Source organism: Pezoporus flaviventris, unplaced genomic scaffold (assembly GCF_033815535.1).
Source record: "Pezoporus flaviventris isolate CSIRO_AGI_PZ_B2104156 unplaced genomic scaffold, CSIRO_AGI_Pfla_v1 ptg000002l, whole genome shotgun sequence".
Lineage (NCBI taxonomy): Eukaryota > Metazoa > Chordata > Aves > Psittaciformes > Psittacidae > Pezoporus > Pezoporus flaviventris.
Window position 1 is genome coordinate 28,886,629 of NW_026892550.1, and position 142,766 is coordinate 29,029,394.

At 38.9% G+C, this 142,766-nt stretch overlaps 5 protein-coding genes across 30 annotated transcripts; 1 reads left to right on the forward strand and 4 right to left on the reverse strand.

Annotated features, from left to right (window-relative positions):
• Positions 1 to 7,757: 7,757 nt before the first annotated feature.
• Positions 7,758 to 34,921, reverse strand: FGL1 (fibrinogen like 1). Of its 3 annotated transcripts, none has more exons than XM_061473411.1 (8): positions 34,780 to 34,921; positions 24,674 to 24,749; positions 18,954 to 19,134; positions 15,914 to 16,073; positions 13,854 to 13,951; positions 12,906 to 12,994; positions 12,157 to 12,344; positions 7,758 to 8,321 (listed from the first exon to the last, which is right to left on the reverse strand). In XM_061473411.1, the coding sequence occupies exons 2-8, from the start codon at positions 24,737 to 24,739 to the stop codon at positions 8,162 to 8,164; spliced, it is 942 nt and encodes a 313-aa protein (XP_061329395.1). In that variant the 5' UTR covers positions 24,740 to 24,749; positions 34,780 to 34,921; the 3' UTR covers positions 7,758 to 8,161. The 3 variants fall into 3 exon arrangements, with proteins under 3 accessions (XP_061329395.1, XP_061329386.1, XP_061329404.1); XM_061473402.1 differs by lacking the exon at positions 34,780 to 34,921 and adding an exon at positions 29,201 to 29,333; XM_061473420.1 differs by lacking the exons at positions 24,674 to 24,749; positions 34,780 to 34,921 and adding an exon at positions 20,385 to 20,417.
• A 626-nt stretch (positions 34,922 to 35,547) lies between these two features.
• On the forward strand, positions 35,548 to 79,723 carry PCM1 (pericentriolar material 1). 22 transcript variants are annotated; one of them, XM_061473508.1, is made up of 41 exons: positions 35,574 to 35,827; positions 39,914 to 40,032; positions 40,595 to 40,840; positions 41,984 to 42,256; positions 42,788 to 42,958; positions 43,131 to 43,247; positions 44,491 to 44,679; positions 46,632 to 46,809; positions 51,290 to 51,399; positions 51,785 to 52,001; positions 53,213 to 53,411; positions 53,691 to 53,867; positions 54,608 to 54,765; positions 54,992 to 55,206; positions 56,737 to 56,888; positions 56,970 to 57,096; positions 57,795 to 57,929; positions 59,438 to 59,628; positions 60,161 to 60,358; positions 61,279 to 61,501; positions 61,618 to 61,763; positions 62,418 to 62,608; positions 63,769 to 63,952; positions 64,697 to 65,052; positions 65,585 to 65,743; positions 66,487 to 66,543; positions 67,742 to 67,914; positions 67,994 to 68,122; positions 68,712 to 68,832; positions 69,151 to 69,288; positions 69,561 to 69,694; positions 70,264 to 70,398; positions 70,911 to 71,108; positions 73,429 to 73,488; positions 75,316 to 75,454; positions 76,343 to 76,491; positions 76,648 to 76,723; positions 77,658 to 77,908; positions 78,138 to 78,230; positions 78,334 to 78,457; positions 79,390 to 79,723. In XM_061473508.1, exons 2-41 carry the CDS (start codon positions 39,937 to 39,939, stop codon positions 79,413 to 79,415), a joined length of 6,411 nt encoding a protein of 2,136 aa, XP_061329492.1. In that variant the 5' UTR covers positions 35,574 to 35,827; positions 39,914 to 39,936; the 3' UTR covers positions 79,416 to 79,723. The 22 variants fall into 22 exon arrangements, with proteins under 22 accessions (XP_061329481.1, XP_061329492.1, XP_061329500.1 ...); XM_061473516.1 differs by having other exon boundaries at positions 64,700 to 65,052; XM_061473497.1 differs by lacking the exons at positions 35,574 to 35,827; positions 79,390 to 79,723 and adding an exon at positions 35,548 to 35,567 and having other exon boundaries at positions 78,334 to 78,531.
• A 2,412-nt stretch (positions 79,724 to 82,135) lies between these two features.
• LOC133279578 (general transcription factor IIE subunit 1-like) lies at positions 82,136 to 90,105 on the reverse strand. Of its 2 annotated transcripts, none has more exons than XM_061473440.1 (5): positions 89,992 to 90,105; positions 85,160 to 85,639; positions 83,682 to 83,883; positions 82,945 to 83,171; positions 82,136 to 82,544 (listed from the first exon to the last, which is right to left on the reverse strand). In XM_061473440.1, exons 2-5 carry the CDS (start codon positions 85,605 to 85,607, stop codon positions 82,159 to 82,161), a joined length of 1,263 nt encoding a protein of 420 aa, XP_061329424.1. In that variant the 5' UTR covers positions 85,608 to 85,639; positions 89,992 to 90,105; the 3' UTR covers positions 82,136 to 82,158. The 2 variants fall into 2 exon arrangements, with proteins under 2 accessions (XP_061329424.1, XP_061329417.1); XM_061473433.1 differs by having other exon boundaries at positions 82,136 to 82,547.
• A 6,694-nt stretch (positions 90,106 to 96,799) lies between these two features.
• On the reverse strand, positions 96,800 to 112,045 carry ASAH1 (N-acylsphingosine amidohydrolase 1). Of its 2 annotated transcripts, XM_061473452.1 has the most exons (14): positions 111,909 to 112,045; positions 107,366 to 107,412; positions 107,080 to 107,170; positions 105,810 to 105,896; positions 104,789 to 104,867; positions 103,811 to 103,885; positions 103,014 to 103,059; positions 101,447 to 101,591; positions 100,283 to 100,337; positions 100,000 to 100,081; positions 99,247 to 99,378; positions 98,893 to 99,016; positions 98,275 to 98,331; positions 96,800 to 97,612 (listed from the first exon to the last, which is right to left on the reverse strand). In XM_061473452.1, exons 1-14 carry the CDS (start codon positions 111,984 to 111,986, stop codon positions 97,523 to 97,525), a joined length of 1,188 nt encoding a protein of 395 aa, XP_061329436.1. In that variant the 5' UTR covers positions 111,987 to 112,045; the 3' UTR covers positions 96,800 to 97,522. The 2 variants fall into 2 exon arrangements, with proteins under 2 accessions (XP_061329436.1, XP_061329443.1); XM_061473459.1 differs by lacking the exon at positions 107,366 to 107,412.
• Positions 112,046 to 118,199: 6,154 nt separating this feature from the next.
• Positions 118,200 to 124,855, reverse strand: FRG1 (FSHD region gene 1). The gene is made up of 9 exons (XM_061473470.1): positions 124,718 to 124,855; positions 124,369 to 124,436; positions 122,944 to 123,066; positions 121,940 to 121,997; positions 121,657 to 121,771; positions 121,170 to 121,274; positions 120,331 to 120,422; positions 119,196 to 119,306; positions 118,200 to 118,327 (listed from the first exon to the last, which is right to left on the reverse strand). Exons 1-9 carry the CDS (start codon positions 124,777 to 124,779, stop codon positions 118,291 to 118,293), a joined length of 771 nt encoding a protein of 256 aa, XP_061329454.1. The 5' UTR covers positions 124,780 to 124,855; the 3' UTR covers positions 118,200 to 118,290.
• Positions 124,856 to 142,766: the final 17,911 nt, after the last annotated feature.

Below are 142,766 nucleotides of genomic sequence, written 5' to 3' on the forward strand. Positions count from 1 at the left end.
AGAAAAAGCCAAGCATATAGAGTTACAAAATCATTAACATTGTGTGGGCAATCTATTTCGTTCTTTGCTTTCACTTCAGTTCCTTTTTCTGATAGGCTGGTAGTCTAGGAGGAGAAGTTAAATTGGAGTAAGAACAAACATGTTCATTTCTTCACCACTAGCTACTTGCTTTCTTTTAGCTGAACTACAGGTTGGCAGATAAGTCACCAAGATGCAATGCTGGAATTTTTTGAAGGCAAAAGTCAGTTTATTTGCACAAGGGAGTATAAAAACATGTATGTTTTCTATTGTGACAAGCTTCTGAGTCAGAACTGGAATGTGCGGCAGAAGAGTACTCATCCCTGCTGTCCCACATGGCGCCCTCCTTAACCACAATCTCTTGCTCAGCCTCCTATTAGTGGGCATTTGTCAGGTTTTATAATTTTCCACTGTCTGAAATGCAAACTGCAGTAACAAAAACCATTTTCTAAGCCCCCATATATTACTAGAATTCTCCATGGAATCCTTGTATGCCTGAATTTTTTCCCTACTTTGTATGTATCACAGAAAACTGTCTGAAATACCATACTATGCACATTGACATGTACTGCTGGATTTCATTTGCCATGTACGATGAGCAGCTTGCAGTGTGTTTAAAGTGGCTATAACAGGCAGTGCTCTTGTTTATAGAGTTACTGATCCTGTCTCTCTGAATATTGATGTAATGGATGGCGGTACCGCCTAGTGCTGATTACTTCCTGCTCTTCAGTGTTGCTGTTTCTCTGGAAGTTGAAGATGCAGACCTCCTTAATTAGTCATGCCAGTCCAGAAACTGAAGACAATAAGGTTAAAGTCTAGTGGAGCCTTCTGCTCTAGTCAGCACTTCTTTTTTTTAAATGCAGAGCATGGGTGTAAACTAGCAAAGGTAATCTTTCATGGAGAACTCTGGTTGTTTAAATATACCCTAAAATACTTGTGCAGGACATCTCTTCCAGAGACTGAATTAATCACTGTGAAAAATACTTCTGAAACAGAGCCATTCTGCTGCCTTAAACCAGTATGCAGACAGTGTACGAAAGCCTTAATCTCTCTTCCTATGTTGTATTCAGTTTAGGAAATGCTGCTAGTAAGGCTTTATCTAAGTGAAAAACCTGAAGATTCCGGATTATAGACAGGGATCAGACAGAACTAGTAGTCTAGGCTAGTAACAGAGTAAGTGTAGTCCTGAATTACATGTTTCCTGAGGAGGTTTTGAAGTGCTCTGTAAAATGGTTAAATCGTGTTTCTCTCATACATGAGGAGAGTATCAAAGGGTTCAGTGAGTTGCTGTGTGATACAGAGAAAAACAGAGGTGATGAGGAGAACATCCTCAGTCTTACATCTATGAATTGTAGGCTTCACTTCTTAAACTGAAAATGCATACATTTGGCTTTCATTCTTCTTCATGTTAAGAAAATGAGATCCATGACTCTGAGGGGTTACAGATTTTCCTTGTCTTTCAAAATTTATATATCCCAGAGAAGGGGGTTTAATTTTGGTCACTTGTTCTCTTCCCACTGTGATTGGACGCCTTCATGGTAAAATAGGCTATGAAATAAACAGTATGGAAATACCTTTTTGTTTCAGAGAATAATATAGGCTTTGCTAAAAATAATCCAAGAAATGCATTTGTAGCTGAAGATTTATATCACAACATTTCCAGGAAGCATTCTGCTGAAACTTCTTTCTTTGTTTCTAATGAGTAAGCACAAATACACCCCAATGAAGGCTTTCTCTGGTATCACATCAGAGTTGCTTGCATTTAGATTAGTGGGTCAGCAACAAAGGACAGTGGAACCTTTTATTAGCAGCTGACTTCTCTCGAGTCTCATTTTACATTTTTGGTTCCAGCACTATTCAAGTGAAATGAGATACTGTAGGTAAAAAAAAAAAGGGGGGGGGGGAGATGAACAACAGAGACAAGGCAGCTGCCTGACGTCAGCTTCCACTGTTCTTCACAGATACGTATATCTTCAGTGGTATCATAAAGAATCATAATGCAGCATGATGTTTCCTTGTGAAAGAGGCAGTCTTTCATATTCTCTGGTAAGAGCTTTTCATGAGCAAAGTCTAGGATACAGGGTTCAGTATTTTTTTAAAGCTGTCTTAGAGGAAAGAGCAGCCCATCAAGTAAAACAATAAAAGTAAGTATTCATATACATTATATTTCACCTGCTGAAATCATTATGGTGGTGCTGTTCCATAAGGAAGTCTGTATTTTCCCTACAGTCACTTTGTGATGTACCAGAAGACCTCAAAAGTGAATTTGATAACACCTACTATTTCTGTCAGGAACTCTTCCCATGTTGGACAGCCTGATATTCCTTCCTCATCTTTAGTGATGGTGTTCCTTGAAAAGTTGCAGTATGTCTTAATTTTTGATTAATTTTAGGTCTGAGGGTTAATTAGTGTACAAATGACAGAGACTTTGTGAGACCTATTTTGGGAATCATAGAATTGTTTGGATTGGAAGGTGCCTTAAAGATCATCTAGTTCCAACCTCCCTGCCAGAATGTAGAGCCTGTTATCCCATGCATTGACGAAGTCTGAGATGTCATGGGCAACCTCTCCTTGCTTTCTAGCTCTACCCCTTTCCAGCTCTAGGTGTGCACAAGCACAGCTATTTTTGTTGTTCCAGTAACACGGGAGAAGGTTGCTGATCATTAGTATATGATGAATTACAGAGCGCATACAGACTTACAGGGCTACACTCCTTGTAGAATGCTATATAGTGAATATGGCTGATACCTTATTAATGACAAAGTAGAATAATAGAATTTGTTGTTAAAACTGTTATCTTAGGGATACAATATAAATGATCTGCTTGAAGAGCAAATGACATGCTAACTCATTCCCAATGTAACTTTACTGGTCTCAGTGGGCTTGCATGAGATTAATTTTGTTCATTTTTGGGGGGAGAAAAAAAAAAGGAAGTTGAGAATTACATAGCTGGGAAGGTATCCAATTATATATGAAACTTTTCCGCCAGGTTTAGAGGCTCAAGAGCATTAGTTTAATGTTGGGGACTTAAAGAGAAATATAACATAGAATTTAAATTTATTGTCATCAATTGCAAATATTAATGACTTCTTTTTCAAGTTGTGTAAATATAAAAAGGAGGCCCTTCCCTTCCTTCAATACTCAAGAACTTTTTGCTTAGAAATTTTAGGTTGAGAGTGACTTGTGTTCTGCCAGATGTATGTGATATTTCTGGTTTCTTTTTTTTTCTGTACTCAGAGGGGTAGTGAAACCAACACAGAAGCTGTTAAGCCCTTGTTAGGAAGTCTCAGTAAGAGGAACAGATAAGAACTGTGATGACATCTTTAATTAAGTATGCTGCATAACACAGGCAGAGAGGATTCAGTGACACAGGACTGAAATAATTTGAATTAGCCTTATTTCAAAAACTTCCATAGGATATTTAAAATGAGTCATTTGACAGTTTTAGAAAAAAAAAGGAGAAGCATTACAGTCATTAAAATCCTCTTCATCACAAGAAAAAATGTTTGTACATCTTGCAAGCAGCTATAATTCAAACTTAGATACTAGCCTAAAGAGGGAAACTTGCAAGACTTTCTATTAATTACACACAGCATGAATTTTACGTTCACTGAGTACCACATGAATAACCCAGCAATTCTAGGAAGGGTGCTTTTCCCAGATGGGGGTATGGCATCTTGGCAGGAAAGGGATTTCCGGCTCTCCCTGCAATGAATTCACTATGCCGCAAGCATTCATTTCATTTCATCCTGCTGGTGCCACAAGTGCTCACAAAAATCTCAGTTTCTTGACCATGAAAGACATTCAAATGCTTTGTTATTTGTGTAATGATACAAAGATGGGCCTCACTCCAGTAAAGTTCCCTTGAATTTCAGAGTAGTTGCAATGTGACAAATAGAAAGAGATCCTATCAGGGAAGATCAGTAAAGGAATCATAGCAGGAATACAGTAGTGCAGATATGTTACTTCAGGTAGCGCTGGGAATTTGCAGAGTTTTGTTCTGTTTTCTAATCAGCAGTAGTTACAAACCAGTGTTGTAATGCAAGGCACTTTAAAGAGACCACAATTTACCTGCTTAAATGTGCCATACCTCAGGATAATTAGAAACTGTGAATTTCCACAGAGTTTAGGTAACCTTAGGAACTCATGTATGATTTCAAATGTGAGTTAAGGACTACATTCACTTAAACATTTTTTACTTGTTTCCTGTCATTTAATAATTAACTTAATCAGGAGAAATGTTTGTACTAGTTTACAAATGGGATATTGCCTAAAAAAATTAATGTACAGAGCACCATCTAGTGCAGGATATAACTAACATAGAAGCCTTTCTGCTCAGAGCCTTTGCTGAGCTTCTGCAGAACCTCAGAGCTACACAGATTCCTTAAGCCAGGCATTCACAGGTATGCAAACACAACTAACAGGCAAGATTAAAGATCTCATTGTCATTAAGAAAGGAAGAAAAGAATAAAGGAAGGAAACTTAGATTCTATAGAAGACAAGTAAAAGAAACTTATACACAGATACATATGCATTGCTGAGGAAGGATGGGAAAAAGTGAGCTACGGAGATTTTTTTTTTGCAAAGGCCTTATTTTGTTTTTTTCTGAAAACAAACATATACATTTGGTCCAAGGGTTGTTTAATCAATGTTTGCAAATCAAAATTATGTTTCTAATGCAATCTTTTTAATGTTAGGGTAGGGTTAAGTCTTAGTTAACTGAAGATGTAGCAATGAGAAGGTGGATTTCATCATGCACTAAATAAAGGCTAAGACGGCCCTCAGGTACTTGGAAAAGATGAGTTTCAGATGAACACTACATATTCAACAAACCACCACCCCCCAATTAAGTATTAAAGAGCCACTATCAATGTGAAGTTTTACATTCTCTTTGAATAAGCACTTTAACTAACAGAAAATAGTATCTTTCCTCTCTCTGTGCATACACACACGTATATGGATTTTGGCTGAGTGCTTGAAATCTTGCTGATTTCCCAGTTCTCAAACCTACTCTGAGAAAACAGCAAGCATATGCTCATATTCATTTCAAAGTACTTCCTGGGTTTGAACAGCTCTGTTTTTTTTCTTTCTAAGTTGACCTATTAATAGACAATTAAAATAAAAAGACAAATAAGTGGAAATTTTGAAAATTTAGATACAGAATATTTCCTTGGACACTTTTTTTGCTCTTTCTACCTCTTTTACAACTGCTAATGAGAACCTGCACTGAAGCAAAAGTTGCGTTTTCATTATTTTAGAGCTAATGAGCTTTTTGAGCTTTAGTAAACAAAAGGAACATGATAGGAATATCCACAGCCCTGCCAAGCTGTGGTTTGATTCCCCTTTCTGGGTACATCAGTTTGCTAACAGCAAGGAGAAGTAGCTTTGACAGAACAAAATGTTCTGCTCACAAAAGGGGTTTGAGAATTGGTGTCAGGAGAAACAGTTTTGGGAATGGTAGGGATAGGTGGGCTGTACATAGGCAATAAGCCGATGAGAAGTCTGCACTGGAAAGGCAGTAGGCTAGACTGCAGTACCTCAGCTCTCTTAGTGCATACCAGACATTCTAGGAAAAACAAATACTGTAGCATATAAGGCTCTTTCACTGATCATTTAAATCATCTAGGCTTGTAGTTTCCATTCTTTTAATGTCTGATATGTTTAGCAAATGGAAGAAAAGAGAAATATTCAACTGAAGATAGAAAGGTGTTTCCCTTGAACAGATACTACAGTAAGATATATTTCTGATTACATGTTGATGGTAGCTATCATTATCTTCTTTATTAAATCATGACTGACAAACATTTTCCTTGTTACTGTCTTGATTCTTCTTCTGTTGCATTATATGATTTATATCAAATGGTATGTATTCATTCTCAACTATTTGGGAGTTATTATGTTGTTCTGTCTAATGCCTGAACAAATAAACTGGCCTTTGTTCTGCTATCTTGTAAAAATAAAGACTACCTTAGAACATGTTCATACCTGTTGAAGAAATAAATTAATAAGAACAGGCAAGCCAGGTAAAGAAAAGAATTCTCTTCCAAGGTCTACTGTCTTGCCTAGTAGCTATTTAAACTTGCCTTTTGAAAATAAGGGGTTTCTTTATTTGAGAACAATTATATGACCATTTTGAATTACGACACTTTGACATGTTTTTCATGTGGCCAAAAAGATTTATTACATAAAGAAAGGCCATAGGAAGGTGGCAAGAATACTGTATTTTCACGTTGCTAGCAGTATACCGGATGCATTTTAGACAGCTAGTATATCACAGTCCTTGTTCTAAAGAGCATTCAGTCCTTTAGGCTGAATATAAATGCATTGTAAAATGTAAAAATAAAGATTTAATCCTCCTTCATTTATGATTTCCAACAGAGAAAGGGAGTCCATTTTTATGTCAGAATATGACAAAATTACCTTAACTCAGCTGAAAGATTTCATTAGTATTTTCCTAAGTAGAGGATGGATTTATGCTGCAGCAAAGGAAGAAATTGCTGCAATTTTATAAGCACAATATGCACATGGTTAGAGTCTTTTGTGTGTGTGTGCTAGAGATCCAGCTTTGCTGTACTTAAATCCTCCATGTCTTTTATTTTAATTATGTGGAATAAGATGTGTCTTGATACTCCACAAATAAATGAGCTAATCTTTCCATTTTCCTGTGAAAAGCTAAGGATGTTTTTGCAATTTCTACATAATGACACCCATGTATTTGCAAGGAATTAAATCTTTCTCTTAAAAGTAGCAAAAAAAAAAAAAATTGAAAATTATGATGGGAAATACTGTACTAATGACATCTTTTTAAACCATTCCAAACCTTCCATCATATTATTAATGATCTATACTTACATTGCTGCTCATAGAGTTACATGGGAACCCATTTTAAATTCTGTAATAAAATTGGATAGGAATGCACATCACATGTTCTGTTATAATGTTGAATGCTGAACATACATATCTGTATGTAAGTACATATGTATACATACACACACACAGGCTGGTATGCCTTCCTGTCAGATACAGAATTTAATTTAGTTTAACTGATCAAACAAGGCTCCAAATAAGCAGTTGTAGAGCTTTCCATTGGTCCTCTCTTGCAGGGGTACAGGGATTTACTAAAGCGTGGAAAAGAAGAAGGTAATAGGCCTAGAATCAGAACCACTTTGAAGTGACTGAACAAGACATCTGAATTTGGAGAGTTGTGCAGTTTGACAGATACATAAAGAAAGTAAAAATTTATATAGAGTCAAGTGCTAAGAACCTCTAAAATGCCAGGTTTTAGTTGCACATAAAATACACTTCCCTCTACACATGCATTATGTTCGCAGCATAGGTCACATTAAAATTAGTTGCAGCTTTTGTTATTTAGCCTTTTGGTAAATTCTAAATGTCAATACCTTAAAGATCGGGTTTTGTTATTAAAAAAAAAAAAAGTATAATGGTGATTACCAAGAAGAAGAAACACATAATTACTGACCATCTAAAAATGTCAGATTTTAGTGATGTGACCAGCCCTAGAAATGGCTCAGCAATAACAGACAATCCACTTCTGTACACTGGGTTCAATTGATTCTAGCCTGGTAGCATCCCTTCTCTTCCTTCAGTTCCCTGCCTCATTCTTTATACTTACTATGTGTGCTATGTACACAACACATGCAACAAATAAATCAGCGGAATTTACAGGCAACTCACTTCCAAAGCCTTGAGCCATTCTAAAGAAAGTATGTTCCGTCTACTGAGTAAACCAGCCTTACACTTAAATTTAAATAGTTTTTTGTTGTAATAAGTACAATTCATTTTAATTTTTGAGTCAACACTGTGACAATACTGTTTTATTTAAAGGTGAAAGGATTTTTAGTTACTGCAGAAGCTAAAAATTCTCCATGTTGATGAAGATGTCCTTATTCCTAGGTGAATGTCTGCCTTTTTCAAAAAAGCTTGTACACACAGTAGTGTAAGTATTTGTATACAGATTCATAAGCCATATTTTCTTCTCATTTACATCTCCTAAAACTACTGGTTACAGAGAAATTATTCCAGATTTATATATGCATAGATCAGAAGCAAAAACTTGCCCGTCTGTTTTAATTTGGACTGATTTGCTGAAAAATTAACCAGATAAATCGTTTTAATAAAATACTTAAACAATATTAGGTTCAAAGTCTGCTGGTCTGACCTTCATGACAACAGATTTCAGAGAATACCACCACCCATGCCAAGTGTACCAAACGATCCCGTTGTCTGTCTTTGCAGTATAGGGACCCTTGTAGTACAAACCGTTTAAGTTGGCAGAATGACACCTGGTGGAAAGTAAAGGAAAACAGAGATAAGGCCTTCAAAAAGTTGCATTTTCTGTGCAAGTCAAATATTTTGCTTTGTTGATAACAGCCTAGTTTGGCAGCTGCAAACATTTGCCTTTGGGGACTTCAGTGCAGCTAAACAATAACAGTTCAATTAGGGCATACTGCGAGTGCTCTTATGAGTTCCTTTGAAACAAAGTTCTTTTTGTTCTTTCCACATGTTTCGTGGCATTACTAGCTCTCCGAGTTCTGCCTGCTAATCTGTTTCAGTGGAGAATTAGTCCAGAGTTTTTCAGGTCACGGGTGGCAGCAGGGCATGCACCACACAAAATTCTGGGAAAGAAATGCTGTTCTGCTTTTTGTTGTTCTGTTTTGCAATTACTCCAGAATATTACCATCAATTTGCCTATTCATCTGTGGACTTCTGTATACAAATAGATTAAATCTGTCAGCTAATTAAACATATGTATACCAAATCACTGGCTCATCAGAGCTAGCATTTTATTTGACTATACAAAATACTTGGGGGGAGGGGAAGGGGTTTCTTTAATACACTGAAGAAATGCCATTACAATTTATTAACTGAAGTGGTAAAACAAACAAATGAAACCCCACAAACTCCCTAGCAAAACCCAAAAGGCTTAATTAGGCAACAGCACCATCTTGATACACATTTGGTTTCTACAGGAAAGCTTGGATCCTCATGTGACCATATGGAGAGCAAAATAGCTGTTTCTTCTGCAGCACACTGCAATGAATTGGCTTGGTTTATCTGTCAATTCAGTATTTTGTTGTAAGTGCTGTTAATATCTAGCTGTTGAACACCATGCTGGATTTCAAAAGTATACTTCAGAAAATATGCAAACAGAAACCAGCCCAAATTAAACTTATGGATATTATTACTGGCAAATCTTAGTCTCTTTGCCTTTGCTTACACTTCATTAACAACAGTTTTTGAGAACTGAAATAAAAATGTCATGAAAGCCTCATAGGAAAATTCTCATATATATATGCTTATTTATAGCTCACAGTTTCTAAGCTCAATTTTGATAATGTGTTGGTTGAAAGTGTATAAACCACAGATAGATACCAAAAAATGACTTTGGTTTTAATAATGACAAACTTGTATCAGAGCTGACATAATCTTTGCAGCCATACAAATTCAGCGCTGAGCAGGGACTCTATCAAAATGAATCAAACCACAATTTCATTGGAAGACTTGTAATTGATAAGAGGTATCTAGATCAATTGAACCCCTCCTTTTAGTTCCTTTGATGGAAGCAGGCAAAACAGGATTTTGTCAACAGCAACATGAGCCAGTAACAATTCCTAATTAGTGCTGGGAGGCATGGTATTCTGTAACCAACTGGATGCTGCCTGAAGTAACTGGACATATGAAAGAAACAACTGGCACGTGACTGTATTATGAAGCAACAGTCATTCACACATCAATAAGCTCCTTAAGGTTAACCTCCTCTCTTCCTGATCGGCTTATTTTTACACTAAAAAACTTCCCTGCAATACTTTCAGAACTACAGTCAACTCTCAATTATCTGTGAACATTTTATCTGACTTACATATTAACTGTATGACAGATGCAGGGAGATAGAGTTGGTTTTCTGAAGAATTGTTTGAATTCTGCCTGCACTTATTGGCTCCAGTATGGCCCCACACTGATGTAGCTATGCCGGGATGACTGGTGAGGCAAGAAGCCTGAGTTGGTGAGACCTGTCATCCCAGCGTGATGCCTGGCAAATCCACCATGATCACCCATGCATGACCTAACTAAAACTGGGAATGCTGGGGAGCGAATAAGCTCATGTCCACTAGACTTGTTAGCTCTTTTTTTACTACTTATGAACCTACTGACCTTTGCAATGCCCTGGATGCAAGAAAGCTTATCACCTGAGTGTAGTACCAGAGTGAAACCAGCTCTGTGGATTTGCATCCAAGTTGAAAATCTCTTCTACAGCTTTGCTTACAAAAGAATGCCATTTTTCTGCAGAAGTCCAGGATGACAAGTGCTGAGCTGGAGCAAGACTTAAGCTATCTCCATGTGGCCTCACTTGTGTCACATCCCTTGGTATTCATATTATCTGGGCGTTTCTGTGTTTTGTTAGTCCAGATAGCACAGAGCTGGCTATAAGGAGTTCCTTCATAGCTGGGAGCTCCTATACAAACCAGCCAAGAGCACTAATTCCTTCTAGGTTTGCTAATCTGTGTATGACAAATACATGTTCTGAGTGCTTTCTTTCTCTGCCAATTTGTTCTTTTGGAGAGGATTTAAGGATACTGAAATTTTCTAGTATTTTGCAGTATTCAGTCTGATGCTAGGCTTAACATAAAAAAGTCTGTAGCAAGGCAGTGGAATCAATTACTGCTAATGATTGATTTTCATTATCCAGATAGACTGTCACTTTAAGAGCATGAGCTACACAACCATAATAGGAACCAGCCTAGTAGGAGCCAGATATCTTTAGCAGTTATGTAACACCAACTACAAGGTATTAATAACTGTCAAGTCTGCCATACAGTTACTTTTGCAAAAGGGTCATTCTTTTGCCCAGACCAATCCAATATTAACAACAATAACAAAAAAGTTTTTGAAATATCAAAAAAGTATGCAGTTGACTAACACTCATTGGTGATTCACTCTTAATGAACTCCATGGCATGGTATCAGAGTTTTATGCTCCTTGAGGTCTACGTATTCCTCTAAATCCACAAAAGTTATGATTTCATGGGAAAAGGACCTCCAACACAGTTGCCTTTCCCTTTTATGTCTTAGCTTTTGTGAGAACTGCAAAAACCTTTGTCTACATGTGATTTTTTCCATATGTCTCAAACATTCTGCTGACCCCTTATCCATGCAAATATATTTAAATGTATTAAAATAAGCAATTAATTATGAAACCTTGAGTTAATGGCTACATCATATCAGCTACAATGGTCACAGACAACTTACAGAAACAGCATCTGGAAAATGAGGAATTAAAAAACAGAAATAAAGGATGACACAACAGAGAGAAACAATAGAGTTGATCCAGCCTGGCAGCTCTTGCCAAGTGAACTGAGATCACCATGAGAGACTCGTATGCTTTCTTGACTTGTGTTTTAAATCACTGTATTACACAGCTAGATTGCATAGTTTCTCTTCATTGTTATCTAATGAATTAAGGGAAAGAACATAGCTGTCTATACAGACAGTGCTAAGGCTACCAGGTTTATCCTTTCTTTTTGAGTTGGTATTTTGCATGTAAGTAGGATTTAAAAATTCCTTTACTGAACACTGTTTAAAAAAATCTTCCTTTCAGTTCATCCATGCTCACTGACAGAAACTGAGTGGACACATTCCCATCTTGATACTGAAGGAATAACAAGAGCGAGACGCTGTGAACTGAGGTGAAAAAATGAGGCTTAATAACCCAGAACTAGCTTAACTCATCAGATATTCTGTCACATCTGCTCTAGTGCAATACAGGAGAAATGCAAATGTACAACTGGGATACATCTGCAAACAACAGGGATACATCTGACCTACTTGCATACAAAATGGTTAAAGGGGCAGAATTGTCTTCTCCTTACTCCCTGATAACAAAGATGACCAAAACCTATGCAAATAGTGTTATTGCAGACCAGCTTGAGCTGAATGGTAGGTGCTGTCCTTCTAAGGTGAGCCTCAGTCTCACCAGCACTGAGATTTCTGCTATGGGTCAAAGGCAGATTGCAAATACAATAAACAATGCCAGTCCTGTCTTCTACCATATGTTATTACTGCATGAATACACATGAAGCAGAATAATTGTCAATACTGTATTAATATAAAATCAAAATACCTGTTAAACCACCAGCCAGCATTTTCCTCTTCAGCACAGTTGCCTTCATAGTTGTCATTATCCCTGTCTCTAGTACTGAATTTCATTCCTCGATGATCAGCCCACCATTTTACTTCAGGATGAAATCCACCAGTAAGGGAATCACCAGCTGTACCAGAGTATTCACCACAATTCATCTCATAAGAATACTAATAAAATATGAAAAAGAAAGGAAAAAAAATAATACCAATATGTTTTTAACCTTTAGCATGTCAGAGAGTGAAACCACAAAGAGGAAACTAATCTATTCCATTTGCTACTATTTTTATGCTCAGAAATGTCATGCCACTTGCACACTGTGTACTAGATAATGGAGGGTTGTAAAGATGCTTTCTGGGGTAAGCACATTTATTATGTGCATAAATGACATACTAAAAAACAATATTAGTGTTAATTTGTAGTACATGTTAACAAATCAGAACATGATGTACCATTATTGTTGGTTATACTGACAAAAATAGAAAACCTTGCTTTAATCCATGGCTGCTAAAACGAAATAATTCATACATCTTACAGTAAGTGTGAAACTGATGTATCAAAGTAAATCACTGTTATTATATGTTTGAAAATTCCAAGCACATGCAAGAAGGAAAATATGATAAGGTTCTACACAAACCTTTATGAATATTAGGGAACCTGTATGTCTATTGTCCATCTACAGAATCCACATTTTCATTAAGCCCTCTAGTCACTACTTAGCATTTTATTACCTCTTCACCTGCAACTCTGAATCTTGCATATTGTGCAAACCGCCGTTCTCCTTCAAAATCAGTTAGATCAATTCTTAAAGTATAGTTCCCTTAAGAAATAACAAGAGAAATTATTTTGGTTAAACTATTCCACCTCACTACTTCTTAGAACACAGTATTATAGTAGAAGATTAATATACTAACTAGGCATTTATCATGAATCTTATCACATCACAGTGTATTTTATGGGGGTTTATCTTCTTTCTTCATGCATATTAAAGCATATCTTGCAATTCTTTGTCTTTATTCTCCTGATTCAGCTTAGAACATTTTAGAATTATTCCAATACAGACTTTCAAGTTTAGACAACAAAAAATCCTAAGAAAATTAGATTTTTATGCACTTAAGATAAAAGAGTTAAACTAAGACTGCATCCTGGTGGCACAAATTTCCATATAATTAGCTGGCTACGTTAACATGTAAGTTTTGTATTTGGTGTATCCTACAGCAAAGCAGAAGTTACCTTAGATTGAGTGGCTATTAATAAGATGGAAATAGCTTTCTAAAATTAGCCTCATCAATAGGCCCAGAGTTACCTTCATGTAATAGCCTATGCAGCTGTGTAAAGCTCTGACTAAATGAATTGGTACAGCATACTTACCTGGCTCTGGACTGTTAGTGATGCTGACTGTGAAGTGGGTAAAGGGAATTCTTTTAAAGACATACTCCTGTCTACCACCTCCTGTTTTGCTGGGGCTCCCTGCATGACAGTGGCCCAATGACAGTTTTGATCCTTCCATTATAAGACAAACTTATATTCAAATGTGTTTTGTCTGAAACTTGGGGAAGTCCATGCAGACTAACAACAGAATTCAGGATTTGTGCAAAGAAAACGGGTAACAAAAAATGGCCTGGAAAGAGCAGAGAAACAGAAACAAGAGAAGACTATTGTTACAATACAAATCTTACCTTGATTAGTCAAATAATGAAGATTTTTATTTCCAAGCCAATATTCACCATTTTTTGAAACAAAATTTCCAAATCCTTCTTCGTAGTCAGTCCAGACTCTGAAAAGAATATAAATCACTAATTTACAAAAACCCCAAGTTTGCTTGAATGTTTATTTTATCATACAATCAGAGACCACAGAATAATTCCAATTGGAAGAAACCTCAGGATGTACTCTAGTCCGATTTCCTGCTCAAGGCAGTCAGCCATGAGATCAGACCACGTTGCTCAAGGGCTTGTCAATTCAGGTCTTGAAAACCTCCAAAGATGGGCAACTTGCTGAGTGTTCTCAGGGCAAGAAAGGTTTTCCTTATATCCAGAACTTCTCGTTTCAGCTTATGTACTTTGTCTCTCATCCTCCCACCAGATATCACTCTGAAGAGCCTGTTTACCCAATAAGCTCTCAAACTGCTCTGCTTTCTTAGTGACCTCCTTGTAGGTACAGGCAGGCTACTATTAGGTTCTTTTGAAGGTGCCTCTTTCCCAAGCTGAAGAAGCCTCTGTCTGTCCTCACAGGGCAAGTACTGCAGCCCTTGGTCATCTCTGCTGAACTCTATAGGTTCATTATATATCAGAACATTAATAAATATTTTAGATATTAATATCTTATTTACATTGTTGATCTTCACAGAATTATTTCTGTTTTTCACATGTGAAAAACTGAATCCCAGTCTGAAGATTAACAGATTTTTAAAGCCAGAAGAAAACACATTAGCTCAGTCCAATCTCTGGCATAGCACAATTTCCCTGAAGTGAAAATATTTTTCCTGGTTACATCCAGGGGATTGAAGTGGATGTGTAGGTTTGCCACAAATGCAGTTTCTTTATTTTCCATGATGTCATTAAAATGTGAAACCCCTGTAGCTGGATATATAACTTTTTAAATTGAGGTATTAGCTATTTCCAGCTTGGACTTACTGACAGATTTAACAATTTTTGAACTTTAACACTGGTATATAGTTTCAAGAATCAATGCGTATACTGAAAACACTGAATCTTTTCCCTGTCCACACTGGCTTTGAAACAGTTTCTCAGTGGTTTGCTTTCATGACATGTTCTAATGGGGACAAAAATATGATCTCTTTCCTTGATGGACAGCAAGTATTCTCCAAGTAGTGGGTGAAAGTATTATGCTGTGCACATGCAGTCATAAGAGAAAGCAGTCTCTGTGACTTAAATAGCTGGCAGTCTCTGGCAAGGGAGAATGGGTGGTGCGTGGCGGTAACAATAGTAAAATGCTACACACTGCTTCTGTAGCTTGTCTGTCTATATTTTATAAGATAAGAATAGCAAAGTTTTCTTGGCCAGATTGAAGTATTTCATCCTCTCTGGGGATTGCTTCTCTATTTCATAAGGGTATTGTAAAGTTAGTTGCAGTAATCATAAACACAGGTAAGACGCAAATCCACAGAAGGATGCAGATACATGAGAAGCGAACTGAGCAAAGCAGAGGTTCTAAAAACATTATTGTTGCTTCCAATATTTGTAAATATTTGTAGAGTTTTATATTCAAGTCTCACAGAACCAAAAATTTCACTTCTGGACATTCTCCGAAATGCTTGAGTTTTGGCAAAGGCAAGGAGAGTAGGTGTCACGCATCATATCTTTCCTGAAGGCTTTTTATCATGAGCTACAAATGACTGTGGTGGGTTTCTCTCAAACTTGCTTGCTGATGGTATTTTGGTTCAAGCAGACTGCTTACATTTTTACTATTTGCAAAAGACAAGGTAGTCTTTCATTTGTCAGTAAGAATTCGTGCTCCAACAATTATTAATGCATTTAACACTGAAATGTCATCATGTAAAATGTTCAAGCTGTCAGAAAAAGACTAGAAGAAATGTCTCACAGAAGAGTGCCAGAGCCAGAAGTGGTACCTCATCTGGAGACTGTCCCACAAAATAACCATTCCTCACTTTTATCTGGGATAACAACAATTATAAAGTTAAGATTTAACTTGGCTCCATCTCACTGAATGTTTGTCCACTTTGTTTCCAATTTTAATGACCAAGTCTGGTACCTACCTATCAAAATTCTGGCTGCCATCAGAACGTCTCTGAAAAACAGTCCAACCACCCCCTTCAGACATGTCACAGAAGGCAAGGAATTCAGTAGGACTCTGGATAGGTTTCATCTTATAAAATCCACTTTGCTTATGGCCATCATTGTAGATTTCTGCACAATCTGCTCACAAAACATTCATTGGACACAGGTTTTTTAGTCCTATGCTTAATGGCAAAATCAGAAATCAAGTCATGTCATGTAAGAGTCACATATAAACCAAGCTATTACAAAGGAAATATTCCTGCAAACATATTTTTATGACTTCTGGGCATTTTCTTGTATTTGTGTTGGTTTAAACCTTTACTGAGCTGTAATTATTTTGGCATTTCTTTAAAAGAATCTTTTTCTAACATAAAATATCATTCTTATTTGTATCTGACTGGCAAAATCATTCCTCTGGTTTAAGTGGTGTCACTTTTAATTTACAATGGTATCATCCACATTAGAATCCTGTTACAATCATATAATTTACATATAAAACACACAGTAACCTTTAAAAACAAACACATACTTCTATTTCCAGAAAGTCCACAGGAGAACTACCAAAACCAAAAGCATGAAATCACCAGTGTTAGAAAAGGCAAACAATTGCTGGACCTCATACTTTTGTACCAGACAGGTGCAAAAATATGTAGAAGACAACCCCCAACACAAAAAGGACATGGAACTGTTGGAACAAGTCCAGAGGAGGACCACGAGGATGATCAGGGGACTGGAGCACCTCCCATATGAAGATAGGCTGAGAAAGTTGAGACTGTTCAGCCTGGAGAAGAGAAAGCTGCGTGGAGACCTCATAGCAGCCTTCCAGTATCTGAAGGGGGCCTATAGGGATGCTGGAGAGGGACTCTTCATTAGGAACTGTAGTGATAGGACAAGGGGTAACGGGTTAAAACTTAAACAGGGGAAGTTTAGATTGGATATAAGGAAGAAATTCTTTACTGTGAGCGTGGTGAGGCACTGGAATGGGTTGCCCAGGGAAGCTGTAAATGCTCCATCCCTGGTGGTGTTCAAGGTCAAGTTGGACAGAGCCTTGGGTGACATGGGTTAGTGTGAGGTGTCCCTGCCCATGGCAGGGGGGTTGGAACTAGATGATCTTAAGGTCCTTTCCAAACCTAACTATTCTATGATTCTAAAAAATGCTATATATGTGTAAAACGATACCACTTTGGCTTGGTACCATTGACAGTATGGTCTGCATTGGTGTTAGTGGCTAACCAGCATTTACAGCAATGACAAAATTCAGAGCTCATGAAAATATAACAGCAATGTAATTTTATAATCTTATATTTTTTTCCTCTAGGAGTTAAGAAATGAAAGGAGTTCTTTGTTTATATGTAATCTACCGTCAAGCAGTCATACAGGAAAGATGTATCATTTTCAATATTTCTGTTTTTCCTGGCAAAGGTAGGGCTGAATAACTGTAAGATTTTCCCTGAAACATTTATGAGCATGTTGGCTGAACTTCCAGGCCAGTTTGGAACTTTCTGAACTATTATATTTCTTCTCAGTGAAAATGTCAGTGAAGATTAGACATAGAAAATAAACACTTCATATTGAAAACAAACAGCTGTGCTAGGATTTGAATAAATTTTAATGGAAAACAGAATTTAAATGATAGCTAAGTTGTCTTTCTAGATAATGTTTGATTGGTTTATAAAAAACAGCTTTTCCTGTCCATTATTTTCTTGTAGATTAGAAAAACACTTGAGAGTATTTTATTCTTTAGCAGGTGTATATAGTGTGGAATTTCTCCCTTATTATCTAACTTCAAATTACCCAGCTCTGTCGACATTAAAATGCTACAGCAGTTCCAATTAAATACTACAGTACCAACAGGGAAAGTGAAAAAATTGAGAAAAAAACAACCCCACAACAGAAACTGGAACAAATTAGATCTGTTATTTAGAATCATATCTTAAGAAAATAAACTGAAGCAAATGCTAAGAAAGGACAAATACCTTTCACCTAAATGTGGTTTTAATAATCTTTTCCACTAGCAAATGAATCAGCCATAATAACAAAAGAAAGAATTCCAGGGTGCTGAATATAAATAAATATACAGCTAAAATTTAAAGTCAGACTTATAACTGCTTTCAATTTCATTTTAATGCTGCTTTCTTAAATTTGATGCCTTTTTATATCTTGTGATTTCTTCCACCAGCATAAACACTTACAAGTATGTTCAAACAAGGCTATTAAATTAATCATGGAAGTTTAGGCTTTCTAGCACTGGACAACTAGAAACATACCATCCAAGAATCCACCCCCCAAATTGTATTTTCAATCCAACCATTGGTTTGTATGGTATTTTATTATTTTAAGAGATTGGGCCTCACTCCAGCTCCTAGGAGCTAACACACTTAGCCTGCTTCCACTGTAGAGGGACCGGATCACCACTAGAATGCTGGTGAGATTACAAAAACAACTTAAAACCTGTGATGTCCTGACCTGAACTTAACTCAGTCAAAATGGTGCAACATACAGAATATTAAAGCAAGATGGAGATGTCATTATGACAGGCTTGCGTGTGTTAGGATGTCACAGGGACTTTAGAGGTTGGAACAGAGTCAGGGTGTACTTTTAACCCATGTCATGCTGTGAATGTGTGAATATGAACTGACCCTGTGGGTTAGAAGTTCTGGAGATTAGTCAAGGGGTGTTTAGAAATCTGTAACTGTATGTTAACATTTCGTATATATCTGTTATTGGCTTTTATCTGTTGAATTGCCGATATTTGTTCTGAACTTATTATTTACTGGTTGTTTTTGAATTATATGTTATTAGCAAATGGATAAACCACTTAAATCCTGATTTAATTTATACCATGTGACATTAACAATTTTTCCCTGTGGCAGCAGGCCTAAGTAAAAGCTGAACACTGTTTTAAACAAACAATTTTCTATGAGCTTTTGAAACAGTAAGTCAATGGGCCCAATTGTGCTAAAGCTTCTGAGTATCATTACAATGAATGGAAATGAAAAGAATAGCTTCATTTCTAACCTGAATACTGTCTTTTTCCTCCCAAGTCAATGACACTCTTTTCATCTCCTCTGTCACTGTACTGAATCTCTTTCTTCTCTAAAAGCCGTATAATTTTTAACTCCTGCTGTTTCACACGATGTTCCAGAAGCCTAACCTGGCCCTGAAGTCGTATCTGCTCTTGAAAACAGTTCTGTAGATCCTAGAGAGGAAAACATATCTTCTTGTAAAATCAAGAATTTTAGTTACATTTAACATGTGACACAAAAACAAACAAAAAAACAACCCATAAATAAAATTTAACTTGAATAAAACATTTGCTTGCAATTTCCTACAGACACTGTTGTCTTCTGCCTCAATTGCTACCTCTATTTAATATTATTTTGTGTATTACAGTGCCCAAACATATACCTGCTTTAATAGCTATAATTACCAGCTCTCACTGCAAACATGAAGAGGGGACTTTAGGGAAAAGCACTATAGTATAGACCCCACCATAAAGATTGCTTATTTTCTATTGCCTGCCATATACAGAGATTTACTATTCAGTGAGGCCTTGCTACTAACATTGAAGGTTCTAAAATTCCAGAGTTTTAAAGAAATATAGTCCACACACATTTCCAACTTCATTGTGCATTTTTCAAATGCTTTTAGATTACACACTTCTTACGATAAAAATCTTAACATTGCCAACATAAACACTGTACAGTTTCAAGCTCATTTTTTGGCATGATAAAAGAAATAGTCCCTAAGAAGCTACAAATACATATGAAATGTAAAAAATAAAATCCCTATTGTCTGTGACTTGTACACTTAATTTTTCCATGCAGAGTGGAAGAGAAATGTGGTGATTCTTATATGGTGACACCTAGCACTCATTTTACCCTAGTGCAAATACAGATACATGACAAGAGAGGTGGAATAACTCTTTCAAATGCTGACATGCTGATTGTACACAGAGCAATAATTTGGTTTAGATTAATGACTATGGTAAAACAGCCAAAGTGAACAGAAACCGATCTAGGGAGCTTTAATTAAAATAGCCTGCACAGCTTCAAATAGATGCTACACAAATTTGATTTCAACATAGAGCAAAAAGCCTTTGGAGTTTTATGACACATTGTACAAATGTGCCATGAGGTTTTGTATCGGTGGCATTGTGTCTGCAATTTTATATGAGCAAACTGAGTTTAGTAGCTACAGCGCTTGCACAAGAGCACAACTAGCACTTTAAAAGCAAAATCAGAGATCAACCTTTTGGAAATCTGATATGCAAGATCAAGTATGCAGTAGGTCTAAATTGGTACAACCTTATTCATAGGGCAACATTATTTACATAAGCTAAGGATGTAGACCTGTAACATTTTCCATTCATACAGAAAAGCTGATATCTTAGACCATTGCCCTATGACATTGAACTAGCAAGACCTGAAGTAGCATACTGACATGCACCTCCAGTGGTATCTGCATACTTCCATTTGCATCAAGCTCAGGCTTCACCTATTTTCCATGAACACTCCCACCAAAATGTTTTGTGTCACTTTCTTGCTGCAGTGATTGTTTTTTCTTCTATCTGAAAAACAGATACCATTCTGTAAGTTTCTGTGCAGCACAGACACGGTTCTGGTTAGGTTGACTTCCTTGTGGTACCATTCACCACAACTCCAAGGGAAAACTTTCTGAATTAAACTAACATCTAACAAAATCTGGATTTTATAACTCTAACACATGCAGATTTTTTTCATAATTCATTTATGGTACTAGTGAAGAAGCAGAGGAACTTCTGCTACTGTCAAGAAACATCCATATAAACTCTGTCATGACTGTGGTTATTTCTGATAGAAGTAATTATTGCAGACCCCTTTGCTTTTTCACTAGAGAGGATGCAATTCACTTCCATCAAATAGACAAAGGAACTAGAAAAAAATTTAAATTATCTATGTCCATGAGTAAAATGGTTCCTAACCATCACGTTCCATTTGCTTATAATATATAATCACACTGAAAATTTTGATGATTGGGCTTTGCATAACAATCCTGAATACAGGCCTCTGCTATAAGTATTTCTGAAGTCTATCAGATGCTTGCTTTAATTCATACTTAGCTGCAAGCTAAGACATGGTGGAATAAAAGAATGGGGAATATACGTGGAAGAACTAAGCAGTTTGTCAGTGGCCTGTTTGAGAAGAAAAGCTCAACTGCCTCCCTGGGTTTGTGCTGCCCATGTTAGGCTGCTTTGACAAGAGGTTTGCCTGCAGACTCCAACTGCTTGCTACTAGTTCCTGAGAAGCCACAAGGAGGCGCTGTGAAATAAGAGGCACGTTTACCAAACACTAGCATCTTTACAAGAATAAATAATGCAGGCAATGACCTAATATCCCTCGAGTCCTATCTTATTTAAGAATACTCCCTTGAAAATCTTTTCCAGTTGTTGATAGATATACTAGATCCCTAACATACCCTCCTTTTCTTCTGGCAGGAAGCGAGAGAAGAAAGTACTTATATATGCACATACAGAGACAAACCTGCTATAGTGGCTTAGAGCTGCTATAGTGGCTTAGAGGAATACTATTTGACCATCGGCACTGGTTAATGTGTGACATGTTGCATATTACAAAGAAAGATGCAGTATTATATAGTCTTTCCAGAGTGTTTGTCACAACTTGTACCTGCAACTTCACATAAACCCTTCACAAAAGCTGAGTTGAACTGGGAAATTAGAAGAGGCTTCATTGACAGGTCTCTGCAAATTCTCTGACTAGTCCCAAGTGCATGCATAAAACTATGGAGAACTGGAGAGCTGCACAGGTAGGTTGAGAAAAAGTGAGTAAATACTAGTAAAAAAAATAATTCCAGGCTCACACTGATGAGCTAATGCTAACTATAGAAGTAAAGCTGTCAAAAATCCCATGTTAACAGTCAGATCAAATAGTAATTCTAATAATATAAAATTAAGATTGCTAAAGAAGCCATCATGCAACACTTACTAGTCTTACTGCACTGTTTATGGAGAAGGTTAGCCTGTATCAGTCTTAACTCAGGACTTGCAACTTTGGAGAACATGGTAAAATACAATAGGAAAGAATTGTGTGATCCTGGAAATGGTGGCCCATGTCACCAAGCCCTTGAAATTTCATAGGCAAAACTTCAGGTGAGTAATCTCTTTAACACATGGCAAGGTCTGAGCCACAAAGAGCTCAGTTTGGAGAGAGCACGAGCCTGAGTGTTTCAGGGGCAGCTACATGCAGGTGAGTGTGTTTCTTTCAGGTGTAAGTGAAAAGCATCTATCAATTCACCCTTTCATACTGCTAAAAGTCATTTTTCCTGCTGTGATTAAATTATATAGCAGAAGCACAGAACCTCTCAAAAGCTACTATTGTACCTTAGGAAAACTTGCTCTCTAAACTCAGTATGACACTACTTTGTATACCACTATAAAAGGTCCTTTCCTCTGAGCCACATAAAAAACAAGTCTGCAATAGGCTATGTCTCTAAATATTATTCTTAACTTTGATCTCTTTTTTTTTCTTTTTTCTTTACTTACTGTGAATTGTGAATTAATTCATGAAAATGAAAAAGTGTCACTGAGCTGATTCTCATCTACTTCACAGACAAGACACATGGTGAACAGTAATATAGCTACATTACACAGAACAATTTCCTGATGGAAAGAATTTAAGCTTACAGTGCTGGTAAACAGTAAGTGACAATCAAAAAATCACCAACCATACTGAATAGCTACGCTATAAGAAAGGAATGACTGAACAGAAAAAGCATTTTGAAACTAACCTACATATGAAATGCACTGCCATCTAGTACTTTGCTTTCTCTCCCTGACTTCAACCTCCCCATTTATCTCTCTGTCAGCTCCAGAAAAATCCCATTATACTTTGTGGCACAGCAAAACCACAATTCTTGTATTTTTTCCCATGGGACAATCACAAGTTAGCTGTGTACCTTCAGGGTGGAACAATGCGGCTTGATCTGCAGTCTGCAGGCTACCAGACTGTTCTTTTAATGTACTAATACACTTTTTCTCAGGATAACTCTTTTAAAGTCATTGGAGCTAAACCAGTGCACAGCTAGAGTAATATTAAAGCAAAACATATCTTAGGGTTATGAGAGTCAGCACCTGTAACATACTGCTCTTCCTTTTGTTAGATATGAACCAAAGTTAAACTAGTACAATATTGAAATACTCAATAAAATGGGAATTTCATTGTTGCTGTCTCCAGTGGACAGTAGTGCCCACTGACTGAAACCAGACTGAACATAACCTGTTCTGTTTCAGTGAAGCAACTGATTGTACTACACATTGAGAAGCAATTATCCAACAACTGCTGACAGCTCTATTCTTGGACATATTTAACCAGCTGCTGTAATTAATGTGGATTCACAATTTTATTTCATTATTGTGTGAATTATTTAGCAGCTAGTGACCTTGCATTAAAATTGATGCTATAAATTACACTCAGAATATTTTATGAAAACTATATATTTTTTTTTTTACTTGAAGATTTATTTCTTATATTTTTAGAATTTAAATGAGGTCCAAAAAATCTCTATTGAGATTAGTGTTTCAGTGATATTACAATGTGAAAACTTAAGAGGTAAACTTCAGATTATTCCCAGTTTTTAGTCATAGGGCCAGCAAAAGCTCAGAACATTTCAAATGAAAAATTGAAAGCAAGCAAATGCATTTCATTGCAATGCCTTTTTCATAATAGGCTTCTATAAAATTTAGTAATGTTTTTCTCCACTGAGCAGGAGTGATTAGAGGCAGGTGTTTCCTATTCTGCCCCTATAGAGATACTTACCTGAACAAAGTGCTTCCATAAGATAATGTAAGACACAATGATGCTCACCTAGTTGTAAATTCAGCCACTACTTCCACCTAGGCAATTATGAATCAACAATTCAATCTCCCAGGTCCCTACTAGCTAGGAACAGAATACCAAACTAGGAAAGACAGCCAAGACAGGCAGTACAGGACTGGTGAGGTTAGAAGTATTTTAAGCAGTGGAGTAAGTGGGATTGTGTTAGGGTTTTTGTTGGAGATCAGAATCCATAGCAGAAGGTTTTGAGAGCTAGAGGTGAAGGTGTTTTGATTGTTGTTTCTCAGTGTGAATTATAACATATTAACATGGGAACAAGTAAGAATATGAAGCTGTGGATCTTGAGAAAAAGTTGTATGGCAAGTGGAAAAGATAGAAACATTCTTCATCCTGAGCGTCAATGACCAGAAATACTACTGCTGCAGCCACCGCTTTAGGAGTTCCTGGGTTCTGCCTTCCTGTAAGTATACTGCTCAAAACTAAAGGTGTTATTTTGAATTAGCATTACCCATGAGTGGTAGTATAACTCTCTTGTGTGCCTTATATGATACACCTGTTAATGCATCATATGATACCTTTTTTAGCAAAGATATTCCATTGCCTTCTAATTCATGCTGGATCCCATAACAAACTGACTAGCTTATTTTCTTCAGTGCTACTACCCAGTCATTTATCTTCCACTGTATATTTGTGCATTTGTTTCCTCTTTCCTTACTAGAAACTTGTCTCCACTGAACACCATCTGAGGTTATTTCTCCAGTCTTTCTGTTTTGGTCTGATTTCTAATCTTTTTCACCAAAGGTTCTACCATCTCATGTAGCTGAGATACATTGTAAGCACTATGGAGGACAAGGTATGAAAGATTTAGAAGAAACTCTATAGGCAAATTTAATTACTGGAACTTACAGAACTGCCAGTGGCATCCATGAAGTTAGCTGCAAGGACAAAATCAATCATTATCAATATCTTCATTCTTCGGAAGCTGTGAAGTAGAGGAACAAAGGAAATACTAGTTAACTTACACATTAAAATTGAATATTTACACTGGAAATCTATATTTTATTTGAAATAATTATTTTCTTACATGTTGTAAATATGTTTACTTTGGCTTCATTATAAATGTTGAAAATAGCCTCATTAAGTAGAACTCCAAAATTTTCAGTAAAAAACGATTTATCTTTTTAGGCTACTTTGTAGCAGAGCTCCCCATATATTTTAGGGCATCTATTCAAGATTCAAACCCATGCATTTTATTATTAAATGAGATTAAAAAAATAGCATTTTAAAATGCTCTGAAAAGCAGGGCAATATTCCTTGTTGGTCCTTTGAAATTGTGAGAAAGTTCTCTGTTATATTCAAGTAATTAAAAGTTGAATTGGGCTAACTGTACTTGAACTAAAGTTTTGTGCAATTTTTGTGTGCCAAGAAAGGATGGAAATTTTACTGTTAAAGAGCAGTTTTGGGGAAAATGAGTAATAGTTACTAGCTTTAATTCTAACATCTTTCAACTGACAGCTATGCATATTTTGTACTGTATAACCCACAGCATTTTAAATCCCATTATTTCATATAAAAATTATTTTATGTGACCAAAAAATCACCATTGTAACTTACTGCCTTGCAAACATTAACTGATATAATATCACAATTTTCTGTAAGGTAGATGAGTGCTTTTCATCTCACAGATGAGAAACCAAGGCCTCCAATCACTAAAATATTTACATATACTATACATGAACCAATTCTAAATTGATTAGGTAAACTGCTGCAAGCTATCAACTGAGGAATGTTTGGGGTTTTCTTTTTAACTTACAGTATTTTCATTTAGTATATGCCAACACCATTTTAAACCAAAAATATGTGTCCACTCTGCTTTTTCTACTTACTAAACTGAATCCACTAACTACATGTTAAAACATTTGTGGTTAGACAAAGCATAAGACCTTTAATAGAGATTAATGATTCAATGCCAGTATGTGCATATTGAAACATAAACTTTATGGAAATTACCATTCATGTTTCTACAGGAATTAATATAAAACACCAGTGGAACTTCAGCAGACTCTGCTTTTTACTGTACAAAGACAAGCAAGGTGCTTATGTGAAGTATATTTTTAAGTTCCTATAGAATTGGTCTAGTGTGAGGTGTCCCTGCTCACAGCAGGGGGGTTGGAAGTAGATGATTCTAAGGTCCTTTCCAACCCAAACCATTCTATGATTCTGCAATAAGTCCAGTTTTATTTTCACCAACCTCTGAAAAACTCCTGCAAGTGTACAAATTACAGAGCAGCCTAATTTCAGGTTTTCAACACCTACTAATAAAATACTAGGAATGTTTTTTTTAAATTGCACTTATATGAGTAGAGCAACATGTGTTTTATTTTTACTTTTGAGTTTTGCTGGTTTGAAAACATCATATATGAAAGCATAGAGTTGTGAGGCCCAAGTATACCTGTATAAAGCTTGTTATACCACCTCTTGCACTGGACTGATGCAGACACAAGGTATGTTGTTGCATACTCTGTATGCACTGACTCATGTTACAGACAGCTTCAGAAGGGTTTTCTAAGCATTTTGGACATACGCAACATCTACCATTAAGCTGCAAAGCACTGTACTAAGCAGATGTCTATTACTAAGGATTCTGAAGGAAGCCATTAAAAATTACCTATAAAATGTTTCTTGTTTATAAAGTGTGAACTGAAAACCTTAGACTAAGTTATTCCTGTGACATAAAATTTATGGATTTTGGGTTGTAAGTTGTTATTTATGCTAACCAGATAAATGTTTTATCATTTGAATTAGAAGCTTTACCATAATTGAATGCAACAAATTCTGCTACTGTTTGAAGTGGTGAATCCTATGAATTTCTAGCTTAAAAAATGATGTGGGTCAGGATCTGCAAGAATTGTCGGGCATTGTATTCTGTTATTAATTTAGGTTTTGGAGGTTTCTGTCATGATAAAATATGTGCTTTCACCTTACAACAGTATTGCAACAGTACTGCAACAGTACTAATTACAGGTAATGCAGCCACCACCGTTTTGAAAGCGGCTGTTGCCATCTGTTGTAATGACACTGTCAGTGAGAGGAGTGACTGAAGAGTACATCAGCTACCCGGACAACCTGGAAATGGTCTATATCTGATAATCACTGTCCCAACTCCATGCATATCTAAATATGTTTTCTAGGAGAGAGGGGACAATATTTTTTTTTCACTGGAGGAGTAATATTTAACTGTTCTGCTTCATTCTCTGTTATTTTCATTACAAAAGCCCCCTGTCTCCCTCACATTAGTCTTAATATTCAAACTGTTTTATCATGATTTCACTGACCGAGTGTCTGAATACCACAATTAGTCATAAAAGGTTTGCACAGCTTTACAACTAGAGTATACTTTTTTTTTTAAATAGACTAGCAAGTGAATCTTGCATACTGTTCAGTGAAATTTATCTGAGTAAAAAAATAATATAAATAGAAGACTATCTGTCACAATCAAGGCAGATCACATCCCTTGCAGCATCTGTGAACTACTATGAGCAAGCTGCACAAAAGGAATGCAGGGTAGAGTGAGAAGTGTAGAGTGTGTACAGTTGGTTTGGTTTGTCATCTTCAGATGAAGTCACTTTTCTATTTAAAGGCTGCCTCTTTCTAAAGCATGATCCTTTTGTGGTGAACTTCAGGAGGGCTAGACTTGGGAGACAACTTCACATGTATCAGCTCTAGCCCTGAACTAAGATATGCTCATAAGTCTCACAAATAAAATTCTAAATGTGATTATTTAAATACGTTGCTCCATATATTTTAATCCTGGAGTTTAATTTCTAAGAAAATAAGTCGAACAGTAAACTCAAGATAAATTACTGATCCTGTAGTCCCTCAAAATATGAGTTCACTATGATCATAAGAGAATTAAGAGGCATAGAAAGAAGGAGTAACCAAGAGTTCAATTTGGCAAACCTCTATGTCAAAAACACGGATGACACTGAAACAGAAAGAACACTGAAAACTCCAGAGTGGACCTGTGTCCTGGGTTCAGTAGAAACAAGGATTGGGGGGACCAAAATATTTGTGCCATTGTCCCCCCAAAAGAGAAGAAAGGTCAAGAAGAGTTGGAGGAGACATGAAAATTCAAGCTCTGAAAGGAAGTGGCTGACCTAACAATGTTTCTCTGCTTCTGTGACTGCCCAGCAGAGAGACCCGGTAAGGTAGAGGACAGTACCTTTGAGCCAGTTTCTCAGGAGGTATAAACTCCCAGAGTTAATCTGATCCCACAGTTGCAGTGACATGAGATTCACTGAGTGGTCAACCCTACAGTGATAATAAAAGTGATAAATAGGGTCAAGCCCCATATATGTTCAAAACGCTTTGCATATACTAACTGAATCAACAGGTTCAGTCTTGAATCAACATGGGTAACTGTTTACTTAGTTTTCCACATTTCTACTAAAAGTTTCTGGAAAGACAGTTCTCTGAGAGTGTACATCCATGCTCTTTGGTAATATATAAATCTGAAGTTCTGTTCAAAGAAAGATTAAAGTAGGGAGAGAATGCAGCCGCTGATATTCACACACAAAGCAATAAAAGCATTCACCCCCAAAACTGCAAAAGAATTATATATCTTAATCCATGTCACAGGTGAATACAATTGTTTAATTTAGCAAATATTTGTGTGTTGTTGATGCTAGGAACCCAAAGAGTTAATAAGTCCTGAGAGACTTCCAAGACTTTTGTAATAACACCTGTGTTGGTTTAACAAAACAAAACCTGCGCAGAATAGAACCCTTTCCAGGAAAATCTTCCTCTCAGACAGTAGACATCTGGATTAATTATCACACATCATCGTAGAGTGAGATAAACTTATTGTAATATTTTCAGGCTGAAAACACAAGCCCTTTGCAGTTAGGAATCCCTTTCTGTTTTAATAGTATTGAAGTTTAAGGACAACTCTTCTGAAACCTTGAAATTCTATCCATTTACTATCATTTACTATTCAAAGATTACACCTGGAATGTGCACTTGCACAGCTGTGCAGAACGATTTCTCAAAGCTATGGAATAAAAATTCTAGAAAGGTACCTTTTTCTTTCTCTATGCCAGGGCTTTCTTTACAGGCTACTCGGATAATCCTATCTTCATATCCCCCCTAAATTCAAATCATGATTTGATCTACTTTTAGGCTTAAACAGCAGCCTTGTTCATACACGCAAACATTACTATAAATTTTAAAACTACAGACTTTAGTATGAGGTTTACTAACTAGATATCGTAGCAAAATAGCTAGAACCTGCTAAAACATTCATATGTCGTTAGCAACATTGCAAAAGTTATATGGTCTTCAAAAACACACTACTTTTAAACTGTAACTACAGCAATTTCCCCATATTTTATTCTACCTTCCTCCTACCTGCCCCTAGGTACCTAAAACGTTTACCTTTTCCCTCTGGACAGAACTCAAAGTTGATAAATCTTCTCAAGCTGATGCAAATAATTCTACAGCCCTTCCCAGGCTGTGGTTGTTTTTGCTATTAAATTCTGTAGAGTTGAGGCTTACATCTGCTATGAGTCACTGTGTAGGAATGTTTCTGAGAAGTTGCAGTTATCAAGACTAAATTGCAACATAAGAAGACGACAATAATTCTGTGCCTAACACAACAGCTCTGAAATAAAAACAGACCAAAAATAACAAAGGAACAACCATTCCCTTTTACTGTTCTGATCCAGGAAATTGCTCTCAGCATCATATTCAGCTATATACTCTAGCACTTTCCTGAATCACAGTCTAAATCTCTCAGGTTCCAGAGGTATACAGAAAGCGTAACTGACCCAGCAAAACACAATCACTCAGACTAGAAGTCACATGTTAAAGGTAATAAAATAACAAGAAATCTGCTAAAAAATACCCAACAAAGTAACATAGTAGAGAGAAAGCCAAAGCGAACAAGAAAAAAAGGACAAAAATCTTGTTTGATGTAACTTAGTATTTTTTAGCTGAACAGGAAAGCACTAAGAAGCACATGATCTCAGTGACTTGGCTAGACTTTCTTTTTAAGCTTTTTACAGCTAGATGAATACATCGAAGAATGGAATTTGTTTTGAGTGTTTGCCCTCCTTCTCTGTTGGCTCTTCCCCAAAAGTTCAATAAATGAGTATACTTAAAGGAATGCTTCTGGAAGAAATGAACTGTTATGGAAATACTGAACAAAAGCAATAAAAGAAGTTTTACATTCCACAATATAATAATAATAATAAAATTATTCACACCATCAATTTCTTTTGAAAACTAATACTTGTTGCACACTTCCTATGAATAATTTCTGGTGTAATATTTGAAATCTGTTTACCTGGCAGTATTTCTCTTTACTAATTACATCAACTAATTAACTTCATATTCTACATTTCAAATATTTAATAGTGTCAGTAAGTTTCTTAGAAGTAGCATACACTAAGAATTATTGAAAATTTGAAATCATCCATCAAGAAATTTTTACTGCAAATCTTGCTATGGTGAATGCCTTTTGCATGGAGGGGTATGGGTGTTCATAGCATGACTCTTAACCAATTGTTACTCAATACGTAGGCTCTGAATCTAGAAAGTTGAAAAAAGGCATGGCATTTTAAACTCAGATTTATTAACCATTTAAACAACTTATTAAGGATTATAAGTAGAGTCTCCATGACTTGAAGTCTTTAAACAAAGACTAGATGGCTAAAACCTATGGCTGTGATTCAAGAATTATATACAGTGTCAAGTCACAGGTTTGCGTTATTCAAGAAGCCCATCTATAAACTTATGAAGATTTCACCTACTATATAAATATATTGGTATATGGATGTAATATGTAACAATCATCATCATCATCATGGCTTGGCTTCGCAAACGAAGATTTGGGAAGGGCTTTACCCACGCTTACTACAAGTGCGCTGATGGCTAAAAAGGCCAATGTGGGATAGGCAAATCTGGTTGCAAAAAGCACAACAAAAGGTCTCCTTGGGTGGTATAGGTGGGTATCGCTATGCTTTGCAAGTGTGGGTAAACCCTTCAGGCCTGCGCAGTGGATTTTTTAGGTGAGGCACAGCATGCGCAGAGCTGGCCCCACCCTTTACACCTGAGGTTTACCTGCCAGGGCCTAGCTAGCTTGGAGGGTGACAGCAAAGTCCTCAGGTTGTAGGTTTGATTAGAGTATCCTTCTCTTAGATGGATGGCCTTACAGGGCTAAACGAGCTCCATCTGCCCTGGTTTGAAGTTAGAGTTGTCCTTCTCCTAGGATGGTTGCCTGAAGGCTAGTGAGCCCATCCTGCCCATGGACACATTTTGTCTGACCCTTCAGTTGAGACCTGTCTGGCATGGGAGAACCTACCAGAGACATATGCCACCACCAGCATAGCTCCCAACCTCACAAGGGCACACAAGCTCTTTCCCCTGGACAAGGGGGTGTAATATCCAGGTTTTAAGTGATTCACCTAATTTTTGAGTATTAATCTAAGAAACAGGTGCATAATTTAGTTATTTCAGTTATTTCGCAGTCTGTCATTTCAGATACATGATACCAAAATCAGGAACACACCGTCATTATCATGGATGATATGATCAGCATATTCAACATATTTGGACTTTATTTTATCACCTCCCCAGTTCCTATTAGAAATACAAACCAAGCAGTCCTTCCCATCTTTTTCAGTAGACGCTTGCAAAGATAGTATTACTAGCATAGATGGAACACATTACAGAAGTTAAAGATCTAAAAAAATATCCACATCTGTACAAATCTCCTATTGCAGAATATAGAGAAATGGTGCATTTGGTGAAGGCCCAGAGTAATTTTTTTTTTAGAAAATCATTACAAGAAATTCCATTGCTGACATTTGTCTTCTATTCAAGAGTAATTTTTTTTTTAGAAAATCATTACAAGAAATTCCATTGCTGACATTTGTCTTCTATTCATTAACCCCAAGATCATAAAAAACATTAGTTAAGGTATGTTGTAAGGAAAGGTATATGGCAAGCGACTTGCTCAAAATCTTAGTGCAAGTGCCAAGAGAACACGAACCTGCCCATTATTCAGCTGAGGTTCATGTACTTTTCTGGGGTCTGACAAGGTTAGCTAATACCTGTCTCTCAATTGGTCTTGTTTCCTTTATTGCTCTGATGGCTATTACGCTTGAGTGGATCATCAAAAAATGCTTTCTTCTTCACAATTGGCTAATCCTTGACCAGCCTAATGCTTCACTTTTGGCTCTTAAATGCCTATACCTGTGTCCTACACCTGTTTAATTTATTATCAGGTCCCATGGGGATAAGTGGATACTTTATATTTCTGTATAAATCAACTCAAGACTCTTTGTTAATGACTTAAAAGATCTTTCGAATCCAATATAACACAAAGAAAGAAAAACTACCCTTATTATAGTAGCCTTATAGCCACTGTGTAGCCACATTATGGTAATCATATTTGACCAGTTTCATTTTTGTAGCAAAAAGCTCTTTGTCACAAAATCAGCAAAAAAGAGTACAATTGCTATTTGAACCAAATGCCCTATTAATTAGTGCCTTTGTTCCAGTGCCTTAAAAAATTCTCTTTCCACCTATTCATCCTATCTCTTCTCTCTCAGTAAAACTTTAATTCTTCACTTCTTGTTTCTAGTCCTTACTTGCATGTATTTTATTTGCTTTCTTTCCTTTCACTCTGGAATAATAAAATTAACAAGATACAGACAGCAGATGCACAAGGAAAAATTCATCATGTCTGTGACATAGCTTTCAATCCTAATTGAATTGGGCTATCTCAAAGATAATCCATTCAGTTCCTATGAGGGTGCATTCATTATTATGTCTGCTGATGGAAGCACTTACAACAGAGATCTTTGTAGGAGGAATTAGCTACTGTCAATCTAGAGGCTCATTAACGCTGATATAGGAATTCCCCCAAAAAAAGTTTTTTTTTTTTATTTAAACAAGACATTCTTTAAGCCCAATTAGTTTTGGCTCACAGTCATTTGCCGCAGAAAATATATGGACTCAGAGATCAGTATGATCAGACAAAAGCTGTTTATTACAAAGCCTTAACTCCTTAAATACTGTTTCTTACATGCACTTACAGTGATTTGGCATATTATGATTGGATACATGTCTTGAAGACCCTTTGTGACTAACATATAATTGGTTAAGCACAGGTGTGAGAACTTGACCTCGAAAGCTTGCCAACAGTCTGCAGTTCTCATTAACTCGGTGAAATCCAGCTTCTTCTTATCTTGCTTGTTTAGGCTTCCTTGGGCCTCTCATGGCCTTGCTGTATCTTTCAGGATTATTCAGAATTTATGTACCAATTATCCATTCTCCTGTGAGAACACTGTCTCCACAGTCATTACCAAATCCTGAGATGTTCTCTTATAATAGTAGTGGAGAATCACCTACTGAAAATAATGCTTCTTGAAGTGCAATCCATGATTTCTAAATACTCGTATCTTTTTTCAGTCCCTATCCCCAGTGAAAAATGGCTTTGAGGAGCTTTATTTCTTTAGATTTTTTTTTTTTTCCCCAAAGAACAAGTTCACAAATTCCAGAAGAGGGACGGAAATTAAGAAGACAAAAATCAACCTGCAAATGTCAAGCAGGAATCAGAGTAACAGAGCTGTAAGCTTCTGTGGGAGACATGCTACCAATATATGACAACCTGTGGTCAGGAAAATATGCTGTTATGACATACTGGGGACCATGGTAAAAACGTTACTAAAATACACTGAAACCTATTTAACTTACTGGTTTTCCTTAACAACTCATTATATTTTTATGTAAGTTTTTTTGGTTTGTTGTTGTTTTTTCTTTTTGCCCTAGAGGAAATGATAGGAATGAGGGAGCTCTACTTTAAGAATAAACCACCACAACAAAAATAATGATAATCATTGCATTAAGGCTCTATTTTCTCTTAAATTCTGCCTCCATCTGCCGGGCAGTGGGAGGTATGCCACTGTGAGAATATAAAGCATCCTACCAACAGCAACATTGCCAGTATGGTGCTGAATAACCAGACATACTACTGGAGGCCAGGATAAAAACACATTATTTAGAAGTATGATTTTAAAAGCTGATAAATTAACTTCTTTACTAACTGCAGAATTTCAGGAGAAATTAATAATATATATTCATTTCATAAAGATCTTCCATCAAGCTGCTGCAGATTGCTTTCGAAGAAATTTCAATTGTGGATATAAAGTCATGTAGCTCATAGTAGAAATGGGACAAAAATGCTGCTGTAACAGGCAGTCTTATGCTCAACTCTTTCACACACTACAGATTGTCCAGAACAATTCCTTTGATACAGGGGCATCTGCTAGTGAAAACAATAATATTTTTATTTAAATATTTTTTATTTCACAGGTTTTCCAATCATTTAGTTCCTTTCTAAATTTCAGACAATGTCTCACTGAAAAAGATCAATGGGTCATTTATTTTTTGGTGGAGCAAAATACATTGGTATAAGTACTAATATGGGGGACATGCGGATTAACTACATTTCCATGTAGTACCAGTAAAATGTTTTTCACCCAGGATGAATTTTGAGGACTATGTGAACATTTAATACTTCTGCTTTAGAAACTCAGTGTAATGGAAATGCTGAAAATGGTAACTTATTTTTCCTATTCTGACAACAAGGGACAATCTCTTCAAATGCAAGAAATATAAATTATTATCAGCCTTATGGAATCAAAACTTGAAAGTCCTGAGTATACTACCCAAGTCCAGCCACTGAAGCCTAACAACAGGAACTTCTGCTGAATACTAAGTTCATCTGCATCGAACAACTGAGTGATCAAAGAATAACAGTAAAGCAGAGCATGACTATTACCGACAACTCTTTCAAAAAATGCTAAATCCTCTAAATTTTCCTAGTATTTTCCCAAATGAAAGCTTAAAGAACCTATAGCCATAAACTCTAAAGCCCTAAAAGAAGTATCAAAACACAAATAATGGCACTGCAGAAAAAGAAGGGAAAAAAAGCTAGATAGGCTTACAATGATTTCCACCTTTTCACCGTTGCATATACACCTGTTACTTCTTACAGGAAACCAAATGCAGAAACAGACTCTGGAAGTTGATGCTGCTCTGAAGGAAAGGGACTTCTTACAAGAGCGTGTAGTGATGGGACAAGGGTTTAAGATGAAACAAGATAGATTCAGGTATTAGGAAGAAATTCTTCACAAGGACAGTAAGACACTGGCACAGGTTGCCCAGAGAAGCTGTGGCTGCCCGATCCTGGCAGTGTTTAAGGCCAGGTTGGAAGGGGATTTGAGTAACCTGGTCTAGTGGAAAGTGTCCCTGCCTGTGGCAGGGGGGTTGGAACTAATAGATCTTTAAAGCCCCTTCCACCCCAAACCATCCGATTATTCCATGACAGCATCTGATCCTTGTCCAGCGTTTTGACATGATTCTTCTACTTTTCCACTTAGGTAAACATTGAATTCATCATCATTTTCGCATTTTATTTCCCCTGCAACGCGAGCCCGCCACTCCACAGCCCAGCTCAGGCTAGCCGCGGGCATCCACTAACCCTGTCTCGGGGCTGACGCTGCCCATATCCTGGCTGGAAAACTACCGCTCCCAGGAGGCACTGCCAGCAGGCTGCCTCACCGTCATCTTCCACTCCTCCTGCCTTGCACGCTGGGATTTGTAGTTTCGGACCCCCAGCCTGCCGGGTGGCTGAGCTGCGCCGTGCCGTGCCAGGGAGGAGCGCGGGAAGGGGCGGGCGGGGCGTGCGCAGCGCGGCTAGGCAAGGCAAGGCAAGGCTGGGTGGGGTTACTAGGTAACGGTAGGAGCCTGTCGGCTGGGGGTTGTCTCTGCGCTCCTAGTGGAGTGGCGGTCAAGATGGCGGAGGTGACAGAGGAGGCCGGGCTCTGAGTTCGTCTGCCAGCCAGCGCTGTGCCTTGGCGTTGCGCGAAGCCAGGCTGCCGCTCTTCTCCGTTGGCGGAACGCGAAACGCTCAGCCGGGCACCCCGGGCCCTACGGGTACGGAACGGCGGTGGAGAAGAAGCCAGGCCTGGGTGACCTCCCTTCCGCCGCGGGGTAAGCTGCCCTCTCCTCCCCTTTGCGCGACGGGTTGGCTACCTTTTCTGGCTGGCAGCGGAGCGCGGGGAGAGGCGGGGGCCGCCTCTGTGGGGGCGCGGGTCCGCCCGGCGCTGCCTGGCCTTGGCTCTCCTGCGGCACCGCGTACGTGGGCACCCGGCCGGCGGGGAGACAAGGATTGGGCTCGCTGCCTAAAGTGGCGGGGAGGGGGATCCGGAAAGGGGGGCGCGGGGCCAGCAGGCCCAGGGAGGCCTTGTGGGTCGGGTGGTTCGCGTCTCTCCGCGCCGTGGCTCCGTGCGTTAGTCGCTCTCCAAGGAGACGCCGGCGGGGCAGGGGGAACAGCCGCGCTTTCGCCTGAGGCGCTTTGCGCAGAGCCGGATTCGTAGTGCCCGGCGTTTGTTTTGGCGCCGTGAGAGAGCGGGCTTCGTGCGCGCCCCCTGAGCGCTCGGCCCGCGGAGCGCTCGTACCGCCTCCCGCAGCCGCTCGGCCCGCGGAGCCGCCGAGGATCATCGCTCGCCTGTGCCGGCGCCATTGGCAGCGGAGAAACCTGCCAGGCCGCGGAGGTGAAGCGGGTCGGGACGGGAGCCTGCGGGGCGCCGGGGTGAAGCTGCGCGGCGCGGCCTCGGCTCCGCAAGCTGGAGGTAGTGGTGGGCGTCCTTCCTTTGGGCCTGGTGTTGAAGTATTCCGTTCTCCTAGCTCGATGCTCGTGTGAGGGCTGCCTGGTGCCCCCAGAGAGGGCTTGCGCCTTTGCCTGCTCCTGTTTGATTATGCTGTGGAGTTGGCCATACTCTGTAGCTGTGTAATGAGTTAATGCGAAGTTAGTGCTCGGTGAGGAGCGTATGCCTTCAGAAGCTAAACTGGAGAAATATTCGATGCCATTTTCAGGCTTTATGGCTTTATGATGGCTTCCTACAACATTGTGTTTTCCATTTAAGTTTTAATTTTCAGAAGTTTCTGTGTGTAGGATTAAGTGATCTTCAGAGCTCTGGCAGTTCTCTTGAATGCCATAGAAAAAAAATGTCAAAACCAACTCCACTGTAGGAAAAAAAAAAAAGCGCCTTTTAAAATACCTGTCTTTGTTTTTGTTATCATGTGAAATTTCTGAGCAGTTTGCATATTACTATTACATATACAAAATATGTTTTGGCTACAGTCTTGTATTTTTTTTACTGTAACCTTGCATGTTTTCTGAAACTATTTCTATAGAAAATACACTTGAAAATCTTTTTCAACAGAAAATACACGTTAAAGTTTTCCGGTTTGTTTCTTCAAGCCCCCAGTAAGGGGACTTGTAAGGCAGTATGCGCATGCTCAAATTAGAGCTTTTCTACAGATACTATAATGTGCAGGAAGCTGAGATTGCTGCATGCCGAAATAGTGTAATGAGAGGATACCAAAGCTTTTATAAGACGATTTCTGGAAATAGCTGGTAAAATGAAAAATTAGGAAAAATACAAATTGGTGACATGTGGGGAGGTGAAAACCACAGCTTTGTGTGGAAGAGTTCCATCACTAAGAAAAAATCTGTCTGTAGCTCTTTGTGTTTTCTGACTTGGAGGAGTAAAGTATCAGCATAGCTCTCTGATCTTAAGTTCACTTGAATACAACTCATTTGGAAAATTCAATATGAATGTTTAGAAACTTCTGTCTGGAAAGGCATGGTTCTGTTAGAACGCATCTAAATCTGCGTGCTGTAAGTAATCAGGATACTATTATTTTTGAGCTCTATTAGTATATGCCTAGCGTCCTTTTTGAGTGTTCCATCTGTGGCAGTGAATTTACCTCAGAGGTAATTAGAGACTCCTACAGCAAAGATAGTTGAAGATAACTTTTGTGAAAGTTTTACATTAAATAAATGTGAACAGTTGCTTGTATTCTGTAAAGATGAATACTGCTGCATCTTTTTTTTACAGTAGAAGGTAGGGAAAAACTTCTTTGCTACTGTTCTAGTGGAATTATATAACATGATGATGAGAAAACAGCTTACTGAATTGGACTGTGAACCCAGATGGCCTCTAATCTTGTGGAGATGAACTCATTATGCTTGGTGGCATAGGTCAGCTTAGAGTGCCAGTTGAAATGCTGGGTCTTGGACATCTACAAGGCTGAACAGTTATCTGTAACTGAAGTAAGTTCTTACAAAACATAGCTGCTTTCTAAAAGAAACTAAAATGATGACTATGCCTTTGTTTTGAATGCTTGTCCAATTTACTTTGAGTTGGCAAGAGAGCTTCCCTGTCAATTTCTCATAGGATGCTTCTGCTTCTAATTGAAAACAAAGAAAATGTGAAAGGCGTAGTGTCCTTATTTTGTAAGTAAATCTGACAGTTCACCTGGGTGAAAGTTACACAAAAGGTGTGGTTTTACACTTGGCCTGTCTGGGTTTCGCTCCTCCTGATGATATCGCTTTTATTTGCCTTCCTTGAGCCTGCAAATCATTCTTATATAGTCATAAGGTTAGCTAGATCAGGGAGCTTAGCCAGCTGAGAATTCATGTGATACTTAATGTTGGTTTTACTTGCTGGCTAGCTAGTTTACAGATGGTACCCTGCGAATGCATGGTGTAGTGGACACTTCTGTTGAGATGAGGAAGGGAATATGGATGAATATGCAAAGACAGTAGGGCACAGGTATCCCAGTTCCCAAAGTAGCAGGCTTCTCATTAGACCTGTGTTATGATTCTGATTGCGATATGCAGAAGCTGAATTACTCTGAACTGTGTTTGTGTGACTTGGGTCCAGACATAATGAGCATACCTTGTAGATCCTGTTTCCTTAATGGTATAGTAGTAGGCTGTGTTTGCATAAAAATACTGCTTTGTGCAAGTGCTGAGAGGGCTGTACTGTATGGTTTTTCTTGGAATAATATACCTAAGACAGACAGGTGTAAGGTATACTACTACAGTTTTTAAACTTAGTTCAGTATTTATTGCCTTCCCCCAAACCTCCCCTGGAACTGATTATTAAAAAAATCATTTATTTAGATACTTCTTAAACTTGAGTCTGGAGCTTTAGATGACTTTTTCACCTGTACTGCATGAAAATTAATAGTAGATAGGTTGTAGTAAAATGTTTAGAAATAAGTTGTCCCTTTTAATTCTTCCCTGCCCATATAAAGATGAAGCTAGGATCATGTCCTAATGTAGCAGTTAAAACCAGCTGGAAAAGTAATTCTCTGCAAGACTCTTCTTCTTCCACGTCTGTAAGTGAACTTTATAGCTGTTACAAAGGAAAGGTTTGGAGCTTTGTGCAGTGAAACTGTGTGAGAAGCACGTAGGCAACAAGGGTTTTTATTGCAGCCTGAGAGTATATGCAGTTATGTATTCTTCGCCTTTTTGAACAGGTTAATTTTTCTGCTATAAAGAAATACTTGATTTCTGATCTTTCAGCTTTAGCAATTTTTCCATTACTAAAGTCAAAACTAGAAGTGGAAAAAAAAACTGTTAACATACAGATTGTTTTATACTGCACAGAATGACACTATTAGAGAGCATCAAAGCTCTAGGAAAACTAAATTATCTTCTTTGGTTTTACTAGAAATTGTGATGTAAGTGGCACAGCATTCACTGCTTAAATAACTTAACCTATAGTGAAGAAGGTAAAAATCCTTTTATTGATGTGTATTTTCTCTGTATTGTGTCATGTATCCTCTTCACAGCCCTGCTTTCAACATACTGGTATTGACATAAATGCAGAAGTTAGACATCCTAGGTCTCCAGACTCCCTGTATTGAATAGAAGGTGCAGGCTTTAGCAATCCCAAAGCAGTCTTTCCAAGCACTGTGTAATGTGTTTTACAGTGAGGAAATTTGAGAGCCCAAAAAAAAAAACAAAACACATTCTAAGAACAGAGATTTCAAAAACAAAATCGTCAGCGGAACCAATCCACAGCTACTTGTTTAATTTTTAGTGCCAATATCTGTTGTTCTTACTGTTACATTTTTAGCAAACAGGAGGTCTGTTTTCTAAAATAGCCTTGTGTTTGCATTTTATTATGGTGTAATGGTTAGATTATGAATCTTTCAAATGTTCTACACAAACTGATTTTAATACAGCACTTTTTTTTTTTTTCCAACTGTTTCTTTTAGATTCTTTTTAGTGATCGCTTGTCATGGCGACAGGAGGTGGTCCCTTTGAAGAAGGCATGAATGATCAGGACTTGCCTAGCTGGAGCAATGAGAGCCTTGATGACCGCCTGAACAATACGGTACAATTAATCTTATCTTTCAGTTGCCATTTTATGCTGTACACTAAAATTTCCAGGTAGATACTGTTAGTGGAAGGTAACAAAGCAAAACTCAAAGCCTTGTCAGGAGAGCTTTACAGGTAGCAAACCCTGTAAAAATAAGGTAGATGTAAGCAAGCAGTAAGTGCAGTTCAGAGGTTATGTGAAGTGTTTTGAATAAATAAAGTAGCTAGACACAAAAGCATTGTAGGTGTCATGAAAGTGAAAACTCTAAAAGGTGTAAACTGCTGAAGAGTCTTCAACAAAGAAGAATAATAGAATTTTAGCTTCATTTGAAATTAATATAATACATTCTGGGATGAAATGGGTTTAAAATTTCCTGTCAAGCATGTATGCAGTGGAGAAAATCGTATTTTGTAACGTGACATTTGCTTTAGAAAACTTAGTGCATGTTTTTTATTGCTTTTTAACTTCTAAAATGGAAGTAAGCTCTCTTTCGCTGAATTGAAACATTTACTTTTTAATCAATCTGGATAACAAATAGGACTTTTTTTTGTTTCTGTGCCCTCTGCTTCCCCTTAAGGACTGGGGAAGTCAACAGAAGAAAGCAAACAGATCTTCAGAAAAAAACAAGAAAAAGCTTGGTGGGGAAGCTGAAACAAGGCTTACTAATGATATATCTCCAGAATCCACACCTGGAATGGGACGCCGGAAAACCAGAACTCCTCATAGTTTTCCTCATGCTCGATACATGACCCAGATGTCTGTTCCAGAGCAGGCTGAGCTGGAAAGGCTTAAACAGAGAATAAACTTCAGTGATCTGGATCAGGTTTGTGTGAATAGAATGCTAGCTGCCACTATAAATGTGACTACTAGATTTATTCAGCTATCTCTTAATAATTTGACAGATGAATAAAGAAAGCTTTCATAAAGGATTGAGGTAAAAACATGTTCATAGTCATCATGGAAATCAAGTCAAAATTCTAGTTTTGAACTTGAGAAACATATGGAAAGTTTAGGACCATCCTTTCCTGTCCTTGAGGGTGTGCTAGTTGCCTTCGCTTTCTTCTACTCAATTATTAACAAATTCCTGTGTCCTCCAGTTTGTATTTCTTACTCGTCATAATTGTTTGCCACTCAGAAATACTTGTTACCTTGTTTTGAAAGTCTGTTCTTAAACTACCAGTTTGTGTTTCTCAACTTTGTTATTCTTGTGGATTAAGCAAAAGAGTATTATTACAAACTGCTCCTCAGGGTACTGTATTGAAATGTATGGCATGAATTCTTGAGCCGTAAGTATTTTGGGAATATGGCACATTTATCCTTCCTTTGTCCAAAATGATGAAAAGTATAAGGGGTTAATTCTTTGACAAGGAATAAATTTGTGCTAACAGTTTCAGAATAGAGGCTTGTTCATTTTTGTCAAAGTTTGTTGTTAACTTGTTTGGGTTGTGAAGGTTCTTTTGAAATGTGATTCGTTGCCTTGACTTAGAATATGAAAACTGGGCATAACTTCCTCCCCAAATGTATGTTACAGCATCAAGTTACTATTCAGAAGTTTGTAAAGAAAAGTTGAAGTTATGAGTTATCATAATCTTCAAGTGAATATGTAGCTCTTTTATTATTGTTATTCTCTCCAATGTACCTGGTGAAGTAGGATGCCTTTTGCTATAGTAAAGGTGGAGGCCACAGCAAGGATGAGGAACTAAGCTCTGAGGAACTTTAGAACCATTTTGCTTCTCAGCTGTTCTGGGAGGGTGCGCTTGCTTTCTGAAAGCTATGTGGCAAAAATCGCTGGCAGTGTCTGTAGCTAGTTTTTGGCTAATCTGTGACTAATAAGGTAACTTTAAAATCAGTCTAATAATACAGCAGAACTGGTAATCCAAGCAGTGAAACTAATCAGTATTCAGAATACATGGGAGAGAAAATTAAAGGATTAAAGCAGGTGTTCTTTTTTTTTGTTTGTTTATAGCGAAGCATTGGAAGTGATTCTCAAGGCAGGGCAACGGCTGCTAACAACAAACGTCAACTTAATGAAAATAAAAAGCCATTCAACTTCCTGTCACTGCAAATAAACACTAACAAAAGCAAAGATCCTGCCTCAGGTTCCCAAAAAAAGGAAAGTGGGGTATCGGTGCAATGTAAAGAGTTGTTTGGAGCTGCGCTAAGCAAGGATTTCTTGCAAAATTGCCAAGTCTCTGCTCAAGAAGATGGAAGGGAAGAAACAGCTATGGATAGTAGCCAGGTATTTACTTTCCTTGAATGTTTACAGAATATTGACTGTTAGAAAGGTTTTAATTCCCTTGTTACTTTCCAGTCATTTTTCTAAATTTCAAAAAAGTGTAACTTCATTGAAAATACTTATCTGATTCTAAAAGGCAACTTGAGGAAAACATGAAACCAGACTTAATCATGTACTGTTCTTTAGAAATTTCCTTGTTTGTAACAGAAGCAGTATTTTCATCTTAGAGATTGGTTCTCTTTTATAGAGTTTCAGAAAATAGTCTCACAGTTTAATATTTTCCTACGTTAATGTGCTCAATTCTGTTTTAGCTTATGTTGACAAGAAGCCCTGTGCTTCAGTCTTGCAGCTTCATGCATGCATAAATCTACCCTTATGAAAGCTGTTTATTTTAACTGCTCGGCAGAAGAGTGCTTATAGGATTTTATGTCACTCCTTGTAATTACTACTTTGCTATTACTATCACCATGTCTTGCGCATTAACTACGTTAAAGCTGTAGCTGAATACATTCAGTAACTTTAGTGTCTTTACAGATTGTGAGCAGACTAGTTCAAATTCGCGACTATATTGCTAAGGCCAGCTCCATGCGGGATGATCTTGTAGAGAAAAATGAAAGATCGGCCAATGTTGAGCGTTTATCACACCTTATAGATCACCTTAAAGAGCAGGAGAAATCCTATCTGAAATTTTTGCAAAAGATGCTTGTAAGTTTGAGAATGTAATATATTTGTTTCTGCACTGTAAGCTTTTGAGGAATTGACCATTGATGTTTTGATGGTGCTGCTGGGGTGTTGGCTTTGATACGTAGTACCTTCCCTAATTCATTTTTACTGCCCCCTTACATAGTTTTTGATTTATGCCAATGAAATATTTCAGGCTAGAGAAAATGAGGAGGATGATGTTCGGACTATAGATTCAGCTGTGGGATCTGGTTCTGTAGGTGAGAGCACATCGATAAACATTGATGTGCAGTCTGAGGCTTCAGATACCACGGTAAGCTGCCTTTTAGTAATTAAGGTGCTAGAAATGAAGAGTTTGTTTTGGTTTTGTCATGATTGCTATTATAGTTTCATAATCTGCAGTTCAATGAAAAATACTAGATCCCCAAGCACTTCTTCAGAAGGTGTTCATGCATGTGTGGCTATTTTAGTGTTTTATTTAATATGGGGGAAAAGTTAATTATTTTGTCACAACAACACTATATCTTAATTATTAAAAAAAAATAAAATCCTTAGTCTTTCTTTGAAGTAGAATGAAACATTAAATGTGTACATCAGCAGACCATGCACTGGATTGATGTAGGAAGGATATTTCTGTGTACAATAATTGATCTATGAGTTTGTTTCTGTTAGTGGGGAAAACTTGCTGGTGTTGGGTGAGGAGAGGGTTAGAAATGAGTCATTGGTGGGCTATTGCTCAGGCATTTTTATAGGGATATGATAAAAGTATTGCCCTAATGCAGCAGCTTCACTTATTTTTTTTTTTGAGAGATGAGCACCTTCTAGGAAATGTGTTCTAAACTTCTGAGATACACAATCTTCCCTTCTATTTATAAAAGCTTTTATATTAATGTGGTATGCAATGCTTATAGTAGATACAACAGCACTTTAATAATAACTTATGTTTTACATCTTCCAATCCTACTATACTGAGGAAAAGTACTAGAGAGCTGGTACTCTTTTGTCCCATTAGTACATTGAATGTTCTTCAGATGAAGAGAATTTATGTGCTTGGAAGTATAACAGCTGTTAAAATGTTAAGAACTTTTTGTAGTTATTTTTAGCTTTGTACGAACTCTTTCTATCCCTTTAAATAAATAAGTTGGTAGATTTGGAAAATGTACTTTTAGCTTAAGAAAAAAACCCAAAAACTGAAAAATGCAAAGCCCAGTAGAGTTTTTAAGTAGCATGCATGTAAATTTGCATTTTTCTTCATCTTTGCAAAATGGGGTTTAGTTTATGTTTGGCTCTTCATTTTGCATCAAATTTCTCTTTAGATGGAGCTTGAATATATTACATACAGATTGAGTATTTCTGGACATAAAAGGCCGATTGCTATATGAAGCCTGATTGTTACAGAAATTCTAAGAATGAATAAAAATGTCTTTGCTCTTTAGTAGATTTTATATTAGTTATCATTATTTGACAAGATACAAGTGTGTAGATTTGTAACTTAAAACTGTATGCTAAGTTGGAGCACCTTTTCAAAGTCTAACCTACTAAACTATTTAATAAAGGAGGTATCTTTTAGTTTGAGCATTCGGCCCCGCATTGAGGACAAACTAGGGAATTCAGCTTCACAAGAACAGGTTACAGACATTGATGTTACAGCAAGCCCTAAAGGGAAAAGTGACAGAGCTGCTCTGAATGACAGGGAAATATGGCCTTGTAGGATTAATAGCCAAGAACATGGATTGCCTTCAAAGGTACACTTCAAAATACTATTTTAGCCTCTCTAGGGTTATACATGCTGTTCTTCTTGTTTCTTTTTTTTTTTTTCCCCTCCCCTTGCTACCTATTTCGAATGTATTTGTTACTTAGTGAATGTTCCCATTGGCCTGCTTACCTGTATCCAGCTGTCTCTTTGTTGAATTAATTTGTTTGCCTAGAGTTGTTAGTTTTTACTTAGAGATGTTTGACAACCTTCTTTTCTGAAGTGTCCACATTGACAGAGAAAGTACTACATACATACAGCAGGTTTTCTGATTTTCTGTAAAAGATCCTTCCAGTTTTGCTGTTCTCTTTCTGGGAAAACATATTGTAAATGTGACTTTCAGACAGTTGTCATGTTTACACCAGTAGTTTGCCAAAGCAAATTTAAGCCAATAACGTATACAGAAAATAAACTGTAGAAGAGTAGCTGTAATTTGTTCCACAGATATTCTTGTATAGCTGTTTATATAAATGATGGTTGGAAGGAAGAAGACTTGGAGTCTAAAACTTAAGATCGTTATCTGTTACCAGCTTTCCTATGCTTTGTCTCTGATTTAAAAAAAAAAAAAAAGTCTGAGTTCAATTCTTTTTTTAATTTTTTTTTTATTTCTTAAAATAGAAGGCTTACATGTTTTGTCAGCCTTAGTCTAAATGTAGAGCTAAGTTTGATCCTGCCCCCTCTACTCTGCTCTCATGAGACCTCACTTGGAGTATTGTGTGCAGTTCTGATGTCCCAAACATAAAAAGGTCATGGAGGTGATGGAGCAAGTCCAGAGGAGAGCTACCAGGATGATAAGGGGGTTGGAGCAACTCCCGTATGAAAACAGGCTGAGAAAGTTGGGGCTGTTCAGCCTGGAGAAGAGAAGGCTGCGTGGAGACCTCATAGCAGCCTTCCAGTATCTGAAGGGGGCCTATAGGGATGCTGGGGAGGGACTCTTCATTAGGAGCTGTAGTGGTAGGACAAGGGGTAACGGGTTAAATCTTGAACAGGGAAAGTATAGGTTAGATACAAGGAAGAAGTTCTTTACTGTGAGGGTGGTGAGGCACTGGAATGGGTTGCCCAGTTAGGTTGTGAATGCTCCATCCCTGGTTGTGTTCAAGGCCAGGTTGGACAGAGCCTTGGGTGGCATGGTTTAGTGTGAGGTGTCCGTGCCCATGGCAGGGGGGTTGAAACTAGATGATCTTAAGGTCCTTTCCAACCCTAACTATTCTATGATTCTATGAATAAAAGTTTTGAGATAAATCTCCAGCTTTTAATTAAAGTAGACTGAAGAAAGTAACTTAGTTTTTGTGTATTTTTAACTGCTCAACATGCTTTCATTCATTCAGATTGCATTTCCATGTGTTTGAAAGTATAGCATAGAAGGTTCTGTGCTAGAGCAGAAACAAAACCTGTTTTTGTTTTGAAATTGATTTACATAAATACGCCCTGTTGTAGTATCTGTGGCGTAAATACTGCATATGAAACTGAATGTTACACATTAAAGAAGAGTAACTGCCCACCCAAAATGTTCTGTTGAAAAGTTAGTGATTTTGGGCCAGTAAACCAACTAGATCCCCTGTTACATGTAACTCCATGGTACTATGCCTTAGCATTCTTATCCTTACCAGTCTTATAGCTTAATGTCCTCTTTAATAATTCAAAAGTCAGAAGGATACTTAAGTTAGTCTTTGGGACATATTAGGGCAGCTGACTGATTTCTAAAGAAAACTTAACCCTAGGAGTGATAAGCGTGCGTTGGTGATACAGGCTTCTCCCTCTTGGATGTCTAAGATTTTAAGTCTGAAAAGGACTACTGGAAAGGTGGAGCTGTTTCATTTTCACCTTTTTACATTAACCAGCCTGTTTGATTCTATTAAATTTCTGCTTGTTTTGGCGGTTCTGTCACTAATACTCAACAAAGAAATTGTCATGGTTATGCTAATGTTCTTCCATATCTTGCAGGCCAGAGATCCTCAGCAAGAAGCTGAAGAAGAATTGGAAAACTTGAAGAAGCAGCATGATTTACTGCAAAGGATGCTACAACAGCAAGAGCAGTTGAAGGCTCTTCAAGGAAGACAGGCAGCTCTCCTTGCTCTGCAGCATAAAGCAGAGCAAGCAATTGCTGTCATGGATGATTCTGGTATGTGGAATGATGGAGGTTTTGATAGCATGTTAGCATGCTGATTGACTAAAGCTGGAATTATGGATTACATGTTAATAAGTCCTTTTTAATGCACTTACCGCAAAATTTACTGCAAGGCTTCTATTTTTGAAAAGAGTTGACAGTGTAACATTGTGTCCTGGGTTCAGCAGTAGCAGTCATTTTTCTCCTTAGTAGCTGGTGCAGTGCTGTGTTTTTGACTTTCAGCCTCGGAGCAGCGCTGATAACACTGATGTTTTTAGTTGCTGCTTAGTAATGTTTAGTCTGACCAAGGACTTTCTGAGTCTCATGCTCTGCCAGGGAGGAGGGGAAGCCGGGAGGAAGCAGAGACAGACACCTGACCCAAACTAACAAAGAGGTATTCCATACCACAGCACATCATGCCCCGTATATAAACTGGGGGCAGTTACCCGGAAGGGTTAGATCACAGCTCGGTCAGGCTGGGTATCGGTCGGCAGGTGGTGAGCAGTTGTATTCTCTTCCCTTGTTATTTCCCTTACCATTATTATTATTGGTGGTAGCAGTAGTGGTTTGTGTTATACCTTAGTTACTGGGTTGTTCTTATCTCAGCCCATGGGAGTTACATGCTTTCGATTCTCCTACCCATCCCTCCCAGAGTGGGGGGAGGAAAGGGGGGAGTGAGAGAGAGACTCTGGCTGACTGAGTTTAAACCACGACACATTGTTAGGTTATGTGTCAGTTAAAAAACACACAGCCAATTTCTGTGGTTTGCTTTTATAAAATCCTAAAAGTGCAGGGTTTTCCTCTAAGAATTGGTCTGTCACATCAGATTTGAAGTCTCTTATCTCCATCAGTGTACTAGGCCTTTGAAGGAAAGAAGGGGTGAGGGGAGGGAGGAAGGAGGAATGGAATACAGTGTGTTCTCTCCCTCTTTATGGCTATAGGAGTTGGTAGTTTCAGGTTTTGTTTACCTTTTCATGCTTTTTTTGTTGCTGGTTACCTGGCAGTTGACCTTAGTAGACTAATGGTTTGTCTAATAAAGGAAAGGAGGAAGTTGCTACAGCAGTTTCATAAATAAATATGAAACCAGAACTCTGAAATTCTGTGGCATGTAAATTACAGGCATGGTTCTGATACTAGAGCAGCACCATTATGTTATAACCTTCAGTTTAAAAGCCATCTTCTGATTCATTTCCATGTGTTCTGAACTTTTAAAAAAGTATGGTTTGGACAGAGACTTCTTTTGATCAAGGTTGTCAGCAGTTGTTTTCTCAAGAGTTCAGTCTTAAAAGGTAGACAGTTGTCCTTGATTTGTGCATGTATAAATTTTTTTTTCTTGGAAACTTGTCCTGCTCCCACTTCTCCTTAAATCCTGTTCAGTTTTCTTTGGAAGTGTTCTACAGTGTGTGCAGTCATAGAGAATGACGTTTTTGCACTGAGCAAGTTCTGGCTCCTTCTGTGTTGTTCTTTCATGATTTTTCCCCATAAAACTTGCTGTTAGGCTTCATTAGAGGGTATATGGGATAGAAGTTTCTATCACAGTTAGGTTTTCTATTTTGAATAGCTTAATTTGTAGAAATGTAAGCACTGATTTTTACATTTTACAGAAAGCCTCTCTTTAAGGTTCCTAGCTCTCATGAGCTCCTCTTTCTGCTTTTTCTCCTGTCTTCGATTTGGTACAGTATAGAAAAGAAGGTAGAACTAGTTAGGAAAACTCTAGATTTGAGTGTAGGATTCTGTGATGATGTTTGTGTTTCACATTTCCACTTATGTCACTCTTACTAACAGTGTTTTATTGCTGTTTGTGTTATGTGCCAGAACTGTAGGGTAGCAAATGTAAAGATTCAAACTCAACATAGGGTAAAATAAGTGTTTTTAAATTTAAAAATAGTAAAACTTCATTGTACGGGTAAATAAAGTAATGATCTGTGGGAAAAATAATTAATATTTATGCTTGATTTTTCTCATCAGAAAAATCTTACATGTTGGTTCATATGTGCAGAAGAAGTTTCTTTTGATCTCTCAACTGCCTGTCCTGTATCTTAGTACTGTTTGAACTGAGCTTTCACGGATGGGGGGAAGAGCTTTCATTTTAATGTATTCCTCTCATAAAGCTTTTTAAAGGACAGATCCCCAAGAATCTGTTTGCATCCATAAAGATTACAACTTATACCAAGATGAAAGCTTGGTGTCTTGTTAATTTATTTTAAGGGAGTAAAATTACATGCACTGTTCTTAGTTTGGCTATACTAAGTCAGAACAGTTTGTTTCTAACAAACAAAATTTTTCCATCAAGCCTAGACAAGTTTGTGGTTTTCATTTTACAGGGATGTTTTCCACCAAGCTAGGGACTAGGTTAGGAAAGCTAAGGCCCAGAGCAGAATTAAACTCTGCTAGGGATGTGAAAGATAAAAAGAAGGGATTCTGTAGGTACACTGCAAATAAAAGACAGACTAGGGACAATGTGGGCCCTCTCCGGAAGCTGTCAGGAGAACTGGCTACCCTGGATTTGGAGAAGGCTGAGGTTCTTAATGACTTCTTTGCCTCAGTCTTCACTGGCAAATGCTCTGACCACACCACCCAAGTCTTGGAAGGCAGATGCGGGGACTGTGAGAATGAAGACCTTAGGCCGACTGTAGGAGAGGGTCTGGTTCGAGACCATCTTAAGAACCTGAATGTGTGCAAGTCCATGGGACCTGATGAAATCTATCCATGGGTCCTGAAGGAGCTGGCAAATGAAGTTGCTGAGTCACTGTCCATCATATTTGAAAAATCATGGCAGTCAGGTGAAGTTCCCAAAGACTTGGAAAAGGGTAATATAACCCCCATTTTCTAGAAGGGGAAAATGGATGACCAAGGGAACTACAGCCCAGTCAGTCTCACCTCTGTGCCTAGCAAAATCTTGCAGCAGATTCTCCTGGAAAGTATGCTGAGGCACATGAAAAACAGCAAGGTGCTTGGTGACAGCCAGCATGGCTTCACTAAGGGGAAATCGTGCCTGACCAATTTGGTGGCCTTCTGTGATGGGGCTACAGAACTGATGGACAGGGGCAGAGCAGCTGACATCTGCTTGAACTTGTACAGAGCATTCGACACTGTCCCACACGACATCCTTGTCTCTAAATTGGAGAGACATCAATTTGATGGATGGACCACTTGGTGGATAAAGAGCTGGCTGGATGGCTGCACGTTAAGAGTTGTGGGCAGTGGCTGGGTGTCCAGCTGGAGACCAGTAAAGAGTGGTGTCCCTCAGGGATTGGTGTTGAGACCGGTTTTGTTCAACATCTTTATCACTGACATGGACAGTGGGATTGAGTGCTCCCTCAGCAAGCTTGCCAATGACACCAAGCTGTGTGGTTCGGTTGATACGCTGGAGGGAAGTGATGCCATCCAGAGGGACCTTGAGACGCTTGTAAGGTGGGCTGATGCCAACCTTACGAAGTTTAACCATGACAAGTGTAAGGCCCTAGACCTGGGTCAGAACAATCCCAGGCACAGGTACAGGTTGGGCAGAGAAGAGATTAACAGCAGCCCTGTGCAGAAGGACTTGGGGGTCTTGGTTGATGAGAAACTTAATGTGAGCTGGCAGTGTGTGCTTGCAGCCCAGAAAGCCAACCGTATCCTCGGCTGTGACAAAAGGAGCGTGACCAGCAGGTCGAAGGAGGTGATCCTACCCCTCTACTCTGCTCTTATGAGACCTCACTTGGAGTATTGTGTGGAGTTCTGGTGTCCTCAACATAGAAAGGACATGGAACTGTTGGAACAAGTCCAGAGAAGGGCCACGAGGATGATAGGGGACTGGAGCACCTCCCATATGAAGACAGGCTGAGAAGGTTGGGGCTGTTCAGCCTGGAGAAGAGAAGGCTGCGTGGAAACCTCCTAGCAGCCTTCCAGTATCTGAAGGGGGCCTGTAGGGATGCTGGAGAGGGACTCTTCATTAGAAACTGTAGAGATAAGACAAGGGGTAACTGGTTCAAACTTAAACAGGGGAAGTTTAGATTGGATATAAGGAAGAAATTCTTTACTGTTAGGGTGGTGAGGCACTGGAATGGGTTGCCCAGGGAAGTTGTGAATGCTCTGTCCCTGGTGGTGATCAAGGCCAGATTGGACAGAGCCTTGGGTGGCATGGTTTAGTGTGAGGTGTCCTTGCCCATGGCAGGGGGGTTGGAACTAGATCATCTTAAAGTCCTTTCCAACCCTAACTATTCTATGCTTCTGTGATTTTACTCTGACCTTTTTAGCAAAACACAGGACAGACTTTTAAAGTCCTTTTTTATGGTTCTTCACAAAGGAGCTGTGAAGTTGGTTAGCATTTCTGTTAGGGGTTTAATCTTTCAAGAGTAAAGTTGGTGGGAAGAACATACCATTAAAAATAATCGATGTATTTTAAGAGGTGGAGTATATTGGCAATGTTGTTAAACCAAACGTTGTAACACATAGCCTTTATTTCACTGCTGTGGAAAAGTATTTACATTTTTTCCTCCTTCTGCATGCCCAGTTGTAACAGAGACTACAGGTAGTGTTTCAGGAGTAAGCCTTACATCAGAACTGAATGAAGAACTGAACGACTTAATTCAGCGCTTTCACAACCAACTTCATGATTCTCAGGTCAGTCCTTGGATTACACTGCACAAGCTTTTGTATTGTCTGTTTTTTCTTACTGAGCATTTAAATGTTTGTTTTGCTTATTTGTGTGCATTTGCTAATGGAGTAGTTGGGATTCTCCTGAACTTCAAAGCTGAACATCTTTATGTTCTTAAGAGTTATTAGCTGACTGATCTATGCTTTCTGTTGTGCAGATTCCCATGAAAGTCCAGAGAAGTAGTTTCTATATTGTAGCATAATTATATATTGACTCAATATCCAGTTGGGCTGTCATGACAGTGTGTTTGATATCAGTTTCCCTCTGTTCTGGTATTGAGGCTTTTTGGTTTTTACAATTTATTTGGCTTTTCTCATAGTATTCGGAATAAAATGAAATTCCTCTTTTTAGACACAATCTGTGCCAGACAATAGAAGGCAAGCAGAAAGTCTTTCACTTACCAGAGAGATTTCACAAAGCAGAAACTCTTCAATGTCTGAGCACCTGTTGGATGAGAAGGCACAGCTTTTTAACAAGATGCGAGTGCTGCAGGGTAAAAAGCAGAAAATGGACAAGCTGTTAGGAGAGCTTCATACACTTCGTGACCAACATCTGAACAACTCCTCCTGTAAGTAAATACAGGCACAGTCACATCTGTTCAAGAACAGTGTGCATGTTTGTAACATGGTCTTTCAACTTGCAACTAGTTATTGAAATGCAGGTGATAAAGCTGTGCTGGGGCAATCTTATGTAAATGGTTTAATGCTATGTAAGTTTCTGGCTTAATTGAGAGCTCTACATGTAATAGTGGAGAGCTCTATATGTAATGATGGTGGTTTTGCTAGTAGCAGTTTGGCTTGTGACATCAAAGTTGACTAATGTGAGGATGTGATGATGGGATTATTTTCCTTCAAGGTTTGTCTGTGACACATTTCAGTTCTGGAGCGTACCATGTAAACTTTAACTTTCTGTATTCTTATCACAGTGCAAATTTATTTATCATAAATCTGTATTTAGGTACTCAGCACTTCAGGTGTTAGCTCTATAGCATTAGGGGGTTTGCTTGTCTACCGTTGACTTTCTCTTCCACTTCCTATCATAGGCAATACCAGAGGAACTTAACTGTCTGAATGGGCTTAGAGTTTTTTCCTGTCCCTTAGATGGCTTTTTCTTCTCCTTGAAGTCTTGATGTGGGCCTACTTGATATTCTTGCTTTCTGTTTCTAGAAATATATTTGTAGTGGTGAAGCTTGTCCAGTAGTGGTGATCATGGCATATTTTGGTTAACATAAAGAAATGAGCCACTTGAAGCATGCTCCTGGAGAGGGGCAGATTGATTTAATAGTTACATTGCTATTCCCCCATCTTTCTGCACATACTTAATGTATATAATATGAACATACTTGGGTGTGATTTCATGTAGCTAGGAGAAAGCAAACATTAAATCTGCATTTATAGCATATGGACAAAAGAGCTTAGCAGAGTTAAAAATTGAAAGGATTTTTCTTTTTATCTTGTTGAAATGTAAATATCAAAGCAAAAGCAATTCAGCCATAAATAAACCCTTGAAGAACTCATTGGGCAGATTTACAGCATGAAAGCCTCCACTTCTGAAGTGTGATAAAGCTAAAAGGAACTGACTGAAATCTTGTTTACAGTTTAAGTTTACTTATTACTCTCTGCCTAGTAGCAATTGCATGCTATGAAACTTTAAGACAAAAGCTTTTGTTCTTCTAAGAAAAGAAGTTACTGACTGCTGGTTTGCATGTTGATCAGGTAATTCAGTTAAGCAGGTTGGTTTTTTAAGTTGGTTCTTATGAGCTATATTTCTTTTCTGCAGTTTTTCCTGCTTCAGGTTCTCCTCAAAGGAGTACTGATCAAAGAAGTACAACTTCAGCTGCTTCTGGTCCTGTAGGCATAGTAACTGTTGTCAATGGTGAATCAAATACCCTGGCATCTGTTCCCTATCCTCCTGATTCCCTGGTTTCTCAGAATGAGAGTGAAGAGGATGACAATCTAAATCCAACAGAAAAGCTTCAGTAAAAGTTCTTTAATTTTTTCATAATGTACTTTTGTCATTTTGAGTGTTACATTTTCAGTAATTTCTATCTTAAGAAAACATTTAATATTTTAATTTAATTAATTTTAGTAAATGTCCAAGACAGTTAAAATATGGTCAGAGCTTCAAGTAGAAGGTTTTTACAGCTAGGAAAATGACAGTAAACTTTAAGAACTATAAAGTATATATATCTTTTTCAACTCTACACAGATGTGTTTAATACAACAAAACACATAGCATGTTCTTTTTTTCTCCTTAGGAAACTAAATGAGGTTCGTAAGAGGCTGAATGAGTTACGCGAGTTAGTTCACTACTATGAGCAAACGTCTGATATGATGACAGATGCTGTGAATGAAAACACTAAGGAAGAGGAAGAAACAGAAGACTCAGAAAGTGATTCTGAACATGGGGATCCACAGCCTGTTACAAATATTAGGTTGTCAGATTTTTTGTCATCCTAAATCTTTGTAGCTAAGTTCTTGCAGGTTTCCTGAAAAAAATACATTGTTTCAGTCAAACAGAAATAACTTAATCGTGTGATTACATTAACTTTTCAAAATTTTGAGTTTGAAGTAGCTTTCTTATAGAGACAATTAATAATAAACTTGTTCTTGGTATCTTACTTGTATGGCAAATATAGATTATATTGGATATTCAACACAATAAGAGACTTCAAAATCTAATTCTTTTGGTTTTAAGCACTGAATTATGTGTATGGAAGTCCACTAGAGGGTTAACAGGACTAGACTAGAGACCAAGAGTAAAAACAAACTTCATTTTACACAGGCATTTAGAGGTGAAATCTTAACAGGGTAACTGCATGCATCAAGGATCTTCACTATGCAAAACAAATACTAATTTAGCTATGAATCATATAAAGCTTTTATAATATAGACATACACCTTGAAAGCCTCTTGTATTGTTCTAGATCTGCCAGGGATAATTCATAGCAGCTTTTGATTGCTTAATTAAAAAACAATCTATTGGAATGATGGATTACTGAGAAATCCCAAGCTTCTAGACTCATGGGGTTGATTTTGTTGATTTTTTTTTTTTTTTTTTTTTGAATGCCTCAGGACACATTCCTGTGAAAGCCAGTTAATAAAGTGGCAGAAATAAAATTCCATTGGTGCTGGTTCTTAAAACGTTAACACAAGTAATGTATTTTTACCCTAGAAATCCTCAAGGTGTGAGTAGTTGGAGTGAAGTAAATTGCAGCTCCAATGTACAGTGTGGAACTAATAACAGAGATGGAAGGCATCTTAATACAGACTGTGAAATAAATAACCGATCTGCTGCTAATATAAGAACTCTAAAAATGTCTTCTGCTCTAGGTATGTTCTCAAATCTTCTGATAGTTTTAAGTCTTTTGTTTTAAGTCTTATTTAAGTCTTAAATAATTCTGGTAGCAGCGCAGAACATGGGAGAACTTTGAGCAAAATGTTCAAGAGTCTGATCATTAAGCTGATACTTTTCTAATGTCCAGTAATTACAGTGAACTTCAGAAGTTCAATAACATGTAATTGGTACTGTTTTGTCTCCTCCTCTCCCCACCTCCAGACTGTCATAATAGGGAGGATGGCAAAGACACTGACGTACCCCAAGGTGAAGATGATGAAGTGGAAGAAGATAGAGCTAGTGAAGATTCCATGTCTAGTCACAGAAGCAGCCTGGGTGATGCTGCTGGAGACGCTGAATTTGAACAGAAGATCAATAGGCTTATAGCTGCAAAACAGAAACTTAGACAGCTACAAAACCTTGCTGCTATGGTGCAGGTATTTCATAAACATAAATCTCTGCACAGAAGTGTAGCATTAATTATTTTTAAAATTTATAGCTTTTAGTAGGGAAAACCACTCTGCTTAGTGTAACATTTAAAATGCTTACTTTTAGGCTGGGGAAAAGGAGATACTAGAGATAAAGGAAAAAGAGATTTTTCTGAAGTTGAAGGTGATACTTTTGAAGTTCAAATATGGGATTTTATTGAGGGATGCTAACCTAATGGAAGAATGGCTTTAATACTTAGCACTGGAGTACAAAATATGAACGAAGAAGTCTAATATTGAAATAGTGTTGATCATTATTTTTAAGCTTATAATGAGTAATCATCAGTTTTCGGTTTTGAATCTTATCTAGGTTTTCCAATATCATTCAGTCAGTAAGGAAAAATAATTGGTTTTGATTACAACCTTTGGATGTTGCAACATGTTCAAGTTGTGGTAATTTGATTTGTGTTCAGTGTGGTGTGTTTTGTGAGGGTTTTTTGGTTTTGTTTTATGAGTTGAAAGTGGTTTTGATTTAGAGTATCACATGCTAAGTTAGTGATGCTTGCTTAAACCATATATTCTCGTATATAATGTCCCTACAGAATGCTAACATAAGGGTTTTATATGAGAACTCTAAATAGTCTTAATTAGAATGTTTTACAATAGCAACAATATAAATGCAATATTACTATTTCAAGATTATACTGCTTCCAAAAATTTCTCAGCATCTGGATCGTTATTTTTTGTCATCACTATAGGGATGTTAACTTTACAGCAGCGTCTTTAATAAATAACCTAATTAATGATGTCTTCAGTCTTTTCTTCATATTTACAAGGCTTGTATCTGTATGTACTTGGTAATGGTACTGTAGGTCTGCATAGCTCTGTCGTACTTTGTCACTGATGGTGATCTCTCCTGTTCAGCAGGTTCTGTATTAAGAATGATCAAGTTGGAAAACAAGCAGTGGCTGCAGTTTAAATATTTTCAATTTAACTTGAGAACTGAAAATACAGAAATTATGAAAAGTGGAATAGAAAACCATGTAGAAGATTTCCTAAAATATTTCAGATTTAACTTTGAAGAGTAGTTGTTTTATTTTAAACTGTTGTTAGTAATCTTTAACTTCATGACTATAGTAATTAAGCAGTCTTCTTCACCTCAGTCTCCTCTTCTTTTTTTCTCCTCCCCCTCTTGTTCTTGACATGCCTGCATAGAATCATAGAGTCATAGAATCATGTTTCTATCCACTCAGTTGTAACCATAAAATAAAATTCAAGTGGCTTATGCTCCCCAAATGAGACAAGTTATCTTGCATTTATAGTGGAAATCTCAGTAGCATGAGCTTTATAACTTTGAATTCTCTCATTAATTTATCTTAAAGTTGTGATTCCATGATGGGGATGACTTCTCAATTTATGATCTGAACTGAAGATAAAGCAATTCAGACTGTTTAGTTTTTAAAACCTAGCTTGACAAAACAGTTATATTTTGCATATCAGTGTGAAAGTAGTCTAATTGCCTTTCTAACATTCTTTCAGAATGATGATCCAGAACCTCAAGCAACAATTGCAAATGCATCTAATATTGGTGACTTGTTGGGTGAGATGGAAGAGACAAAGCAACAGCCAAACAATGTCCGAACTAGCACCAACAAGTTACAAAAAGATGCAGGGCTAAATGAAAAAGCAAGGTATGTCTTTGTCAAAGCAGAGTGGAATCATGCTTTAGGCAACTTCTTGCTGAGTAATATGCAGTTAACTTATTTACACAGACAGAAGTTTTATGAAGCTAAACTTCAGCAGCAACGGGAGCTTAAGCAGTTACAAGAAGAAAGAAGAAAACTGATCGAAATTCAAGAAAAAATTCAACTGCTACAGAAAGCTTGTCCTGACCTTCAAGTAGGTAGAATGTATTTCTTTTCTCTCTTAAGCTGTTGAGCAACAAAACATACAGTATCTTTCACACCATTTTTCACTATAAAAATTGGAAAAAAACGTTAAAATTGGCAGTGCATGTCTATTGTATGCAGCTGGGCTTCTAAGCCTAGAGAAGAGCTGTGTTTATTTCATTCCACTGTAGGCTTTTGCTCAGTGATTGCTGCATCAAACTCCAATTTAACTGTAGTGAAATGCCTTAATGTAAAGTCTTAAAAGATAGATAACCTTCTACCTTATTTTTAGCCTGACATACCTGCTAGTCACTGCATCTTCAATCCTTTTAGTAGTTATTTTCAGGGCCTGGTATTTTGAAACAGTATTATGTCTTGTAAACATGATCAACATTATATTGTATTCCGGCTTAACTGGACAGTGCTGTATTGTTTCTCATACTCTTTAAAGACAGACTTTTTTTCTATGAAGTGAGCAGTAAGTTATCAATACTGTGCATCTACAGCATTATATAATATTATATTACATAAAAATAAATTTTGTTTATTCCTAGCTAAGTTCTGAGATAAGTATTTAGCCTTGATTTGAAAATCCCTTTTCACTGACTACCAATTCTCCTACCTCATAAAGCCTGAACTATGTTGGGTTTTAATAGCAGTTAAGTTTTAGAAAGCTGTTTTATTTTTTAACTTCGCTTTCTCTTTCAGTTGACAGCTGGTTTGGGTAACTACCCAGCAAATAGGCAGACTTTACTAGCAACCTCAACTCCAGCCATGAATGAGTGGAGTACAGCTGGCAAGCCTTTGCTTGAATTTGATGAATCCGTACCACTAGGCAATGAGGTATTTCATGCTTGATACTTTATGATTTTAAAAGGGTTGAAAAAGGAAGAAGTTTGAGATAACTTGGATGCACTAAGTATGTGGCCTAGGGAATGGAGTAGTAGCCATTTTAACAAAGTGTGTATAACTTTTTTGTTTCATTTCTGGAAAGAAGTAAATACTGGCCTGAACTGACAGGAGATCTTTTTCCCAAATATAGCAGTTGTTGCCAAATATGAATTTGAACTTGAATGAAGTTTGAATTTATACTGTGGGCATTTGAAAGTGTATACCACAGTCAAGTCATCCATGAAGAAAATTATGGCATTTTTTGAAATGTAGTCTATCTGCCATGCATATTCCTTCCCTTTTACAAAAAATTATGTCTTAAATAATGATCTGGATATTACTCAATCTTTCTGAAAATTATGATACTATTTGTAGGGGTAAAGGGATATGTGATGTGAAGTTTTTTCTGGTTAGACGAGGCATCAGAAACAAGTATCAGAAAAATACCTTTTTTTAATAGACTTTCTCTATGAGTTGCATCAGCATTCTTGCAAATTCTCCTTTAACAGTTTACGTGAGGCTGATTGGTCTATGCCGGTATAGTTATCATTGAAAGCCAGATTTTCCTTCTACAAGATGAGAATTTCAGAACTTTGGCATCTTCCAAGTACTATAGGGCAAATTGTCTCTCTTCACTAAATAAAAGGGCTGTGAATTCTTCCTGCTAAAAAGAAATTGTCTCTAAAGTGAATGTGCTTCTGCAATTGCTACCACTCTACAAACAGGTTGTGTTATCATCAAAATACGTGTGGATTTTTATTGGAAAATGTCTTGGCTCCAGCGCGACCAACTAGTCCAGTTGTTTTCAGTCTTGAGTATGTTGTCACTTGCCTGTCTCTTTAAGGCTAAGTTTTTCAGTCTAGTTCACTTACACAATTGGTTTTGAATGTTATGCTATTATGTAGTGCTGTTTACATGCTTATTAAAGTACCTTGCCATAAATATGCTTTCACTGTATCTAATTTAAGGTAGATAAAGGCCTCCTACTATCTTTGTTTTCTTCTTTGTAAATCATGGCTTCCTTAAGTCTTGCTCAATCATAACCTGCTACTTAAAGTTTCTGCACGTTGCAGAGAATCTTTTTGTTGTATCCTCTGCTTTATTACCAAAGAAGTACTCAGTACAGTTTTCACATTTCTCCAAAGGGTAGTATTCTGTCATGCTACTTAACGAGCTAACTAAAAATGCATAGATTATGTGATAAAACCAGTGTTGAGTGAAACATGAACTATTTCTCTTAAAAATTCCTGTCTTACAGGAATTAATTAGCTTAGATTTTTCAGTATTTGGGATAAATAATAGATACAGGATATATTTTGCAGCTTTCTGTGGTGTGGCTTCAGTTGCAGTATAATATCAAAGCCTGAACAGAAAGGTATCAGTGCAGTATCAAATGTGATTTAGTTTAGATTATGTTTATTTTGTTTATATTCTGATGTCTTTTATTTTATGGCAAACAGTTATGGTCTGAGATAAGAAGACATGAGATTTTAAGAGAAGAATTACGACAGAGAAGAAAGCAACTTGAAGCTTTAATGGCTGAACATCAGAGGAGGAGAGAGTTTGCAGAAACAGTATCTACTGTTGCTGCCTCTGTTAAAAGTGAAGGATCAGAAGCCCGGTGTACTCCACAGCAGTGTAGAACTGAAAAGTAAGAACATAAGTCACTCTGTATTAGTGGCTTCTGTTGTTTAATGAGATATGATTCTTCGGCAGTTTCCTGTTTTCATTTGAACGCTGTGATGAGAGTAGAGAAGTAAATCAATTTCTAGACTTCTAAAGTGACTGTTAGTTGGCAGCTTGCCTCTTTTATGGGTCTTCCCAGCATATTTAGTATACCTGCTCCATAAATGGTGAAAAATCACCTAGGGAGAGGAGAATGTGTGGAAAATTGCTCACAGTAATTTTTCATCATACCTACATCATTTATAACAATAATAAAGGAGTAATGTTGCAAGAGTAAGTAATTTTATTTAACTATCCCAGTATCAGAAGAATGCTAGTTTAATTTTGTATTAGTGAGATGTTTAATTTTGGTGCAGCTTGATTAATTGAAGATAGACTTGTAATTGTCAACAGATTGTTTTAATAACTTGTCATAAACTAAAAAACACCTTCAAACCCACAAAACTAGCTTCTCCCTTCCCAAACACCCCTCTTTCCTCTCCTCCAATATTGACTAGGACAATGGCTACTTGGGGTGGTTCCACCCAGTGTGCACAAGAGGAAGAGAACGGAGATGAAGACGGTTATCTCTCTGATGGAGTTGGCCAGGCAGAAGAAGAGGAAGAAGATGCCTCAAGTTTGAATGACAGTTTCTCTGTTTATCCCAATAACAACATACCAGAAAACGCATATATTGATAAAGAAAACAAGGATAGGTTAGTGACGTTACTTATTGATCTGATGCTTGTCAGACTATATTTGGAAGTGGGGGAAGAAGCATTGCATGAACGACAAGGCATTATTTAACAGCAAAGTGAAATATCTTTCTGCTTGCTAGGGAGCTGTGTGTAGTGGCACTTTCTTGTCTTGAGTCTCTGTAGTTGCAATGTGTATAATTAATTTATTTCTTCTGTTTTCAGTCATATCAAATGTCTACCATTGAGCTCTTCAGTTGCTGTAGCTCCGTATCTTCCAATGGGGTTTCTGAATCAGCTTAAAAGAAAATGTTTTTACATTTTTGCAGTGAAATTGATCACTCTCTTCAAAAACAGTAGTTCAGATGATTTAACTATGAAATTTTTGCTTTCAAATAGTTGGCTTTTCAGCTTTGAAAACTATTTCCTATTAGATTTTTTAATTTACATGAATATTTAACTTTTGCTTACCTGACTGATTTCCTTAATAGTATTTGTGTGACTAAATGAAAATGCCATCGTAAAAGTAATGTGTATCTCTTCAGTTGATTTCCTCTGGTTTTGATACCAAATAATTTTAGTAGATATTGGCCTTCTAGTCAGAAGCTGGGCCTTTTAATTTTTAGTGTATTATGTTGGTGGCTTCCGTTTTCATCTTAGTAGATACTATGTATTGCTAATGGCCAATACTAAAGACAAGGTCCAGAGACATCCTTAGCAATTCTTTTTTGACAGTGGTTGCCAGTTGGGTGGCTGTTATTTTCCATTTGTTCAGGATAAAGTTGGATTGACAAAATCACATGGATCATTAGCTGGCATGCCCAGATGGTCTGTGCCAAGTGAGTTGTCAACATTCAACTGAAATGTAATTTGAATAATGGAAGTGTCATTAGAAGAAGTTGTTTGAAATGTCCTCATTCTTAAGTTTTTTCCCCACCCAGGTGGAAGAAATGCAGGCCTCTTTCAGCAGATGGAAATTACCGTCCATTGTCTAAGTCCAGGCAACAGCAAAACATAAGTATGCGACATCAGGAGAACCTTCGGTGGATGTCTGAACTTTCATATGTGGAAGAAAAGGAAAGATGGCAAGAGCAGATCAATCAGTTGAAGAAACAGCATGAATTTAGCATCAGCATTTGTCAGACACTGATGCAGGATCAGCAGGTAGATATGAACAGTTATTTTGCTGTTCTTACTTTGCTTTTTATTTTTTCCCCTCTCTGCAGCAGTAAGTTCTGGTTTTGGTAGTTTACTCACTGTTGTGTGTTTTCTTTCCGCAGACGCTATCTTGTCTTCTGCAGACTTTGCTCACAGGTCCTTACAATATGATGCCCAATAATGTTCCATCTTTACAAGTGCACCTTATTATGCATCAGTTAAACCAGTGTTACTCTCAACTGTCTTGGCAGCAGAATAACGTGCAAAGGTTTGTTGACTGCATTTGTGTTTGTGAAATTCAAAATGCTTCTGGAACAGAGAACATGGTTAGGTGAATAACAGATTGTGGATAATGCTTTAATATGAGATGACTGAACTTGTGAGCTGATCACAAACTTTGTATACCGCATTTTTGATTTTTTTTTTTTTTTTTTTTTTTTTTTTCCCCACCACTGCTTTAACATATTTTGAAATGGTTCTGTTTGAGTAATCTTCAGTGAAGAGAATCAAAAATTGGCATCTCTTCCAAATATCTGTGGCAATAACTTTATTTGGCTTTTCTGGTTTAGACTTGTTTTCCTTGAGTATGCTTTTAAGTCTGTTCTTTTTGCTAGACTATGTGGCAAGATTCTGGATTCTAATGGTTATGGAAAGATGGTGGAAAAGGCCTTTATCCTTTCTTAGTATAGAATTTTTTACTTGGTTGGTTTTAAAACTGTTCCTGTCTGTTGCTCAGGATTAAGTACGAGTTGGGTTTCTTTCTTTGGGTTTGGTTTGTTTTTTTTCCTAGCTGAATGGAACAGTTCTCCACACATTACATGGGGCAGGTGAAATAATATGAATCTCAAATTACTTTAGTATAAATATACAGCTTTCTCTCAGCATTCTTTTTCCCAAGTGATTATTTTTCCTTGTTTTCAAGGTTGAAGCAAATGTTAAATGATCTCATGCGCCAGCAAGAACAGCAGTGTCAAGGGAAGCCATCGAGAAAGCAGAGAGGCAGTAGTACACCACCACCTCCATCCCCTGTTTTCTGTCCATTCAGCTTTCCTCCACAACACGTAAACCTGTTGAATGTACCAGGATTTACTAATTTTTCTTCCTTTGCTCCAGGTGAGTATGAGTACAGCTGTGAAAAAAATAAGAACTTGAAAGTTCCCACTTCTTCATGTAATTAAAATCTTCATGTGAACTCACTGAACCTCTGTGACTTTTCCTTTATATTAAAATAGTCTGAAATGGTACTTGCATGAGCCCGTATTATCCTAGCAGAAGTTTGTTAATGTTTATTGCAGAATATTGTGTATTTTGATTTCAGTTTGAAAAGCAAGACTTTCTCTGTAACATGTTGGTTATAATTGAAAATGCCAACTCCATAAAGTTAACATTTTTAATGTTCTACATCTAACACATGAAAAGCAATGTTTAAAGCTTTTGCATACCTTCAGTAATCATTTAATAGTGTTCTGACTAAGTGAACCCTTTTATTGTAAGGTGTCACTTGGTAGTTATTTCTCTTTTTCTTAGAACTTCCAGCACTTATTTTTGTTTTAAATGCCTGTAAATGGAGTTTCTTGCTAATTTTTGATCCCATTAGAGGTATGGAATAACCGTTGACTTGGATACACTTTCCTAATCTCATCACCAAATCTGCTTTTAGTGTTGAATTTGAAGCGGGGGAAAAACGTAGGTGTTTTACTGTATCATTGAAAGTTGTTAATGCTGTCTTGATATATTTCAGTCATTTCAGGAAACCAGGAAATAGGCAGATACCTAGAGTGTCTGTTTTCTGTTTAAGAACATATTTTCCATTATATGGAACCTGCACAGAAGAGTAGTTATGCTCAATTTGCCACTGCTAGAAAGATTCTGAAGTTAAAACAAGTATTGTGACTTCTTTGGCCCTGTGAATACTTGTACCATTGAAATATTCTTATAAATCTGATGGTAGTTGAAGTATTGATAAAGTCTTCATGCAGACAGAGCTCTGCCTTTTTGTCGTTATTACCTTCATTTTTCACTTTCACCAGTTTCTTGAAATACATTTGTCTCTCCACTGATGGTAGTGTGTGGTATCCATTTATATTTAAAACCTACATTTAATTATTAATTTAAAACCTACATCCATGCTTTCAGGATAAAACCAGTTTTCTCTTACTTACCCACTATGTTTACTTCATAATTTTATGTTGTCACACAATGTGTCTGAAATTTGACTTTTATCACACAGATAAATGAGTTAGTATCTTCTGATTTTCTTGTTTGCTTTGTAGGTATTAACTATAATCCAGTGTTCCCTTCTGATTTTGGAGATTTTGCACACAATGTTTCTCCACACAGCAGTGAGCAGCAGGAGCCACAACATCCTCTGGATCATAATGCTTCTGGGAAAACTGAGTATATGACGTTCCCTAAACCTTTTGAAAGTATATCCTCTAATGGAGCAGAAAAACAAAGGTAATAAATGTCACAGTGCAACTCTTGACTAACTGTTTTCCCTCCCACACTCCTACCTTTTCTAGGGCTTGTGGGAATTCATCATTCTTTTGGGGAATTCACTGTAATAGAATTACAAGATGAGCTTAAATTTTGCAGTTTCCATTTTTTTGTGGCTTTTTTTCATTGTTGTTTGGTTTTTTTTTCTTTTTGTTTGTTTCCTTTTTCAGTCAAATGTTCTGCTTTTCTATATATTAATGTATCACTTAATTTTAAGATCAAATATAATGCTGGAGTGGTTTTGTGATACTTCCTGTAAGTGGAGGAAGATTTAATTTCCATGGTTTTTAGAAACTGAGCTGTTTGAATAAGTATAGAACAGAATTTCAGTGAAGGCTTATTTTTGTGCTATGGTAGGTAGTAACGAATGTTGTTTAAAGAAATGTTTTGTCCTATGCTACTATTTGAGTACAGCAGTAGCTGCATAAGTGTATTCAGATTGAAATCAGTGATAAATTTCTTCAGGCATCATCTGTTTTCCATTTGGAAGGATTCTCACTAGATTTCCCTTCCTTCCTCCTCTCTCTCCCCTCCCCTTTCCTCCCTCCTGCCCAGCATTGAGTTGATGGCTAAATAAGTAGGGCATGATGACAATGCATTATGGATAAAGCTATTTGCCTGTAGTTGCCTGATAATACATGCTTTTTCTATCTTGAGAGACTAGGTTATGATATATTGTGGTCTGTGTTTCCTTCTTTGTAACAGAAGGAGTCATAGACAGCCTGAAGAGGAAATGGAAAGAAGATCAACTTGGCTTAATGATAGCCAAGAAGTGAAAAAAGATGATCAGTCTCAGCTGAAAGCAGGTTTTACAGTTTCAGGACAAAACATGGCTTCCGGTCATAAAAATCAGTCTGATGTGAGCAGAAGAGACTTTGATGAAGAGTCTTTGCAGAGTTTTAGTAGCATGCCTGATCCAGTAGATCCAACTACTGTGACAAAGACGTTTAAATCTAGAAAAGCATCAGCGCAAGCAAGTTTGGCATCAAAAGATAAAACACCCAAATCAAAGAATAAGAGGAAGAGTTCTTCTCAGCTAAAGGGCAGAATTAAAAATACTGGTAGGTTGTAAAGTAATCTTAGATACTATGGCATACTCAACTTGGATTATAATCGTTACATTATGGAGAATTTACTCTCCATAAATGGTACCTATAGTAATGAAAAGTAAGTCACTGAAATACAAATTAATTTTACATAATGCACCTATGTAAGGTTTTTCAGTATTTCAGTAAATAAAAAGCATAGCTGATTAGGGCATCGTGATGTGAATGGATAGTGGATGCAGATACTCTAAGAGTACACTTGGGATAGACCACCAGGAGAATCTTCATCTTCGTTAAGTCTTTATGCTCAAACTGGATGACTTGCTGAAAGATGTCCTTCAGTAGAATACTGAATGAGAAGATAGGGACACTATTAACGTGTAGTTGCAGTCACTGAGGGTTAGGCTTCAGTGCACAGAGAATTTCTGGCTAGGAGACATCACAGGTTTTTTTCATCTTTGAGCTTGCCCTCGGACAATTTTTTAAATGTAATAAAACATTTTGTAAGCTATTTTTTTATTTCTTCCTTTTAATTCCCTTACTTTAGGTTATGAAAGTGCAAGTGCTTCAAGTGTGTGTGAGCCCTGCAAGAGCAATAAAAGCAGACATGTGGAAGAGGTGGTTCATGCAAAGGTGTTCAGCAAAAGGAATCGGGAACAATTGGAAAAAATAATAAAATACAGTAGATCTACAGAAATGTCTTCAGGTATTCTTTCCCGATGTAATTATTTTGTGAACTTCTCTGAGTAAAGGACTTCCATACTTTCTTGCTAGCGTATATTTTAAAAGCAGTGTATTATGACAAGAAGACAGTACTGTATATTTAGGATGCTGTAAACATGAAGGTGTGTAAAAAGTTGGATATTGTTTGCTTTTGGGTGATTTCTGTAGATTAGGTACTTGATTGATGGGTTTGTTTCTAGCTGTAAAACAAACAGAAACATACCCAGTAGAAACCACCACCCATTTGTTGGTGTCTTTTTGGAAAATAACTACACAACGCATTAAACTTTGTTTAAACTACATCCTGTACTGCATACATGTTTTCTTTCTATTCATGCTTAAAAGAGCTCTATCAAATATCATTCAAACTCAGTCTTATAACATCACATAAACCCTTACATTTTTGGCGTCTGCACTGCTTTTCTTGCATCTAGATCATAAATATATTTTATCTTTTTAGGTTCTGACAGTATCTTCTGTTTGAAAGATGCAGAAATTCTAGTCATTATAGCACGATGTACAGCTCTGTCAATGTTGCTGTCTCCACACTAAGAGCTGTTTATTGGGATACGTAACAAACTTTTACCAGTTAAATTCTCACAATAAGCAGCTTTGCTGTGGTTTGAATGACTAAACATTTTTCCTCCTGCTATTTTATATAGACCCTGTCTTTATTTCTGGTGCACATTTTTGTGTTTATCACTGTCTATCCCCACTTTCCTACAGCGCATGCTAGGAGAATTCTGCAGCAGTCTAACAGAAATGCATGCATTGAAGCACCAGGTAATGCATTCAGTGCTTAGCTTCAACAATGTCCTGTTACTTTTTTCTTTTTTTCTCTTAGCTTTGGTCCTATAACTCAGACTGTTTAGCAGATGTTTAAAATTAGTACTATTGCAGCACCTTCTCTGTAAATAAGGCAAGAAAAGTTACTTGTAATTTGCATGAAACGCAGTGATAGAAACTACTTTGAATTGTAATTGTGGAGAATGTGTTTATCATATTCTTGGTTAGTCACAATTACAAATAGAAAATACACATGTAGATACTACAGTAAGAATTTAATTTCCGTAGGCATTTTTAGCAAGTTGAAAAGCTACTATTGTATTTTATTGATGGGGGAGAGGAGTGGTTTCTGGTGGCTTCTTAATGGTTGAAAAAACTTACCTATATGCTTAAATACTGTTAAACTATTTGCAGATAATCAAATTGCACAGTAACGTCTGTTGTATTGCTAATAACTTCATTAACTTAAATACTAACAAATACGCATCTGTTAAACTAAGCTGAGTTTTTCCAAGTGTTACTTTTTTTCCATTCAACACTTGCTAAAATATGTATGTAATACTTTAACTGTTGCAAGGATAATCCTCAGTTTTCAAAGGAATTGGAGACTTACTAGGGAGCACGTTGTCTTTTCATAAATATGTAGTAGGACTTAAGGGTATGATATTAATTTAATGATATTATATATGTATGAGAATGCAGGATTTATGCTCATGTGGGAGGCGTGGCAAGGAGTAGCTTTCATAAATCCAGTCTAGAGCTTTCTTAATGTTGTTGCTTTTGTTGCTGAAGTGTGGACTTACTAGTATTATATAAATTTGAGACCTTTGGCTATCCCGTTTGGAATACCTCAAACTATTTTCAGTGCAGAATGGCTATTCTGAAAGCAGCATTGAAATGTGTGCATTATTCGCTTTAGTAAAGAATGCTTTCTGAAGGTATTGTTCAGAAGTGTAAAAAAAGTTATTCCCATGAATGCTTTATATTTTGTATATAGAGGATTACATATTCTTTCAGAATGTTTAAATCACTGTTGCCCTTCAGGAAATGAGTGAGTTTTAAGAAAGCAGCTATATAATGGAATCCACAATGATTGTGATGTAGTTTGTGTACCTGTAACTTACATACATAATAGACAGTTGTCTTTCAACTGGATGCATGTCAAGGACTTAAATGAATTCCCTTTTTTCTACAGAAACTGGTAGTGATCTTTCTATGTTTGAAGCTTTGCGCGACACAATTTATTCTGAAGTGGCAACTCTTATTTCTCAAAATGAGTCTCGTCCCCACTTTCTTATTGAACTTTTCCATGAGCTTCAGATGCTAAATACAGATTACCTGAGGCAAAGGGCTCTATATGCTTTACAGGTATGCACAGAAATCTTGCATATGAATCAAACAGATCTTAGATCCTTTTTTTACAGTATTGGTTTATTATCTTTTCCAGGATATAGTGACCAGACATTTATCTGAGAACAATGAAAGAGGGAAGTGCACAAAATCACTGAATTCTGGAACATGGGTGGCATCAAATTCTGAACTCACTCCCAGTGAAAGCCTTCCTTCTACAGATGATGTAAGTTTTAAAGTTCAGAAGCTAGTTTACTGTCAGCTTTTCTTACTTTTTCAATTTATGTGTATATGCTTGTGTACTGAAATATTCAGTCTAGCAATTGACTTTTTCTAAAATTAGGATTACCGTACACAGACTTTTCTAAACAAAGAAATAGAGGGGAATATTAATGCAAAAGTAATTAAATATGTTAGGATTCTTGATGCTGGGAACAAACGTGTCAGGAAGGAATATGACATGAAGGAGGATGTAAATCAGAAACTGATATTCAGAAAGAGTCAAAATACACTAGTGAGTAAGGTCAGGGCAAGTACTCATCTAAAGATTGCCCCCAGATTTTTGCTTTTTGTATCTAAGGGATCACTGATGCCTCTGTAGTTTCTTTCGTGTTTTATAGTTGAAGTATTTGAAACAAACATGATAGATCACCTGATGGATCTATGCTGTAAGCAAGGCTGTTCCTCAGTCAGGCAGCCTGGTGACAAGTCTTGATACTGCAGCATGTGGCTGAAAAGAATTGCAGGCTTCTTGTTACATTTGTGAGAGGATGGTGCATTCCTGCTCTGTAGTCAGTTGTTTGATGTCTTTTCAGGAAGCGTTTGGCAAGAACTTTTCTACAGAAGCATGTCAAGGTTGTGAACATAATGATGCAGACAATAGGAGTATTATGTCTACATCTTCAAATTTTGAACCTTTTGCCACTGATGACCTTGGTAAGAATGATGTGATTTACCATGCTGTGTTAATCCCTCCCTCCCAAAATGCCTGTAATTGTCTGTGCTTAAATATAGCATATTGTTCTTTGATTTTTTAGTGTGTAATCACATGTTTCATAAAATAACACTTGGAGAAACTAGCCACTTGTGAGACACTTGGAGTTGATCAAAGTGTATAATAAAGTACTATAATTCAAGTACAGTTATATGTAGATTTCAAAACTTGTGGCTTTGAATTAATTTCTGTTATTGTTAATTTGATGATCAATTTAATTTTTTTATTTAGATTAAAAGCTGTTTTTATTCTAAATATAGGCAACACAGTGATTCACTTAGATCAAGCTTTGGCTAGGATGAGGGAATATGAGCGTATGAAAATTGAAGCTGAAAGTACCCTTGACTCTGAGGGCTGCTCTAGTAATATTCAGGGTGCTTCTGCTGCTAAATTAGAAGGTATGCACATATATACATATTTTGCCTAGTTTTAGAAAATAATTATCAGGAGTCATTTAATTGGCTGAATTACTTTCCTCTACATTTATTTTGAAAACTTAGCAAAGTTTCCAAAGAACTTTACTTGCTTAAGTAAATATTACTTTTTTTTTTTAATGAAAATACATGGGTTTGAAATTGCATTTCTGTGGTAGTGATGTTGAATGACTTAAATGTGCGTTTTTTTCTTTTTTCTTCTTTTTTTTTCTTTTTTTTTTTTTTTTGTAAACAAGGTCCAAGTAACAGTGAATGTCCTCCTGTGCTACAGTTAAATGAAGTTTCTGCAGTTCCGTGTCCTCGTATAGATACTCAGCAGCTTGACCGGCAAATTAAGGCAATTATGAAAGAGGTCATTCCTTTTCTCAAGGTAAAAACTCCTTTCAATAAGGTGTGAATTAGGATAGGAAAGGGATCTGCACAATCGCATAGGAAGCATTGCTTAAAATTAATAACTTGCATCTTGGAGACAGCTGCCAACAAGTGTGTATGAAGTTGCAGACTTTGCAGAGGATGAAGCAGTAGTTAACTCCTCCAACAGAAAGATTCTGTAGGGCTTTTAATAAGAGAAAAAGAAATTATAAGGTTTCTAGATTGCTAGAAAGGGCTGGTGACTTGGCGTCAAGAACAGAGATTTATTTGTTTGGAGCTGACCAAATCAAGTAGAAATGTTTATCCAAACTTTAAAATATGACGTATTGAAAAAGTGGGATAAAGCTTTGTGTGTTGTGGCAAATCAGTCATTAATGAAGTATGGTATCTGCTATAACGGTGTTCCACTTAGTTTGTTTTGTGAGATGGGTTAGGACCTGCGCGTGCAGTGCTGTTCCTTCGGAGGACAGGTGATGTTTTTATAAATTGATTTCAGTATTGGACTTGATGGCTAGTTGTTTGGGGTGTTTAAGTAGTAGCTGTGCTTATTGTGTGATACTTGTTTAGGAACATATGGATGAAGTGTGCTCATTGCAGTTACTGACATCAGTAAGACGTATGGTCTTGACTCTTACACAACAAAATGATGAAAGTAAAGAATTTGTGAAGTTCTTTCATAAGCAGCTTGGCAGTATACTTCAGGTTAGTAGCTTTTCAGTGTTGTCTTGCCACCCTGTTTCAACTTGGATAATGAGCAACAGATAAACCAGCTTCCCTGAAGCTGTAAATTACAGCATAGCTGCTGCTGTTCAACTTTGATACAGTAATGAGGTATTTATTACCTTGTTTCCTAAAATTAAACTTCACTGGGTACAGAACTTCTTTTCCATCACTGCCAAACAGTGAGAAGTGTATCTTCAGCCTGTGGCTGTCTTCAGAGAGAGCTCTGGTGATGCTCTTCATGGAGATTCCTTAAAATCGATAGTCTGCTCTTGCTCCTTTTTTTTCCCTAAAAGAGTTAAATCAGTAACTTGGTAAGTTCTGTTACTAGATTAGAGATTCTACTTAAAATCTCTTTAAGACACTAAACTGTATCTTAAAAGAAGTACTAACTATTGTATACCTGATTTTGAGTTGTTAGGAATATGACAAATAATCAGTTTTTGAAGTTTGAAAGCCTGTTTCAGAAATGAAAGAATTGTTTCTCTTCACAGGATTCACTGGTGAAATTTGCTGGTAGAACATTAAAAGACTGTGGAGAAGATCTTCTTGTGGAGATTTCTGAAGTGTTATTTAATGAATTAGCCTTTTTTAAACTAATGCAAGACTTGGACAACAACAGTATTTCTGTAAAGCAGAGATGTAAAAGAAAAACAGAAACTACTGAAGTGATACAATCTTATGCTAAAGAGGTTTGTTTTATTATCTTTTTAAAAAATGTAGCTTTTTAAAGTCTCATATATCTGTATTTCCTAAACTAGTTCAATTACCTTAGTTCATACATTGTATATATGTGGGGTTTGGGAGTTTTGTTGGGTATTTGTTGTTTGTTGGTTTTCATTTTACAAACCAGCTCTATGTAGTCATAGTGTTGCTTGTGTAGAAGCATGAACTAGTTTTCTTCAGTAAGGGAGATGTCCTGTATTATAGATGAGCATCTGTTACAGATATTTAAGTGTAGACTTTGGTTTTGGTAATTCACAGGAAATGTGTTTTAATGGTTATATGTGCACATAAGAATGAATGGTCAAGTCTTGGAATCTAAGGCCATTGTGTAGTTATTGTGGTTTAACCCCAGCCAGCAGCTCAGCACCACACCACCACTTGCTCCCTTCACCCCAGTGGGATAGGAGGAAGAATCAGTAAAGTGAGGAAACAGGTGGGTTAACTTAAAGGACAGTTTAACGGGTAAAGCAAAAGCCCAATATGCAAGCAAAGCAAAACAAGGGGTTCATTCACTACTTCCCATGGGCATGGAAATGTTCAGCCATCTCCAGGAAAGCAGGGCTACATCACACATAATGGGTACTTGGGAAGATAAATGCCATACCTCTGAAAGTTTGTCGCTTTCTTTCTTCCTCCCCCAGCTTTAAATGCTGAGCATGACACCATATGGTATGGGATAGCCCTGTGGTCAGCTGGGGTCAGCTGTCGTAGCTGCGTCCCTTCCCGCCTTCTTGGCATTCCCAGCCTGCTTTCTGGTGGAGTAGTGCAAGGAGCAGAAAAGGCCCTGATACTGTGTTAAGTAGTGCTCAGCAATAACTAAAACATTCCTGTGTTATCAGCACTGTTTTCAGCACAAATCCAAACTGTAGCTCCATACCAGCTAATATGAAGAAAATTAATTCTATCCCACCTATATATTTTGACATGGCAGTCCCAGTTCATCATCTCTCCATCTATGCCTGCAGCTTTCCTTGCAGTAGCTTAGGCACCATCTTTACCTAACTTGAATAAGTCCTATGCAGTCATCAAATAGTTGGCTTGTTGGCATATGTAGAAAGTATCACTTTCTAGACTCAGAGTATAAAACATGTATAACATTTTCAGAAATATTTGAGACTGCGGTACATATTCTGCTCTAGCAAAGCAAGTTTTGGTTGGCTTTTACACCGTTTACATTATTAAGATGTTGTGTCACCATTTCTAATTTTAGTATTGCAGTTTTTAGGAGCATAGCATTTTTTAACTAAAAAATGAACTGTTTACAAAACAAACGCTAAAACAGATCATGTTTATATACTTACATCAGTCAGGTATCTACCTTAATGTTTCTTGTATAGTTATGACTTCAGTGCCCTTTCACGTTTCTTTTAGAAAAACAAAAACTAAAGCAAACCCATAACTCATTTTAAAATTTCAGCAGCAGGTATTTTGTGAATCTGTCGTAAAGTTCTGTAAGCAGTTTTAAGCATATCATGAGCTATATTTCTAGTTCATCGTGGGTATACCAGTAGTAATACGGCTGGTATGAGAGAGACTGCAGAGTGCCTTGTAAAAAGGCCAAAGAAACACTTGCGTCCAAGTCTTTCTGGTGTCAGACTTCTTTCTGTCTGAAGTTGCTCGTTGGGTCCTTGTTACGTAAAAGATTGATTCATACACCCTTAAGAGGATGCATAGAGCCAGCTTAGATCTGGCATTTCTTATCTTCTGAAAGATGGAGATCTAGGGTGAAGGTCTGTTGGTCTTGTTCCTATGGTAGCAGTTCAGGTTCAACAGAGTGGGAGATGAGCCAGAACTGATAGGTCCCCAGTTACTTTGTACAGACCTGCGCTATTATCTTTGTGTGGTCTTCTCGCAACTTTCAACTCTGGGATCCTCATGCAGACACATCTGATCTTGCTTGGTTTTCTGGCTGTCTTGAGCCCAGTAAGCTAACTGGTTTTAGATTCCATGCTGTGAAGAACACAGCACTGTCTTGACAAGAGCTGGTGTATCTGATTCTATATGTTAACTATGATTCAACCATAGTTTGGAGAATTAGCCCACATAGACATAAGTATTTGAATAGAAAGGGCTAAAACCGTTTTTGTAATGTTTTGCAACTCTCAACTTGTTAAAGCATCTGTGTAAACATGTCATAGTGTAGAAGTCCCTGTGGCTTATTGCCATTTGAGATAGTAGTTCTTGGGAAGATTGGCATTTCAGCCAGGCTTTCATGAAGCCCTGGTTTGGTTCAGTATTTCAAATTTATTTCAGTTTAGAATTGAAGACAGTTTGTGTTTCTTCTAGGCAAAAAAAGGTGTCCAGGTGGATGTTTGTTCATCTGCTGAAGATGTCGATGAGGACAAAGTATGTTTATGCTTCTCGACTGTCTTTATTCCTCAGATAACTTCACAGATCACTTAGTCTTACTGTTTCTGTCATATAAATCTAGTATCTGTAAGGAGCCCATTTCCTAGTGTTTATAAATATATTCGACGTCATGGATTTTATCTCCGTTTTGTTATTTTCAGTGATTTATCAAAGTAACAAAGCAAATTACAGTTTCCTTTTTTAATATGAGTAGATGGTCTGGGAGGGAAGTGACTACTAAAAAATCTGCCTTCATCAATAAATCTTTGTTACTGTATGCATTCAGTAAACATGAATTGGATATCGCTTTCTTGGTTGCTCTTGTTTTATTCTTGTTTCTACTGCAGAGCCATTACTAGCTTAAACAATATAATAAAGTATTATCTTGTTACCTTTGAAGAAGTGCATTCAGATCAACAAAGATAGTATTGAGGATGTTTTTCTGTTTATTGTTGGTGTCCTTTATATAGAGTGACCTTTGCTTTAGGCCTGACAATTTGAAAGTCTATATCAAAGTTTATGTTGAATGCTACACAATGGGAATGGAGTAATTTGTTACACTCGCAGAGCAGCTTCAGGGTAGGGTTTCGTTTTTCCTTTTAGTATTCATTTTCTGTATTTTTAAAGAAAAAAGGAAAGACCTGTTCTGAAGGTGTTTATTGTGGGATTTGGTCTGGGGCTGTTTCCCTTGTTCTCAGCTCAGAGCGCTGAGCATGCAGTCATTTGCTGAAGAATTCAGTAACAAGGACAGCTTAACTATTTTTAGCAATTAGCATTTTATTTCTTAACGTTATGGAATAAGTTGTTTTCATCTTAAAGAGAAGGCAGAAGTTTTGACTTGGGACACAAGGTATTTGCAGTTCTCAAAGCATGCATTTGCTCTTGAGTGTTAAATGTCAGTGCCCCAGACTTCTGCCTTTGCTCTTTAAGTTTGTTTCAAAAACCACTAAAATCATTGTGCTTGGGGAGATGGGTTATATATGAAGCTTCGTAGTTTCTGCTGGAATGTTGCACTCTTTCCAACCAAGGGAAAGAGATGGGTAAAGTACTAAGTAGAATGTTGAATGCTTTCCCAAATGGGCATAGGCGTACGTGGAAACATGTATGGGCTTAGAGTTACTGTAGCACTGCTTTGGAACTAAAAGTGCGTATCACTTATAAAGGTTGCGTATCACTTGTTACGGTTGCTATGTAGTATAAAAGAGTGCTGTCAAAATTTGAAGCCTAGCTGAGGGATTTACTTGGGGGTTCATATAGGCTAAGCATCATTTTCTTACTCAAGTTGTTTAGAAAATCATTCAACAGAGAAACTGCTGTGTAGCTGTTGCTAAAGAAATTAGAAGCCATAGTTAGAAATATTCCTAATGTTTTCTAGAAGTCATTTAGATGCAGGGAAGTTGCTAGAAGGTACTAATGCAGGTGTGTCTGTCTTCCTCTAGATAATGACAAGCCTAATTTAAATAAGCTTTTTTAAACTAGAATACTGATCAGTGTGGACCTTTTCAGATAATGAAAAACTCAGGTTGCAATGTCCTTGATAGCAATGTCTGAACAGTGCATGATCTCTTATAGTAGGCTCCAATGGTCTGTTTTAGGAGTAGCTTTGCAGTATTCATTTCAAGGCCTTAAGTACTACTTAAACATTAATTTTAGTCTGTAGATATTTTTAGTAGCAAAGGTGACTGTTTGATGCAGAAACCATAACTTAATCTATAGATTACATAACTTAATCTATAGATAAGTGTCCTGGGTTCAGCAGGAACTACTGCTGAACCCAGGACAATAAGCAAACATGAAAATGCACAATATTCCTTGTTTTCCTAGGACAAGGATGAGACTGAAAATGTTAAAGAAGTACAGGACTTGGAAATATGTGATAGTAATGGAATTCCTGAAAGTGTTAGGTCTGATGTGTCTGATCCGGAGGAAGATGAGGAGAATGAAAGTGGTCCAGTGGCAATAAGTAAGTGATTTTTTTGTATAGCTCGTTATTCAATGCTTTCACTGTAGTTTTGACCAACTAATTTTATAACAGGATTTGCGTGAAGTACTGCTGTGTAACACCTCCTCTCACGGGTCTTCTAGTCATAGGATCACAGAATGGTCTGGGTTGGAAGGGACCTTAAAAGACCCCCCTGTCACTAGACTAGTTCTAACCTCCCCCCCACCCCATCACTATACCATTGGAAGGTGCTCAAAGCCTTGCCCACCCTGGCCTTGAACACTTCCGGGGATTGGGCATCCACGGGACTTTTCCAGTGAAAGTTTTCCAGTACTGTATTTGCTAGTATTGTGTCACAGGTTAAACACTCCAATTGGAACAGCTTTTTCTTTGTAATCAGTACATCTGTAAAAACAGATTAGAATCAGATTAAGTTACATGTTCTGTCTCAGCTAAACTTGAAGTTTCTTAACCTTTAAATTGAGTATATGAAAACTGCTGAAATTTCAGACTTTTTTCATGTAAATGATTTTATTTTTTTTTAATATGCTTCCACTTGAACTTGCATATTTTTTAATAATTTGTTGTCCTATTTGTGGCCTTACACCAAATACAGCTTGGTTTCACTTAGATTTAATTTCTTCACACCAGTTTGTTTAATAACTTAGATATTTCACATCAACACAGTGGTGTTTGTTTGCAAGATAGCTTGTGGGGAGCATATGGATCCTTGAAAGTTCAGTCATCACTATATCTTAAATTTCAAAGAAAGTTTTGAATCAGTTATAACTGATCATTGTGGTAAATCTCCAAAATGAGTTTGGGTTTTGCAGCCTGACTTTTACTCTGTCAGGCTATGTCAATGTGTAAATATAACATGGAGGTGGTTTTCCATTGATTTCCCTTCAGGTTTATCAAAAGCAGAAACTCAAGCTTTGACTAACTATGGCAGTGGAGAAGATGAGAATGAAGATGAAGAAATAGAGTTTGAGGAAGGGCCTGTTGATGTGCAGACATCACTACAAGCGAGCAGTGAAACAACAACTGAAAATGAGCAGGTATCACCAAAGCTGTAAATGCAGTAAAAACCTGAGCCAGTGCACAGCTTTTCAGTACTCTTTGTATGTATCTCAGTTTTTCTTGTTGCACTGTTTTCATACTAATGAAAGTAGAATGATAGAAAAAAATAACTTGTTTGCGACTTTCCTTAATAGACTTCAAAGCAAGAATTAAGTAGGACAAAAAGCAGTGAGGTTTTATCGTCAGAACAAGAATCTGTTAATGTTAAAGGTAAGACCCTATGCAGTAACTGAGAGATTAACACTTCTGTATGAATTTGCATGCTGTGAGAATTATCTTGGACAGTGCCTGTGATACATGTAATTAAAAAGAAGGTGTTCAAAGCTGCAAGAGTTTACTGGGCTGGGTTTTTTTATGGAACCACTTCAGTTGACTCAGTCTCTCTCTGTTGATCTAGACACAGCAGACCTTTTAAGGTGGAAACCTGGAATAAATTTACCTAGATAGATGTGGTTTTGATGCTTGAAAATAACATGAATTCCAGTTAACTGTTGTAGCCCTTGGCATGTAATTGTACCAGAGTTAAATTTGTCACAATGTTTTGCCTAGTACTTGCTTTTCTGCTACTACCATTTACTAGCAATTGAAATCACTTTATATTTTAGGGATTTATTTCTTGAGTAATGCTGTGTTGTAACTGATTAAGAACTAAGAAATCATTTTCTGTCAAAAGGCTCTATGGGGTGGTATGAATGTTACTTCTAATCCAGCAGTTTTACCACCTTCTCCTGGGTGTCCTTCTGTTGCAAATACTTGGTTTGTTCTTGGTCTTTTTCCATAGGCTAAAAGCAGTATTTGAGTAGATCCTGTGTTGCCATAAGAATGTGGCAAAATGTTAAGGAACTTATTGTTCTTTATTATTTATTTCCTCATATCTAGAATGAATATTTTACAGTGGGTCATACAGTTCTGGAAGTTGTTTTTCATTGCTTCTTCATTTTTAAGGCTGTATCAAGTCATATTTTGAAGTTGCATTCTGTCTTGTGATAATTGCTGATACTTAATGAGAGTACAGGTAACTTCAGTTGTTCATTTGTAGCTTTGGATCATAATCTAAAAAACATAATAGAAGGATCCAGGAATTTTGTATGCTCAGGATCTTTTCCTGTCTCTACCTAGTTAAAATGTAGTTTTGTGGTTTTAGGTGAACAAGATGTGGCTACAATTTTGCCTCATTACCTCAATGACTTAGAGAATACACCACCTTTAACACTCAATACGCCAGAATCCTTTATAACAGCCAGCATGAAAACAGAAGAATCAAGCTCCTCTTTAACAGTAAATGAAACTCAAACACTAGATACAACATGCGTGGAAAACAAATCAGCTGCAAGTTCTGAAAGCTCCATGGCTGGCAGCCCCGATACAGAGTCACCTGTGTTGGTGAATGAATATGTGCGTATATTTCCATTAAGATACATCCAAGAGAAATTAGAAGCTTTTTTCTATTTCAGTGTTATGTCTAGTTTACAGTCATGTTCAGTTTTGATTTGTGAATTTGATATGGGTATTGTTTTTAGTGTACTTTATTATAATAGTCAAGAATCTAGTTTTTGAGGGAAGGTAAACTGAAGTAGCACTATTTAAGAGTAGCAGTCTTAAATGTCACCGTTTCTATTTACAGGAAGCTGGTTCTGGAAATGTAAGTCAAAAATCTGATGAAGATGACTTTGTGAAAGTTGAAGACTTGCCCCTTAAACTTGCAGTATACTCGGAGGTATTTTGCTGTTGTTTGGGGGGTTGTTATTTAGCACTCTTAATTATCAAGAGAGCAGTAAGAATTATCCAGTATTTTGAGTTTTGCTTTCTGTCTTACAAAGGCAGATTTAATGAAGAAAGTGGCAACAGAGGCCCAAACCAACAGTTTGTCTGATGAATTACTGGGTGGAGGTGGAGCTCAAGATCAAGAATTAGTAGGAGATGCCCAAACTTTGAAAGAACCTGGTAAAGATTATTTTTTAAGTCCTCTACACCTATTGGGAAAACACTCTGGAATGGCCTAGAATTTAACTACCTTATTACCACTGATGGAAGTAAGCAGTCATTGTGCTGCTGAAAGCCTATCCTTTTTTGTTACGTGCATTTTCAAATGATGTATTGAAGTAAAGGGATTTTGCTTCCGTGTCCTTTCTGTATACATACTTCTGTTAGATTATGTGGCTGATAGTCATAAAAAATAACATAACAGGATGGTTTTAAAACTTATGGAATTTTTGTTCCTTGTTACACAAGCTGAGGTTTAATAATGATGTAAATTCTAATAGCTATTATCTGATATAATAATGCTTAATGCAATTTGCTGACAGACTGCTCAGTGGTTTTGTAATAGAAGAGTTCAAGAGACTTCTCAATAGTAAAATCTCTCTTCAGGGAAATGAAAATAGTTTTTAATGTGAAGCATACCATGAGATAGAAAAGATTTTCAGTGTGTATGACAACAATAAAACCTTGTCACTCTCATGAAACAGCATTTATGCAGCTACAACAACCTAATGGCAATACAGGTCAAAAAAAACCTTTGTGGGCTGTTTTGTTTTTGTTTTTAATGTTGATGTTGTAACACAAGTTATGGCATTAGAGGCTTATGTTCTGTTGTTAGGCTTGTAGTTCTCCAGTGGAAGGTACAGTACAGACATATATAAATGCATGAACTGGGTATTCTGATGGTAGTTTTCTGCTAACGTAACTAGTTCCAATTCTTCAAACAATACAAGCTGTTCAAGTAATCTGTGGCTCAAAATGCTTGTAAAAAAGGTTGAGGATGAGATGTTCATCAAGGTGATTTAATGGATCCTTACAAGGAGCAGAAATGTGTTCAGGAGCAGTTTGATGCCTTATAGCTCTTAGACAATAATGAGCATTCTCTTGTTTTACAGAAACTTTTGGAGCTCAAAGTGGATGAGAACAACCTTGAAGATACCTGCATTTATAAACTCCTTGTACACAAACACATACAGAAGATCATCACTTATTTCCCAGAATTCTGGAAGTGTATAAAAATGTAAAATATCTGACACACTGCCTCTTAGGATAGGTATGCTAACTTCTGCCTGTGGCAGTTTGAACAGCTGGAACTGAATCTTCTATTCAGTTTTGCTGCATTGTTCTTTTTTCTGTCTTAACCTTTTCTTTATTTTTATTGTGACTTGTTTAGTAATTTTTAAATTGTTCAAAATGGTAGTTTCAAATAAAGTTTGGACTTGTCTGTAAGTTCATCTTCTGAAAAATTTTACTCTGGATTACAAAACGGTATGCAGAGTTTGGTGTTGGAAGTTAACTAATTTTAATCTTGGAATGGTTATAGCAGCTTGTTAAACACTGCTAATTTTCCTGGGGCAAGAAACTATTGTCCCACAAAGTTTATCTTCCACAGATATAAGGTGTTGGCGCAATATATGCCTTACCTGTTGCTTGTATACTAGAGTATAGCTGGTCTGTAACAAACAAACCAAATGAAAAATGTTCAGGGCCTGTGGAATTCATTTCTATTAGTACACTTACTTACCTAAGGCAAAGTAAATACCCTAGGTTTGTAGTTAACTGCAGAAGCCAGCTTGTTTTCTGCACTTTCTGTATTGACTTTCAGTGTGCAAAGAAATAAACCTGTCTGAAAAATTTAGTGTTGTTACAGTTGCTGCAATAGGAACAGATTCTACAGGTTTTCAAACATATTTGACTGTGAAGAGTTTTAATGTTGAAGAAACTTAGGTAATTAATGTTTAAAAAACCTCAAACAGTTAAAAGTCAGCACATACTGAAATTTCATGGCAAAGGCAGGACTAGGATTGTAGAAAAGTAGATTGGAAAAATTGAATCAGAACAAACATTTCCTTCACTCTTTCACTTTTCAGCTAATAACAGGAAGTCATAAAACAGAGCTAGAAATAGCTTATTTGGCATATCTGTCTGCTGCATTATAGAGATCCATTTACCTTAAAAACAAAGATTTCCTGAAAGTAGTTAAAACAGTCAAGGGTGATCTTTCTTTAATTCAGAATTGTCTTCCTTTTGAGGTCACTGTAATCATATGGCTATATGTTGTGACAAACAGTCTAGTGCCAGTGAAGCCTAAATATGCCTGAAGTTTGAATAAAAAGGAGTGTGATTCTTCTGTGATTTCCCATTTTTTTTTTTTTTTTTTTTTTAGTTTGAGTCTCTCCAGGTTCTATGAGTGCATTTTGAAAATGGCAGAGTACAATCCAAAGGAAAAAGTATATAAAAAAATTCAATTTAGTTACTGCGCAGGCTGTAAACACACTCTGGTACTGTGTGCAGAAAAAACTTTACAGTTCTGAGGACAGAGGAAATCTATTGTGACAAAGGCAAACCTGTGAAACAAAATTAAAGTTTTTAATCACTAGAGTAAGGTACAAGAATAAGTCCATGAGTGTACCTGAAAGGGGTCATTTTCATAGTGTAGTATGGTAAGATCTCTGAATAGTTGAGCTTAGGCGTTTAATGATTTACCATATAAACTGGATTTGGCTCAAGAAATGCACAAGCACACACCATTCCTGAATTCTTGCTCTGAAATGGTATGTACGAACAGTGAACCGACATGGTATTTCTTTGGTCATGCTTTCTCTCTACCCTTTCACTACAGGCTGGCTGAGGTTGGCAGGGACCTGTGAAGCCCATCTTGTCCAGCCCCCTACTCAAGCAGGGCTACTCAGAGATGGCTGGTTAGGACTGTGCCCAGTTGTATTTGAGTATCTCCAGCGTGGGAGACTACACAGTCTTCCTGGGCAACCCATGCCTGTGCTCAGTTCCTCCTAAAAAAAGTATTTCCTAACATTGAAGGAAGAGCCTGTGTTTCAGTTTGTGCCCATCATTTACTTTCATGTAACAGGAGGTTAAAGTCTCCCTTATGTTCTGATGCCACTCCTCCTACTCATGTCATTCAGTTCAAGTGGAATGTGTTTTTTCCAGTAGTAGCAGGGAAGATCTTGGTTTAAAAAGGTTATGGGAAAATAGATGAACTGCGAGAAGCAGCAAGCATTTCTTGCTGTCTTACCCATCCAGACCAAAATGAATATTTTACGGTCTAGTATCCATTACACAGTTCATCACAGAGAATTCATGTAACTATTTTTAGGATTAAATTTAAAGAAATCAGAGGTGATTCTCTCCTACAGCCAATGCAACTTAGTAGCAGTTGTTATTGCTGTATAGTGAATGACTTAATAAAACAAATAGAATACACTGATGTGGAGTGAAACCAAATCATATTTTGGCTTCAACTCATTTTTGCTACTGGAAGTATCTGCTAAGTTCTGTATGGAAGGTGTAAGAAATCTATTATTGCAAACAGAGTTCACCAGTGCTTTTGAAACTTTATTTTAATCAATCCACTGTACTGCAAAATTACTCATGCTCCAAAACTAATTACAGCATTCACATTGTCTAAGCATTAAGACAACAGAAAACCCCTAATAACTTTTGATGGCTTTTGCTGCAATGCTAGCATTTTGAGCTGTAGTCACCTACTACAGGTTTATAATCTTACATAAAAGCAAGGAATTCAAACAAAACCACCCTTTGGTGGTAAACTTTGAAGAACGTATGTTAAACTAATAGATTGTCTTATTATTTCAAAAGAAGCCTTTACCCATTCTACACAGATTTGCATGTTCACACTACTATATTTATTCAAAGACAGACTGGAACATTTCTTGCCCTACTTTAACATACTCATCCCTCTCTTCATTTGTCATTAGAGACACAAGCTCTGGATTTTCATTAACTTCACCATATGAATGAGGCTGACCAGCTACCATTAAAATAGGACCTTGTGCTTCCTGTTCTTCCTCCTCTTGTTCAAAGTTGCTGCCTGCTACTTCCATTCCTGCTGCTCTTGAGTGTTTGGCATCACCTTCAGACTCACTAACATCACTGCCTGATTTGGGTGGTTTGCTTTTGACAACAGGAGCCTTGTCTGTGCTAGATGACAGCTTGGGTTCATGGAGCAGAAGAGTCCTGAGGATTTCATTACCAGTGACAGTTTCTTTACCAGTTTCTTCAGAGGCATTTACTGCTAATACACAACACATAGTATCAGAGGTAGCAATAGTTTACAGTTACCACAGGCATTCTGCATAAATTAGTTTCTTCTGCTCTGCATCATCTTTACCCACGCTATAGGATTTTCTTCCAGGTGCAGACATCTCCAAGACTTTTCCACTTTAAAGATTGCCTCTAATGTTACTGCATGGCTACAGCTAAATAATCCAGGAGCTGGTATCTGACCTTTAACTTTACAAATGCTGCCTCAGTCAGGCTAAAGACTGGTATTTATAAGTGGTGATAACCGCTAGTGCAGAATTAAAGTGTAACTCTATATTCTAAACCAAGCTGACTACATTTTTGATAGGGAAGCTATGTTTAAATGCAGTAAGGCTGCCAAATTTCAAGTATTTGCTAAAAACACTTACCGACACTGTTGTTGGCAGTTCTTGTTGCTCCTTCCACAGTGCTCTGCGACATCCAGATAGGTTGCTTCTTAGTTGGTTTTTCTCTTGCTTTCTTCTTGTGCTCAGAGTCTTGGACATCAATAACTAAGTTTTGAGTGTACATATTGCTGTAAGAGGAACGTCTGCTGGCCCATTTCTCAGGTTGGTTGCAGGATTCCAGCGCACTTGAACCCACCTTCTGATCAAAGCTGAATGAAACATCACCCATTTGGGACAGGTTAAATTCAGGCAAAAAACCCTGAGTTCCCATACAAGCAAACAAAACAAGACCAAGAAAAAGCATGTTTTGTCAGCAGAGAAGCTTTAACCAGTGCTATATTTTGAAGCAATTCTCATTCCTTCTTACTTCATCTCAGAGGCAAGTGGTTCTGAACTGATTTTTGCATGGTCTCCTCAGTTATTTGTCTCTGGATGGAGCATGCTGCTAGAGAAACATTACTTTCTCACAGAAAGGGTTATGAATATTAGCTAAAGAAGTCTGGAAAATTAAATACTTTTAAAAGCAGCAAAAATAAAACTATAAATACATAATAATTTAGAATGCCTTAGATATTGCAGGCTTCTTCATTAAGCAGCTGACAAAGCAGAACTGAGTAGAAGGTGGACTGCAATTCAGCATTTCAAAGGTTTTACAACTGAGCAGCTTTCTGGGTGGGGTGGGGGGGGGCTGATCAGAAGTTTGAGGGTTACGATTATACCTTCCTGACAATTCCGGTATTTCCGTTGGCTGCGGTTCCAGCAACTCATATGGCAGAGCAATGTCTTCAGTTTCACGTAGCAGCGCAAAGACAGGTTCCATCTGCTCATTGAATTTCGCGAGCAAGGTTTGAGTGTCACGCGTCAGAACTGCTGAGGCATCTTCCTCTACTTCAGTGTTGCAGTAAGTGCAGTGGAAAGTCTCTGCAACATGATCCATATTGGGAATTCTTGAGTTCATAGGACACAAAAGACCAGCAGTATCTTGTTAAGAAATCCATAACCTGGACTATTAGCAAAACATTTGTTCACATTAACTAGGGAACTCAAGTTATAAAAGCAAGCCTTCTTTTTTGCCTTTTGGAGAGGGACTGATATTCCCTATGAAAGGGAGAAATGGCTGTATTGGAGAAGGAAAAGTTGAGTTGGCTAGACATGGAATATCAGGTAGTAAGATCTAATATTTTTCTTCTCTGTTCTCATCTTAGTTCATCATGTAAGAAAAGACATTTGCTAGCATAAATAGCATCTGTTGTTCAGAGGTCTGAAGTTCAGAAAGACTCATTTAATGTTAAACCCCTGTATTTATGTCTTAACCAAGAAAAAAATTAAAGCATATTCTATTAAAAATATATTGCAAGCCTCTGTGTTTGCAATGTTGGCAAAGTCCTTCCATTTAGAACAAGAGATGATTTTGCTAACTGACGGGACACTCCTTTCACCTTTGACGTTCCAAGCTAGGCATGTAAAGTTCACTCTCTCTGGCTCTGGCATCCTTTGCCAATTCTACAGCCCAGATGTTAACAGCACAGCAGCTGCACTTAAGAGTAATGCATTGTAGTATGATGCCATTTTAACTCACTTTGGAAGAGTACTTTCTGTTGAGTTATTTTGATTTTAGAGAAAAGAAACCCTCAAGCCCTGACGCACTTCTGCTGTGGATGTGTTGTGCTGCCACACGAGAAGCCCAAACTTCCCCACTTCCGGCACAGGGAGCAATGGAATGCCTCTACTTCTGAGCTGCAATACTCTTATCACAGTAGCTGGCTGCAAACAGTTTTCTCCATCTTGTCCAACTCTTTCAGCAGAAGAGCTGAACACACAAATGGATTAACCGATGCATTCAGAACAGAGTCAAGCGAGTACTGTATACTCATTCCTGTATGAGGAGGTGGGGATCACAAGACTTCAGTGAGTAGTCTTAAAACAGGTTAAAAGTCTTGTTCATAGCAAAGCTGAGGCCTGAAATCTGACTCCAAACCCCAGCACATATATTTAAGATTGTTCTTCCTCTTGCTTGGCCTGTTTTATAAGGACAGCTTTCTTCTTATCCTCACCTCCCAGCCTCTCCTGTCCTAGGACCTTTTCCGCTGACAAACAAATATATTCTAAAAACATGCTTTTATTGCAAAGCTCGCATAGGAACCAGCTTTGTGCTATCAGAGTTACTCTTTAAGATGAGAGCGAATAAGCAACATACCTGTAAATACATCAAAGAGCTGATTGACCTCAAGGTCTGTGTAAGTGCTGGAGCAAGATGGACATTTAAAAGAGAACCTGGTAGTTGAATCCCGCTCATCCGCTTCTATTTTCCGGCGCATATGATCCATTTTGTATTTTACCACATCCACCAGCACCTTGTAGTTGATGTAATAGTAATTGTGCCTTGTGCTCTTCCCATTAGGCCCCGTTTCAACTCGCATGCGCAGCTTCACAAACTTGTCTGCCTTGAGCGTGTTGAGGATAGCACGCAGTTGCTTACGTTCATACTTGAGCAGCTGTAACAGGTCATCCTCTTTGATGCAGGGGTAGCGGATCAGTAGATCAAGGGCCAGGGAGTGCTCTGCTCCATAGAAACCACGCACTATGTGTTTGGCCAGGCGCTTTAGGGCTGCCGGGACCCCTGTGATAACATTTTGCTCCTCCATCAGGAGCTGAACCACCGTCAGAAAGAGAAGTGCTGCACAACAAACAGAAGGGAGGTGAGCTATAGTGAGCCTTTCTTAGCACTGACCTGCTCATACAGCAGGTCATTTGCTGTGCTGTGCTTCTATAAGTCTTCATGGAATAGATTGATGTCAAATCCTTAACCTGCAGCTAGGGATGGGGAAGGTATAAAAGATTACTTAATTTTGATGTAAATTATTCATGTCCTCTTGTGTAAAAATCTACAGAAGATATCTAGGAAAACAGGTTACAGAAAGTTCATAATAATTCTCTTTACAGAGGACAGCACACTTATCTTTCATGTTCAGGTCTGCCCAAAGTATCTGTTTTCATTCACAGCCAGCCAGGTAAGAGCTGAAGTTAACATGATGCACCTTCAAAAGTAAAGCTCAGGACACAAGCTAGGTAAGAAATCTTCAGCTTAGCTCATAACAGCATGTGAAATAGATGAGCCTGCATCTCCCTTTGTGGCAAAGCCACAAGAAGTGTTTCAACACCTTTTAGCTTGTACTTTGTGATTTTTCTGCTGGCTGCTGCATGGCAAATCTGGGGCACAGGGTGGTCCATCTTGTCTGGCACTGCCTTCACTCAGCACTGGGTGCCTGGGGCTGTGCCTACTTTTTCCACCACACCAGATCACCAGGGAACATCTGTAGCAGAACATTTTACTCCTCAGTACTTTATCAGTCCAGCTGTCCTAATTGTGCCTTACTTGTAAGAAGTGGAGGGAAAATAAAAGAATTGGTATAGGTTTCAATGAAGCCATGTCCCAGTTTCCTTCTTTGTGGCATGCTAAAGTCCTACGGTGGTGTTTGGTAGCTCAGCCACCAGGCAGGCTGCTCTGCAGAGAACTGTGCCATGTGCGGCCAGGCAGTGCTGGTGTAGCTACAGGACCAGGCAGTGGATGCATTACAGCACACTGCATTGCCAGCACTAGCACCTGCTGCTGAGGGGCAGCTTGCTCAAGCACAGGTAACGCCACACAGAGCTTCCAGTTGCCCTTCATCACAAATCCTAGGTAAAAACCCAGACCTGTTCACAGTAGCCTGGTAGTCGAGCCATAATAGAATTTACATCTCACAGGAGCAGCCTTTTGGATAACCAAAGCCAAATATAAACCTGCTGGTCTGAGGCTGGAAACCCTGAAAGCAATAGCACCACACTGACCTAATTTCTTCTCACAGGAAGAGTGGGGAAACTGGAATAGGCTGCCCAGACTGGACAAGAGCCTGAGCAGCCTGACCTTGCTTTGAGATCAGCTGTGCCATGAGCAAGGTTTGGACCAGATGGTTTCCAGGTCCTGTCTAACCTAAATACTTCTGTTCCAAGTGAGGTAAATTTAAGCATGGTAAGAAGAGAAGCTTTGGGAATGTCAGTCAGTTCCTTGACAGTCCTCCTCAGACTGCATTTTTGTGCTTTTTCCACAAGAGCCTGGAGAAAGAAGCTTTTTTTTTTTATTATTGTTGCTTTCATAGTTCTACTCTTTCACTTCTCCTTTGCCCTCATCTTCAAAAGAGGCTCAACTACAGTGCACCTGACTGTCATGTTGAGATGGGCAGGATAACTCATCGCAAGACAAACAATATTCCCCTCCACAGGCAGGAAAGTTTGGGACCTGCAGCTTGTATTCAACCAAGCCTCCCAGAAGCTAAACCCTGTTCTTGCTGCCAGCCAAGTCCTCGTGGAGGTTTGACAGGCGTATGGATGTGTCTGTGGTGGGACAGGGACATACTCTAGTCCAGAATCAGGAGCTCCATCTGCTGAGCAGAGGCTAGATGCTTAATAAAATCATTTTGACTGCAGTCCCACCTCCACCTCTTTCCCTGATGGATGAGCTACCTCAGGTTGCCAGGGCATTTTCTGCTGGATAAAACCATAAGCAGACCTGTTGGATAACAGGCCAGTGGGCACAGTGGCTAGCCCTGAGCCACTCAACCATGTTCATGCCTCAGCTGCACTTGGCAGGCAATTTTCCTTTCACCATCCACAGCAAGGACTCTTTGCTCTTGGAGTTCAGTAGGCTTTCCTTTGCAGTCAGGATAAGGGTATGCATATATATATATATATATATATATATGTATACATACATATATATGATATTGAGAATAGCCAAGAAGCTTCAGACTGCAGAGAAGCTACCGGTGTGTGGGATAGCTTAAGTTTACTGCTCTTGACCCAGGGCTATGGTCTGGTTTCCCACATCTATCCAGTGCTTTAACCTCAGGGGCACTTGAGCACAAACTCCAAGATATCTGGAGCACAGACAAACATCAGACTTCTTCCACTGAAAAGTGGGCTAACTTGCAGTAAAGACACCTCCCTTCTTCCTCTTTCTGGCCTCACATGTGGAATGCTTCTGTGCCACAGCTTATACTCAGCAGGAAGGACAGGCGGTCAGCGTCCTCAGCCAGCCTCCATTCCAGAGATCAGGAGCACAGCTGTGAGTCTCAGGCTCTAGAGAGCCCTGAGCCTTGATCACCAAGGAGCACTAAATTGCAGCCCCAGCACCTGAGTCAGGTACAGTACTAGTCACATGCATTCGTCTGGGCTAAGATCTCAGAAAGGGCCAACGTGCCCCCTGCCTGGATTCATTTTATATGAACACCAGTGTGAGTGTGGGAACAATTAAAAGAACAAATCCACTTCTGCGTCTAGCCCTTGGCTAATGGGGGCAGAACCCTGACACTGAAAAGACTTGTATTACAAGCAGGTCTCATGACTGTTTTTCTTACCCCAAGCCAAATAGAGACTGAAATCATTTCAAAGGGAGTGTGATAAGTAGATAACATCATTAAGGAAGAAGTAGGACCTGAACTGTAAGTTTGAGGTTTGCTGACCTATCAGTTCTCTGGATGACTCCTTATCCCAGACTTGCATTGCATATTTGCATCTCTAAAGCAAGCAGTGCTCTGAAGAGCTGGGAAGTCTGGACTGCACTTAAGTGCTTCCGAGTGCCTTGATGTTAAAAGCTCTTCAGGTCCAGGGTCCTACAACCATGTAAACTATTCAAGGAAGGGGAAAAAAAACAGCTCACCCACACAGCAGAACTCTCCATACATAGACACACAGTGTAAATATGAGTATATCCTGGGAAATAAATGAAAAGCTTTTTCCAAGAACTAATCTATAGAACCCACTGTACATTTGCAGTGGGAATCTAGATATGCCTTTGGTTCAATGTAAAAGGCAATCACTTTCTTTTACAAAGATAGCTAAGTTTGGCCTGAATAAAGAGCATTCATGGAAAATACAAAGCCCTCCACAAATGTTCCTTTAAGCTACACAAAACCACAACCTGTTGTTTGTGGTTTTTTTTTTTAGCAAAAAACACATAAAATCAATGTGGGGGAAGCTTTCTCTGCAGTGCTTTGGTTATTTCAAGTTCTATTTCTCCAGTCCATTTTAAAAAACTCATCTTCTAATTACCAAAACTGAAGTCTTCCAATTCAGGAAAACTTGATTTTGAAAAGCTGCTGTGTAGTTTCCAGCTCACAGGTAGCAGTTCTCCTTTAAAAGCACCTAGAGATGACCCTCACCAAGGAAGGGAGGGGGAAGAGGAGTAGGTCCCTACAGAGAGAGAAGGGCTTTAAACTGGAATCTGCTCTGTAGGTGAGCCACAGTCTGCATTAAGGAGACAGGTATTTTGCTGCTCATGTAGAATAGTGTTTCCAGCCGATAGCATATCTGGATAAGGTACCTCAGAAGTCACAGTCTAGCTTCTGCCTTTAGATACTTTTAAAGTATTTACTTATATGAGTCTCGGAGGGGCTACCTTCTTACTACATTGATTAGTTGTAAGATTATTCAGTTACTTAGATGCTTGAGAGGCCCTTCTGCTTATTAGTTAATATAGAGCCATTATAATCTGAATAGAATCACAGAATGGTTTGGGTTGGAAGGGACCTGAAAGCTCATCCAGTTCCAATCCCCTGCCCCCCCCTCCACCTCACACTAGACCAAGTTGTTCAAAGTCCCATCCCAACCTGGCCTTGAACACTGCCAGGGACAGGGGAGCCACAGCTTCTCAGGGCAACCTGTGCCAGTGTCATCAAGGAGAGATGAATGCAATGTTTTGTCTTTCCCACATACAGGATCTACCTTTTGCTTTGGGAAACCTACACAGAGGTTGGCAGGCAACAACCAAAAGCAGAATTTCAAATTAAGAGGGCATCATATAGAGCAAGTTCTGCAAGGTTCCTTCAGAGCCAGTTGCTTCATTAACATTTCACTCGAGCTGCCTGAGAAAGCAAAGTACCCATCTCACCCTTCAGAAGGCACTAAACCAGAAAGATTTAGTAAAACAATCTCCCATCACACTTCATATAACCATACCCTTTGCAGATAGGTTAAAAACCTCATCATTACCTCTCTTGAATAGGCAGGAGACTTCAGACTGATGCTGTAGAATTGCTCCTTTACTAAGAGGGCAAAGGAGCTTCAAAACAAGCTTAAGTGTTTCCCAGCCTTTTCCTAGACCTATCTGTGATAAGCCCTAATTATCACCCAGCTGGAGCAAGAGAGTCCCCAAATCACATTTCATTAGCAACTGAATGAATTCAGCCTTGCATGCATTGTGTCGTGATAAAGTCATAAATCTATTGCTCAATGAAATCCACCTACAACAGGGAAGGACTGCAAATGTAAGTAACTGCAATCTTTGATTAGTGTTTTCATTAGCATGACTTTAGAAGACTAAAAGTGACATAACCATTAGCTCTTCTTTTGTTGTTGCAAACCAAGTATTCATTACAGGTATTTTATATAACCCGTGTTCAGAAGCTTTCATAAGCAAACCTGGGAAGTTGAATATCTTACAAAGAAAAAAGCTGGAATTTATACATTTATTGGGTTTGTATTTTTACTTACTAATCTTTTCAGGTGTCTTATATTTTCAAAAGAAAACAAAAAGCAATTTTTCACTGCATTTCTCCAGAAGATTAAGTTATAGATACTATTATTTCCTTCTGTGGGCTAGACATCTGAGTTTAAAAACGATGTTGAAATACAGTTGCCAGACACTGTATTGTCCAGGGTTAAAATGCTGAATTCTATTGGGATTACGATCATCATAGTCCATCTCAAGTCTGTATCTTTTATGTGTGCACAGTAAAGGCTAATATTTTGTAGTTATGTGGCTTAGGTCTTCATGATATGAGTCACAGTGTGCAATGTGCTTTTGTTACTGATGTTTATTGCTGGAACTGCAACTCTCCAACTTACCTGAGTCAATGGGGAGCCCTCAAAGTGCGGGTGCTTCTCTGCATAGGATGGGCTGTGGGGCTGGCACCTGTGAACATCAATCACTACAGAAGGTGGTGCCACTGAGAAATAGTCAATACCAGAAAAAAATCTTCATAGTTTAGCAGCAAAGGTTTGATACCACAGTTCAGAAACTGCAGGAACAGGTGACTATAAGAAAGATCCCCGAGATGAGCTCTGCTCTTGCTTGTGATTTATAGCAGCAGGGGTCAGTTTCATGCCTTATGCTGGGAAAGACCCTTTACTGATCTTTCTTTGTTCCATCAAGTAAGAAATTATTTAGTGGATGCCCACAGCTGAGGAATGTAATTGGCATGAACCTTCAACTGCAAACTGAAAATGCCTCCTGAGGTAAAATGAAGCAGATGCACCTCATTCCATGTAGTGGTTATTGAGTGTGCCACTTTCTTGTCACGTTACACTAGACAACGCAAAGGAGCAAGACTGCTTGCTGGTACCTGTACAGTTCAGTCCGTGGAAAACATTTACAATGAGCAATACCCGTGGGTTTTAACAGGGCAAATGCCATGCAACCTCAGTGCTGCTACTCATGTGACAGTCCTCAGCCTGCGTGTGGAGGTGTGGAACCGGATCACAAGAAAACAGCTTTCTAAATTAAGGATCATGATAGTCTGGCTGATAACACTGTTTCAGAAACAGGAAATCCCAGCGGCCTGTGCCAGCTGCGCCTGACACCATGGGGGCTGCTCACCGAGGGCAGGTAACCTCCACATAGCAGGGGTAAGCCTCCATGTAGCAAAGGTGCTGCTCAGCCAAGCGTCTGCCTGTTTGGCGGCTGGGAGGGAACTCCACGTATGCTCATGCTGTGCTCATGCAGCACTCTGAGCAGCAGTGAAAATGACAAGCCAAAACCAACCCCAATAAAAATACAGAGTGGTTTGAGCAGGCATTTGTGGCTGTGGCACTGAGGGACGTGGGAAGCAGGGTTTGTGCTGGTGTGTTATTGTGATGTTGCGCAACAGAGACATCACTGAAAGCGGGAGGTTGACATGGGGATAGGCAGTCGCCTGGCTTCACTTCAAACCCGTTTGGTGCTGGGGTGTTTATCTCTGCTGCTGTGTGCACACACTGCACTGGCAGGCTGTTTGGTGAAAAGGAGGCTGATAATCAACTGAGCAGTCTCAGGTGGGAGAAACAAATAGAGTCTGATCAGAGGGAAAATTAGTGGGTTGCTGCTCTGGGGGACAAAGGTATGATCAGGATCCTCACAGAGCAAATGTGGTTCATTTCACCTGCTGGCAGAGCAGAGGCAGCTATAGATGGCCTGGTGGGAGGCTGTGACCTGCACCTTGTGTAAATAGGAGCTGTTCTAAGTTGCTTTATTGTCCTCTCCAGGCCAAATGGCTGCTGCTCTCCCTCTCACCAGACAGGCATGTGGAAGCTGTGTTCTGGTGTATCTTAATTTCTCCATCCCAATTGATACCCTGCCCGCAGTTGAAAAAATAAAACCTCTAGCTGTCTAGCTTATATGTTCAAGCACTGCAAAATAACCATCAGGAGTACAGCAAGCACCTGCAGGTAGCCTGCTAACCCTGTCCACACAGTACTCTTCATCATACAGTCATCTCTCTTCTTTTTGCCTGTGCTGGCCGTTTCTCAAAGTCTCTGTCTCAGTGCGTTGCCCTGAGATCTGTTAGTGTTATGAACCATCCAAGGCTTGCATTGAGATGGTTCAGTTTCTTTGCAGTTTTCCTATGGTGCTCTCCCTGTGTTATTAATTCCATGATTCCTGAAGGCTTGCTGCTATTGGACTAAATCAACTTTGTTTGAGGGCTTTAGGCCTCTCTTTGTATTAGTTTATGTCACAATCTTTCTGATAGATAGGGGATATCATGCCTGTATTACATATGGGCCTCAGAGGTACAGAATTTGAAACCAAGATGCCTGGAGGACTTTTGAGAGCCTGAACTGAGATGTAAAGAACTGGGACACATTGTAGAGCACTTTATCTGATTGCAGCATAGCTCCCTCTGTCTCGATGGTTGCTATGATCAGTACTTCCAAGTGCAACCACAGGTATCACAGACTGGTATTGGCCAAAACCCACAACTTACTGGGTTGCCTGTGTAGCACCTGGCAGAGATGGGTGAGGATTCAGTTGTCCCAGTAGGTACTTAGGCCTGCCCGGTCTGCAGCACCTTTCTCTTGCAAGGCCTTATTTACTGTCTTAAGAGCTGGAACAAAGCAGAAGCCTTTCTCCTTTATTATGCCATCATCATTAATCACAGGAACAGAGCCTGTCCTGTGCAGCGAGTGAAACAAGGCATCTTTGTAAGAGGAATTTTGGGATCATACAAAGAGACTGTGTCCCATCCAAAAAGGAAGGGGGATGAGTAGCTGCTATGCTTGCTGGCTTCTGGATGCTTTACAGCCTCCAGCTGTATATCTTGCTTTTAAATCGGAAGAGTGGTTGCCTGGGATAACATGTATGTTTTAACTTCAGTATTCTTTCCTCAGAGAATCTGCTTAGATCTACTATCTCTCAGCATGATTTGACAAACTATAGTAACAGCAGTTGCTGCAGGTGGGGAGGCACATTTAGGTTGGGCTTTCATATGACAGCAAAGGAATGCTTAGTTTAGGGAGCAGTGGGGTCAGTAGAGGAGTGTACTCTTGTTTTCCCTTCTCCATCCAATCACTCCTGTTTCTTTTCCCCACTTGGCTCATGCAGAAAGCATACCTTCTGCAGCTGAACGGGGCTATCTTGGCAGAACAGTTTCCAGCTCTCAGGGGATGGTGCATGTACACCACTTGCAGGAATGCAGATGCAGCATTTTGGAAACTAAGTTGGCGCAAATAATATGTAACTACTCAAAGGTTTAAACAGTGGTGTAATTCAAATGGTTGGTGTGGCCTGAGAAAAGGCTGTGTTTGATACAAACAGCCGCAGGTACCTGAATTAAAGTTCCACTTTGAAAAGAAGATGGCAATTCAGCCCTTTGCTACAACTCAGTGCTTGTGATCTATCTTTATTACTACAGACAAAATAAGTATTTTTGTTTGGTAATGAGATGAACTACTTTCATTGAAATTTTATGAGGGAAAAGCCTAAGGATTAACTTTTTTTCCACACTGGGTGTCTTCCTTATAGAGAAGGCTTAGCCAGATTGAAAGAAACACAAGACTATTAGTGAAAAACCCTAAGCAAGCCTTATGTCCGGAGTTACCTTAAACATAGAATGCCCAACAGAGGCAGCCTCACTACTGGGATTCTTCTATTGCTCATCCGTCACCCTTGAGCTAGGAGAACAAACTTTGCAAAACAAATTACACTGAGAGGGATTGTCCCATATACAATTAATATAATTCAGAGCTGATCCACTGTGGATCAGAAAATGTCCCAAGTACAGCACTTCTCAGTATGTAAACAGACTAACTCCTTTATAATTACTGTCCTCTCCTCTAAGTAACAGTATGGGAGCAGACTTAGCTACAAGAGGCCTTTAAAATCTTTGATACTGCCAAGTTACGATGCTCTGAAAAACTGGTAGGCAGACCAAGAGAGAACAGCTGCTTGGCGTGCTTGCTTCTTGATCACAGTATTTGGCCAATTGGTATGCTGTGTTTCCAGACTCCTTTAACAAAGGCAGCTGCTTATAAAATGCATAAATACCTGGAGTTTTCTTCCCAAGGCAAATTGTGGTTTCTGCCACTGCTTTGACTTAGCATTACTCTTTGTGGCTCATCTTGTTCTTCTGGTGCAAAGGATGAAAGGTTTTGCTGCTGGAGAGCTTGTGTGTGCCTTTCTCACCAATGCTTCTGGTCCTCCCAAAGCAGAAGAGTCCCTCTAATGATCTGTGGCATAAGCAGGACATTTCCCTATTGCTGTCACCAAGGTGAAATCCAGGTTTTTGAGCTTTCTGTTTGCGTTGCTTTCCTTCTTTCTCTTTACACCTGAAGCCCAAAGGGGTGGCTGCACGAAGGTGGGACAGGTGTTTGTGCTGGGAGTATTTTGTTATCTGTGGCACCTGCCTAAAGCTCTCAGCTGCTCCATCTCATTCACTCTCCATCATGCCTCCATGCATGCTCCAGCTCAAGTCTTCTATTTACTCCTGCTGCTTTTCCTGCAGGTCCTTTCAGCACATCTGCTCTGGAGCCTGGCTTCTAAGCAAAGTCTTAACTGATAGCTGACTCTAATGCAAAGTCACTTGCATGTGTGTGCCATAACTACTGCTTGACTTTAATGGAATCCAATTCTTTTCCTGGATTCTCCTATCTTCACTAGCTGCTAGTGTTTTGCTCTTTGACATGGGTGATGCCATCCCTTCTTCCTCTGAAAAGTATGGGGCTTCACCTCACAGGTTTCTTATACTGTAGAGGTGTGATATTTTAGTGGCAGACAGGTTTTGCATTTAAATGCCAGCATCCAAATGTTTTGTCTTTCCTGTAATGCCTTATTTCAGCAAGGTCTGAACAACTGGATTAACTCTTTGTATTTACATTACCTGTAAAAATCTCTTGGAAGCTCAAATACTGAGGCTGTTCTTCACAGAACTAGATTATGCAGTTATAATACAAAAGTATGTTTGTCTTGTTCCTTATATATATACTTATCTCTTTTTTTCTTGCAACCACTTGCTGATTTTTCACAACAGAACTAGGAAAGCTGTGTAAATCCCTTATCTAAACTCCAAACAGAAAATATGTACAGCTGCTCCTTTGACCTAGGGAAAAATAAACCTTAAAACAAAAGCTCAGGCCACCTCTTCAGTGTTTGTGAGGTACCTCAACTATTAGACATTAGGAAGAAACTCTTTACTGTGAGGGTGGTGAGACACTGGTACGGGGTACCCAGAGAAGCTGTGGCTGCACCATCCCTGGCAGTGTTCAAGGCCAGGTTAGACGGAGCTTGGAGCAACCTGCTCTAGTGGAAGGTGTCCCTGCACATGGCAGGGGGTTGGAACTGGATGAACTTTCAGGTCCCTTCCAACCCAAACCATGGTGTGATTCTATGAAGCATGCCCATTTTTGTTGTGTCTTTCTGCTGAGAAAAAAAATAACAAAGAAGCTAAATGAAATCCCAAAGTTTCAAGTTGTTGTATACATTTCTTCAGTGAAACGGTCTTAGCTTCCATTACAGTGCCTAGGGCAGCAGAAGCAGGAGGGGGCAGTAAACTGCGGTTAAAACCAGATGTCTCTATCTGTAACAAATTAAACTTTTTGTCTGGATTGAGAAAACCTTCAAATCAAGTGCTTTCAGAGTTGACAGGCGAAGGTTAAATCAATAAACAATTCATCACATTCAACACTTTTTCCCTATAAGGCAGACCCATAAGACATAGTTGTTGGGCTTTTTATTTCTAAACAGCTTTGTTTATTTTAGTCAACAGCAGGCACAGGTATTCAGGCTCTGGCCAGACATCCACAGGATTTAGCTGTGCTTTTGCAATTGTAAAGCAATTTCCAGTGTGGAAATGTGGATTGTCTTGCACAAGGGACATACCAAAAGCTCATTAGTTAATGACTGTAAATAGTCTACACTGCCTTGCTCCACATATGCTAAAGTGGGACAGGGCTCATTAAGCAAGTAAACTTACTTATTTTTAAATGACAAAGTAATTTGATTATGGCTGTTACACAACTAATTCCAAATAAACCTGAACAACCCCCTACCAGATTAAGGTGCGACCTCAGAAGTACACAATATGCTCTTAATGGTACAGACTGTATTATCTGACTTGATTTAAGTGCTTTATATGAATCAAATGTCCCAGAAGCTGCGTATCACACTATACAGGCATCTTCCCCGGATCTAAATCACACTGTTATGAGATTGTATGAGACAGAACAGATTTTTTTGCCATGTGCTATGTAACATGCACAGTGACTGCCACTGAGGTACAAAATCAGTGCATTTGTTACTTGGTGAAATAAAGTAGTTCTTAACAATATGTACTGTATTAGTATTTATTTTTTTGAGACAACAGAATAATCTGTATTAAAAAATTGTTACTGGGCCAAGAAAGAGCTTCAGCAGAGTATCTTTACATTAGTGAAAAGACATTTTTTTGGCTCGGATCTCATTTTAGGTATTGCCCTAAGACCTCATTTCTGTGCGTAGGTATGACACCTGGTAGGTTATTTTATAACAGGTTATCTCTGAAATCTCCTTACACTGGAGAACACTAGCAATTCACCTTAATGTGTTTAGGGTGTTTAGGGTACAGTTCTGTTATTCATTCCTCCCAGATGGCCTTCTTATACCCAGTATTTTTCATGCTTGATAAGTGCAATTTTAACTCCTGTGTGCTTTGGAAGTCTAAAAACCCCAACCAAATAAGAAAAAATAACAAACCCACAAGCAACAACAAACCAAACAAAGAACACTGCCAAGACTGAAGAGATCTAGAGCCAGCTGCTAAACTCATTTGTCAGAAATGGCTGAAATCAAACCAGACATTCATTAGTATACATTTCTTGTCAGCACAATGGCTGGTCAGAAAGCAGGAAAGTCCACTGTGACAGTGGGGCCCCCACTGTTAGAAGCTCATTGACATTTCTATGTAGCCATTAGATTTCTGAAGAGAGGAGTTTGAGGAACCTTTTTCCAAAATTATTTTTTCTTGGATGACCTCCAACTCTGACAAGCAGCTTCCAACATAGGAAAGGTAGAGGACTACCAAGGGCTACAGGGATCTGGGCACTCCCGCAGGTAAGTCTCTGTATGGCCATTATCCACCTCCATCAGTGTTGTGCACACAGTCAGCTGTCAGGCAGGTGGGAGGAAGCAGAGAAAAGGGAAAGAAAAAGACAGAGCCTCATTACAGCAATTAGTGGAAAAACTCTCTCTGATACTAGATGAACTGTTCAACTAAAATGAGCATTTATCTTATTCAGTCAACAACATGCAAGTATGCACAGCTTGTGTCCTCACCCAAGAATGCTGCTTCCACTTAATACAGTAACTAAACTTTATCATTCAAAAACTCTTTCCATCCTTCTAGTCCTTCCCCCCTCCCCAAACACCAAAACCTCAAGTTCAGACTAAAACATCTTCTGTTGCAAGAAGAATGTGCATGTAGTATGCCCTAAACCATGAGGTGTGTTAACCTGTTCCACGCTACTTATAAAGGCATGTACCACAGGTTAATTCAGGTTAGAAGGGTCCTTCAGATGTTTATAGTGCAAATGCTGCCTCAAACCAGAGCCTGCTAGGAGAAAAGGGCTCAGCCTGCTCAGAGTTTTAAAGGTGTAGGGCCTCTGGAAAACAGCACTTTTGCTTTCACAAAGTAAGCATGGAATTTGTTTCACTTTTATGCACATTTTCACCTAAAAAAACTCTGAATGTACCACTGTGACCTCCTCCTTAGACATACAGTAGTTAAGTCTGCCCCCACTCTAAACCTTCTGCAGAAACAGAAGCATTACCTTGTTGAGGACAGGCTTTGTAGAAAGAACATCATAAATTGCTGGTAAGGAGAGGTTCTAAAAAGAAAATAATACATTGATGGTAAGGGATATTAACCTGTAAGTGTAAATGCTCAAAACTGTAACTTCGTTATTGCTCAATTAGATGGTAAGATACAGCTTTAAGAGTACATGGTACTTGTGCATCTTGAGATCAGAAGAATATGGGTTGCAAAAACCTGAGCAGACCAGATCTCAGTACAGCACAGGACACCCAAGTGTCAATGTTTGCTGCCTGACAACATGTGTTTGAATTTCACTGGTGTTAAAACAGCCCAGGAAACACTGAAAATCTCTCTAAACGTATCTCCTGTTTAACCTCCTGCACATGCAGCTGCAGAACATGCTTGCAAGAAACCCACCTACATGAAGAGAAACTCTAAAACTAAAACCCATTTGTGTGAAGAGCAGCTGGTACTTCATTACCCAGGAGCACAGACAAATTGCTACAAAACCGTTAGCCACTTTTGTTATTAGAGCTGTGCTTGCAAATGCCCTGACTGCTCTGGCCAGTGTCAGATCAGTACTGGAGCCTGGAAGCTTCAAAGAAGCAAGAAGAGGTATTAGGAAGATGTTTACCTCTTGTGTTGTCTGGTTCAGGCATTTCATTGCAGGTGTTCTGCGATTATCCAAGATCAGTGGAGGCTTCCAGCGATCGTAGTTTGTTTCTAAGACGTACCACGTACCTTTCTGGATATCAAGGCTGGAAAAGAGGTGTATGTTTGTGTTTTGCTTCTCTAAGTATACAGGAAGTACATATATAGTATATACTACATACAGGCAGATTTTTTTTTAGGGTTCCTGTGGAATTTTTCGACAATGCTGAAGTGAGTTCTTGGACAACAGCAGTCACGAGAAACATGGGATGCAATTATTGTTGGAACCTATCCTCTTCTGGAAAGCCAAATCAGGTGTCAGGTCAAGCATACTCACTCCCAGATATCCAGAGTGGCTGTCCTGGAACGAGTTATCACACACCCTTCTCCTGAATTTTTTCCACCCAGTATAAAGTAAGCTGGAGCCAGCAGTCTTGTTTTTGCCAGTTTGTCTTTTGCATCCTGGTAACTGCAGATAACAAAGTAGTGTTGGACTATTAAACATCATAAATGGTTGAAGTACAGAAAAATGAGTTTCACAGACCCAAGAACAGTTCAGTAGTTGCACCTTTCTTCCCCTTTCATGCACATGAGGAGGTTGTATCACAATGAAGAAATGCATTTAAGCAAAGCACCTCTACTCACTTTTGTATTTAAAGTATGGTTGTTGGGAGGTACTCTACGCTTTTCGTCATCTTATTCCTGGTTTAAATGTACATGCTGTGTCATACTCCATCTACTTCATTTACTGTGGGAGAGCTTTGTTGCTGTTTACTTCCTAAAAAAACCTTTCAGATGTGTTTTGATGCAGAATGCTGCCATTACACACTCAGATGCCAATAGCTTCATTGGAACAAATATATCAGAGAAAACAATTTGAGGAGTTCTAAGGGATCATGTGTGATGCTTCTCCCTCCTACAGGCTAACAGCAAAACCAGAACTATTTAATCTTAAGGCTTCTAGGAAGGTATCTGTATCATTAGATACCAAGTGATAAGATCATTAGATACATCTACAGTGTTCATGCCAGTTGAAAGCAAAGGAGATTAAAGCAGCAGAATATTGAGTGCGAGTGGGTGGGGGAAATACCTTGTAGCATTCTCTAGTATTGCTCTTGTAAGAAAGCCCATCCACATACCATCTCTTCTACCAAGAAACCATTCGAAGATTCCTGCAAAACAGCACTGGTTACAATAATTTGAGAAGGTTCACACATGCTATTCTAACTCTCACAGCCTCTAAAGTGAACAGTGTTTTATCTTATTCATCTGGAATCTTTTCACCATTTGTGTGCCTGTTTATTAAGCTAACCGGTATGCCCAAGGTCTGAAGAACTTGTACAGAAATAGTGAAAGGAATAAGCATTACTCACCAACATAACCACCATCAAGACTGAAACGCTCATTCATTGTCAGAGTGAACAAGTCCTGAAAAGCATTAAACAAGTCAACATCCATTCATCACCACCCCACTGATGTCAGTAATAAACAAGGGGCAGCATCGCAGTTCACATACCAGTTGAGCTTCTTGTTCGCTAGACTTTTCCCCTTTGGGCTGCAAGATTAAGCCCATGCAGAGAAGAACCTAATTTACCGCTGCTTGAGGAAGTGAAATGGTAATTCATAGTCTTCCAACCTGGGCACAGCAACCCAGCAAACCATGCTTATATGCTAAGCAGGTCAAGCCTGTGGACATTTTTCTCTTGGTCCTTGCTGCATCACCGGATTACCAGTTTTCCTTCCCCTGCTGTATATTACCTTCTTCCCAAACCTCTGAATATTGCCTCAGTTTGAAGGTAGATATTTCAGTCCCAGTGTTAAGTACACCCTAATATGTTATTGCTGTTCACATGGGCATGCAGCTGTATGCAGTTCAACATGCAATGCAAACTCAAATCCCAGTCCAACTAGTTTCTTTTGAAGGAAAGTGGAATTCATCTACACTGGATTATTTTCAGAATGGACTGCTCCCAGTTTATTCGACCAGTAAAAAAAATAAATGGATACAATGCAGGGATTTATGCCAGAAATGCTCTGCTACAAAAAGGGCCACCTGCTATAGAGGATAAAAGCCAGAGCATGCAGGAAAGGAGTTGTGGTAAGCTGGAGACCTCGGCATATTCTCCACTGCTGTTTTATAAGGACTTAAGATAACCCCCAAATTTCAGGTGCCTATTAAAAAAAGAAATAATAAAAAAACCTTGCAATGTAGGACTCCTTTTCCAAGGATTAGAGAAGGAATTAAAATAGCACAGCTATGCCATTTCACCTCTGGGATCACAGCAGTATCCCTTTGCTAGCAAGAAACTCCAACCACTTGAGCTCTTTGTGTTCACTTCTGTTTGTAGTCAGAATTCAACGTCTGGCATTAGGGTTTTTTACCTTTCTTCAAACAGCTATACAGTGTACCAGAACAATTAGGATATCATTTATTAAAAACCATCCCAAGGCAGAGAGTGAAAGCAGGCAAATCTACATCTTAAAAGGAAGCCCGAAGTGTTATTAACAAACTGACAACCCTCCCTCCCCTTACTTACTGGTTTGACTCCAGACACCATGCCTATGTATCCTGCAAAATTTGTAGATTTGAATACTGTTTTGTTGTTTCTCTGGAAGTCCAAGTTCACCACTATGGGCTTCAGTTCCCGAGTTAAAGTCCAGGAGTTATTTTTAACATCCCACCTGCAGAAGACAGTACAGCATTTGAAACCTCCTTCCCTCAGCAGCTTTTAAAACTTCCCTTCACAGCACACAGATTTCCTGTGTGTGATACCTGTCCTGTGTGATGCCTGTCCTCTAATCTTACTCATGTCAGCCAACACCACTGCTCAGCAGTTACGGTAGCAGCACGAGCAACACACAATTAGGAAGTCTAAATACAAAAGCAGTCGGTGAAAAGAACCCAGTTTTGTTTGAACCAAGAGCATATGCACTACTCGGTATTAAACAGCACAACCGATACAGCTGGTTTGCTTTGACACACATAACTTTCTTCTATTCCTGCTGGCAAAAGGAGACTGCTACATGTACTACCTGTGACATCACACCTACTGTATTCTGAAAGCATGTACAGCTTGTTCTGCAGCAGAATGATCTGGTTCCCTCAAATCCTGACTTTTCAAAGGGAGAAAACAAACCACATACTATTGGATTTGCTCTACCCTAAGGGAAGCCCTAGTCTAGTTTGTAAATTAAGCCAGAACAGTTTGTAAGCAACAGGGTGCTAAAGTGCACTTAGCAGACCATTAAATTCTATGGAAGCAATCAGGTTCTGGGAGCAACTTTGGAAGTTGCTTTAATTCTCAGGGAGCATGTTCCCAGTATTTCTGACTAGTGTGAGAATTTCAACACAAGCCAAACCAAGGAATAGGTGGAGTCACAGCTGACAACGTTAAGAATTTTTGATAGGCAGGTAAGAATCTTAAAGAAGATGGACATTAAAATTCCATCTGGGCAATGAGAGCCATCTGGATGTGTGACATTACACAATAAACTGGGATAATAGAACTACATGATCACAAGGTATGAAATGAAAATTAGAAAAGAATCCAGTGCTGGGCACCAAACTAGAATTTATATCCAAATGAATGATAATGTTAGATTGGTGGAGTACAAAGCACTGGCTTCTGAGTCAAAGTCATGAATGATGGGAAGTGCCAGTTGAGCACAGTACAGTAACTAGGGGAAGAATTTGGGTGAAAAAAAAGCAACCACAAAACCAAGCTTCAATCCAATCCACATTTCTCTGTGTACACTACAGTTGGTGCTTCTGTCCCACCATTTAAAGAACAAACCATGCCTCGGAGATACGGTCACATGGACCTTTCTTTGGTTAGTAACAGTTTTAATTGAAGCTGAGAAAACACTAAGTATCACGGAACACAACTGTTTTACAAAGTCATTCTTGACACACTTGCAGTAATTTGACATAAGATCAGCAGAACTGCCCTTTTTTCACAACCTGCAATCCAGAACTACTTGTCACAGTTCGAACATCCAATTCATCATTTAGACTCATAGAATGTGTGTAGAAATTTCAAGTTCAGCTTTCCCTTTGGGTTTAAAAATAAACAAACACAAATAATGGGAAGTGTGGTTACTTACCCAAGAAAAAGCCCAAAATCCAAGTTTCTGGCATGGTACAGCTTCCCTGTATGGCAATAAAAAGATTAAACACTATTTTATAAAGAAAGAGACATAAATTTCAGCTTAGAAAAATCAGGAAATAAGCAGGAAAAATACCTGGGAAAGTAAGCAAGGAAAATACCATTGTCTAGTTGCCCTTTTCATAAGCCCAGTAAATGGGGGGGGGGGGAGGGGTTGGATTAACGAAGTGTTTTGCCATAATTGAAATCCAGTAATCTTGTAAACTGTTGTCCCTCTCAGCCTGAGATGCTTTCCACATTATCTTAATGCAATGCTATTACCTTGAGCTTCCTCTCAAAGTGAGATGTTCGTAAGCCCTCTGAGAACCCCATAGACATTTCCTGAGCTGGAACAGGTACAGACAAGGGCAGCAGAACTGAGTAACAGAAGAAGTCTTTTTTTTCTTAGAACAGGCTATCCATTTTCATGAGCAATAACTAGGAACTAGATGCGAAACAGATTGCACTAGAACCCCTCATAGCACTGAGAAAGTATCAGATGTCTGGCTGGTGTTTCTTTCCCCTAGAAAAACAAATGCCAGCTACTGTAATCTTTGAAGGTACTTTTTCCTTTTTTTTAACCTCAGACAACTGTGATCTCTTGCTCTCTTCTCAGGAATACCTTTTTATTATCATTGCTTTTAGTCTCTTCTATCAGACCTTCTTGCCTGCAGTTGAGAAGGACTACGTTTATGTTAATTGACCTGGACCCTCTCCTACATAAAAGATTCTTATGTAAATTCTGGGTTGCATTACCTGTTTTATCTTCCGCCACTATTGATGTACATACAGTAAAAATTTCATAAAAGATGTTAAAAATAACAATTTCCCCTAGAACAAAAAGAAACAAAGTTCAATAGTCTGAAACTTTTGCCATGAACAGAGAAAAAAAAAAAGGTAAGAAAAAAATATACTGCAAAGTTCAACATTCTATGGTATTTCTCTAAAGAATTTCTGTTTAAATCTCATTTGAGCACTGAAATGATTGTTTCACCAAAATCAAGAGCTTTCTGAAAGGCAAACAGAAGGATCAGAATCCTTTGGTCTTCTGCTTTACCATACAGAAAACTGACAGTAATTGCTATTTCCTCCTCTGGAAACTTCAAAACAAGCTATAAAATTCACTTTAAAGAAGAAATGTACTCTATATACCACTCTTGCATAGAAGAGCTGCTGATTAGCACCAGGTATGCTGCTCCTGTATGGGTGAAGCAGTGGAAGCAGGTCTAGGGATCTTCTTTGTCACAATTCTGGAAGAATTCAATGTCTATTTCTCACTGGAATGGCATTCTTTTTCACAAAGTGTGGAAGGAAGGCAGGAGGATGTAGCAAAGTGAAAGAAAGCACAGCATGAAACTAAGCCTTGCCTTCTTGGTATGTCAACAGTAGCCACACAGCTGAATGGGAAACCAACGAGAATGAAGCATTTCCCTCAAATTCTGGTGCACAGGAACTGAAACTCGCTCCATTTCCCAAAACTCAGAAGCGAGAAGCTACAGCTCTACAGAGAATTTCCAGCCTGATGAAAGGCGTATGTGATTTCTTGCCATTCTCCTCCAAAATACTGTTTCTGGTTTCATTTAGTTTGACATGCAATTTATTGCTTTATCTACTTCATTAATAATTTATTTGTTATACTCACAGATGACTATAACTATAGGGCAGGTTGTACACATACTAATCTTAAATGAGTCTGGCTTTTCACAATGTTAACAGAGTGCTGGAAACTATTACCCAAAGGAATCCCAGATGAATTTGCAATCCCTGTAAGTTCTTCATTGAAAGGATAAGGAAGTGTGGCTGTCAGGTGAACCTGAAAGGAAAAGTTTTGTACATTACTTGTGTAAATCAATACTATTCCGTTACTTAAAACAAATCTCTCCCCAGGAGTACACCCTTCTTGCAAATACAGAGTACTGAATTCCTCTGCAGCTTGTAAAACTTGAGGATGACAAGTACTTGGGGAAAGCAAAAACTATTACTTATCAAAATACTGATGTGTGAACAACAGAGATTAGCACAGTATCTTTATTATCGTTAGCAGCAGCAGCCAGAACAGAGTGCAAGACTCTTACATGCTAAAAGCTCAACCAGAACTCAGCTTGACTTTTTGGGAATCCCTACCTTTCACACAGTGTCACTACTACTGTAGATGCTACATTTACGTCAACCCTACTCTGGTACACAGGGATACAAATGAAGCACGGCCAGTATGACCTAAGGCTGCTGTAAATAAAGATGGGGGACAAATCTTACCTTATGCTGTCTCTAGTGCTACACTGTGTTCCCCCGTTCTGATTCCATGCCCAAGCCTATTTTAATCAGAACCAAATTATTTTGTAAGGTGAGACCTGGTCAGTTGTCTCTCTACTCAGATATTTATGACAGTTTTCAAAACCCGATTTTATTCTACTGTTTAAAAGGAGTTGAACATAGCCAAGAGAATTCCAATGAAGTGTTTTGCTGCAGCAATGTCCTGGTTTCATAAGTAGCATATGTCTGTCATGACTGATCCAAACTTGAAAAGATCTTAGAAAAATTCAGAGGAGGAAGAGATGTGTGCATTTTAGGTTTGATGGTTTCAGAGTAGCTCAGAGTAGGAAGAAGGAAAAATTTCAGAGTAACTCTTTGAAACAGCATTTTTGTTCTGGAAGAATTATCACTCATGAAGTTCTTAACTGCCAGATTTAGCGGCGCACTCCAATTCTGGTAGTCGAGCATACAGTAATAAAGTTCTTAAGCTGAAAATACTTACTATTTTCTTATCCACTATGTCAACAACTTTGCCACTGGGGAAGAAGGTATTTGCTATATCTTTAATATTCTGGACCACAGTCTTCAGCTAAAAAGAACAAGAGCTTTTACTGAGTACATCTGGAGCATTAGGATTGCTACAATATTAACAGAACTCCTTCAAAAAATCATTTTGGTGAAAAATACGTATTCAAGGCAAGTGCTAAATGTTGTGTTCCTGCTGAGAAAACCACCCCTAACTCCTCATTAAAGAGTCATTCTTCAACCTTTATTCAAATAGCTTTCTCGACTACCTCTGACGTGTACTTCTACCAGAGAAAAAGAATTACAAGGAAAAGCCATCCTTGTCTTCTGCTCCTTTGATCACGTTTTAATATGCTGCACTCTTCTGTCTTTAAAAATGTTAATTAAAAGCTCTTCACTTAAGCACTGATGTTCTTGAAGCCAAAAAGACTCAATAAATTTCTTATAGAAGTACATGCTTTCCATCTGCAACATGTGAATTGCCACAGAGTTCCACTCCATGTGATCTAACTAAGTACATGAGAGAGAGAACCTGTTAGAATTCAAGGTAAACCTGAAGCTTCCAACACTTCGAATAAATACTATAGTGTAAGTAGAATTTGTCTGGCCTTCAGAGCTGAAAGGTCAAAGTTAGCAGGGATACAGCAAAAATCCCTGGCCTTTTTGGGGAAATTAAACATTACTGGTTTGAATTTCCAGCAACCTTCAGAAGAAGCTGCTCTAAATAGTCTGAAATAGTTTTGAGTATTTTAAAAATGATTTCTGCTCTGTAAGCACCAGTGATGGAAGCAGCACCCCTGAAAAGCGCAGGAAATTCACTTCAGCATCTCCTGCAGTGTTTTGAGAGAAGCAGGGATGTGCAGAGAAGGGATGCTGCCTCTGTTTCCTTTCATTTTGCTGTGGCTGTCCCTTTTGTGTACTCCTCTCCTCTTTATTCTGTACTGCTTCATGAGTAAAGGACTTTGATAAATGAAAGCCTGCTTTATCCTGCATCAGTTTCTATTTCTCTACATCCCAAACATCAGTGCCCCTACTTGCTGGATGCTACAAGCTCAAGAGCTGAACAGAATGAAGTTTTACTCAAGCAATTATTTTAGTCTAGAGTCATAATAAAAAAGTCAAGTAGAAATGTTATCCCTTTCAGAGAACTTTAGCACAGGTATTCCTTTCCAAACCTTTTTTCAAAGTACAGGCTATGAGCTAGTTTTATACCTCCTAAGCTTCAAAGCAAGCTCTGAATTTCATACCTCTGTCTTTTTGTCGCGCATCAAGTTATCCCATCTTTTGCTGGGAGGTAAATCAAGATTTATGACATACGTGGGTATGTTCCCTTTGAACCTGAAAGATAAGTACCAAAGTTTAAATTTGAAGAAGGCTTTGAAAAAACATTTGACAAAATAGGTGCTTCCCACCTGTAACTAGCATTTTTTACAGATGCAAAGGAACAAGTTACTAAAAAACCCCAAAACTGTTCAGACTTGCAAATCACTACTATTCTGCCATTTGTTAGCCAAGTTGAAACGGATTACTTACGTTGGCCCTGAAGGAGGGTATGTTTTAGTCCTGCATTCTTCTCCATACTGTAAAGACAGCAAACCATTACAATTCAGCTTCTTAGTTAAAACACTATTACTCTATCAGCCTTAAATTTGAATTAAACCTCTAGGACTAATCAACAAATTCAGTTCCTGATGAGTTGATAATAAAGAGAGTCTTGGGACTTTGGAAAGGGTGCAGAGGAGAACACAAGAGGTAGGGGACAAACAACAGCTTAGTCCAAGGCAAGCACAAGTTTGCCATAAATATACAGACACATTTTTACCCCGTGGGATTGAACAAAGAGTTGAATAAGCATATTCTATAGACAAGTTCAGAAACCTTAAATCTCAGCACTGACCAGTTTGTTCATAATCACATTTTATAGCATCATTCATAACTATGCTCAGCATTAAGCTGCATTGTGCAGCTGCAGCAGAGAAAGCACGATGAACTCTAGGCAAATTACTCTGTGCAATGAGCTACATGGCATGACTTCTTATTTAGTGTGGGAAAGTGATGCTGAACTGCTGCTAAATATTATGAGAGGCACATTTCAGGAATATAACTAAAAACTAGTTACCTTCATTCCTGTGAGAACACTTACTTACAAATGAAAGTTTGAGGACTGTATTTAGGCATTCTCAAAGTGAATGCAAGGGTGTTTTCCCGTCAATCACATAAAGCATGCACATACATATGTAAATATATGCATATACATGCTACAATTATATCTACATGTTTTACCCAGTGAAATACAAGTGAATGCCTACTAGCCACACTTGTGCTTCAAGCCAGTCGAGAACAGACCAGACTTGGTCCCCAAGCTATCAGAACAGATCAGTAAGCAACTAAGAGCACAGTATGTCCCACTAGGAAAAAGGAAAGGTACACACGCTATTCCAGGACTCCATACAAAACCTTCCAAGACACAAGTGTCTGGGAGACAGAACAGAAATAAAAATATTTAGCGATCATTCCACCACTCCTCACACACACTTTGATTTCCAATATTTATTTGGCTTTACTAATTATATTACTAATGTGTCCTTATAATGCACTCTGGCTCCATTAAAAACTGACACAAGATGTTTAGTAGCTATGTATCTATCTGGACAAAAAAGCTAACTAATGTCCATGTTCTCTTTGGGCTCATCACATTATCTGTTTTTAATGCATTAATCTTGAAAACACAATGCCTTACACAATGTCACAAGCTTTAAACACTGGCATAATTTGTTACAAGTGGAAACAGGAATTTGAAAGTGGGACTGGTTTCTGTGTGCTATCGTGTGTCCTCTTTTTGTATTGTTTCCAGCTGCTGAGAAAAAGTATGGGATGAATTTTGGTTCTCCTACATACAAGACGAAGGTATAGGACCGGCAGCTATGTGTGTTTCCTAGATCTCACCGCGGTGCAGTTATAGCCTTTGCATAGCTGGAACAAAAGGTCAAACAGAAGAGGCCATTTAATTTTCAAAATGAGGAAGTTTCAAAACAAGGAGTATAGGGGGTGGATATCAGATGACTAATTAGGCAACAAAAGTCAGTCTTTGTGCAAAGCCAAGCAAAAGCTTAACAGTACTAATGCAACAGTCTTCTGAAATTTTCCATCCTGCAATACTAAAATCAATCAGAAAAAGTGACATTACATACACATACTAGTGCAACGGATGCACAGATCTAGACCTTCACGAGATACCTGCTGTCAGAACATGCTTCTTGAGAGACAAAGCCTGTAACAAAAAATTATCTGCAGTGGATGAAAGTTCAGTTGATCTGTCTGTATAGCCCACGTGTATGCAGAGGAAACAGTAGCAACCATGCAAACTGATTTCAAAGGATTTTCAGCAGTGTTCCACGTGCCAAATGTTACGTCACTCCTGAGATTTTAATCTTGTATTTGTAGCTATTTTTATCTTCTGAGCCCTTTGCAACCTAAGCCACAAAAAAGGTGGGTAAAGTAACAGCTAAAGGACGAGTTATGGGAAAGATACAGAGAAAATGTTCCCTCTTTACATGTCAGTGATTTTAGACTTCTCACCTGTCTATTTATAAAGCAAGCTAAAGAAACCAAGAATCTCCAAACCAAACCATATACCTTCCAAAACTGCTAGCACTGATTGTGATATCCGATGAAAGCCAATATTATTAACAGTTTCTTAAGTAAACTACTATATGCTGGCACATAAGCAGTAATTTAAAAAGATGTCAAGACAACCAGAAAACTAGAAATGTTTTGGTTGGTTGTGAACAAAAAAACATTGCCTTCTGCAATCAGCTGAAGACTGACTGCAAACTTCTCCTGCAAGTTAAAGATTAAAAGAGACACCTAAAATACTTCCTTACAGCAACAGAAAAGCCACGAGGCACTTTGTCACTGGCCTGAAATGAACAGCTATGGAGTTACTTCTTCGGTCAGCGAGGTCCTCCCCTCCGCAGAGGTTTGACACTGGTAGAGGAACAATAAATGCTGTCTGAGAAGCAGGAGCAGCCTTCCAGGATGAGAGGATCGCCTTGAGTTTCCAACATGACAAGCCAGAGCGGGTGTCCCAGAAGGAGCCAGCAGAAGCTGGCTCCAATCAGGAGGTCATCACTATAGACTTGCTTTTCAAACATGCACTGAACTGCCTAGGAGGAATACAGCTATTCTTGAGTGGCGATTAAAACCTCTTTCTTTCTTTCTTTCAAATTTGCATGCACGTAACCATACAAAAATGAATGTGTGGCAGCACAGGACCAAACACTTAAAGAAAGAGAACACAGTGGAAGAGAAAGACAACACGGTATGGGGAAAGATGGAAACAAGATACAAAAATGGAAGTAGCACAGATGATTTCTATTACAACTGATTGTATAAAAAGAAAAAAAAAAAAAAAGGTAGACCAGAAGAGGAACCAAACCAGCCAGAAAACTGCCAAGATTAATTGCAACCTGGGAAAAGGATATCAAGTGATGACAGTTATTAACTCTAGTACAGAAAATTAATGCAGAGCTTAATGACTGCCAAGTTAATATTTTAAAACTTAGCCTGATTTCATTAATATGAAATAGGTGGAATGTACTCCCCCAGTCTGAGGAATGCCAGCACTTTCTTTATTACCCTCAGAAACACTTCTGAGGTGGACCATCTCCAGCACCCTTCCTGAATATTCAGTGTTTCCCATCTTCATTTTTAAAAATAAATACAAAAAGACCTCTTTGAGCTACAAAATAAGGTTCTACAGTTTAAGGACATGGCACTCAATCTCCTTCAGGCAAAGTAATCCATTACATGCAGCATCTTTCTGTCTATGAACTCTGTGGCCTAATAAATTTTTCTCCCTGCTCCTCTTCCCCTACAGGACGATGCCAGTGCAGCACTCTGTCGCAGCAGTCCCACTGCTCTGCACCTTTCTGAACAAGGAAGTTCAGAGCACTCTGGCAACGCTGAAGAAATGGGGTTCCAAGCCAACTTAATCTGCAGTTCGGACAAGAAGTTGAGTATGGGCCTAACCAAAAGCTAAACGGACTGACTGTCTGCACCACCGAGATGTAATTCATGGCATTTAGCTTCCATGCTCCTGGTTAACGAAAATCCTGTATAGTCAGGGCACTAAGGGAAGATTGGTCACCCAGACCTTCACAGTCCTCCAGAGCCTTTCCTGCAGTTCTCCCTCTCCCAAAACCCACACTCATTTTACTGAAATTAATATAACTTGCTAGGAAAAGTCTTATAGCAAACACAAAAGAATACAGGAAGTAGTATGTTCCCAGAATATTTAAGTATCTAATATAAACTGTATTTAAAAACAGGTTGCAGAAGAGCATTTTGAGATCCAGAGATATTTAAAAACCTGTCCACTTCCCAGAGGATGAGAAGATTGGGAAACTGAAGAGATCAAAAAGTGCTTTGAAGCTTTGGGAATAACGAAACACATCAGGAAGCAAGAACAGCAGTTTCATCAGTTCCATCCAACAACAGTTCCATCTCCATGCGGGAGATGGAAGCCACCAGGTTCCAAGTAACTCCCCACTCCCCTGACCTCTCAATTCCACCAAAAGTTAAATATTTCACCTACTCAGTTAAAATAAAAACAAAACCAAACCAGGATACCCCAAGCATACCTGCTCCACACTTCTAACCTTGGGTACAGCTACAACAAATACACTGAGCAGATTCAAAGGTGTATGCACTTTTAGCAAGGCCTTCTTAAGTTTCCTTCTGAATATCTCTGCTTTGCTGTAATATTACAACAGTCACATTACAGATGTGTATGAAATTGAACGCGGGGATGAGTAAGGACTTGTAAAACACACCCTATAAACGCCACGACTTGTAACCGCAACCAAAGCTGTCAGATGAGCCATTTAGAAGTTACAAAGTCCGTGAGGGTAGCCAGGCTCTATCTCGAACCCACACGCGTGAAGTTAAAGGCCTCCTGCCTGGGGCCGGCTGCCCTCACACCGCCCGGCCCCGGCCGCCTCCTCCCCCCGGAGAGAGCCGGGAGCTATCCCCTCCGCTCCGCGCCGTCCCCCTCTCTTCCCGCCGCCAGGCTCACCGGGTCCGGCGCCCAGACGAGCTCCGCCACCACAAGGAGCGCGGCGGTGCACAGCAGCGCCCAGTCCCAGCCCACCATCCTGCTTCCCGGCTCGGCTCCGCACTTCCCGGTGCTGCGGCCCGCATGACACGGCCCCGCCCCGCCTGTCAGAGGAGGCGGGCCCCGGCCCTCCCGCCGCCGCCGCCGCCGCCGCCGCCCCAGGCTTCACCGCCCTCGCCCCAGCCCTCCTTGGTGTTTTCCAGTCATGCTTCCAAAAGAGAGAAGTCCTGCACGGGAAGATGTGAACTAAAATGGAGTCTCTTAGGTAACGCTAAAAGTAAACCCGTGGCACTTGTTGTCACTTCATAAATACTGTAATTACTCTGCGTCCTCGGGAGATTTTAGGCGGGTTTTTGTGGTGATGAGAGGTGCAAGGCAGGTGCCTTTGTTAGGAAGATGGAGTTTTCTCCATCTTGCCTGCTCAAGAGAGCAGGAAGTGGGCAACTGGAGAGACAGTCTAATGACATAGTATGAGAATACACCCATCTAAAGCACATACACCAAATAGTTTGGGTTGGAAGGGACCTGGAAGACCATCTAGTCCCAACACCCCTGCCAACAGGCAGAGACACCTTCCACTAGACCAGGGTGCTCCAAGCCCCATCCAGCCTGGCCTTGAACACTGCCAGGTATGGGGCAGCCACAGCTTCTCTGGGCAACCTGTGCCAGCACCTCAACACCCTCATAGTGAACAATTTCTTCCTAATGCCTAATCTAAACCTCCCCTCTTTCAAGCCATTCCCTCTTGTCCTGTCACTACCTGCCCCAGATGTCCAGTAGGCCTCCTTTAGGTACTGGCAGCTGCTCTAAGGTCTCCCCGAAGCCTCCTCTTCTCTGGCCTGAACAACCCCAGCTTTCCCAGCCTGTCTTCGTAGGAGAGGTGTTCCAGCCCCCTGATCATGGCCTTCCTCTGGACATGCTCCATCAGTCGACATTCCTCTTATGCTGGGGGCCCCAGAACTGGATGCAGCACTGCAGCTGGGGTCTCATGATAGCAGAATAAATAGGGAGAATTACCTCCCTTGACCTGCTGGCCATGCTGCTTTTGATGCAGCCCAGCATTCAGTTGCCCATTATTTATTTACTACTGTATGCAAATCTATTTGTTGTATTATCATGTACAAGCCAGCAGCAGAGTAAGGTGCATCCTCCAAATAGCTTACAATAAAAAGGTATAATTTTAGTGTAGCAAACGAACAGGTAATGAGTATATATGTTAGCAACAGTTTTTGGAAGCACCATAAATAAATACTAAAAACCTAGGATGCTTGTGTTTTAGCTTGTGTCTTGAGCTTCATGCAGTGCCCCAGATGTGTCACATTTTTAGGCACACATAAAAGAAGCAATACAGTCTTTCATATCATGACTTAATTGGCTGTGCAATTAACTCTTAAAAAAAAAAAACAGGGGTGGTAAGAAAAGGAAGTCATTGGTTGATTGAAAAGCTACATTGCATTGCAGAAATTAAGAAACAGGAAAGGATAAAAGAAACGTGTTCTAAGATTTGAAAGCCTTGGGCAAAGGGAGGGCATGCAGCAGTGTGTAGGAAGGAATCAGCTCAGTGTGGAATTGCACAGTGCTTTAGAGACCAAGCCAGAAAGCATTTAGTACTGATGGAAGAACATACAGAACCAATTAGGTGATTCAGGAAATGAGGAGAATTATAGCATAACAGGAGAAACCTTGAGATTTTCATGGGAGTGTCTTTTATACATAAGAAACTGCTTTGTTTCCTTAGGGCTCAGGCAAATTTTTCTGGTTGAACACAAATACCTGGCAATAATTCTGCATTTACACACTGGTAACTGAACATACTATTGCAGTCTAATGTGAGAAATAGTCAGATTAAGTTCGTCCTGTTATTTTCTAAACATCTGCAATCCCTTTTGCTTAGCTTTCACTACTGGAGCAGGCAGCTTTTAGGTGCCTTACTGCGAGAGAAATTGTTGTTTTCGCATATCAGGGACGGGGCTTTGCAGTATTAAGGCTTTGCAATATTAAGACTTTGCAATATTTGGGCTGGGGCTACGTTACTAAAGGAACAAAACAGAGGGCTTGAAATACCATGACTTAAACAGGCACACTCTGTAGTTAAAGACAATGTCATCTTTGGGCGACAGACACACTCTGTAGTTAAAAAGAATGCTATCATCTCTGTACAACCTGTGAAAGTAAGCTGGTGCAAACTGGTTCTGTAGTTAAACAGTCAGTTGAGATACCACATGTCTGCCAGAGAGTTATGAAACTGAACCATAAAAGGAGACAAATAAGAGGAAGGGGTGTACGAAATCGAGTGAGGGAAGATGTAAACAGAAGTGGGACAGTTAGCATGTAGATTATATGTGCTGGATAGGCTGTAAACCTTGGAGTACCCAACCAATGAAGAAACAAGGGAGGGAACAGGGTAGGAAATACAAATCAAAGTTCTGCCTTTGCTGTGTGTGCCTACTTGCCAGGACACCCGTTTTTGCAAAAACGTGAATAAATAGCTGCTTCGCTGTTTTATCTAGAGACCATTTCTCACACTTACTATCTTTTATCTTCATTTACGTGCTTTACCATCTTTAGGACATTTTTAACAGTAGAAAATAAACTATGACTTTGGAAAATTGAAAGCTTTGAATGCTCTGACAACAAAATTATGCCCTCGTCACATTAAATATTCACAACTTACTTTTTTGAAGCCTCTTTATACTTCTGGTTTAGTTCTTTCAGCAGTAAAGAAAGTTTTGGTTTAAGGAATCGCTAACATCCTCCAGCACCCATGTTTGTCTGACTATGGCTGTCCCACTGCTTTCCCATCAGAACGCCTTGTCACCAGAGTCCACACCAGTACCATTTTGTTGTCTAGATTTGCTCCATCAATTTTCAAAAATCCAAGTTAAGTCAAAAGAAAAAAAGCTTCGTAAGATGTGCAGCTTTATTCATTAACTGTACTGACGGCTGGTGACACACCTAGTACTTATGTCTACCCTCTGCTTTCTTGTACTTATCTGTCCAGTACTGTATTACCACTCCCCCAATTTGTTCCTTCCTCCACAAGGAGAGGCTGCTCAAATTACTTCCCCTTTTCTCTCTGCTTCAGTTAAAGTTCCTTGTGCTAACACTACTGCTAGACATGGTATCACCAAGACTCCATGAATACCTCCAGTGGGAAAATATCCCAACAAACTCCTTATAGCAACAGACATACTGATCTTCACTGTTTTGTCATACCTTTCCTTTTCTGGAACTAAAATTCCAGCGAATTCCCCAGACCTCTTCTTCCATGTTATGTCAGGCAACATTTTCTTAGCAAGAATCTAGTGTATCATTAGTTTCAACACAAAGGGTGACCCAATTGCTACTACAGTATCCTTACTCCCTGCAATGCTGCTTGTCCTTTGCTGAATCCAGTACTACTTCTTAGGACAATGTCATTTCATTTGCTGTAGCATTTCTTTTATTTCACTTATTGCAAGGTTTATAACGAACATGCTTCTGTTACTATCACTTGGACCTACTTACAGCACCTACACCTTGCATTCTCCTATTTACACTGACAAACACGAAATGGAAAATTCCTTTCTATTCATGAAAGGAAAACCAGACACTGTCACATCAGTCTATTTCAACCATCAGCACTCACTTCAGATGCATTTAAGATTCACAGTGACTGTGGATCTGTGACACCTGCAATGGACTACCAAATAATTACTCTGGCCTGCAGCCTGCTCCTTGTGTTGTCACCTTTTTCCCAGCATTTCCAGTAGTTTTGGCATCATGGCCACTTCCAGGTCCATGATGCTGGTGTTTAAACTATGACAGTTGTACACCAGGTTACTTACATTTCTGGGGAGGGACATGTGCCATGGTACCTGTAACCAGAACTGACTCCTAATCCCCAGTCCTAGACCAAACTGAGGAGCTCTGGGGAAAAATCAATTATATATTTTCTTTCTGTGATAGCATAACCCACAGCTATGCTGCGTTTTTTTCCAAGAATTCCTCAGACTCCAGCCATTTGCCAACAATTGTCTCTTTAGCCCTAGCTTTTGGCCTTCTCCTTGAAAATTCAGCACTCTCTTCTGTCACACCTAAACATGTGCAATGCATCTTTTCTGACAATATAAGAACGCAAATTACGGCCTTTATTAACTGTGGAAAAGACAGCATAGCCCTCTTCTTCACAAAAATTGAGTCATGGAGCATATGGACATACAGTGCAATTGTAAAGCCTCTAAGCTCCGCATACTATTGGTTTCATCTGCTTGACCATTTCTGCTACTGGTAAAAAATTTAGCCTCACACTCTGCCTATATGGTTTGCTGATTGACAGGGTATCTGTTCTTATTTGAGAGCAATCAGGCTATACATAGAATTCCCTGGAAAAGCCAACTATTCTCTTTCAAGACCACTAAAAGACAGGGAGCTTTTTTCTCTGCACTACATCATTGTGCAGGGCTTAAGTAATATTTCAAATAACTTAACACTGGTAATTTACATACTTTTAATTTTCCTTGGAGCCATTCCCTTAATACAAGCCAAATATCCAGAACTGATACAGTCAATGAGATTTTATAACTGGGTTATCAGTATGTGAGGGAAGTTTAACATAATTCTGGAAAAAAAAAAAAAAAAAAAAAAAATCAGAATCAAGGATCAGTTCTGCTAACTGCAATTTCTTTCTGAAAATGTTTTAACACAGAGACTCACTACAAACATGTTGACATTCCCAGCAATTTCCTGCATTCTTGAAAGAATGCATAGTTAATAGATATTGATAGGAAATAAAGGTAACTTCCAGTCATTCCTGCTACGTGCTTAGACTCAAAGTTTTGTACTAGAACAAGAAATAAAATCTGTGAAAACTTTAAAATGAAGCCATTGAAATGGTAAAAAGCTCAAGTATTCACTCAGTTTATGTGACCGCATGATACTATTACATTTTGGTTAATAGTATTTCCTGAAATACAGTAATCAGAAAAGTGATAGACATAAGGGAAAAGACAGTTCTCTAGGAATTAAAAACCCCCAGCCACTAAGGGGACTTTTGTACCTCTGAAAACTGAGGAGAAAATTCTCATTTTACTTTTTTATTCAACACAAACCTTGCTTACTTAATTTGTCAGCATTCTGTTATAACTTCTATTGGCATTAAAACAAACTCTTGTGAAGCAGCTGGAACGACACAAGGTCTCCAAGGATTTGTCTGTACAAGAAAGTTACAAGCACAACAGTCCCAATATTGCTGCACAAACCAGCTCCCCAGAGGCAGCATTTTGATTTCTCATTTGCTGTCTCAACAGAAAAAGCTTAAGTGGGAAGAAAAGGCACTCGTTCCAAAATAGATATTCATACAAAGAACTAGTAAGTGTGCCTATTCTTGTAAAATAGCTATTAAGAGTTGGTTTAACAGGTATAAAACAAATACATAAATTACGCTGCCTTAGAAGAAAAAGATGGAGATGTTGTTACTGTAAAGCTTCTTAGTAATCAGAGCAGACAGGGGTGCTGTATTTCATGAGATATGAAATACAGCATATTATAGGAATGCATATTATACATGACCATAAAAAGTCCCTGCTCTTTTATTAAATAAAGTCCGTGCCATAGAGAAACCAGCAAAATAATTTTTTCCCTCTTGTAAAATAGGCGGCCTGCTAACACAAAACAACCATCCCCTTTTCTTATGAAACCACTTGCATTTTCATTTATAATAGGGTTCTGTGACTTGTCAACACTTTTCCCAACATATGGATTACATCACTTATCTGTTCAGAACATTGTTTTATGAAGGCTAAATATTCTGGCCCAGTCTTCACTTGATGCAGTGCCCTATGCAATATTCGGGACTACATCTGAATATTCTGGCCCAGGCATCACCTGAATCACTGGCTCACACTACTCAGTATCTGAGAGGATGTGTTCCAAGACGTGCATTTTCAATTATTTCTTCATGTTCAATAGTTACATACTTCTTACACGTTCAATGTATTAACCATATTTTGCTTTTGAACTTCATCACCGTTTTCTCTTCAGCCCTTAATGTCTTCTGCCCTGTCTCTTCATTCAGGTTCCTTTCATCAGCTTTGGAAGAATCACTGGGTCAATTTCTTTCTCATTAAATAATTACCTCACTATTTCAATAGCATGTAGTTTGGAGTAAACGTAATAGTATTCACTAGTGAAAGATGACATTAGTTTGACAGTTAATTACAACTCTCAGGCGATCCTTTAAAAATAAGGTAATAAAAACATCAGCAAAACTCCTTCAATAAAAAATAATTACAAAACATTTTACTCTTGTTTTCAATTATGACACTATCATCAAAGCTGTAGAAGAAAATGGACCAGCTGGTTGTCACTTGCAGTATCTATCCGATTTCACTTTTGCTCTCCTGTATGGGAAAAAGTAATGAAACATGATTTAGGTTAAGACTAAATATGATTACACCAAGGTGTTTTAGCTGCCTCACAGCATTAAGCATTAAAAGCAATTTTTCTTAAACTTTACTTCAGTAAAGCACATATAAAGCCTAACAATACTTTCGATTTGTTAATTTTGTTTTTTTAAGGAGCTAGAATTGCAATGTCTAAAGTTAACCTTGTCTTTCCCTTCAAATCATCACAAATTGCATTTTCTCCACCCTGAGGAATGGAATTCAGATTCCTTGTGATTTAAAACACTCAACCTCTGATGTCCCAGGAGTCTTCTCCCAACACTTGCAATCATCAGAATAGTCTTCTGCATTCCACCAGCTGAATTAATGCGAGTATTTCTGCTATATATTGATACAAAATGTTTTAAAAATGCAAGACAGTTTCTATACTCAGCTCATGTGGGGAAAAAGATTATTCCTACTAGATTGCATGAAGAGTATTCTTAATAAATCCTATTTCTCTTTAAAATGCAGCTTTCCACTCTCCAAAATGCTTGGTGCCATAGATATTGAAAATGTTAAAATAGCTTGATTTTGTGGTTAAAAAAATGTATCCCTCGACTCTCCTGTACTAAACAGACTGAACAGCCTACTTAAAGCTTTCTGAAACAATTAATTTCTGGGTAAATCCAAACCTACAAACTTCAGTTTAAGAAGTGAAAACGCAGACCACAAAAAGAAGCCAACCCCAGAACTCAGGCCGATCACTGACCCAAGAGGAAACACCCCACCGCATGAAATGTAGCTCTCTTTTGTACCCTTGGTTTACTATAATTCCATCTCTGAGTAGTTTTTAAATCACATTATTTCTTGTACTCCAAAGTACCTGTCAAGCAGCATTTCATGAAAAGTGCCTTCTTTCCTGGCTTTTCTAAGGGCTTTTGTATCTTCTTTGCTTATTTTAAGCTTTTTGTCTTGAAAACTTTGGAATTTCCTTCTGTAAGGGGAGAAAAAAAAAAGTAAAAGAGTGTAACTGCTTTATTGAAAACATTAAAGAAACAGCTGTGATAAGAATCTTAACTTCTATTACACAGTGGACAACTGGCTTAATAAAACCAAGCAAATCATTACAGTACCAAATACTAAGACTTCTGTAGATGAAGATATTCAGGGTTTTGTTGTTTTTTTTTTCTTCCCGTCTAAATGGGAGTAAGCCTTACACAATTAGCATGATGTGGTTACAAGTTCTAAAGTGCTCCTTCTTCAACTACTAACATGGTAAGTCAGGGAAGGAAACTGTATTGGGTGTAGGTGGCAAGGTGCTGGTAGTGGTGAGCTTCAAGGGTGGTCCCTGTGTGAAAGGGCCAGGGCCTGCCCTGTGCTGTAGCCACTGCAGGATGTAGATGAGTCCATCAGCAAAGCTGGTGGCACCTCTGTGAAAATGTATTTAAGAAAAGGCAAAACGCCACACAGGCAGAAGAAGACAGATAAAACCAGAAGTTTGAGATGGCAGTGTGAATATCAAGGACTGAGAAGGAGAGTGAGGGAGGTACTTCAGGCAGTGGAGTGAATATTCCCTTTCAGCCCATGGAGAGGACCATGCCTGAACAGGAGAAAAGTGGGACAGGAAAGGAGTGGCAGAGAGGTGGTTTCATATATGGACCCATACCCTAATCCTGCTTGGGGAAGTAGGTGGAGTAGTCTGGAGTGAAGCTGAGACTGGGAAGTGGGTGAAGGAAAGTTGGTGGTTTTAATTTTTGTCTTTGTTTCTCATTACCCAAATCTAATGGGAAATAAATTTAAACAGTTTTCTACAAATTGAGTCTATTTTGCCTGTGACAGTATCTGGTAAGCAATCTCCCCATCTTTATCTCAACCCACAAGCTTTCTCATCCTGTTTTCTTCCCTTGTCCTGCTGAGGAGAAAGAGAGTGAAAAGTTGTGTGGGAGCTTGCCCCTTCCAAAGACAGCCCCAAAGAGAAGTGCAAAAAAAAGTACTTGAACCTGCTCTGAACTACATACACATAATTGATTTCACACTGTTTAACGTTTCCTTTGTCTTCATGTGGAACATCATCTTTCTTCTCAGCTTCTCTTTCAGCACAAGTACGAATCTAGTCATTGAGAGAAAAACAAAACAGAAAGAACAGAAAATGCCTCTGTTTTTAAAACCAGAAGTTCCAGGTAAAGACAACAACATATCCTTAGTAATAGAATGAAAGTTCACAGCTTTCAAATTGGTTAATTCACAACAAGAAACAACTGCAATAAAAGCAAAAGCTGCCTCCTGAGAAATATTAAATGTGATCCTCAAAGCTACTGTAAAATCTGACTGCCTTCATTTCGGAGAAGCACTATTACAGTTCTTAGTTTTAGCAGGGGTAAAATGCCTTTTTCAGAGACCGATTTAAAAGTATTATTGCTCTCACAGACACCTACCTGTAACTGAAGGAACATATATTTTCCATGTCAAGATAAAGTCAATATAGTCTTTTTACATTCTCCTACTTAAAACATCTCCCCTTCTGCATATCGTGGTAAACCTTCTCTGTCCCTGCTACAGTCATAATTTATCTCTTCCATACCAAAAAGTTATTTCAGAACTATCTGGACTATCACACAGACTGTCCTGCCCCTCCCTTCTTCTTGCCCTTCTGTAGTGGTAATGTATCTTCCTTCCTCTACTGGAAGTACCTCGGTTTATGTAGCTCCACAGCTCATTTACCTTTCTTGTAACCAAAGCACCTGACAGCTTATAGAAAGCTATTATAACTGTATTAACAGTAATTTGCAGCACACAGACACCTGCTTGTTTGAATATCTGTGCCAATTGCAAAGTAATTGTGGAAGTTACAGATTACCTTGATCATTTCTTCTTCCCCTGCAGTTTTGCTTTTGGCTTCTATGTCTCCCTCTTCATTGCATCTAATAAAACGGCTGTTTGCTGCTAGTAATGCCATTTTCTTCTGCAGATATAATATCACATATTGTTCGTATAAAGAGTTTGCATATAATCCATGATTCATAACATATATTCTCTACAATATACCAAATAATTATGCAAATGCATTTTATTCTTTTATGAATGGACATGTTAATAGCTAGTCAGTGGACATACTGGATCCTTTTAAGATGCTTATAGCTGTCCAAAAATGCATTAACTTGAAGTATTCTAAGAGCTTCCAATTACAGAAATGCATTGCAGCTGGGAAACCAGACGTTTAAATGTTACAATATAAAAGAGACTGCAAAAGGCTTTTACTTGACAGGCAAAGAACATCAATATAGATTAATTTAAAATACAGTCAAAAGCTAAGAAAGTCAAATGAACTATTCCAAACAGCTTACATCTTGGAAGACAGGTTCCCACTGCTCTCTTGACCCTATCGCATCTGCACGTCCAATGACAAGTCCATCTGAATTTATACCAAGGTATTTGCCATAACCAGACTTCAGAGCAATCCTCAAAGAGAAAATGCAAATAACTTTTAATTCAAGCAATTCACAATATCTAACACATCACAAACATTTTTTACTAGACAATGTATTTCAAGAGAATATAAAAATATTTATTCACAGGAGAAACAAAGATAACAAGTATCAAAGATGGTAACATTGGTTCAGTAATTACCTTGTATCAGACAACTTTACTGCTGTAAACTGTTCGGGAGGACTAGGACCTTCATCATCTGAGGAATAAATTTTTCATTAGTTAAGTATGAAGCATCAAACATACAGTATTTTAGCCTGTTAATACTGCAGCTTCAAAAAGAATTAAACGTGGCCATTGCCAAGTACTATGGAAAGCTGCAATATTTTATTTCTTTAAAAATTCCTTTTCTGAATATTTACTTTATGAAAGTAATGCAGGTGCTCATTTAATGTATTTAGAGTGCTTACAGCAAGACAAAATAAAGACAGTCCTTGTATAAAGTAATTTACACTTGAGAATGTTTCAGAATTCTCCAGGTGGCTTTGAAAACCTTCATGTATTTGTAATGATATTTTTTCCACAACAAAATGTACTAAGGTTCAGATATGATAACACAACTCGGTATCCTAAAAGCTACTGGCCTCTCCATCCCTCAAAACCAAAAGGAGAGAATACTGCCATCATTGCTTTGATCTCACACTGGAGGTAAAACACAGCTCAGTGTTCTGGGGCACTCCTTGTCTGACTGAGGGCTCTTAAATTCAAAGTAAGGACAAGCTAATTATTTGACCACATTATTAGCCCACTTGTGCAGCAACAAAACAAATATATTAAGATGAGGATGCAGCAATAAGCCTTGAAACTCATCTGCCTCGAGTTCCACTCCTGAAATGACACCATAAAGATTTTATAGGACTTAATAAAAGTTATACTGCCTTTTATCCAGTAAGCAGTATGGCCTTTAAAAGGTGATCATCTCCAACGCAGTTCAATTTATCGTACACATAAACCAGCAAGAAACTAGATCAGTGAAACTGACAGTCATTAGGTTTAAGTCATCTGCATGCTATGGCTAGGTTTATTGCATTATTTGTAGTAAGCCTCTTTAGCTGTAAAACTACTTGCCTCTAAGTCAAGCTCATTTTACGCTCTTGTGCCTTTCATTACTAAAACTACTTATTTCCAAATTTCCTGTAGCAAACCTTTATGTGGTGCTCCAAGAGTAAACAAGCCATTGTCGAGGGCATGGATGTAAGCTCCTTTATCCATTTCTATAGCTATTGTTCCTGTAATTTCACCAAAATTACGGACAGCCCACCAGTTTCCTAAAATACAAAGAGAGTTAATAGGGTAATTACAACTTCTGATTACAGCAGTTACAGATGGTATTTCTAGGAGTGTCTTCTTTGAGATTTGAAATTGCAGAGATACAACTGCTATTGCCATCTCAAGATCTTTGTGAATTATTTTATAGCACAGAGCAAACTTAACAGTATTGCTGCTGAGCTGGGATGTCTTGCTGCTCCAGCCACCCTGTCATCCCTAGTTACAGGCTCCTGCACTTTAACCCTTTGTGTTAGTCCATACAGCAAGATGATCCATTCATCAGCAAATATACACCTTGCAAGGAAGGTATTTTGTGTTTTCTTTTTCCTCTGGACCATTTTAGGGGCCATATCCAATTACTAGCTTCTCCAATAGAAACAGAAAAACTAGCTCATCTTGCTGTTAAAATACTTCAGGTGAGCTCTAACCTTAAGCTTAGGTTATTCAAGCCAATCTGTGTTTGAATTTTTGAGCCCCACAGAATTCTACCAACATTACAGGTATCCCTACCCACATGTATGACTTAAAATTATGACATTTGTAGCTGTTACACAGTAAAATTTTCTCCTGGCATACCGTTTTACAAATACTTCCTACCTCATTAAGATAATAACTAATTTTAATTAATCTGAACATATCTTTTTTACACATGGTGAATTTGGCAGGTTATTCTGCCTTCAGCTGAAATAATCTTCCCCGTCTTTATACAACATATAGTTATTTGTCTTGTCCTATACATCCTGAACATTCCACTCATGCATATAGAATTAGATTCAACGCATCATCCAAGAAACAAGCCCCCCCAAGACTCTTTTCCTTTTGAAAGAAGGTTGAGTGAACTAAAGAATGCAGTCAGAAAGTAACTAGTGGCAGAGTAAGCACAGAAAGCACAGGAAATCCCATCTTTAATTTTCAAAGTGATAGTAACAGAAGATGTAAGTCATTTACATAGAAATGCCCTCACTACATAACTGCATTACAGTCCTAAAAAGTTTCTCCTCCTGAAGCACATACTATTGGAGAGAAAACAGGAAAGAAAAAAAAAAAAATCCAAGCTGAGAAACAGCTTAAGATTCTATAAGAACATGCTTCAGCTAAAAAGCTAAGTGGAAGATCCATCCCATTCTTGTCAGAAGTTCCATCTGGAGTCTAGGAAAACCCCAACATGCAAATAGCATGTTTTGAGGCAGTCACAAATCTCTACAGAAGCTACATTTCCTTTGCAAAGCCCTGTAACAACCTCTTAGGCTTCGCCATCCCCTAGTTTCCACACTGTCACGTAATTCTGGAAGGCAGCTCACCAACAATATCAAGTTGCTCTGCCGCATCCTCTTCCCTTTTCCTTTTCTTCTCTTTGTGCTTTTTCTTGCTGCACAGAGAGATGTAAAGAAGTAAGAACGTGCCTCCGACCTGTCCCTTCCCCGGCAAGCCGCACCGAAGCGGGTCACTGACACTAGGCGGGAGCAAGGGGCTCACAGTCCCTGCCCAGGCGCAGCCGAAGGGACTGCACAGCACAGCCAGGCCCCACCCTTAACCAGTCTCCGACGGCCCCCGCCGCAGCGGGGGAGCCCGGCCGCGCCTCCCGGTCCGAGCGCCTGCCGCAGCGGGAAGCCGGGGGCAGAAGGTGCCGGCGGAGAACCCACTCCTCACCTCTTCTCTTTCGCCCCTTTGAGGACGAGCTTGGTGGATTTAACGCATGAATATTCCGCCATGTCCGACTACGGCAAGCGCAGAACGACACATCAGAGTGCGCGCCGACGGAAGCCGCAGAGTGGCAAACCTTCCCTCCCGCCCGCCCGCGTCCTCCTGCATCCCGCACATGCGCATACTGTTCTGTGGGACCAGTGCGTGGTCAGCGCTGTGTAACGTAGCGGGCGCGGAGCGCCCGTTTTGAGGGGGGAGTAAAGAAAAGTTTAATTTCACGTTTAAAAGCGTGTTCCCCGGCACCTCCCCCTTGTATAAGTGTGGCTCGGTGCCACCGGTTGTCCTGGCGCTAAGGAGTGAAGAGTTTACAGCTTCCTGTCCGGTGTGTGGTAGCAACCTTTTCACGTGTTGTATTCAAAAGCTTATCTGACGAATGCACCGCAGAGCCCTTGGCCCTGTGCCCTCTACCAGGGGCAGCAGGCCGTGCCCCAGTGTCTCTGTGGCAAGGGTGATGTGACTTGGGGCTGTGCTAGTGCAGGAGCAGAAGCTTCAAGGTAAGCTTGTGAAGACAGATCATAGAATCACAGAATAGTTAGGGTCGGAAAGGACCTTAAGATCATCAAGTTCCAACCTCCTGCATGGTCAGGGGCACCTCGCACTACACCATGTCACCCAGGACTCCATCCTGGCCTTGAACACCTCCAGGCATGGAGCATTGGGGAAATTGGGTGGAGATTGGGGAAATAAAAGCTTGTAAGGCAACCAGCTACACCAAACTAGGGGAAAAAATGAGGTTTATGGTATTTTTTCCCCATTTTATTAGCTGCTTGGTATTCCACAGAGTAAAATCTACCTCAGGCTTTTCCCTAGGGGCATAACCATCCTTTTCTCACACATTTTACTTTCTCAACAGGTGTCTCTGCATCATTGGGGAATGACATTGATAGCACATACGTGATTAAGCTTCCCATTAGAGCAGTAATTTGTGTTTAGTCTTCCTAATCCATTGTTTCTGCTTTACACTAATGGAAAGGGGTTTGTGCCCAGAGGTTGTCTGCTGATTATATTAGCTGGTCAAGTGAAATATATCATCCTTGTCAAATCTTGTCTAATAGGTACACATACAGAGATGCTTGTATTGGATTGCTTCCTTTTGGTTTCCGATTTCATTACCTGTCTATGCTTGCAAGTTCTCAGCACCTCTGTTGTGGTTGAAACCTAGCTAGACAACTTATTCACTCACTCCCCCCTCTTCTTGCCCTCCCCCTACTCCCGGAGGGATGAGAAAGAGAATCAAAAGAATGCAACTTCCACAGGTTGAGATAAGAACAGTCCAGTAACCAAGGTATAACACAAATCACTAATGCTACCACCAGTAATAATAATGATACAGGAAATAACAAGAAGCCGACTGATAATTCGCCCCCCCCCCAGCCTGACCAATACCTCCTCCAACCCTGCAGTCCGAGCCCTTCCAGGTAAATCTCAGTTACATCCTGGGCATGACGTGCTGTGGTATGGAATACCTCTTTGGCTAGCTTGGGTCAGGTGTCCTGTGTCTGCTTCCTCCCGGCTACCCCTCCTCCCCTGGCAGAGCATGAGGCTCACAAAGTCCTTGGCCAGACCAAAACATCCTTGTTATCAGCTCTGTTCCAAGGCCGAAAGTTAAAACACGGCACTGCATCAGCTACCAAGAAGGAGAAAAATGACTGCTACTGCTGGACCCAGGACAGCCTCAGAGGTACCTTCTACAACTTAGAAATGTCAGTTTCGGACATGGTTATGTCAAGGCCTTTAAAAATTACTGCAGTCATGGCCAAGTGATAAAGCTTTGTATGGGTAGTGTCCCAGTGAATGACCCTGGAGTTTGTGGATGCAGGTGGCTTCCACAGATAGTTTGATTGAATCTAGGATCCCGCCCCTTCTCTCCAAAATGCTTTCAATTTCTAGCTACATGTCTAACATGACTAACCCCATGTTTTTACCTGTGAAAGCTGGAGTTGTTATACCTGCCAGGTAAAATGAAAGCAACAGTTACGGACTTCCAGGAGTTTTCGGCGAGTCCCCCATTTTGGAGCTTTGGGGAAGAGGCAGTTGGGAAGAGTCAAGGGCTTGTCAGCAAAAGCAATACTTGAATGAAATTTGATGCAATGTGTAAATCCAGAATACTTTTTTTGGTGTCTGTGGTGTGCTACTTTCCTGTTAGTGTCTACTTCTGTTGCAGTTTGTCAGTGGAAGAAGTCATCTCACATTGATTGGTGTTCGGGAAGTGGACAGCTTGAAGCAGTGTGTTGCTGTAGCAGGCAGTATGTGACTTTATTGGTTTATTGAACCTATATCTTGCAATTATTTTTTCCAGTAACAGCTAAAAAACTAGGCAGTACAGGAAGCTGCAGGCACTGATGGACAGCTTGCTGGTCACTTCTGGTCTCTGCATAAAGCTATAGTCAGGGAAGTATTGTGTTAGCAAAGTCTTGTATACAGTCCGGTTGTGAAGGTCCTGCAGATCTTATTGTACGTGAAGGACCAGAGAACCAGATTTCCAAATACGAGACTGAGATACCTAGCTGGATTACTAGCAATCCATTAGTTGATTTCAGCCTCATCCTCAAGTACATTCTGTTTTCTCACATTTCTAGAGGTTGTTGCCTGAATTCTAGAGATCTTGTGGTACGACTTAGAATTTTACAGCCACTATTATAATGGTTGATCCTTAATTTGCTTCCTTGGTTTTGCTGGTAGATACAATGTCTTTTTCACTGTTAAAACATTTTAGAATCACAGAATGGTTTGGGTAGGAAGGGACCTTAAAGATCATCTAGTTTCAATCCCCCTGCCATGGCAGGGACAACTTCCATTAAACCAGGTTGCTCCAAGCCCAGTCCAGCCTGGCCTTGAACACTGCCTGGAATGGGGCAGCCACAGCTTCTTTGGACAATCAGTTATGGTGTCTCACCGCCTTCACAGTAAAAAGCCTCTTCCTAAGATCTAATCTAAATCTACTCTCTTTTAGTTTAAAGCCATTCCCCCTTGTCATATCACTACATGCCCTTGTAAAAAGCCTCTCTCCAGATTTATTGGAGGCCCTCTTTAGGTATTGGTCTCCTGAGAGCCTTCTCTTCTCCGGGCTGAACAAGCCCAGCTCTTTCAGCCTGTCTTCATAGAAGAGGTGGGAGTTATGTTTCCCCTTTACCAGTCAGTGAGAACTTCACTGGACTGCCACAGCATTGACAATGGGTTGGCCACTTAATCTGCCAGTTCCCTTGTTGGGTTCTCTGTCAAATGGGGAAGGAAGTTACCATTTTAGTCAGTATATTCATATTTCTTCTACATTCTCATGTCTCCAGCCTTTTGAAAATTAATTCAAGCTAGCCTCAGCATCAAGCAATTTTAGCAAATATGATTGTATTTGAATCTCATTTTATCATTAAATACTTTTCTTTCCTGGTTCTAAACAGATACGCCTGTAAGGCAGAAATTTTAGTAAAGGGAATATGAGAAATGTGAGAGCAATTATGTAGGAATTAAGAGAAAGCAGAAAGGAAGTTAGTGAAGCAAAAAAGAATGCCTGTCAGCATGCTGATCACTCAGCCATCCTTGCATGCTTACTTGCCCTTTGGTGGTTTGGTTATTTTGGGGTTTTATTTTGAATTCTTTTAAGGCTTCAGTTCTGTGGAGAGGAAATCTGCAGGGGCTCTTTAGAGTTTTCTTAACTCTACTTTAACTTTCCAGCTTTATTTGTGGTAGATTTTATTTTTTGACCACTTAGCATTTGTGGGGTATTTGCATACTCTTGACACAGTCTGACCAGCTCTTCAAGCTATGTAAGCATTTGCCTGCCAGGTAAGATGGGAGAGGATACCTTGACCGCTTCTGGTTAAGAATATAAAGCATTTTATAAGAGATGTAATAACTTTAAAGTTACTAAGAATTATGTATGTTAAGGTGATGTTTTTCTTGTTAACTTTTAAAAAACAAAAGCAAGTAAAACCAGTTTGTATTTTAAAATACATTAGATCATACGATGGAAGTGAGTGAGCTATTTTTCTGTTTGCCCACCAGATGCTGCTATAGCCACGTAAATAAATGCAGATTAAGAGATTTTTTTTTTTTTTTTTTTTTAAAGAGTGGTTTATTTTCATTACAGATTACCTTTACTTATCCGCTCCTGGAAAGAATTACACTCATGTGTACATTTTTGCATTGGGAATAATCCCAGTGAGTTCCATTAAGCAACTCGCTCTGTGTGAAGTTAAGCATGTTTATAAGCTTTCTCAGGATGAGGCTATATCAGTTATGTTTGCTGTTTTCTGTATTTGCTATTCTGTTTCCCCATTACGAAGCATAAGAGGGAAAGGCAGAAGAGCAGATACCATAAATTTGTGATTTTATTAGAAATGTAGTTTTTTATGCTCCCATAATGTAAAATATATCTTCTTAATTAATATAATTTTATTTGAAATTCACATAGTTTAGGTTTTTTCTTTAATTTAGTGACTCCAGCAACAAGTAGGCATCACTCCAATATACAAAGAAGACAGTAAAACATCTTCCCACAGGGCAAAGAGATGCCATCTATTAGAAGGCTGTATCTAAAATGGTACCACTTTGGCAAAGCTATTTAAACACTAATTTGCTAGTTAGTATTTTTGAAATTAAAACATTCTCAAAATGTCCTGGCTATGATTGTCTAAAAAAAAAGTAACAGTTCATTTTCTTTATGGCAGTGGAAATAAATGGAGCCTTTGTGTTTGCAAATGTGGAAAACAAATCACTTTTTTAATGACTGGATTTTCCTGCCAGCTTGGAATTTCCCGCATGTGCGTTTTATTTTGAATGCCTGAAGAGTGAAGTCATTTGCCATCTCTCATGTAGATGGGGCTGATTGGCTGAGGTGTCATTTGCAAAATGTGCACATTTGAGGGGGATCATTACAATGTTTCCGATAGACACTCAGGATGGATGGAAGTGGAGGGCTGAGACTGAGTGTCCATGAGTATTGATAGCCTAGTGTCATAAAAGCCTGGACCAAAACTTGGGCGCTTTGGAGTTTCCTTCCATCTTGTTTATTTATGTTAGGAAATACAAAAATATGTCCCCAAACCAGAGAAGCTTGAATTAGCTTTCTTGATAGTAGAGTTGACAGATAGTTTATCTGCTTTTATTTGTGCTTTCATTTCTAAGTGTGGAGCCATTGGGAAATACCTAAGCTGCTGACTGGTGTAACAGCGAAGATTGATATAGTTTTGTTTACTCATTTACAGAAGGAGTGCACTCTGATGTGAGTTACTGCCATAGCAATGATATTTTGATTCTTCCCCAGTGGGACAAAGTACATACACTGGAATGTTGTAGTGATTTCTCATAACGTTCAGCAACAGTTGTGTGATGGTATTGATGCATCCCCAGAACATGATGGTGCATAGCACAGTGACACGACAGATGTAAATAAAAAGCTAATTTGATTCTTGCCATTTTCAATGCTCCATGCTGAAAATGCTTTTATTATAGCTTCTAAATTCTAAATATGTCCTGAAATTACCTTTTTAAAACCCTAAAATGTAGTGTTAAGTTTTTAGCACAGGTAAGTAGATAGTCTCAAAATGGCATTTCTACTTCTCAGTTTATGGTGTAGCAGGTAGAATATTTGGAAAATAGGAAGGGTTTCTCAGCCTGTTAGTAGCAGGATGGAGTCTTAGCTCAGATCCCCCAGTCCTCAGCATCCCTGGTACAGTGACCTGTTTTGATTGTGGCTTCTGAGCATCTTCTGCATTGCCTGATCGCTTTCTGTATTGCTTTCCTGTGCTGTCGCTGTGTAAAGTTTTGTGGCTAAGTTCTTGTAGCTGGCCAGACCTTCTCAATGGCTGCTTATACAAACATTGAGACCCTTCTCTGCAGTTTGGCAGTGGGGAACAGAGCACACACCAAATCCCTTTCTGCTGGACACTGAGGGGATGCAAAAGATAAATGAAAAGGCAACCATGAATGTACTGTAGTCTCATGCAGATGCCAACTCTGAATGTTGTTTACAGGGGCTCAGGCCTGCTGCTATCTTCTTGTCATCCCAAATGGCTTAGCATGTGTCCTTCAAATTCTGCTATTCTTTTCCACTAATTGGTCTGATTTTTATCCTGACATCCTGAAATTTTTTTCCTATGTGTATGAACATGTTTTTCTCTCTGCCTATTAGTCTGGGGTTTTTATCAATTTTTATTTTAACTGGCCGGTTCTCTTCCAGTTTAACAGACAGGTGAAGGTCACAGCAATAATTGAACCCTGATGAGTTCTGAAACCTGTTAGGTGAGTACGAAACAGACCTGTAACTTCTGAGTTGCAATCTGAACTCCCATCTTACTAGAAATGGGAGGGAGCCCTCATGCAGAAAAGGGTCTGTAAGGAAAAACTCCTAGTAAATCATAGGATACTAATGAGTGAAAAAATATACTGCATTACGTCCAGTACTTAAGCAGCAACCTATTGCTATACACTGAAATTACAGTTTTTATGGGATGGAAATTTGATTCTGTAAGTTGAGCATATTTGAAGTTTTTTTGATGTTTCCTGACAAATAGCTGGCATGTTTGACTGAAATGCAGTTGAAAACCCTTCCCTTTTTCACTGGGACTTTATGGCAAATGCGGATTCAGCTATAAATTAAACGAGACTGGATTTTGGGGGCAAGTTACCAGCTTTGTGCTATGTGTTCATACACAGACTTTTCCAGCTCAGGGACATGGTTTTCTCTTGTCTTCAGTGAGCCTTGTTTCCCTTGTTGCATGCGGTTGAGTTTGTTCATCTCATTAGGAAAGCCACAGGATCGGTAGGGAAAGATTTGCTGTTTCATGTATATGTAGCACTGTTGCAGTTGTTCTTTGTTAGCCTATGATCAAGTTTGAGTTAAATACAGTTTCTAACTACTGGTTTTTTTTTGTTTGTGTTTTTTTTTAATTGAGTTTTTCAAAAAGGGTTTGTTCCCTTTTGTATTTCCATGACTAAATCTGTGACTTAGTAAGAAGTAAGCAGGTGGGTTTGCATAGTCTTGGAAGGGTATACTCAACCTTCACAGTAAAGGAGCTTACTGAGGATAAGCCTCCCCCCCGCCCCGGGTATGTGACTTCCCTTTGAAATGTATATTTTTCTTACTTCATGTCCTTTGAGACTACATGGGTGTCCTTTACAGTTTCAATAGAGATATGAATTGGCAGGACTTAAAAGGAGAATGAATCTGTGGCAGGATGTTCATTTTTAGTCCGGGCCATAAAACCGCATACTTTTTCTTCTGTAAATTGCATTTCCTCTCCCCTAGGATTGCTATATAATTTCTTTCTGCACTTTTTTTTCTGTGATAGGACTGGAACATTTACTTGCTATGATTGTTTTCAATGCCCATTTGAATTTGAAGAGCTATTCTGTGTGATTTTCCTCTCTTATCCTCTATAGCGTCTGATTCTGTGTAGTTTGTCCTGAATGAAGATGCTCTTCCATTAGTAGAAAGGCAGTTTTTACTAATGTAATGGCAGTGAATGTCTTGTAAAAATTTCTTTTGTATGGACAGCAATTGTGGAGGTAGAAGGGAGACCTGTAGACTATTACATAAAGATACAGTATCTGTATAGTCTAGGCAAAGATAGAAAGAGCTTTTAGCTCTGGAGGGAATTCTGAGCTGTTCATTATCCCGGTCCACTCACTTTCTTGTAAACGTGTAAAATGTGACAGTGATTCCCCTTACAGGTTTTTTTCCCTTCTGGGTCAAATATGAAAGACGAATAAATACACTTAAATTCTCTTCATTTGTGGAGCCTGACTCAGAATGTCCTACTTATTTTTTCATCCAGAGTGCCTCCGAATGCTGACATTGTTCATTTAATTTTGCAGTAGTTAGAGATGAATGGCAAATGTGGGACTTCCTGATCCTTGCCTTATCAGGACTGTCATTTGTATCTTCTTGTACTTTTGTGTTTAATTTTGCCCGTCACATATCTAGTAAGTCTGCTTTGCCCAGCATTTTGTGGGCATTTCTAAAAGCAGCACAAGCAGAACAAAATGGGTTCTGAGTTTGCAATCATGCCTTCCTTCTTGACATTAAGAAATAACATTTCTAACCCACGGAAACAGTATATGGAAACTGTTTTGAAATATGGCAGCCAGAGGTGGCAGCATTCACCTTCCCAATGCAGCTTGGCTTGTTTTTTTTAAAGCTTCAGTAACTTGAATGAATGGATGAATGATGTCAAATTTTTAGCTTCCACCGAAAAAATGCAATGTAATCCAGAATTCCTGTCCCTCGTGGTTACGAAGAAGAGACATAAAACCTGATTCTAAGGCTTAAAAATTGGAAAGGCAGAACAAAAGAAGAGCACATCTATTGTTTTTTAACATACGGCTTTTTAAGGAATTGCTGTGATTTTTTTTTAGTCTGACTAGTGATTGTTGAGTGCTTTGAGCTGGCAGCATCTGTTGGCTTGTGTCCTGTCACAGCAGGTAAGTGAGTGGGAGTGGAAACTGCTGATCTTCCCATATTCTGATCCTGAGAGAAAAGGAGAGAGAACGTTTCAGTATGCATCACCTGCTTTCAGACTGTTTTTCCCACAACATACCCTTGGTGTACGTCAGTGCTTTTCTTATGATCTGTGTGCGGCATGAAATATTTTTTCTCAATTAAGCTTTATTTTGCTGAAGGGGTCTCTCCTGCTCCTGAAAATCCCAAATCTAATTTGCTGAAAATAAAAATAGTCTTTTTGCTGGCACAGCTTCATGAAACTATGTTGTGACAAGACACGATTTGGTTTAGATCTTAAAAGGTGAAGTCTGTGAGGTTGGCAAAGGTGTTTCAGTGCATCCCAGAGTACTGTCTGTCTGGTGCAGAGTCCTAGGGAGTAATCCAGGCAGAGTTTCTGGCATGTGCAGTAGGTGGGGTGTAATTTATACAATTAACTTCTTAATGGAGCACTGAGCCATATCCATACTGTTCTTTGGCTTGTTTGGGGGGTGAAGTCCCTAAGGTGTGTGTGAGGTTCCGCTGTAACCAGTCCAGAGCACTAGATCTAGAATTCTTCCAGACCTGCTTCAGGTGTTTAGTCCTTTGGTGCGTAGGAATCAGTTTGAGATCTGGTTACTCTGGGCTCCAGAGGAACAGCTTAGCATTGGTAAAGTCCATTGTTGTGCTTGTCTTTGTTGCAGATGACCAAGATCTAGTTCAGGTCTCATCACTGCCTGAAGTGTCCAGAACTGCCGTATCTGAGAGGTATGAAATGTCTAGCTCTGTCAGATCCATGAATAGAACATGTATTTTTCTCCAGTATCCAGTGGAAAGACACAAGTAGTCTAGTTAAAAGAAATACCATGCTGCCCAGGGCTTCAGCACTGTCAATGGACAACCTGTGAATCTCTGGTCAGATATGTAGGCTATACACACCATAGCTGTGCACCTCATTTTCTGTTGGAGACAGGGAGGTTCCCTCTGTTCTGAGCAAGGTAAACAGTCTGTCCCAGCAAGTGCAGAGGCCCCCTCATACAGGGACAGGATGTGAGAGGATAGCAATTGCAGCTGGCTGAGGTTGGAGTGAGAAAGTCTTTAGGACTGATTTCTTTTCACCCCAAAAGACGCGAACACAGTCACACAGGTTAAGCAGAGCAGATTTTTAGTGTAAGAATAATGTTGCTAGTCTTCTGGAGTGAGGCAAGAAGCGAGCCCTGCAAGCCTGGCCACTCTTAATGGTCCTTCACTGCTCTTCTGCTGCACTGGGACAAATTAAAAAGAAGAGGATGTTTATGCATAGGTCAGGCTTCTTCTGAGAGGCTGACAAAGTGTGTAAAGAGCTGCCCTTCTTGGTAGCAGTGTATAATAATCAAGGTTCACAGCCACATAATATTTTCAGATACTGTTTGAAACACTATTCATGGCAGTTTACTGCAACAGTCTGGAAAGCTTCAGCATCAGTTCAGACTTACTGTACTCCTGTGTCATACTTGGGTTATGGCCTGAGACAGATTACTCACAGGAAGACAACAAACATAAACACTGACCACATGGTGACCTGATATGTTAAAAGCACTGAGAAACAAAAGTGCCCTGTGGGATCAACATGAGTCCAAGGCAAAAGTTCTTGAAAACCAAGGGTTTGGAAGAATATAAGACTCAGCTACCTTTACCCATGCCTGCAAATAGAGCATTTTTCCACCAAATGACAGTGACAACTCTAAAAAGGGACAAATAGAGGCTCCTGGATGCTGTGTGAAATCCTCTTCCTTGCTTTACTTAGCAACTGTCTCACCACACTCAGCTGAAGATGTCTCTCCCATTACTTCTCAAGCTGTGGGTGCTGGTAAAGGATGATAAGAATATGTGCAGGTGCCACCTCTGGTTTCCTCTAGTATATGTGGAGGCATGTGACAGGGCTCCCCGGACCTAGTGCCAGTGGTGTGTATTTTTGAAGGAATATCTAGAGCTTATAAAGAGCAGCTATAGCTTCGGTTATGATGCTGGATTGAGAAGCAGTCATCCATTTAGTCAGTTCTGCTCTCTCCAGCAGGTAGATACGTATTAAGACTGGATATCAAATTTATGCTGTCTGTGTTGATCTGGGTTTGTCAGTATCAGAGTTACTGCTGTGACTACAACTTTTAACAGGTTGACTGCCTATTTACCAGCTTCTGTACCTTACTCTAAACTTGAGAATAAATTAAGTTTAAGCCTTGTTACCAGTACTGCCTTCGCAGAGAAGCATGTCAGTGTGGGAATGTGATTCAGATGAAAGTCATCTGGAGGTGGTATGGTTTCCTAAAGGTTACCTGTGAGTCCCTTGCTAGCGGACAGAGGAAGAGCAGCTGGAGACAGCTGTTCATTCAAATGCCTCCTTTCATGTTGGTAACAGAGTGCTCATTTATCTGGATGCATTGGACTACCTTATGCTTCCACAAAGTGTCTCCCTAGGGAAAAAGTTCTCTCTAGGGAACAATTCTGGCTGGATTGGTGACATAGTTTTGGCTACTGCTGGGGTTGTGGTCTGCTCTTGGCATGAGAAAAGCAATGTGATGCTCTTGGGTGATGTCTGGCGGGTCAGATCCTTGGGGTCTTCTGTTTCTTCCTCCTGCTGAAGGGTAGTAAGCTTCCCTAAACAGGCTGCATGCTGTATTGTGCCTTCATTCACCCCTAAAAGAGAGTCAGCCAGTTTTGCCTTTTATCTCTTCCCATCTGCCATAAGGAGCTATGGGCATCTCTCTTTTTTTTATTTTTTTACCATTAATTTGGCATGGCTTCTAAATCTGTTACAAACCTGAGAGCTGAATCAGGCAGTTTCCTTAATTGTGTGCCAGTTTATGGAGATTATGACATGTCCATCTGGCTCAGAGACAGATCCCTAGTGCTGGGATCATGCAGTGCCTCAGGCTAGTGCCTCATAACTGTTAAAGGGTATTGTGAGTTTCTTTTGGAGAGGTTGTGTACTTTGCGTGTACCATAGGATGTGATGGGCAGGTGGGGATGGAAACCAGAGTGTCAAAGTAAATCCACAGCCAGCTCCATCTTGTGGGGAAGGTATTGGCAAGCTTTAAATGCTGAATTCAGTGAGCAGGTGGAGAAGGGAGCCATGAGAATACTAATGAAGTTTCATTTATGGGTCTGTTTAGGTTCCAGTGAAATACCGGTAATTTAACTAGAACACTGAATAGAAAGGATTCAGCCCTTTGGTCATACCAGTAAAAATTATGTGGATCTTGAGGCAAAACCTTTCCATTTAAAACAGAAATGAGGAAAAAGAGAGTGTGTGATAGGGTTAGTCTTGCTCATATTTGTAAGTTTCAGCTAGCAGCAGGCAAATCCTCATGTAGATTAGCATTTTCTCTTAAAGAGAAGTTGTAAAGGCAAAGAAGTGTTTCCTGAAATGTTTTGAAAGTTCATGCAGAAGACTTGTTCACCTACTGTGTAGCTAACTTTCTAGCACTGTAATTTTTTATGCATTACATCATGATTAAACAGGATAATGCAGCCCTGTGGATCAGTCCTATTTGTCTTTTACTTTATTTCATTGACTGCGCAGCAGGGGTTTATATTCTGGAAAGTTCAGATCGAAAACCTATTCTGTAGCCTGGTTGGAATGCAGCCCTCTGGTAAGCACTCAGTATTTTGCCATAGGTGGTGCATACAGCTGATAGTGGGCTGATTGGTTTGTGGTTCCTAGCATTTTCTGTTACCTCTCTTAGAAGACCAATAAGAGCATTATTCTGTTTTTCCAGTGTTGTGCAAAACAACAACAGTGAATGTTGAATCAATAAAATAATCCATGGTTTAACTGCTCTAAGGCAAAACTATAAATTATTTATTTTTCTTAAAGCATTTTAGTGGCATTATCTCTTTGTGTTTTACTTGAAATATCATTTGGATCCCCTTTGTGTGAAATGCTTTATTTGAAGCTTTTTTTCAGACTGTTAAATGTATAGATCAGCTTTAGTAGTGAGCCAGTTGGAGTTAATCAATTGAGAACAACTGTACAGAGGTTCTCTAAGCTAGGCTGGATTTGAAGGGTTTAATTTTAATCATAGTCTGAGAGCTACAGCTGCTTCATGTTTGTTTAGTAATAGAGTTGATGAGCAGCTAATTTAAAAGGAAGGCTCAGGCACAGGTGTGAAAATTCTCACGAGTATAAGGGAACTGGCCCTGAATGCAGGAAGATGGTGCTGAACATACTGCCCTGCAGTAAGCTGAAGAGTTTTAGAAAGTATTTCTAAACTAGCACACATGACATAAATCCCTTGACACAAACATCCTTTTTTATCATACCACTTAAGTGATCATCCCGTATGTCAGAGGCCAGGGTTTAATACCCTGCTCTGTCTGGTTTTGGATCTATTATCTCCTGGTTCCAGGATTTGAGGCTTAGTGACAACAGTGGTGAGTAGTAGGGCTTTCATTTTTTTTCATATGATGCTATTACAGTTTGCCTAGAAAAACTAATATTGATTTGAGAAGCACCAGTTACTTCTGTCCATTGTATAAGCATACAGAGTATGCAGAGGTGTGACTCCACTACGACTACCTGCCTCCAGGGACCTTGGGGGTGGCAGAATGCAACTTCTGAAGAAAGGCAGAATTGCAAACACCTTCTCTGTCATTTCTTACTCACCAGGTCATGAGCTCCATGGGCAGTGTATTTAATCCTAGTAAATACTACTTTTAGGTTAGTAAAGATTCTGATTTGTGATCTCTGTGATTACACTAGTGCTCTTCTAGCCGTTACTGCGGGTCATAGCTCACAGGCAAGAATAGTGACTTTAAAAACCACCTCCTTAACATGCAAGTATACAGGCTACTCAGTTGTGGAAGCCAAGAAGTTAAATGTGGAATCATCATAAAATCATAGAATGGTTTGGGAAGGGACCTTAAAGATCACCTAGTTCCAACATCCCTGCAACAGGCAGGAACACCTTCCACTACAGGGGAACAACAACCAGGTTGTTCACAGCCCCATCTGACCTGGCCTGGAGCACTGCCAGGCATAGAGCATCCGCAGCTTCTCTGGGCAACCTGTGCCAGTGCTCACCACCCTCATAGTGAAGAATGTCTTCCTAATGTGTAATCTAAATCTCCTCTCTTTCAATTTAAAGCCATTCCCCCTTCTCCTGTCACTACATGCCTTTGTAAAAAGTCCCTCTGCAGATTTCCTGTAGGTGACCTTTAGGAACTGGAAGCTGCTCTGAGGTCTCCCTGGAGCCTTCTCTTCTCCAGTCTGATCAAGCCCAACTCTCTCAACCTGTCTCCATAGCAGAGGTGCTCCAGCCCTGTGAGCATCTTTGTGGTCCTCCTCTGGACTCACTTGAGCAGGTCCACATCCGTCTTGTTCTGGGGACCCCAGAGATGAACACAGTACTGCAGGTGGGGTTTTATGTGATTTGCTCAAGGTTGGAAACCTCTGTTAAAGGTAGCTGTGGCAGATGAAGAAGCTGCTGCTTACAGATATTGGCTGTCGGTGTTGAGCACCGCCGCAGTGAGGCCTCAGGTGATTTCTGTGGAGCAGGATTCCCTAGGAAGGCAGGATATGTGAAACAGGTGTTGTAACACATTGCTGTTACAATGTGGGAGTTCTTTTGTGCAGCCAGTCCCAAAGCTGCAATTTACAGCAGGCTAAAATGGAGGAAAGAGCTGGATGAGATTCAAGAATATGTCAGAAGTTTAAAATAGTTCTGGCAGATTTTGACCAGAATATATGTATAAAAACCAGAAATGGTTCTCAAGTTCTGAAACGTAGGGTCAAACTCATGTAGGTAAAGTGTTCCCCAAATTCACACAGAAAATACCTTAAAGCTTTTGATGTTTTAATGACCTTTGCATTTTCTTGGTAAATCATAGGCAGAAATAGAATCATAGAATGGTTCTGGTTGGAAAGGACCTTAAGATCATCTAGTGCCACCCCCCTGCCATGGACAGGGACACCACACACTAAACCATGTCAACCAAGACTCCATCCAGCCTGGCTTTGAACACTACCAGGGATGAACCAATCACAACATCCTTGGGCAACCCATTCCAATGCCTCCTCACCATCCTCACAGTTCCTTATATCTAACCTAACCTTCTGCTATTTAAGTTTAAACCCATTACCCCTTGTCCTGTCACTACAGTTCCTAATGAAGAGTCCGTCCCCAGCATTCTTGTAGGCCCTCTTCAGATACTGGAAGGCTGCTATGAGGTCTCCATGCAGCCTTCTCTTCTCCAGGATGAACAGCCCCAACTTTCTCAGCCTGTCTTCATACGGGAGGTGCTCCAGCCCCCTGATCATCCTTATGGGCCTCCTCTAGACTTGCTGCAACAGTTCCATGTCCTTCTTATGTTGAGGACACCAGAACTGCACATAATACTCCAAGTGGAGTCTTACAAGAGCAGAGTACAGGGGCAGGATCAGCTCCTGTGGTGCATTGCTGTTCTAGTAAAAATTTCCATGTGCTCCTCCTGATAGATGGGCCCAGTCTTGGCTGTTCAATACAATCACCAGACTGCGGGGATAATAAATCAGTTCTTTGGCTTCTTTGAATTAATTGTAAAATGACGTTCTTAAAATAATTTGTTATTAGTGAGGAATGTTACCGGCTTTTCCTTTAGGTAAATAGATGTTAGTATCCATCTTACAAAAGATGAAGATATACAGAGATACACAGGTATTTTGAGACTATGCAAGTCAGTAACAAGGTGAGGAAGTGATGCAAAAAATCTTGAATTTTAAAATTCTGCTGAAATAATCAGATTCATTGTATTTCCCAGTGCAGATTCATGCAAATCCTGTTGGAATTCACCTGACATTAATATCAAATGTATCTGAGATGAAGGTGAATGAAGAGAGAGACATACTCTTTCAGTTACAGGAACCTGAGTTGCTGCTGCTGCTAATTGATTGGGTTAAAGAATACTTGCCTGCTCTGTAAGAGCAGCTCCTGTGATTTGAAACACCTTTAGATCCTTTTCTAGCTGTGGGTTAACAAGGTGAATCGTAGATTTCACAGTGCCTTCATATTGTCCAACACTGATAGAAGAGAGGAAAAATAATCAATTTTTTCTATCTGTCTTGAGATTTCTGGTTGTTATGGTTATTGTGCTGGCATAGAATCGATTTTTTTTTCACAGATTTTTCTTCATTTTCCAAAAATGGAGAAACTGATTTTTCTGACATTTTAGTTTCACAATGTGTGTCTTTCTTAGAGAAAAAAACACTGTGTTGTGGAAGGCATTGGATGCAGTAGTAAGAATAACATCCTGTGCCTGGAAGGCATTGTGAGCCACTGGAATCAATCCATGAGCCTTATCAAGTACAAGTAAACAATAAAATGAAACCCATTTATCTGAACCAGCAGTACAAATGTAGAATATGGGGAGTTCACACTTAACCCCATCAAAGCCAGTACAGCAGTGGAGGAGAGTTTTGCTTTTCTTCCCTTCTGGTTTCTGTTGTATTCTGTATGATGCTAGGGAAGGAGTGTGTGCATGCAGTTGTGTATCATAGACACACATGTAGGTGAATGTACAAGCCATCTTTATCAAATAGAAAAATCAAAACTTTGTTTTAAGTTAAGGTTTAGAGAACTAATCCACCAACATGAAAAAAAAATGTTGCTTTGGAAACAAAAGTTGTTTTGGAAAAAAAGTTGGTTTGGAGTTGTTTAGTTGGAAAAGTTGTTTTTCATGTGATTTCTGACTACTATAGCAATCAAAAAAAAACAGTTTATGACACAGTCTTAAATAACTCTGTTTGCATGACTTGCTTTACAATAAGAAGCAAGTATATTTTTGAGGGAATCTAAAGAGCACCTACGGCTTCAGATGTGGTACTGGATTGAGAAGCAGTCATCCATTTGGTCAGTTCTGCTCTCTCCAGCAGGTAGATACATATTGAGACTGGATATCAAATTTATATTGCCTGTGTTGATCCTGGATTTGTCTCTTATCAGATTTATTTCTGTGACTACAACTTGTAACAGGTTGACTGCCTGAGTATTTACCAGCTTTTGCACCTTACTCTGTTGCTGACCATGACATTAAATTAAGTTAGTTGGGGTATGACTTGCAGTGCGTGTGCTTTTAAAAGCCCCGAACATATGGATAGGGTTTTAGATGCAGCACAGATGCTTTTCACTATGCTGTTGGTAGAGTAGCTGTTTGGCTAAAGACTTCAGGGTCTGGAAATGTTATTAGCTACGATCAATACTAGTAAACAACATTAATAAAAGTGAATTTTGTAGTATCTTTTATTAGTACTTGCATTCCAGGATGTTTTTTTGCTGCCTGATGGCACTGAAACAATAGAAATACTATGTTATTTTAGCTTAACTTTATTGAGTAAGAAGGTATTGTGGTCCTGGGCAACCGACTATAAAACAGGAGGTCAGAGAAAGTAATTACGGATTAAATGATCTTTAGTCAATTTAGTTTAAATTCAGTGGAAGAAAAATAGGGATTTTTTAATTCAAACAGAAAATACATAGTACATTCAGCTGTAGAATCTTAGGATTGTAGAGTCATTTAGGTTGGAAAAGACCCATAAGAGTCCAGCCATAAAGCCTAACTCTGGAAAGTCCACCACAAAACTATTTCCGTAAGTGCCCCATTTGCACTTAACCTCCAGGAATGGTGACTCAGGCACTTCCCTGGCCAGTGTGTTGTGATGCCTGATAAACCCTTCAGTGAAATTTTTCCTAATATCCAATCTAAACCTCCCCTGGTGCAACTTGAGGCTGTTTCCTCTTGTCCTATCACTTGTTTCTTGGAGGAGAGACCTACACCCAATACGTTACAAGTTCCTTTCATGTAGTTGTAAAGAGTGATAAGGTGCTCTGTCAACCTCCTTTCCTCCAGGCTAAACAGCCCTGGAGCTCAGGAACTTGAATATGGAGATTGCTTGTAAATTGCTAAATGTATTGGGAAAATTTATCCCAACTAAGAGGAACAAATGTAGACATTTAGATGGATGAATAAGCACCTTGGAGAGAATTTAGAAATTTAAGGGGAAGAAGATGAAGACTCATATGGGTGAAGATAAAGGGTATTATAGGTCTAGCAACCTAGAACTAACTGCATGCTTTCTCAACAAAAACAGTGACATTGGGGTGAGAGTGATAATGAAAGGCAAGCATGTAAATTGCAGTGCCTGTTAAACAGGCCAGAAATTCAAGTTGTTAGTACACTCAAGTGGAGTTCATGAGCTCATTTCCATCTCAAAATTCTCAGAACTGTTGCAGCTTCATTAGCAAATATTTTAGACAAAGCAAAGAGGTATTCCAGGGGCCAACAGAGTTAAAAATGAAGTATATTTGAGAAGCAGGCAAAAGTCAGCATGAAAACTGCAGGTCAATAAAGCTGTCCGTAATTGCTTTTAAACCTTCAGATAGAAATGCAGCTTAAAGACATGGATTTAAATGGGGTTAAAATGCTGCAATGGTTTTTGGAAGATACATTACAGAAATTAATATTACTGCTTTCTTTGAGTTGGTACTGGATTTTCTAAACAAAGGTGATAGATCTCTACTTTGGATTTCATTACAGAATTTGATATAGCAACACCTAATAAATGAT

What these genes read in the sequence shown, in the direction of transcription:
- FGL1 (XM_061473411.1), bottom strand. Translation starts at nt 24,739, where the DNA reads ATGAAGATATTGATAATGATTGATTTTGTCCTTGCAGCTAACTTCATG. An exon ending in GGCAGCCAGAATTTTGATAG is followed by an intron (nt 13,952 to 15,913) that starts GTAGGTACCAGA and finishes TATTCTTTTCAG; the next exon opens with AGTCTGGACTGACTACGAAG. An exon ending in TCATTATTTGACTAATCAAG is followed by an intron (nt 12,995 to 13,853) that starts GTAAGATTTGTA and finishes TTATTTCTTAAG; the next exon opens with GGAACTATACTTTAAGAATT.
- PCM1 (XM_061473497.1), top strand. Translation starts at nt 39,937, where the DNA reads ATGGCGACAGGAGGTGGTCCCTTTGAAGAAGGCATGAATGATCAGGAC. An exon ending in AATGGAGCAGAAAAACAAAG is followed by an intron (nt 63,953 to 64,696) that starts GTAATAAATGTC and finishes TCTTTGTAACAG; the next exon opens with AAGGAGTCATAGACAGCCTG. An exon ending in AGGTCATTCCTTTTCTCAAG is followed by an intron (nt 69,695 to 70,263) that starts GTAAAAACTCCT and finishes ATACTTGTTTAG; the next exon opens with GAACATATGGATGAAGTGTG.
- LOC133279578 (XM_061473433.1), bottom strand. Translation starts at nt 85,607, where the DNA reads ATGGAGGAGCAAAATGTTATCACAGGGGTCCCGGCAGCCCTAAAGCGC. An exon ending in GCTCTTTGATGTATTTACAG is followed by an intron (nt 83,884 to 85,159) that starts GTATGTTGCTTA and finishes ATCATGTTGCAG; the next exon opens with AGACTTTCCACTGCACTTAC. An exon ending in ATACCGGAATTGTCAGGAAG is followed by an intron (nt 83,172 to 83,681) that starts GTATAATCGTAA and finishes TGTTTCATTCAG; the next exon opens with CTTTGATCAGAAGGTGGGTT.
- ASAH1 (XM_061473459.1), bottom strand. Translation starts at nt 112,033, where the DNA reads ATGCGGGCCGCAGCACCGGGAAGTGCGGAGCCGAGCCGGGAAGCAGGA. An exon ending in TCGTCTGGGCGCCGGACCCG is followed by an intron (nt 107,171 to 111,908) that starts GTGAGCCTGGCG and finishes CTTATCTTTCAG; the next exon opens with GTTCAAAGGGAACATACCCA. An exon ending in ACATAGTGGATAAGAAAATA is followed by an intron (nt 104,868 to 105,809) that starts GTAAGTATTTTC and finishes TTTTCCTTTCAG; the next exon opens with GTTCACCTGACAGCCACACT.
- FRG1 (XM_061473470.1), bottom strand. Translation starts at nt 124,779, where the DNA reads ATGGCGGAATATTCATGCGTTAAATCCACCAAGCTCGTCCTCAAAGGG. An exon ending in AGAGCAACTTGATATTGTTG is followed by an intron (nt 123,067 to 124,368) that starts GTGAGCTGCCTT and finishes TTTGTATTTTAG; the next exon opens with GAAACTGGTGGGCTGTCCGT. An exon ending in GGGAACCTGTCTTCCAAGAT is followed by an intron (nt 121,275 to 121,656) that starts GTAAGCTGTTTG and finishes TTATATCTGCAG; the next exon opens with AAGAAAATGGCATTACTAGC.